The sequence below is a fragment of the Phaenicophaeus curvirostris genome, chromosome 6 (assembly GCF_032191515.1).
Source record: "Phaenicophaeus curvirostris isolate KB17595 chromosome 6, BPBGC_Pcur_1.0, whole genome shotgun sequence".
Taxonomy (NCBI): domain Eukaryota; kingdom Metazoa; phylum Chordata; class Aves; order Cuculiformes; family Cuculidae; genus Phaenicophaeus; species Phaenicophaeus curvirostris.
The window spans coordinates 21,701,879-21,846,057 of NC_091397.1; the positions used below are offsets into that span (position 1 = coordinate 21,701,879).

At 37.9% G+C, this 144,179-nt stretch overlaps 3 protein-coding genes across 4 annotated transcripts in view; all 3 read right to left on the reverse strand.

Moving 5' to 3' along the window:
• Positions 1 to 1,183: 1,183 nt before the first annotated feature.
• On the reverse strand, positions 1,184 to 37,915 carry LOC138721926 (macrophage mannose receptor 1-like). Its single transcript, XM_069859525.1, has 30 exons — positions 37,746 to 37,915; positions 35,443 to 35,844; positions 34,139 to 34,312; positions 32,768 to 32,926; positions 31,236 to 31,349; positions 30,624 to 30,758; positions 29,877 to 30,059; positions 28,147 to 28,304; positions 27,377 to 27,490; positions 26,926 to 27,041; positions 26,469 to 26,617; positions 23,403 to 23,602; positions 21,896 to 22,023; positions 21,312 to 21,399; positions 19,930 to 20,074; positions 18,913 to 18,948; positions 18,618 to 18,793; positions 17,943 to 18,010; positions 16,238 to 16,338; positions 13,884 to 14,020; positions 12,729 to 12,843; positions 11,951 to 12,147; positions 10,639 to 10,729; positions 9,122 to 9,354; positions 7,316 to 7,481; positions 5,528 to 5,680; positions 5,005 to 5,121; positions 4,636 to 4,797; positions 2,572 to 2,604; positions 1,184 to 1,931 (listed from the first exon to the last, which is right to left on the reverse strand). The coding sequence occupies exons 1-30, from the start codon at positions 37,798 to 37,800 to the stop codon at positions 1,762 to 1,764; spliced, it is 4,275 nt and encodes a 1,424-aa protein (XP_069715626.1). The 5' UTR covers positions 37,801 to 37,915; the 3' UTR covers positions 1,184 to 1,761.
• Positions 37,916 to 53,724: 15,809 nt separating this feature from the next.
• On the reverse strand, positions 53,725 to 86,352 carry LOC138721927 (macrophage mannose receptor 1-like). Its single transcript, XM_069859526.1, has 30 exons — positions 86,175 to 86,352; positions 84,238 to 84,636; positions 83,113 to 83,286; positions 81,996 to 82,160; positions 81,571 to 81,687; positions 80,505 to 80,648; positions 79,007 to 79,189; positions 78,669 to 78,823; positions 77,711 to 77,824; positions 76,967 to 77,082; positions 76,035 to 76,183; positions 75,425 to 75,624; positions 74,912 to 75,033; positions 74,082 to 74,169; positions 73,252 to 73,396; positions 72,752 to 72,787; positions 72,494 to 72,663; positions 71,152 to 71,219; positions 69,421 to 69,521; positions 68,037 to 68,179; positions 65,866 to 65,980; positions 64,791 to 64,939; positions 63,448 to 63,550; positions 62,252 to 62,484; positions 60,315 to 60,480; positions 59,415 to 59,567; positions 59,039 to 59,155; positions 57,451 to 57,618; positions 55,550 to 55,591; positions 53,725 to 55,289 (listed from the first exon to the last, which is right to left on the reverse strand). Exons 1-30 carry the CDS (start codon positions 86,233 to 86,235, stop codon positions 55,048 to 55,050), a joined length of 4,338 nt encoding a protein of 1,445 aa, XP_069715627.1. The 5' UTR covers positions 86,236 to 86,352; the 3' UTR covers positions 53,725 to 55,047.
• Positions 86,353 to 90,978: 4,626 nt separating this feature from the next.
• The window catches only part of LOC138721930 (macrophage mannose receptor 1-like), a 55,542-nt gene continuing 2,341 nt past the window's right edge, over positions 90,979 to 144,179 (reverse strand). The window contains exons 2-30 of one of the 2 annotated variants that reach the window (XM_069859529.1): positions 142,318 to 142,719; positions 140,700 to 140,873; positions 135,795 to 135,959; positions 131,616 to 131,729; positions 128,282 to 128,428; positions 124,358 to 124,540; positions 120,348 to 120,505; positions 119,976 to 120,089; positions 118,550 to 118,665; positions 117,033 to 117,181; positions 115,519 to 115,718; positions 114,899 to 115,023; positions 113,645 to 113,732; positions 112,628 to 112,772; positions 111,007 to 111,048; positions 110,652 to 110,815; positions 109,453 to 109,520; positions 107,440 to 107,540; positions 106,789 to 106,931; positions 105,953 to 106,067; positions 103,977 to 104,146; positions 102,257 to 102,359; positions 101,156 to 101,385; positions 100,154 to 100,319; positions 99,058 to 99,210; positions 96,665 to 96,781; positions 95,017 to 95,184; positions 92,645 to 92,698; positions 90,979 to 92,296 (exon numbers count right to left, since the gene is read on the reverse strand). In XM_069859529.1, coding sequence (XP_069715630.1) covers positions 92,046 to 92,296; positions 92,645 to 92,698; positions 95,017 to 95,184; positions 96,665 to 96,781; positions 99,058 to 99,210; positions 100,154 to 100,319; positions 101,156 to 101,385; positions 102,257 to 102,359; positions 103,977 to 104,146; positions 105,953 to 106,067; positions 106,789 to 106,931; positions 107,440 to 107,540; positions 109,453 to 109,520; positions 110,652 to 110,815; positions 111,007 to 111,048; positions 112,628 to 112,772; positions 113,645 to 113,732; positions 114,899 to 115,023; positions 115,519 to 115,718; positions 117,033 to 117,181; positions 118,550 to 118,665; positions 119,976 to 120,089; positions 120,348 to 120,505; positions 124,358 to 124,540; positions 128,282 to 128,428; positions 131,616 to 131,729; positions 135,795 to 135,959; positions 140,700 to 140,873; positions 142,318 to 142,719 — 4,325 coding nt within the window. In that variant the 3' untranslated portion in view covers positions 90,979 to 92,045. Of the gene's footprint in view, positions 92,297 to 92,644; positions 92,699 to 95,016; positions 95,185 to 96,664; positions 96,782 to 99,057; positions 99,211 to 100,153; positions 100,320 to 101,155; positions 101,386 to 102,256; positions 102,360 to 103,976; positions 104,147 to 105,952; positions 106,068 to 106,788; positions 106,932 to 107,439; positions 107,541 to 109,452; positions 109,521 to 110,651; positions 110,816 to 111,006; positions 111,049 to 112,627; positions 112,773 to 113,644; positions 113,733 to 114,898; positions 115,024 to 115,518; positions 115,719 to 117,032; positions 117,182 to 118,549; positions 118,666 to 119,975; positions 120,090 to 120,347; positions 120,506 to 124,357; positions 124,541 to 128,281; positions 128,429 to 131,615; positions 131,730 to 135,794; positions 135,960 to 140,699; positions 140,874 to 142,317; positions 142,721 to 144,179 lie in introns of those variants that run through there. The other variant, XM_069859530.1, reaches the window with a different exon arrangement.

The window sequence follows — 144,179 nt, forward strand, 5'->3', positions numbered from 1 at the left end:
GTGTAACAGAAAATTTTACCTGGTTTACTTTTGTCAAGCAAAAGGATGTTTTCATGTATCTGAGATATTCCTAATGTGGGTGTTCAAGGACAAAGCCAGATGTAAGCTAAATTGGAAAGCTGTGTTGGACTAGATGGCCTCAAAAGCTCCCTTCCAACCCAAACCCTTCTATGGTTCTTTTAATCTGGGACCAAATAATCATCTGAAGACTTATATTGGCATTGCAATTCTTATATAACTATTCTGCAAAGTTGTGCTGGCAAATGCTCACATGCAGACAAGTCCTACTGTTACTTCTGTTTGTTTACAACAGTGAAATTGAAGTTGTGATAATGAGATTGAAAAAAACAAGAAGTGAACGAGTCAGTTGGGAGATATATGTAGAAGCTGAACAGAAGATGTCTCATGAGGAGCAACTATCTTTACTTTTATTTATATGGTGTTAGGGAAAAATTTTGCAAGAACTGGCTATGCTTGCTGACTTGACTGTTAGAAAGCACTAACAACATTTTTTCAGAAAAAAAAGGCTGGATTTCAGTAAAAGTAGGAACTGAACAAATTGTTTGATAATATTTCCAGGTGACATTCAGGTAGAGCTTGGCGTAAGCAAAGCTTGCAAGGATGGCCCTAAGTCATAAAGCTGAGTGGTGCCGCAGAAAACAATGGGGCAGGAGAGAAACAGAAATTGAGTTTACTGAGTGAAACCATATATCTGATACATCTTAAATCAAAAAATAAAATGGTTCTGACAGAGGGCATCTTAAGGGAGAAAGTCTGGAGGACACATTCCTGCCTAGTTCCTTCCTCCACCTCGTGAAGCTCCAGCTGTGCTCTTGTCCAAACTGGGCTTTGTTCCGCTCTTGTGTAAATGGATGCTTATGAGGATGCAGCTCCCCAAGGCTGCAAAGTGTTGGAGGGAGATTGGTGCAGGCACTGGGGTAGCCTGAAAGAACTGCACACTTTAGAGCTGTCTCTTTTGTATGATCCACCAGCTTGTATGATTCCCAGCTTCACAGGGAATTCTGGAGCTGAAAATTATAGTAATAAAAACTTAATTTATTTCAAAGCATCAGCAGAAAGAAGGAAGATTGCAAGGGTGAGAATATTTTAATTCATGTCAATGAACACACTGCAGTTGATGGTTGTATTGGATTGAAAAAAAGGCCAAAACCTTCACCTGAGCTTAATATCCTTTGCTGGTATGAACTGTATTTTCTATAGCAGAAAATTAAAATGGCAGGTTTTTCTACCTCAAAGTTGTATGAGATAAGTATATGAAGCACCATTTTATAGTAAATGTAACAGGATACAGCTATAAGGAACAAGAAAAGTGCTGGTCCAATGAAGTGAAGTTTGTGGGGCAAAATGAGTTCAAGATTGCAGCGGAGTTGGGCAGATTTTAATTTTTGAGTTCTTTGCAGTGTCCACAAAATCGTAAGCATACAGTAGTAAAGAGTAATCACACTTTATTGAACATTCATTCTCACTAGTTGACTTTTATAGTCTTTTTTCATCATGTTTATTTGTTCTTGTTAAGTTACTTGCACCAGTGTTGATAACATCAATCCATAAATCTGATCTTGTAAAATATGCATAATACAAGAGTGTGTTAGTGCAAAAAGAGAAAAGGGATGTAATTTAAGATTACAGATATCCTCACTAGAGACCTGTTACAAGTACATCCTTTAATTTCAGCAATTAACTTGCTTCTCCAAATTGATACACACTACAGGAATCGGTGATTCTTCAGTCACTGACACATCAAGTTAGAAGTGTTTCATTGCCAGAATGTGTTGATAGTTGGTTTTGTCTTTTTCTGTTGTAGAAATAGACTGCCACACTAGCTCCAAGAAGAGTAAGAGCAGCCAAGAAAAGGAGCGGCCAGACAGAGACATGAACAGATGGGTGTGCCTCTTTATTCTTTTTCTCACCTGAAATGAATGCATATTTTTTATGAGAAACAGTAATCTTTTGTTCCACATACAAGATGAAAGACATGGAGATGTTCTCCCCTGCCTGATCTTGGAGTCTGTTTAGTGTAAATCTGAGCCCTGCATTGTTGCTGATCAGTAGGCAGGTCTCGTGCTAAAACTGATACGGATTTAGTGGATATAGATTACAGTAACATACAAAGCATACAGTGCATGCTTGGAAGAACCGTATTAAAATGTATGCTTTAGATATGGATATGGGATGCTAATTTTTTGGGAATTAGTTTTACGATATTTTTGTGTTATATTATATACAATAGTACCTATGGAATAAATTTGTATATTTATCTACATAGGTTTTAACAGCCTACTTAAAGCTTTCTGTGCCTGTTCTCAAAGTTAGTCACAAGCTGGGTCGCTGCTGAGCTTGTCAGGTCAGAGTTAGCCCTGCAGCAGTCCACTCAATGAAGAGCATGAGAGTGCTCCTATGCCCATAAAAAACACCATGGGATAACCCTGAGTGATTTGTAACCATGCATGCCAGTAACTGTCAGGAGGACTTGTTCTGTAACAGGGAATGATTTGGGGAAACTCATTCTCGTATTTAGAATTTCGTTAATTTTCTTATGAAAGCTCTTACCTTTTTTCTGTAAAGGACTCCCACTTGGCTCAACTTCAATGAATATAATAGAGAAAAAATATGAAACCATTAGAAGTCATTTCTTCCTAAAAAAATACTGGAACAACCCCCCCTGGATTAGTGCATAAGGATTGCAAATGTCTGTTACCAAAGACAACATATGTAAGGCAAAAGATAAGTTACTAAGGTTTTGCCTTCTTACTTAACTCTACCAAACCATAATACTGATATTTGAAAACTGTTATTGTTTTTATGTCTAATAACATTCAAATACTGACTCTTTTCTATGTCCATTTAAAAACATGGTTTAAAATTTTTCTTGAAATAATAATGTTATTTTACTAAGAACATGATGTACAACTCTGGAGATTAATATCACACAGCATATTTTAGGAAGGTCTGTATGTCCAGCAGGATTCTGCTCTTACAATTAAGTTTCTTAAGTTGTCTTCCTTAGAAAAAAGACCCTCTGAATCAAGACTGTAGTCTTCTCATTTGCCAATGCATGAAAAAAATATACAGAGAAAAAAAAAGGATTTTATAATTTTTTTTTTGAAAACCTGCTAATAGTGTTTGGCACTCAGAAAAGCAGGAGAATTAGATATATTGGATGATCTTATAAAGTAAGAAATACTATTCTGAATCAAGGCTCCCTAAATTATCAATATATTTCTTGTATTGGCTGTTACACATTGCAATTGGAAAACACACTTGCTACCCAGAGGAGAAATTATTAAAGCAAATCATGAAATTAAACAAAAGCAGAGTAGAAGGCAAAATGACTAGACACAAAGAAAGAACATCGCCTGCTAAGACAGGAAATAGTTACATATGAGATGGACTTTAGTGTTTCCGCATTATTTTAGTACTATGCGGGATGGCATACAATTGCCATGTTCTTCGTAAATCTTTAAGGGGGATTAACTGATGTGCTGCAATGGGCATGTGCTGATTTAAGCATGGGAATTAACAGTTCATGGGAGGCAATTAGTTCTTGGTTACATTTCAGGTTGTTGTGGGGTTTTTTTCAATTAAAGACAATATTTGCAAAATTATTAAAAGCTGACCCTGAATTTTTAATTATTTTTCTGAGAACTAATGTGTCCTATATTATCTTTAGTATTGAAATCATGTCCTTTCAACATTTCATCCAAACAAAAGAATCCTAAAAATTGTTTTACACAGGAAATGAGGTTTTCAGTGTAGGACAGGGATATTCCTCATGATTTGCTCGGGACAATACACAGTGCAAAACCTGAAAAGTTAAACCTGATCTCACAGCTACTACAAAAGAAAGTACAAAGGGATGTCAACTTGCTATTTTTTAGGTATAATTGATTTTAACACCTAACTTAAGAGAATGGAATGATATTGCTTTCTTTTACATATCTTCTGTATCTCCACTTAAGAATACTATATATAATTATTTACCTCTGAAATATTATTCTGGCATATAGAGTATTGTGTCAAATTTTCCAGAAATGCTGAAAGGACAGCCTCTGTAAAGACCTGAAGTTTTCATTTAATAGGCAATTACTCCTTATATTATGTTTGGAGATTACATAGCTGGCCTTTTAGTACCTCTGAGGCGTTAATGACTTAAAAGTTGTTGCATCAGGCCCAGTATGAAGCTAGTTTTTAATAGTGGACAGACAGTAATATTTTTTAGAGTACAACAACCTTGAAGAGCAAACTTGATTATTTGTGTTAATTCCTCCTTGCAAGAGTATAATAACTGTTACAATACTTAGGTCCTGGAAAAGTCCTAAGTTTGCACAAGTGTTACACAGATGCCATACTAATACCCATGTTAAGTATTCATAAGTTTTCTGAAAGTGTCATTCTCAACCTAAGGTGCACACAGCATGTTCCATGTGAATGCAGACAGAGATGTAAAGGGCTCACAGGCTGCAAAAAAGGCAACTAGAAATGTTTAGAAAAGTGGAATATGCCAAACAAAACTGTTCAGAAATTACTTTCAGATGTGTGTTGGAGGGCTGTAACAGTTTCTAACAATGAGACCCACTCTGCCACTAAGGGCTAAGTCACTAAGGACTTATTTACCTCTGGGTGTTTTACAGATAAATCCTTTTTCAGAAGAGCAATCGATGTTGTCCCAATAACCAGATGGTGCAGTCATCTCAACACAGTGATGCTCCACACTGGACTCTTTCTCCTCCCAGTTAACAAAGTCCAGTACTTCATTATCTAGCCACAACCACTGGCCTGAAAAGCAACATGCAGAGTAATCAATAAATAAATACATAAATACATCTCATGGATATTTTAACTCCTTAGCTCAGCAAATGGCTTAAAAAATGTAATAGCAACCCATCATTCAGCAGAAGGCCCATTTGTAAAAAATACAATTACTCTCAATTTTCTCAAATTAGAAAAGCATTATTCAATTAAGTAATCAATATAAGACATTACCATCCACGTTTCGGTAAAGTCCTATCCAGAAGCCTCCTACTTTATTTCCAAGTGGTTGTATTGTATGGATCAGAAAGTCAGATTCATCTGCGTTTTCTACTGAAACCAAGGTAGCACCTGAAAGGTATTAGCAAGCAAATAACCAGAATCCTTGTAAGCAACTGCTGAAACGACCTCCTCCTTTCAAGTCTGTGCAAACAATAACTTTTGAAATTATCACACACTCTACTTGATAAGCTTCTGATTGCTTCTTGCAGAGGACAGAGACCTGGAGATGCAGAGCAGCCATGGTGCCCCTCCACTGCCCAGAGGGTAGGGAGGAGCTGATGGGGAGCTCTACACCTGGGGAGGACAGAAGGCTGGGTGAAGTTACTTGTGGCAGTTTATTTTCCTTGTGCCAGATTTAGAATAACTTGGTAGGCAAAAAAGTATTTCTAATGATTCTTTTTACCAATGTTTTTCCATTTTAATGTCGGTTTTGTATGAACTTTCAGACAAATCAGTTGATAATGAAAGTTCTTACCTAACTTCACACATTCAAGGGAGGCCAGTGCCCAGCTTGTCCCAGCTGATGCTTCAAAGTAGTAGCAGTGGCTGCGGTAAGGGATCCAAGCTTGGAGTTCGATTCCTTTGGGGCAGTCTCCAGGCAGCTGAGCAGGCTCAGTAGGAGCAATAGCTAAAGAAGCCATATGGTATGAAATTGGTATTGCATTATGAGTAACACATGATGTAGGACATGTGAATAAATACTGCGGGATTTCTTTCACATGGTTTTAACTATCTGGACATCTAATCCTGACTGTTTCTACAGGCCCCCGGCTCAGACAGTCAGAAAAGCCAGGCAATCAAGAACATGAAACATCTTATTTCTCCAGTCACATTTATTAGGACAAGGAAACAAATGACACCCTGCCACAATTAACGAACTGCTGTGGCAGTGCTGTGAGGAAAGCAAACTCTTATGGACTACATAGGTCTTGAATCTGCATTCTCACAGAAACAGAAAGCTCTTGTAGGCTAACTGAAATGGTGATTTGTAAACAGTGAGATGGAATGTCAACTGCAATGTGTTAAAACAAGATTAACAACAAAGGGTCTTTAAGACCCAGGGTCTTTAAAACTAACTGCTCATATAGGAGCAAGTTTAATGATTCTGGATGAGATTAATTTTAACTCACTGGATATGCAATGAAGTTCCAGGAATAAGGTGTTCTTGTCATTTTGCGGAAAAACTATGACTATCAAGACACGTCTGTGTATGTAGCACTCTGAAATCACTGTTGGGTAAAAGCACTCTGAGGACAAGCACCTCTGCCCAGGGAGGTGGTTGAGTCACCTTCCCTGGAGGTGTTTAAGGCACGGGTGGACGAGGTGCTGAGGGATATGGTTTAGTGTTTGGTAGGAACGGTTGGACTCGGTGATCCGGTGGGTCTCTTCCAACCTGGTTATTCTGTGATTCTGTGATTCTGTGACAAATCCTGATATTTCTCCAGCACTGAATAAAGAATACCTACTTAATAACCACATTGGTTATTGGTGTAAATTTCTTTGTTTCAGAGTGAAACATTGATATCACAGTCCCATACTCTATGGCTGCTTTGTCTCTGGATGTTGTCATGTTATACAAAGGAACCACCAGTGAAGCATGCCTCTGCCAAATTAGTTGCTGTTTCTGATCACTGTGCAACTCCAAATCACTTCTATTGGTCTGCACTGCATATACAGACCAAATGGAGGCCTGGAAAGTTTAATTCAGAAACCATTTTCAAGTGGCAAAATCTATACTGAATCTCACATCAGGAACACACTTCTGCATACCTCTACAAAGAATTTAAGTATTATTCAAATTCACAAGGCTCTTATACCTACATCATAACTGCTTCAGCTCTAGCAATAGGAAAATTAGTGAAGCTTTTGCCAGTATTTTTGCTCAGTGATACCTGTTTGTAAACTTAGCTAGTTGTTGCAGTTCATACAGTCACTGCACATTCCAGCACTTATTTTACGCACAATCTCAAATGTGGTTTATGCTCCCACCCGAGAAAGAGCAAAACACTTTGAAGATAGAGTTTCATCTTATGCAAAGTTATGACTACAATGAAAGCAGTTCAGCCATATGCATTTGTGCAAGAGGCTTTGGTGTGCTTGTATTGATATATTGTCCAACAGAAAACATCCAAACTTTGCAAGGAAGCAGACAGTATCCTGAAGCATACCCCTCTTAGGGTTCTAGCCCAAGCCAGAGCAAAGTCTCTAGGGTTAGGTAGGCTAATAGATTAAGTCTTTAAAATTATTACAGTAATTTGCTTACCATCTGACGTCTTACAAACTGAAAAGTAGGTTTCATTGCAGGATGCTGTTTTCCAAGTACCATCAAGATCTAGGTAGACACAAGCATTTTTCTCCTTTGGCTCCCCTGGTGCCCATTTTGTGTACCTGGTTTTCCAGTTATCAATCCATTTGTAATAGCTGCCAGTCTGAAAACAAAGACGTTCAGGCAACAGAGTTTTTTACATAAAGGCTCAGACATGTGAATATAGTGTCCTATGTCTATTTGAGTTTTTAATCAAAAAAAAATCTCTGTACTGTTCCATTTATTAAACACCATTCACTGTTCTAAGCAATGTCACTGGGTGCTCTGAGCCACACGAGAACTTCATATGAACAGTATCCAACAGTTCATTGCTTTGGGGAGGTTTGTTCTGAAGCAACACAAACTTCTACAACATGCCAAGAAACTCAGATGAGTCCTTCTTAGGTAATTTAGTAAATCGCGTACCAAGAGAATCCATTACAGAGAATTTGTCCCCTCTGGTCTTCTTCACATAAATTAAAACTGGGAGCTATTTGGTGAGTAATGATTACTTGACATTAAATAGTTAAAATGATCCTAAAATATCTCTCTAATACTCATAATAACTTTTATTAATATAATAATAGTTACAAGTAGACTCTATAGAGCAGGGATTTAGACTTGCGGAACAGCTAACAGTTTCTCCACAATAGCTGCACATCTTGGCTTGTGACTGAGTGTAAAGACCAAGTCCTTTACTGGTAATGTTTGCGTCTTAAATATTGTCTGAGTACAGGGTTGCCTGTGCCTAAGGGGCTTTTCTATAACTCCTGGTTAACAATGAGAGGTGGAGGAGCAGGCATGGCCCACTGCCCCTCACCAGCCGATGGGGCAGATGCTGCTGAGGGGAGGAAGGAGGTGCAGCAGCAGGTGCTGCCCCACCCACCTGACTGTCCTGGAGCCCCCAGTCTCAATTTGAGGACCTTCCCAAAGGAGCTTCTGCACATGCACAGCAAGACCACCCCCTTACATGCTAAAGGGGCATGGACTTGCCCTGTAAACAGAGTCTGCCAAGAAGACATGGTGTGCACACCCACCACCCCAATGAAATCAGCCTGAGGAACAATTGCCCTAAAGAACTACCAGACTACATGTTCCTAATGTACCACATATCCCCATTGGAGTGGTGACTATTTTTCTTCCCCATTCCCTGGGTTCTTTTTTTTTCCCCTCTCTCTTTCTTACTTATCTCACTGTACCTACTTTTTCCCCTGACACTGTGGTATATTGGATTAAGTCCGAGTTGTGGTGTTGTTTGTCTAGCAACCTTGGCTGTCTTGAGGTATCAGATTGTGATCTGGTTTTGCAGCTTTGAGAATTTGTGACTTGGAGTGCACATGGGTATCTGGCTTGTTAATTTGGCTATGTCCGAAATAAATACTGCATTTAGATTTACCCTGGGAGATTCATCCGTTTCCAATTTGCCATGCAGATACCAAAAGACCTTTCCCCTTCAACTGCAGGTCCGGGGAGACCAAACACTACTGGTGTTGAGAGTGGGCCCTTACAGTCTGGGATTTTATTTCTTTTGCACTTCTAGTGCTTGCTACTTTCACTTATCTCTTGCTTAACCTTTTCACTCCATGTGGCACATGAAAGTCTTTGAATAACTCTAATAGGACCACGGGGACTCTATGCATATACACAGTAAAGGAATTCAGATTACAGTTGTGTAGGCACTGTTCTAAATTGGGCATCCAGCAGGTTTATAAAGAGGAAGAGAACTCACCAAGCACCTCCATGTCCCATCTGTCCAGCACTTACCATATTGCTGTTAAGACCAATCCATACGGGTTTTCCATATTTCAGCATCTGGATCTGCAGGAATGAATGGATGTAGGCATCTAAAATGCTGGCAAGTTCTGCAGATTTGTCTTGACATTTTTTTCTGGCCTCTTCCCATTGCATTTCAGATGAGATGATTGAATAGCTACTATCACCATAACGAACAAAGCCAGAGGATGGAAATGTTGTTGGTGCTTCAGACTGTATGGTAACTGTGGAGGAAAAACAGAATGCATGAATTTACAACATACCACTCATCTCTAGAATGGAAGCCATAAAAAAATAGATCAAAACGTCCAGCATTAACAATAAAACAAGATCTTCATTTAAGCTGGTGAACAATCTGGAAATAAAATAGCCCAAAACAAACTTGTAAAACATTAACAAAACCTGTTAATCTAAAAAGCAGAGTGAAATCCTAGATGTCCTGAAGAAGAGATTATACTTGCTAGAGGACTAACTAGTGCAGACTAAGACTCATACATTAGATATTTGAGTTCCCATGCTTTAACATATTTTGGCTAAATTAGATTATCTGAGTATACACCTATTTCAGATCACTGGTGGAGAGGACATAGGGCTAGACATTTATGACATTTACTGTTGTATCCTGTTGTCACAACCTGAGACTTTGCTGCTTGATATTAATTGATCACCACTCATTGTTGACTCAAAGTCATTAGCCTGTCTGTAAGGGCTGCCTGAACACTGCCTACATGCTTGAGTGCATGTCTCCACCCTCGAGATTGTAAATGTATTCAGAAGAGCTGTAACTGGGATGAAGTTAACTAAAAATGTCTCCTTAAAACTATGTGTTTGCTGTGCAGGGTTCTATGTTGAAAGTGAACAGGCTGCTGCAGGGGCTGATTGAAGAGGGGGTAATAGATTTTACTAATGCTGTAATAAAGGTGAGGCAAAACTGTTTTGTTATCTGTGCTTTGCCTTCTCACATTATATGGCTGGGCAGCAGGGCTTTGCATAATTACAGCTGGACAGTCAATATTCATTACTTCTTTTGGTGTAAATCCCCCCCCCCCCCAAAAAATCTTCTAAAATAAAGACACAGCCAAGAGGCTGTACCTGTTAATACACACCATATGACATCCAGTAGAAGTGTTAAGAGAGGATTAAATGCTCTGCTCCGAGACAGCCAGGAATATGGGGAGATCACTGCAAGAGCATGTATTTATACTGCACTTAAAGTGGACTCCTAAAAGACCCATATTTCACTGAGATTAAATTCATTTCCCTTTATTATTCTCTAGTATTATTCGTTATTTAGTTACAAGACCCCAGTTAAGGTAGTGGTTCCTCTCCAGCAATCTCTGAGGATTAAATGGTACTTTAAAAGTAGTACAGCCTTAAGACCAGTGGAGCTCTGAAAGCCTGAGATATTCAGAATGAGACTCAAAACTGAAAGAAATCACATCAGTTTGTAAGTTCAGCTTATCTGAGACACTTTTTCTATTTAGGAGACTAGGTTAAACAGAACTCACGTGGATTCATCTGGCATAAATAGCCTCTCTCGTTGTCACAGCTATCATCTTTCCATTTCCCATCTGACTTCATGATAAAGACACAATCTGTCTAAAGGAGAGGGAAGGATACACAGCCATTACAAAACACAATCAGGAGACGGTGAGCTGGAGCTTTTACACTCCTAGGGCAAGCCTGCTGGCAGAGAAATTAGAAAGAGGACTGGAGCAGAGTTCCTTGAGCACCTGTGTATCTAGTTCAAATTTCCTAGGATTCTGCCAAACAGCTTGACCTGATAATTATTAGTGACTCTTTATGTTTGAACCACGCTTCCACTGGCATCAGTCAAGGTCTGAAAGAAAGGTCTGTAAAAAAGAGTCTTACCAGTACTATTTAAGAGACTTCTTAATGACTACAGAAATTACTACAGTGCCTATAATACGTATTCTCAGTTTTTACTTGAAGTTACGTAAAACTGCTTCAAAACATTTCCATCAAGGAGAAAAATAATATAAGAATCATTATTAAAAGCAGTAGTCTGAATTTATCGTAAGTGAAGCAGACTATCTTGCAGAAAGTAGATTACAAATTGTTTATAGTCATTATCAAGTTACTACTACCAGATACCTTTAGTAACAAACAAATTTTTCCTTTAATTCCTTCTGTTTAATTGCTTCAAGATTTCCTTCATGGTTCCCTTGATTTCAAGACTGGCCATGATCACCTTTCAGCATTCCGTCCAAGTTTCTTACACTGATTTAAACAAGCTATAGTCATAAAGATGTTGACTGATGGTAGGTGGAAAAAAATCTCTATCCACTAGCTGCCTATCACTTTCTCAGAAAATACTTCTGAGAAAAAAAAAGAGAATGAATTTCAGCAGAGAAATAGCCCTTTTATTGAAGATATCCTTTTGTACCACCAGAAACTAATTAAGCACTGTGGGAGCACATTAGCACAACTGGGACATATTCATACATGTTGCAGCAACAATCTTCATTATAGATTATTATAACTTTTCTATATTTGGTGTTGCACTTTAATATTTGCATTAATGCAGTTCATGAGGGAACTGATATAATATATGTCTCTTCAGGTTTGTTTTAAAGAACTGTTATTTGGCAATGGTCAGGTGCAAAGCATAAAGACCCTCTTCTTAAGAACCTCTACCAAACATTTTTGGTGCATTTGGAATCATTATCAGGTGATTTACTAAGCCACATTCTGCTTACAGAGGACTTGTTTCAGCATCTTATTACTGCTGCTGTAGGTTCCCTTTTAGGAAAATCATCTAGATTCCTAAGACATACAAGTTACATAAATTTCCTGTACCTCCACAGTGATGTCTGTCAACGTTTCATACTCATAAAAGTCAAAGTACGTTTGTTTATTTTCTGGTGCACCCTTAACCCAGTTAGTATAAGAAACAGTGCTTCCATCTGTCCAAAGAAATGTGGACTCTTTGTTGATATCATTCATCCCAATCCAAACATTAGTCGTGGCATCTTTTAAATTATAAAACAGGAAAGCTGGAAGGAAGGAGAGATTTCACATTAGGGAAAGCTCATCATGACTTACTCAAAACAGCAGAAATGTTCAAAAGCCCAGAACTGAGGCCATGTTAAAAGGATAACACGTCCTGCTACAGAGCCCATCTGTCTTTAACTAAATGTTTAGATAAGCATCTGTAGGAACATATGTTACAGGAGCATTAAGGCTGAAAAAATACCCAAAAAGAAAGCTCTGGAGCAAACTAGAAAATGTCCCTTCCCCACCATGTAGGCACATGTAGTGTTCCAGTGAATCACATTCCCAATGAGAGAGACAGAAAATACAGATGTCAGTTTGAGGCATCTGAGCAACCACACTCAAAACAGAGTGGAAGTTTCATGAAAATTGAAAACATGAAAGAACTAGAAACACACTCTTGATTTCTTATATGGAATAATTTAGCCATTGTTTCCCACTTTGGACTTAAAACAAAGCATAAACAGACCTGGCTAATAAGCAATTTTCAGCAGATAATCCCTTGATGTATTCTGGAGAGTAGAGCAGTTTCTTTAGTGAGAGATTTATATATTTTTTCTTTCCATAGAGCCTATATATGTACCTTGCACTTGTTCATTTGGTATGGAAGCCAGGTTTCCTCCAAAATCAATACAAGCATCTCGTGCAGCATGCCACGTGATCTTTCTTGTCATGTTGGAAGCAAATATTTTGAAACACTGGAAAAAAAGCAATCACTTACTTCAAACTAAAAAAGATGGGAACTGTTCTATGAGACAAATACCAATTAGCTATGTCTCCATAAAAAGAAATCAGGGCTAGAATAAGTGACAGAGCTCAAAAGGCAGTGCATATTTTCACCCTTGAGATTGTAAATGTATTCAGAAGTGCTGTAACTGCTCCTCTCATTGCACAAGGTGTAATCCAGGAGTGCAGTATCCCCTGAACTGGTTGTAATGATGTCAAGTATATAATAACTTTTCACATTTTTGCCTACCCGCTTCCTCAGATAAGAGAGAGATCATTTATAACCAAGAAAATGTGGCTTTCAGTGACACAGCTGCATGGAATGATCTCTGCTGTGCGTTTTCCACAACGACTGTGGTTACAACTGTTCATCCCATCAACACGTATAAAATATCTTTTGACATATTGACCTAACATTCTGAGGATAAAACACTAGCACAGTGCATATAAAATAGACAAAACAACATTTGGCAAATAGACCTTGGTATTGGTACAAATCAGTAAAAATATTTCTGTTACAGCAATAAGGACTTCCAGATCATGTCTGAATGCAAACCTCTGTTCAAAACAATTGTAATTGGGCATAATCTTTCTGAACTCAAAGTTTTTGGAGTCCTATACAAACCAAAAGGAGTGCTCAAATCAATTCTCTCTAAATCATCCCATTTGGAGGTGGGTTTTTTTCCATGAATAACTGATAAATTTTAGTTTCTAACATTAATATGTAAACCAGGGGAGGAAGAGAAGGGGTTTACTCAAACAGTAACAGTGTATTTTAAGCCTGCACACACTATGTTCTCTGAAATTTCTTTAGCATACATCTATTTTTACTGTATTTTTCTGCAAAATTAAATGTCTAAAGTCACCTCCAAAAAAGTCCAGCCATCCAACCAATGTGTTCTGACTGGATAATTAGTCCCACAATTTATTCTGTAATCATAAAAATAATTTTTTGTAGTTCTTTTTTTCACTTCTAATTTACATAACTTACTAAAGTTACTTGTTAACCTACCTTGCTGTTAAAGAATAACCAGCTTTCTGGGCATCCTCCAGAAGGCAATGGAAAAATAACCGTTGAACTAATGGAACTGTTATGTTTTTCACATACGAATTTATTGGGGGAACCACAGTTTACATCATTCCACAAGCCTAAAAATTGAATAAGCAATTCAAGACGCTTTAGTATTTGTAACAATAATTCTTCATTGTTTACTTTGAGTTAGAAAGCAGCTAATCTCTTCTGTTCAGACCATAAAAGTGAGGAAAAGAACCATGCTACAAGTATTCACTCAACTATTTTTTACATGCAGAAGATGTTTATGGATATTAGCTGCTCAGCATTATTAGTTACAGGGCTACTGTCTAGCAGTCGAAAAAAGAACAAAGGACTGGGAAGAAAGAGTCAGTGACTCAGAAGAAATGCCTAGGTCATCAATTAACTTCCTTCTACTTTCTCCACCCTCCCCACCTCTGTATATCAAAGAGTCTGAGTAGGAAAATTGCAGTAAGCAGATGAGGAAAAAAAAGAACTACTTCCAGCAGAACACAACATTCTCCATTTTGTATTTCAGGCTACAGCGTGACCTGAAGACAAAGTAACCATAACAACCTTAGATGAGCCCATCGAAATTCTAGTAGTCACATAGCTGTAGTTTCTTGTGTTTAATTTGAACTTCCTTACCTTTCTGCTCCTCACTGAGGGCTCTCCATAATGTGCACACTTGTTTACGATTTGTTTAAGCTACAGCATCATTACATTGTAGGCAGCAGGGAAAATATACCCACAAGAAAATTTGAAAAGAAAATGGGTAAGAAAAGATGAGAGAGGAAATACGAGATGAATCTAAGGGCACAATGTAGTATCTAGACATATGTTATTAAATATGTGCCAGAGAGGAGGGTGCTGACCCCTTCTCCCAAGTTACAGGGGACAGGACAAGAGGGAATGGCCTCAAGCTCCACCAGGGGAGGTTCAGGGTGAACATTGGGAAAAAAATTTTCACGGAAAGGGTCATTGGGCGCTGGAACAGGCTGCCCAGGGAGGTGATTGAGTCACTTTCCCTGGAGGTGTTTAAGGGACAGGTGGATGAGGTGCTGAGGGGCATGGTTTAGTGTTTGATAGGTATTGTTGGACTCGATGATCCAGTGGGTCTTTTCCAACCTGGTGATTCTATAATTCTATGATTCTATCTCAAGTAAATATAATATTATCTAGAGATTCAGTTTGCAGATTAAAATACCTTAAAAAAAGTTGGCAAGGTATATGCTATTTTGTAAGCTGCTATTATAGTCAATATAGAGCGAAGGCAGGATTCATTTGTCTAAGCACTGCTTAGTGCTGTTTGAGAAGCTATGCAAGGTATCTGCAGAGAGCTGACAGATATGGCACTGTTTATATGTGAAACTTACAGTCAGATGAGCTAACTCTAGGTTATCTCAGGTGCCTACAGTAGGCAACTGAATACTGTGCTAGAGGAAATTTAATTGCTCTTCAGGCAGCACTGGCTGTGCAGGTGAGATCTCCCCTTGACCATAATGAGACTTCAGAGTTACATTTCACATTAGTTACATCAGCTCAAGTTTAGTGCTTCCTTTATGGGCTACTTCATTTGCTCACATGTAAACTTCTAGCATCATCTGAGACAAAATGAGGAATGAGGAGTCTTAAATGCCGAGCTGGAAGATGTGACTAGGACTGGTGGGATAGCCGCACCTTTCTGGATCAACAGATAAAGAACAAGATGCATCTCAATTAGACCAGATGCCTAGGTTTAGAAAGGTGAATCTTGCTCTTCGTGTATTTATATAAGGGCAGAATTTCAGGTAAATTCTTCTCCTTATATGTATATAGCTGAATTTGCATTAGCCTCAGCTAAATTGCAAAAGTACAAACAGGAGGAAAGACTAGCTCTAGGATGTGCAAGATATCTAACTTTAAGAGTACATCTACTGACAGTCTTTGGTCATTTGATGTATTTATCTCCCTCTTCATTGGCTTGTACTTTCAACTCCCTCCATTTCCTGTAGTTGTCATAAATGTTTTCCTAACTTCATAGGAGTGAAGACAGACCCCACTCAACATTTGAGATAAACAGTGAAAAGCCCTGTAAAAATGTGCAATATCAATGTCATACATCCCCACAGAGACATCTGCATTGAGTTACACATGGTACTGAACTCTTCCCATTCTAAGGTTATAGGATCATATGTGACAGGTGGTTGTACCAGTTACTGCACCTTGTTGGCTGGTTGCTAGAAAGGAATTGCAGAAAATAGACATAAAACATTGTGTGACACTAACAGTAGAAGTTTGACAGCATCAGTTATAACCAAAGCAGAGACAAGTAAAATCTAATAGTTACTTACCTTGCTGTGACAACATTACCACACAATTTTCCTCATTATTTGCAAAATTGGGTTCATTAGGAGCCCAGGCCACATAGGTTACCGGAGTTCCATCTATCCAGCTTATAGAAAAGTTATACAAATAGTTATTAATAAATAGACTTCAATTGTGAGATGAGAACCTTAATTAACATCTCACAATTAGGAAGGCCCATGAGCATTAATGGCTGATTAAAACTGGAAAGACTGTTACAGATTTTCTCTCCTTAGCTGATTATTCTAATTTGAAAAAAAATATGTAAAATATTACTGGTTGCAAAGTAGAAAAAGAAAACACCAAGCATAATTTCCATTGATGGACAGGAGTGATCAGTCATCATTTAATAACAGAAGCTATTTGTAGTTAGCCATAACATACAGTAAAGTAATAATAAAAGATTTATTTATCTTAACTGATGTAATCATATCTCCTAGTTAATACTATGCTTCCTATTCTGAGCATTCTGATGTTTTCATAGATATAAACAAGGAAAAAAAAGTGTTTTCTGTGGATTTTACCCTGAAGGAAAACATTTCCATACGTTATTTCTATTAATTCTTGTGTCTGGAAGCTAATGAACATGCTATCAGTTTTAAAACCACCCTTTCTGAAGTATCAAACCTGACATTTTTTCTTTATGCTTACATGCTTTTAACATATTTTTATTAACTTTAACATATTGCTATTGAAGGAAGAAGAGGTTGGCACTGTGTTTTAATCAATAGTTCAGAATTTAGGTCACCCAACCTGAAGTTGGAACCAAGTCCAGCTCCCTCACCTATTTCTTGCTGCTGTTGATACACTTAATCTAAATAAAGGAGATTATACTTACTGGATCCAAGCAATGCCCTGTCTCCTTAATTTGTGTCCTAAATCATGAGGTTAAAAACATGCACTGACTCAGTCACAAACAGCGTATGTGTCCTCATTCCTTTTCTTTCCTTTCCCGTATTAGTGACTTGTAGACACTCAATAGCAACATTAAAATACAGAGATGAAATTCAAATCTCCTCTAAAACTGTTTCAGGTCAAGATTAGAAGCATGGTCTTTCACCTTCCAGACATATCCTAACTAGCAGGTGGGAATGCTGGCAGTGTCAGTGTCATGCTGTTCAGTATCTTTTACTTTAGTTTTGAACGTGATTTGCACGTTCCTCTTTTCACAATACTTGTTAAGTTTATTGTATTGTAAACTTCTGCTGACTTTTCTCCTGGAACAGAAGTTTACAGGGGCTACCTTAAAAATTTCTGTCCAAAGCAGCTTTTGTACTCATTGTTCACATCTTGCTAATTCTGGAAGACCTTTCTGAAGCTATGATATGTATGTAAAAAGCACAAGCAGATTTTAAGGATGTGTGTGCATTTATAAATATAAAATCCAGCATAGCAAAGTACGACTCCAATATAAGGGGTAAATCTTTGAAAGAAACTTGAGTAAGTGTGTATGGAGAGTACAGCTGCCAAGTCTTTGGGTAAGTGTTTACTCAAGAAAAAAATGTTATTTTCCTATTTCTTTTGGGGGATGACTATTGGAACTATTGGAGTATTGTAGGATAGTTTCTGCTTTGTGCTTATTATGTGGAACTGCCTTCAGTCCTTGAAAACAACACATTTAGTACTTCCAGATACATAAAATACTGTATTTATTTCTGAGTGTTAAGAGCTGCAGTGATTCTCTTAACTTACCTAAACTTTTTATCAAGACTCACTTTTAGACCAATAAAGTATCCACTTGACGAGCTCCAGGGGTGTTCCTAAAACAGGGAGATATTATTTTATTTAAAAAAAAAAAATCTTTGAAGCAAAAGAAGCAGAAGCGGATGTGCCATCGATTAGGTTCATAAAGCAGTCACTGAATTCAACAGCACTAGAGCACATGCTTACAGTTAAGAACAGTGACATGTTTACATGCACAGGCAAGAATACATTTTTTTATCTGGAGTATCAGATCAGAGTCCTGCAGTGCTGAGGGCCTTTAAGATGGGGTAGGAATGAAGCAAGCCTTGAGTCAGAAACTGGAACATTTCTTTCATTCTCCTTCCAGGACTGCAGCACTGTCTAATGCTGACGTCAAGTCTCCCTCTCACACCAGCTACTTCCCAAGCCTACACAGCTGGCACCTTCCCATATCACTCTTCTACTGGCCTGACCCACTGCCTCAGCATGCCTGGTACAAAGCAAGAGATATCAAATCCCATGGAACTGAAGGGCACATCTTGGGGGAGGATGTCATAGATCTCATTTCAGGCACATTTTGTTAGTAAAAATGCTGATGGTTCTACTCCTGAAGAAATTCAGGTTTTGCAAGCAGATTATGAAAAGCATTTCTACTTTAGGCTACCTATTTATAAAGATTCATACATTTTCTTTTAGTGCTATCTGTAGGAACCTTCTCTCACTATTGCTGTTCACAACAACCAGGTCTGCAGAATTCATCCTGCAAAACTCTTGGGCCTTTTCCATGGAAACATGTTCTTTACTGATGTAGTACAGCCTGTCTTCATATATGATCCATCCATCCGGAGTGGTTTTATAAACTGGAAGATAAATAAAAAAGCTTTAAATCTTGTATCTGTAGAATACAGAAGTTCATTTTAGAATAATAATTTTGATTTAAAAAAATTAACAGGATTAACAAATGAATGTAAAAACCTACCATATGTGTCATTTGGCTCAGATTTTAATGGCACTCCTGCAAAACAAGAAAATAGAAGGAGTGATGCTTCTCCAAGCATGTTTTACGCTGTAGCTTGTGACTGACTTCAAAGAGCAGAGTGAGGAACCGAGTGAGAATCTCCACTCCTTTGCCATTGATTAGAAAACAGGTTTAACACATTCATCTGCACATTATGCAACATACATGGTCACCTACTTATAATTTTGTATCGTAAGCTGTTCTTCACGCCAGTACAGCTTTGTCAGGGTCACATTCCTTCACAGAGCAATGTAAGAGGAAATTGCTCTTCCAGTCTGTAAGTCACAGTAGGTTTGTCAGAAACACTTTAAACTTTGGTTTTACAGCCCCTTTACTGATCCCTCAGTAGATATTCCATAGTCCTCCAGAGGGGTCTTCTTATCAAGAGGGAGAAAAATTCCAGTAGATTTACATTAGTTCTATCAAAAAATTCAATCCTAAATATTTATAAGCAGAAGGGAATATGAATATATACACTGGCTGTGAGTTATTTCTGGTTATGATAGAAAAAAAATGCCACTACTTTGAATCATTGCTTTTTCAAAAGCAGTTAAATCCTGAAAAATGTTAAAAGGCTGCATGGAGCATCACTAAATATTTGGTGTACAAACATATTATATTTGATTCTTAGCTTCTCCTGTGCTAGTGTAAAACACAATATTATAAGGAATTCACAACTCCTTGCTTCCTACATTACATATATACAACAAAAAATTCTTAATATTAAAGTAGTTTGCAATCTATGAAACCCATGCAAACACATGGATTATTTTTACACCCTAATTTCAATAAAGAAATAGATTTATTTATTGTAATCATCTGTCACTGAGAAATCCAAAATTTTGTTACACAATTCTCTTGACATCCAAATGGAAAAAGTAGTTCTTCAAAATTTTGTGAATTTCTTCAACTTATATTAGAAAGCGAGTACCTATAAAGATATTTAAGCTTCTTGCTTAAAGAGAAGAATAAATCTACCTTTTTTTATTTGACAAATCCAGTCAAGCTGTACTTCACAGTCCAAAAGAAGCCATTGTTTAGAACCAGTCCTACTATTAAGTACACCACAGAGCTTGTGTCCTCCTGAATTTCTTGAACTGTCATCCCAGTTTGTGTATCTAACCTGTGGAAGAAATCGCTTTTCTTATTCTTTTCATCTGTTTAGGTAGTTGTACTCTCCATTGGCAAACAGAAACAAAGTGGTTTTGTGTGAAACATTCTGTCTCTGACTAAAAAGAGGCACAAATATAGGGAAAGAAATAGGTAGAATAATTTTTACAGTGGGACAATGACGTTGGTGATCAGGAGATTGGGCTGTCTTGCCATGGAAGGCTTTTCCTCTCGTCTGCACCTCAAGCGTTAGACACAGCCAGAGTAGAAACAGGCAAATGCACTGTTTCTAATGAACTTCACCTGGCTATGAACTTCACCCCCATTCCACTCTTACTAATCATGTGCAGACATGATTAATCAAGTTATTTTTCACTTCATCAGCTGTGATCTTGTTCAAAATTACTTTGTCCAACAAGTGTCCAGTGGCAGTGATTATATTGTGCATCAATTCAGCATTTATATCTTTCCTTCTCTGTGGTTAATATGGATGGGAGTGTGGCTTTTGGGAAGGAAGTCGTGTCCTAAAAACCTAGTGCAATTACCTCCAAAGAAATTAACATCCAAATAGGAAGGGTGAACTACGTGAAAGATCCTGCTTGGGATTTTCGAAAAGTTCTTCATAAGATCACCTCCTCAAACTTCCAGGGAAACTAATACGTGACAAGATAAGAGGAAAGGTCCTTGCTTGGGTTAAAAAATAGAAAGCAGGAGTAAAGGGATGGTAATAAGAGTGGAATCCTGCAGGAACATTTCACACATCTGTGGATATTTGCATGGGATCAGGAGATGAGTAGATAAATTAATGGAGATAAATAAATCAAGATTACAAGTCTGAGCTCAGTTCTGGAATACTATGAGCTGTCACTTACCAGGAGATGCAGGAGTATAGCAGGAAATATGCTTGCTGTTTGATTAGCACATAAAATACTTCTGGTCACTGCCAGAGAAAGGATATCAGATCCTGTATGACAATATTTTATGTTCTGATGTTATGTGTTCGTATTATATTCTTGGACAAGAAATTATGTTGGAGTGTTTTGCAGACAGCTGATGAGATACAGATGATTTCCATGTATTCAAATGTGTTGCCATGACTTTACTCATTGTAACAAAGGATAACAGCCATGTAAATGTTTTCAGGATTAGTGTTTTCTTTGATGAGGATAATGGTAAAAACTCGAAAAGTATGTGCACAAACCCCAAAATTTCTTAAGTAAACAAATTTGATGAAAAATTAAAATACTCACTGGAGAGCCATCACTCCAGGCAAATCCTTCATCTGGATTCAAGGAAAATATACCAAGCCAAACTCTTCCAAAGACACAGGGAGAGTCACTAACAGAAATTACAATGTGTAAACATCAAGATAAAAAAATCCAGAAACACATCATTAAACTTTCTAGAGCACATTGTAAAGTTCAGTGAAGTTGCAATAATTAGCCTATACTTTTGGTTGAGGACATTGCCACGTCTAATGTTTCTATGGCTCAGTGGCAACAACTTATTTATCAGATTTATTAGTAATATTGATCCTGTCTTTCCTCTATCTTCTCTTTCCTTAGGAAGGGCCTCAACAGATTCAGAAAACGGTTTCAGCAGGTTTGGGTTTGTCTTTGTTTGCTATTTATTTTTTTTTAAAAATTTCCCAGATAAAAATAATTTTTTCATTAAACAGTTAAAACCATTTATGAATAGATAAAATTTCATAGTATCACAGGGGTTTTGGCTCTTGAGGAATCCATACGCTTTGGAAATCATCTAAGAGCATTCATAATAGCTCATATGAAATGCCTCTTAAATCTGGTAATATGAACATACAGCAGATACTCACTATGTTACTTTTCTTAGTAACGATACATCCTTTTTACTGTTTATGGTGGCCAGATCCCCTCCTATTTGTCTACAAAAATCTCGAGCCTGAAGCCACGATTTCTTTTTAATAATCGATCTGTAAAAACACTACAAAGAAATTACTGTAAAACATAAATGTCATAATAAAATAAAGAACTGTCTTTTTTACCTGTAAGTGAGGTTTCATACAAGCCAAGTCCACGAGGAGTATCATTAATAACTCTAAATAAAATTTTTAGTTGTTTAGCTAGTTAGCATATTAGTGACAAACAAAAGGAAGGAATTGCTAGAAGGGAACATAATTCCCTTTAACTTTTTTTACCTGGAGGAGGGCCAGGCCACCTTACAGACAAAGGGAAAGGAGAGTGGTTACAGCAGAGAGGCAAGGTGGCCTGGGAGGAATCTGAAGCTACAGGCAGAAGAATGACCTCATAGTGGTTTACAATTCTCTCTTTGCATTTGCAATATGATATCTAGTATTTTGGTAGTTTAACAGAGAATAACACAAGTTTGACCAAAGATAAAATTTAGGATTTTGAGATAAGGAAGTCCAAGTAAATAGCATTGCAGCTAAGTTTGAAAGAGATGGAAAATAACACAAAACAAAACATAATAAAAAGAGAAGGATTTCTTAATTCAATAAAGTGATATTATTAATTCAATAAAGAAATATTAACATCTCACACATACTTATCACGTTCATCTATTCTGTATTTTCCCTTATTTCTTGTTCAAAGTCCTTTTGTATGCCTGCTTGAGCATAACTGGGTGTACTTGAAATATGAGTTATCTGTAGCTTTGCACCAGAAACTCTCTAATAAACATCCTTCATAAACACTGGTTTAATTAAATTTTCGTGTGCCTTCTTATGCTTATTTTGGGTGACAATGTAATTACCTTAGTAATTTCTAGTCTTAGATATTGTGCGGCTTATGAATACACACTTCATTATTTTTTTATTTTGTTCCTTGAGCTCTCATACACCTCAGATAAATAGGGGTTGTTTGCACAACCTAGTGATCATAACTGAAATGAAAGGCCATGTTAATATCTCTGCTGTTTAATACAGCATTTTGACGTTGTTCTCAATAATTTTCCAAGTATTAAGTTGATTCTTGTTTCTTCTTTGTTTTCTTTATATCTTTCAAAGGGCTTGATATTTTCGTTTCTCTTCTCCTATTTTCTGCCCTGATTTATTCTACCCCTGAGGTACACCCTTATTTTCTTTCTTGGGTCCTTCTCCTTGTGTCCAATCCTTTCAACCTCGTGTTTCTTCCTTAGTTTCTCTGATCTTACAGATGTTCCCTGAGATATTTGGGGGTTGTTTTGGGGTTTGGTAGGATTTTTTTGTTGTTGAGATCTTTTTGTTCTATATTCCAAGCTCAGATATTGAAAAATGAAGATGTAATTTCCTTTTTCTCCCCCTGCCCCTTCCCCAGTCTTGCAGTTCAAAGTCTTTCTCTTCTTTTAACTATTTATGCACTTACTTTAAAACAGGAACTGCTATGGCTGTTTGCTACCCAACCTTCAGGACATGTGGGGACTGGAATAGTAGTTGGAACAGGTGGAGCTGTTGTTCCCTTTGCCCACTGTTTGCAGATATATTTCTGCTTTGTCTCACAGTCAATTACATCCCATAATCCAGCTGCAGGCCCGGTTGTCATGGCTACACATCCTGGCTTACTTCCTTTATGAGAAACAAAAAACATATCACATATTTTATACGGTCTAAACTGTTTAATTTTTACTTAAAACATTCAGGTGACAGCCATCCATTTATTGCCATTTATTGCCAAACAGCAGAATTATATTTTAGGTGTCTCTCACACAGGGAAAGAGTAGTATTTTGTGTTTGAGGAGGTCATGATCAGTATGGGTTCTTGCCTGATTTTTTATTTTGACTGTCCTGGCAAATTAGTTCTATGAGTAGAAAATAAGGTGGGTTTTTTTTCAGTGAACCCCCAAGTTTTCAAGCAAGGATGTCATTCCTATTTACATTAAGCCTGTTTCATAAAAGGTAGCATAACCTTGGTCACTACTGATTTTCATATAGATGGAAACAAAACCCTCAGTACATACATAGGGCAGGCATGAAAACCTCGACAGAGACATGATGAAGCTTATCTCATTACTTTTGCTGTAATTTTAGTGTATATTCTCAGAGGAAACCAGACGTACATATATCACACAAGATGCAGTCAAATGCATATAATTATCATACAATGGCTTAGTTGTGTTCTTTCTTAATTTCCTAAATATTCTTAATATTTTATCTAGACTTTTATTCCTGATGAGAATAGACCTGTTGTTTTAACAGACTTGTCTATCATGCTGCCAAGAAATGATGGTGAAATGAAAGAGTCAACTGTAATTTTATGTCAATTCAAGACATACTTTTGTTTCCATGAGCATCAGTTTACCAGCATCAAAGTTCATTGCCGTTTTACCGCTCATGCTCAGTCACTTATTCTCCTTATTATCCTGCATCTTCTGACAGGCTTTTCTTCACTATCAGAAATAATTCAGTATCATTAGCGGATCTGTCATCACACTATTTCACCTTTCCCAGAATAATGTAAATATATTGAACAAGATGGGCTTTGGCACAGGGACTCTGTTGATGAACACTCTTCCTCAGTGAAAAATAGCCCCCGTTAAAAAACCACAAACTTAAAACTGCCATTCCTTGCCCTTTGATCAATTTTTTTATTCATGTAAGAGCTTTTCTGAGTTGGGTTGGATTAGCTGAAAAGCTCTTGGTAATTGAGAAAGACCACACTAACTAGATTTCCCCTATTTGTAAGCTTTTGTCTCCTGTGGGGGAGCTCCAAGAAATCTGTGAGCATGACCTCTATTTACACAAGCAATTTTATGTATCTTTCCCACTGCATCTTCTTTATTAAATTATTTATTACAGATTCAGCTAATTTGCAGTGACTTATTGGTCTGTATTTCCCCAGATCTCCCTGGAACCATTTGAAATGTTGGCATCAAAGTTGCCTTTTTTTTCAGCCCCTTATCTATCATAGCGGTTTCAGAACATATCAAAGCAAACAGTTCACTTAATGTAAACTTTACAGGTCTTGAATTCTTTTGCAGCCTGCTTAGTCCTGACTTGTTATTCTTAGGGTCATCTGTTTGTTCCATAGTCTATTGTCCTAGTATTTTAGTTTGAAATACATTCTTCAATCATACACTCACAAACTTTCCGGCACAGAAGGTCTTTTTCTTCCTCAGTGAAAACAGATGGAAGGAGACTAGTTTTTCATCACTATTCCAGACTGAACTCCAAATGATCCCCTTTTATACTCTGATCAGCTGCTGGTACCACAGTCTACCTCGAAAGCTTCTTTTTCAGGTAATGTCCAGAAGTTTTATTATGCGATGTCTTTTGCAATTTTTTATTATTTTTATTTTATTTTATATTTTATAAACTCATTTAAGCTTTTTGAGAATGTTTTCAGACAAATAATCACAAGGAGGGATGTAGTCTATGTTGGGGAGAGCAGATTCCTTCATGGCACTTTGAAATCTTGTATTCTGTGCTTCAGTTTGCTCCCATCAATGAGGTTTTCAGAGCATTACAAGTAAAAAAAAAATAATGATGTCATAATTTTTGGTATTCTGATTTTGTAATTCTAACTTAAAGTCCTTATTACAGTTGCTCTGTTTCAGACTGTTCTCCTAGGTCAAATTTGCCACTGGAGGGGTGAATTTGGAATAGTCTCAGGAGCTGCCTGTAAGTCCTGTTTTGCTTTTTGTGAAGAAGTCCTGATCCTGGCTGGGATGGTGTTGATTCTCTTCCTAGTATCTGGTGTAGTGCTGTGTTTTGGATTTAGTGTGACAATAATGTAGATGGCAACAACTGAAAACATCAGTATATTAAGTACTGCTTATAGTAAGTCAGGGACTTTTCAGTTTCCCATTCTCTGCTAGGGCGCACGTGCACAAGAAGCTAGGAGGGAGCAGCAATAGGACAGCTGACCCACACTAGCCAAAGGAATGGTCAATACTGTATGTTGTCATGCTCAGTGTATAAACTGAGTTGGCCAGAGCACTACAACCACTGCTCTGGGACAGACTGGGCATCACTCAGCAGGTGATGAGCAATTGCACTGTACATCATTCACATTGTATATTATTCTGTTGATATTATTATTGTTGTCATTACCATTCGCTCCTCCTTTGCTGTCCTATTAAATTGCCTTTACCTCAACCCATTAGTTTTACTTTATGCCAATTCCCCTTCCCATCCCACCAGGGTGGGAGGGAGGATCAAGTGAGGGGCTGTGTGGTGCTGAGTTGCCAGCTGGGGTTAAACCACATCAGAAGATGAGCCAAAAGGTTAATCTTACGGATAAATACATAAGATGTCCTAAAATATGTCTGTTGTTCAAATTGTTCCCTTTGAAATTAAAAGATGGAATTTGAGAACTGCCAGTTCTTGTATAGTGAAAGCTTAAAGCATAAAATTCAGAGTACATTGCCAATGCAAACCCAAATTGGGACCATGACCTCAGAGAGCACCTACCATCCTCTGTCATGACACCTACCAGGCATTTCTGCACCCCAGTGTGTGAAGGAGACATCGTCACCATTGGCCCACCTGAAAGTGCCTTGATCCTCTGCGTCAGAAAGACCAAGCCAAAAATATTTCTCAGGCCTCAGCCCAACAAGGCTAGTCAGATAGGCTTGTTCATACCTGTGAAGGGATCATAAAGACTCCAGTGAAAATGAAGTAAATTATCCAAATCCTACGTGTCTAATCTGATGATTAATCCTTTTCTCCTTGTCCTTGCTTCAGACTGGAGAAGAGGACCTTGCAATAGGATTCTGAGTCTCTACGAATCAAACAAACAAAAGTGAGACTTTTTCATTGTTCAACTAGAGACTTCATCTGTATCTTAGATAATTTGCTGTTTGACATTGTGCTAGCATTGTGGTTCCAGAAATATTTCAGAACATAAAAACTTTATCTATTTAAATGCCAAGGAAAATTCATTATCATACCTACTTTCTACTGTGGCTAAGTAACCTTTTTCTCCTTCACAAGTGGTGTTCGCTTCTGCAAATGTTGCTGGAACATGTCCAATAAAATAGCAATAGGTCCCATATCTTCTCCAGCCCTGTAACATGATTTTAAGTTTTCCATACAGCTTTTAAATAATTGTGATATTGTTTATTAAGTGAACTATACAATTTCAAAATGAATAAAAACACAATAATGGCGAATATTACGAACTAGAAACCTTTTGCTGTGAACAGATTTCTTCTAAGTGGCTTCTATAAGTGGCTTTCTAAAGTTTAAAGTGCCTGGGAGGGAGGGAAACTTCATAATAAATAAAAAAACCAAAAAAAATCCATATATAAATAATAGAAATAATTCAAATAATTGTAGATTATTATCAGACGAAGTACTTACTTGATCTGGGAAATTGATGTTCCATTCTCATATACTTACATTTTTGCAATTTGTATCAGTAATTTCCTTTCCTCCAGCTATTTGTGATATAGGTTTTCTTTTACAAACGTAACCAGTTTTCTTCTCACAGTCATGGTCTGCCCAATAGCCATCCTGTGGAAGGAAAAGGAATGAAATAACAATGAGAGTAAGATGAATAATCTAAAGAAAATTAATAACATCTTTCTTAATGAAAATTAATAATTTATTTTCTCCTTTCATTCTGAAATAGAAATTCTCCTTTTTTCTTATCAATTACCCTAGTTGTTAATAAAAATAAATCTGCTCCTATTCAGTGAAACAGTAGACTGGGATATAGTAGTCTACAGCTGCAGTGACAAGAAGAGTTGAAGGTGTGGGCAGCTGGTCTCTGACCTGTTCTACAGGGCCCTGCATGGGCAGTTGTGCCATCTCAGGATGGATAACTAAGCAGACACAAAGGAGGCAGCAGAGATCCCCATACGCCTCCTCTACCATCAGAGAAAAATGAGTGGGAGAATGTACTCAAACTACATCCTGAGACTTGTTTCATAGCCCTGGTAATTTTATCTGTGACTTTCAGATGAATTTAAAGAAGAAATTTCACCAGTGATTCAATAATGCTCTCCTTTTATTTATTTTTTTTGATGAAAAGTCATATTTAATCTCATCCTTTGTTCTCACATCACTTTTTCTGGCCCTAGCCAGTTGCTGAAATAGTGGGGCACACTATTATTTTGTTAAGATATTAGTTTTAATATGAGAGCAACAGATGTATTGAATAGTGTTACCGGGCCCTTGATCAGTACACAATCTTCTGGCCGGTTGTTCGTGGTGGATGGCTCTCCCAGGTGCCACTTTGTATATGTCACTGGCATCCCATCACTCCATTCAAAATACATTTGAACCTTACGGTCATTCAACCCAATCCATAGCTTGTCTGTTGACTCTGGAATATGGAAACACAGAACTAGAAAAGAACTCTCATGCCTGGACAAGCTTTTCACAGCATCCTCAAGATCTAGAGCATATAATCTGTTTCATAAATTTCCGAAACATAAAATTATTTAGTGTGATGCATGGCCATTTTATAAATTAAAATTTTCATATAAGTATTAGAATAAAAACAGTATGTTTTGGAAAATTAGGGTATAATGAAATCCATACACTGGAGCAAAAAATTGTGTTTCTCTTCCTCATAGCAGTGGGAGAAGAGTAAATCACTGGCTTAATGTTAATCAGTGTGGTGGTATGATAGAGCTGTGCGAATTGTTACATTTTAGGTTCTGTTTCACTGGTCATATTTTAAAATAGTGAAGTTTTTATGTTGAAGCATGAATATTTTAAGTTCCTTTCAACAAAATCAAAAAACAAAATGAAACTCTCTAGGCTCAGACCTCCAGCCCTACATCAATTGTTTAGGCAACAAGTAAAATCAGAATTTTCATGACATCCAAAACTCAGCAGGGGAAGGCAGTCAGCAGCTTGATCTGACTTTGAAGCTGGTCCTACTCCAAGCCAAGGCTGGGTAAAATTACCTCTAAGATCCGGCATAAATTAGTGTATGATCCTATGGTCTCAGGCATTCTTAATGGAAGGAAAGCAAGAAAAATCAAAGGTAAAATTAGGCAGCATTCACAAAAATAAGAAACAAAGATACAGGAGGAAATTCAGTATCACTAAACTGAGGCATGATACTAAAATCAAAAAGTATAAGAAACAAAAAAATATCTCCTTGTTTGGTTTGACACTAAGCACACATATTACTCTTTCTGAAGAAAGAATTTTTTCTGTCTTTAATATCTTTCACTTTTTCAAGAGTTAATTAAGCTTCCACTACCTTTAAGCACGAAGAAAATCAAAAATCATATAGTTAACTGGGGCAAAAAGTAGCAACGTGTCTACGCATTCCTCACATTCCTACCAGGGATATTAAGAAGGCCATGTGGAGACCACACTGTTATGTTAGGTCCAGTGACCTGAGTATGGTTCTTTATGCAGCTGAGGCAATTTGGAAAGCATTTCAGTTAGATGTGCCAATCTTTTCCATCTGGCAATGTGGAAAGCTAATCTTTGATTCAGTATGTTTCTTCCATCACTCTGCAGAGACTGGTGAACTTGTTGATGTGGGTGGTGGTTGACCACAAGACATGAAGAATGACTTAGAATCACATTATAAGTTCCCCAAATGCGAAGAAAGCAGGACAAATATGTTAGTTTTCCATTAAAAAAGCTTCCACTCTTTCAAGGTGGAAGTTATTTTTCATAAACCTTTCACTAATAAAGCTTCTCACTGGGATGATATCCTTCTACCCGCATGGAAGACGAAACAGTTGAGTAAGTTTGCAAGTTATAGCACAGAAGGCAGCAGAAAGGAAAGGATTACACGAACCAGCCTAACACCACTGGACCACTGGCTCCTTGCATGTCTTTGGCTGCAGTAATAGAAATGCTACATCTCAATTCAGCTGGTGTTTCTTATGAGCACACCAAGGCAAAAGTGCCCCCCGGAAACACTCACTGTACCCAAGCTGAGACACCACAAAGCTGTGCTCCTCAAGGCTTTGGATGCTTGCCAGGTGACTCCCTTCCTTCTGACAAGAGGTCAAAGCTTCTTCCCATGCTTTGTTCTCCCTGAAGATCTTGTAACAGTGATCTACATATGGTACCCATCCATCTGGGCAAGTAACAAGCCCAATGTCACCTAGGGAAAATATCAGTATTCCAGAAGAGTTCAAATGCCATGCAAGGGACAGAACACTGAAAATCTTTTCATTTATTCTGTGCAAAATTTCTAATCTAAGAATTTTCATTGGAAATCCTCATTATAAAGAAATGATGGACATAAAACATAGTAAGCATAAATATGATTTTAAATCTTTATACACTTAAAATATCTTTTAACTTTGCAGTGTGTCGGATCTGTCTTCCTTGTGCTTATTCTTACTAATGTCCCTCTTCTGAAAACTAATTTTTGGTTTGTTCTCATTTTCATGCTTAGTAGTGTGTTTATTCATAGGACAGACCTGACTACCAAATCATGGACAGATGGGACAAGTTAAAAATTCTTTGCTTCTATCTGTTTCATGCTGTGTGCCGTGGCACTGGAGATCAGACTAGTGTGATCTAATGGTTGTAAAAACCAAACAAGAAAAGAATAACTAGTTTCTATTTTTAATAAAATTCTCCTGTTCATCAAGGTCAATGTGAATGCCGAGCAATTCAGATAACAGCTTCTACTTTTAACTGTCAACATATATCAACATACCTGAGGAAGCCAAAGTAAAGTTTCTTTTCTTACAAATGTAACCAAGTTTCTGATCACATTCCAAGTTTTGCCATTTAGCTTTTGTTTCAGGATTCAAAACTGCACAGAGTTTTCCGGTTTCTGGAGAGGGGCTTCCTTTGGGAAAGACATGGGGAAAAAAAAAAAAAGGTGAACTTCATTGAAGAGCAATTAGAGTGCTCAGCATTAAAAAACACCAGAGAAATCACTTCTGGCTGAAGAGGAAGCCCTAAAGTTAAAAAGCCTTCCCCAGCTTTGGCAAAAACTGAGGTAGGTCTCTGTTAGTGGGAATGTCTGTATGAAATGTAGTATCACTTAAGTGGATGTGAACATGCAACCCTCATAGTTTTCTTGCTAGAGACAAGAAAGAGGAAAACATATTTTTGGGAAAGACTATTGCTTTAAGAGCTCAAATATTTTTGCATTATATAGAAGTTTCTGGCTTATAGTCTTAAAAAAAAGAGTTTATTTGTAAAGCTAAAGCACAAAAAATATAAAATACATGTGACATATCTTATTACAGAGTTTAAAGCAGTATTTGAGTTATGTATATTTTTGCTTTGGAAGCACAGCATCAAACAAAGTCATAGCTACCTGGAGCCCAGTTTAAGTACTGGAAAGGGCTGCTTCCAATCCACTCCCATCCACTCCTCAAGTCCAGTCTGTTGAGTCCAATCCACAGTGCAGAATCTGTACCTTCTGTTAACTCTAAGTAACCAAAAGAAGATAAATGATTTTATAGATCACTTTTTTATTAGCAATAGTCACTAATAACATCTCTAGGAAGACTTACAATTCTTAAATATCTAACTACAAGTACCCTTAAATACTAAGATACCTAATAAATTGAGACAATGCTGAAGCTGTAAAAAGCAAAGAAGCAAAAAAATATGTTCTCTTATTCTATTACCTAATACAAAATGAGCACGGATGAGACGCCACAAAGTATATCCAAAAGTATTTCTGAAGAATAGGCTAAATTCTGCACAACATTGGATTTATTATCGTAGAAATACTGGTACAGTGTAGGTATGAATAATACCAATAAAGCTCTTGGAAGTGGAATTCAGCATTAAAAATAACAAGAGAGACCTTCTTTCATAGTGTTCCTCCAGCAATACATGGGTAGGTAGAGTCACGATTTGGTATCGATAAGTAGCTGATATTTTTCAGTTTGTGAAATATATGAAAAAATTAGATGTCAAACCACATTTGACACAAAGCACGTCTCTTTTTTGGCAGAAAGATATCTCTTTTGTCTTCTTTCAATTTGTTTTAAAGGTTTCTTTTGACCAAAACCAAATCTTTAATTACTTTTCAGAATTTTCTATTCATTTTAGAAATAAAGCAATGATGTTTTAATATAAGATAAAATTTTAAAATAGAAATTCAAACTCATACACTTGCAGAATGCTCAAATAGTTTGAATTATGGTTAAACTTGGCAACGATTTTATCATGAACTTGCAAATTCTAAAAGAGTATTTTTTACTTCTTCATGCATAGTTAGGTCCATAGAACCATAGAATCACAGAATCATAGAATAGTTCGGGTTGGAAGGGACCTTAAAGATAATCTAGTTCCAGTCCCCCTGCCATGGGCAGGGACACCTCCCACCAGACCAGGCTGCCCAACGCCCCATCCAACCTGGCCTTGAACACCTCCAGGGATGGGGCAGCCACAAATTCCCTGGACAACCTGTTCCAGTGGTTCACCGCTCTCATCGTGAAGAAATTCTTCCTAATGTCTAGTCTAAATCTGCCCCTCTCCAGTTTATACTCATTCCCCCTCATCTTATCACTACAAGCTTTTGTGAACATTTCCTCCCCAGCTTTCTTGTAGCCCCTTCAGGTACTGGAAGGTCGCTATAAGATCTCCTTGGAGCCTTCTCTTTGCCGGGCTGAACAAGCCCAGCTCTCTCAGCTTCACATGGGAGGTGCTCCAGCCCTCTGCTCACCTTTGTAGCCCTCATCTGGACCCGTTCCAATGGTTCCATGTCCTTCTAATGTTGAAGATCTTTCTTATGTTGAAGAAAATAGATATTAGGCAAAACCACGCTAAATAGTCCTTAGCTGTGATGATGGCCTGAACAGATTGTGTACGTAACTGTTTGCTTTACTTCCTTACCTTTAAGGTATGTTTGTTCATGAATGTTTGTGATACTTAGGAGTTCTGCATTTTGCTGCTGACAGCTCTTCCTTGCTTGGTGCCATGTGAGAGCTGATTCAGAGTTTAATTGGTAGTGGACATTTGTTGACAGATCTGTAGTCCAGGTGGTGTCTTTTTCTGTGGAGAGAAATTATTTGCGGAGTGATAGCTACTCATACATAGAAAAATGAGTTGCCAGTTCTTGCTATGCATGGCATTCTCATTGAATGTCACTTATGCTGTTTTTATAAGAGCACTGAAAATGTTACGAGTGGGATGGGTAAGGACAAATTTAAGTCTGTGTGCCTGTCACACAGCTTCTGGGCCTGGGCACTCCAATGGTGCTGAGCTGCATTGTGTTTCTCTTCCAATTTTCTTTACGTCTTTGGTTTGTAGTTTGTATTGTGCTTAATTGGATCAGATACTTGATTATTCCCAAAAGGCAGTATGAAGTTGAATTAAAAAAAGTCCAAACAAACAACAAACTAAGAGCTGAGAATGGCTTTCAAAAGCTTTGAAAATTATTCATTGACCCTATGTCACATGCCTTTTGTGTTCAGCATTCTAGATATATTTGTAGGGACCTGGAAAGCATATTTGACTATGGATTTGAAGTACACTAAAAGCACGTTTTTAATCAACCAGAGTAAAGGGGCATTTTAACAATAAAAGACAATGTTGAACCGGAGCAATGGGGAAGAATACAGAGGAAAGCTGAGAAGTGTCAGGAGGAGTCTTCAGTGCCTAGAATGCAAAGATGCCCTGTCATGAACAAGGCTATAAAGGGAGATGGAAAGGGAAGTGGCCATAGAAACAATTTTCAGAAAGTGATTGAAGTAGTAGAGAAATGCCATGGACAGAAGACATTTGTTAGGAGGGGTGGAAAAAAAACGTTTCCCAGGCAATATGAATAGGGCTTAATACCATGGATAAAAGGAGACATTCCACTTCATTAAAAATATATTGACGAGAATCATGCAGAATGAAATGTTAACTTTATCATTAATCTTCTGGCAGCACCTGTTTTTGTGTCTATATCCTTCGCAACAGGAGTTCCAGAGGAGGTTTGTAGTATGCTGACAGCACATATCCAGGATTTGAAACAGTGAAGAGCTCAAAATTATCATGCTGGTCAGCAACACCCCCACAATTAGAGGACACTGCACACTCTTCTGTCCACATCTTTATGCAATGTGTAAATTTCTCATGTAAATACCTGGTAGATGTGGCAACACATCATATACTAAAATACATTCTTGTAAACTATGCATCATTATAAAGATATTAATACTCCACTAGTGCTGGTTTGCCAACATTACGCTGAGAACTGCATGGGAACAGGTAACTTACCTTTTGACGGACAAAATCCATATCGCTGGTCTGTGTCAAAATCTGCAGTGGTTGCACACCAGAGCCAGCCATCTGACCGGCCAGCATCAGTGCACTCAGCATACCACTGCTTATTGTACATGAAAGGGAATACACAGGGTGCCCCAAAAGCATTTCCTAGCAGTGTAAATGTCTCTGAGAAGACAAAATGATATAGTATGGAAAAAATTCAATTAATGTTAATTAAAAAAGGTGAAGTCTGTGCTAATGGCTGTGTTGCTCTTTCCATAACCATAATAAAATTCATTTCAGCACTTTTTCAGACTTAAGCTACTGATATGTGTTTTAGAGTAATGCTTTTCTTATGTAAAGTAACATTTTGTAGGTGAGGTATACAACTAGAATTTTATTGTAACAATGATGCTCTTCCAAACTTGATAAAGCTCCAGAGCTCTGCCCTAAGATACTATTATTTTAAACAAAGTAAAGATTTATGTAAAATGTACAAGAGAAGGAACTAATATTTAGAAGTCACGATTTTTGTTAAAAGTAAACCTCAGGTTAGACAATCTGTCTCTGTTTTTATTCCAGTGACCATTTAAGTATCTTACATACAGTGGAGCAACTCCCACATGCAAAGCTGAGTTTAATACTTCAAATATCCTGTGAGGTGGGTTTTAGAACATTCATTCTGGATGTGGAAAAAACATTCAGAGTAATTAGACTTCAGCTAATCACAAAGGGTAACTGCATTGGTAATTACAATTATTCCATGAGCCTCCTCATCCGCTGAGTCATAAAAGCTACCTCTGCCTACACTGGTACTTCCAGCCCTCTTAGCCCAACCATATTGTCCATCTTTCTTTAGGACGCAATTTCTTTTTCCTGTTGCTGTATAAGAAACTTATCAATGTTTATACTCTCTGTAAACAAGGTAGTGACACAGTATGGTCAGCAATAGTGACTTTAAAGAATACTTATACATAGTATAAGAGTAAGTAAATGTGTATATATGTGTATGTCAATATATAGTATGTGTTTAGAGAATATATAGTGTATGTAATACTTACAATACTTGTAATACTGACATACTATAATACATATATTAAAATAATGTGTATATTATATAATATATAAATATCTATATTATATGTATATAATACATACTTGGCCATAAATATGACATTAAATTCAAGGATAATTCCCTCAGTACAATGATTTTCTAAAACTCTGATTGTCACTAAAGGGATCAAAATAGTCAAAGATCCAGAACACTCCAATACAAAGAAACTAGTGCAAAGGATGAAACAATCAGTATTCTGCACCTTCGTTTCCCTGGGAACATAAAATATCCATGGCCCCATAGATCTTCCACTTCTTCTTTGCACTCAGCCCCTTCTTTAGCAAAACGTTGTCGTATTCTTCATCACCAGGACTGAGAAACAAATCTTGTCCTTGGATTGCAAGGAGGCTCTCATTTCTGCATTCCCACCACTGGAGCTCACTTGTTTGATTACAGGGATGCAGGGTGATCACAGCTTGATCCTCCTTTGACAGCACCCCCAGACATAGGTTCAGTCTTACACTCATAAGTTGATGATCAGTGATCCACCTGAATTTTTGTGATTCATTGTCTTTATGGCAAGTGGCAGTTCTAACTGACTGTGCAACAGATGCCTGAAGACAAAGTTTGCTGACTTCGTTATTTATAAGAAATGTTTCACTGTCTGCAGAACAAAACAATACATAATAAATGGTTAATGTATAACATATGTATAGTGGATATATGACATGATTCTGCTTCCCATCCACATGAACAAGAAGCCATTGCATTCATACCAGGATAAAACTTGATCCTTTTTAACAGAGTTCAGTGCAATATCATTTTTACTGATTAAAAAGCAATAAGGTCAACAGTAGAATATGTATTTCATTATTGTATGTCACCATACTGTGGATTAGTGGCAGTTGGCAGCATCAGTAGAGCTGAGCACAGCTTGTTGGATTTATTTACATCAGTCACATGAATTCATTCAATCACACTGCTATTACCATTAACCTGCTTACATCTATCCCCAGGTGCATGGCCTTGTAGACCACTGACCTCTACAAACTGTAAGACACCTGTAAGATAAGATCTGGCAGGGTGAGAAAAGTTTGTAGAGGTCACAGCAGAGTCACAGCTGTCTTTGTTGAACCATTTCAACACCCACCCTCAAATGGGTGGTGTCTCCCCACCCTCAAATCCAAATTTCCTTTCCTCTTCACTGTACAGATGTGGGTGAACACCTCTGGGGCTCACAAAGGGTACCTCTGGGTCATTGGCCTTGCTGACCTACAAGACCTTTAATACCTACTTTGAGCCACTGCCATGTAAAACTAGGAATGACATAGGGAAACCAATCACAGTCTAAGAAAGCAGCATGGACAGGGTAGGAGTAGCATCTGATTACCACCTGTCAATGTGGAAATGCTGGTGGAAGTTAGAATGCCCACCTGTACCAGAAAGTGGGTCCCTAGCTCTCCAGGTAGTTTCTCTGACTCATATCTACAGTGTTGGCTCCACTGCCAAAGTAAAGTAGAAATAGTTGAGCTAATTTCAGTTTTACAGTGAGTGGATCAGTAGCAATAGTGAATCATGACCATGAATTTGCTCTGCTGCTTTGTGGTGTACTTTGTGACCCACCTGGTTGTATTTCCCTCCAAAGCCTTTGGGATTCATAAACAGTTTTGGTCCCTGATACATCTCTTGAACACTGGGAGTCATATTTATATTAAATGTATTTAAAAAGCTAAAGAAATTTAATTTAAAAGCCTGCAAAATGCCTGTGCGAATATCATGGGAAATCAAAAACCAAAAATCACGTACTCTGAGGCAATCCATAATAGTTGTACTCGGCAGTTAAAAAGCTAAAAGAATTTCACCTTAAACATTCAGGTCTCCAGAAGCCATCTGTTTACCACATCCAGCAGAAACATAGTTAAAGGGATGGCAGTAATATTGCTACTGTAATTCTACAAAAACTTTCCTAAACTTTGTCCAAATTTATGTCACAAAAAAATTTACTTCATCCACTTATCAAAGCCAGTGAATTTAGTGAGTCTGTTTAAAACATTGAATGAAAGTAATTCTCTTTATATCCATCCTCTCTGTCCATGGACTCCGGATTGCAAGGCCATTGTCTGTGAACATCTTAATATCTCATAAATAATTTCACATTTCACAACTCCTGAAATTTTTCCCGTCTGATTTTGTTAACCATTACTCAGACACCAACAGCTAAAAAATCAGAATCCAGAATTAAAGAATAAGAAAAAAAAACCCTAGACATTTAAACATATCTCATTATTTTCTTAGGTCTGATCTTCCATGTGTATTGAAATTATAGTGACACTATATATGAATAAAGCCATTAAGAATTCAGTCTTCCTTCTCTATCCATTTCATTTTTCTGTTAGATCCTGCCCTTCACTCTTTCCCACCATTAAGAGGCTCCCCAGCTCCCTCTCTCTCCCAAACTAATAATGTACATATAGGCACTGCCACAGAACCATAAATCACCCTGAAATGCCACAGGACATGGAAGCGCTTTCACAAATGCTTTACAGGAGGCAAGAAGGCACTTACCCACCAGCTGCAATGCAGAGTGAAACAAAACCACAAGCAAGAACCCAGAAAACATGATGGTAAATGTTGCTTCCTTTCATTCCTTTCACCAAAAGCTGGATGATGAGAATTCCTAGTAACAAAGCCCTGCTGAAGAGAGGACAGTGACCAGCCCCCTGCAGTTTCAAAGGCTAGATGGTTGGATAGAAAGCTCTGAGTGCTAAATAAGGAAGTATTCTGTCACATGCTACATTTTGAAAACACAGGACCAGACAGAACAAATTTTGCCTTCAAAAAAGAATGACTTCTCGCTGAGGGCAAACTCTGCTGCCTTGGGAAAGCAGGTGATACAGAGAAGATTATATGTCAATATTTTCCTTCTAACTTTCCTGAAGAGACACCTGGGGAGCTCATGGCATCAAATCAACAGACATTCAGCCATATGTTTTCATGCGTGTGATAAGACAGGACTGAAGTTTAGATGATTTAAGTGAAATTTACTCTGTAGGACATTACGAAAATTTCTTCCCTCCTAAATTAGATTGCCATTGTCCCACAGACCTTCATTTATGCATAAATGCAACTAAAATACCAGCACCAAAAGCTACTTGAGAAAAGGCTCATTTTAAAAATGGTCCCCAGTTTTCTTGTGAAGACAGTCATGCCAAGAGCCAGCCACAATTTCAGGAAAGGCCATGTATTTCTTACCCAGATCATAGTGTAAGCACGCAGGAGTTTGGTTTCCAAACATACAGGTGGAAATCTGAAAGCAACAGCATTTCTCTCCCAATTGTTACAGATTGTCCCTACAGCTGCTTAAAGCTTGACTTTATCACAGTCAATTTTACCATGGAAATATTTTGTTTTGCTTAGAAAAAATGATAAATGGAAAGAACAATCTGTGGTGTGGAAATACTATTTGAAATGTAGTAACATATTTGTTGAGCACCTGTAGCAAATACGTGATAGCAAGGAAATTTGGCATCATCTCTTATTAAAAAGATAATAGCATTTCCTAAGTAATTGGTTCCTACTTGGCTGCTCAGCAAAAAGACGGTGCAAGACAGTTATCTGAAAAATTCTACAGGATTAAAATAAAAAAGGAGAAATTGAATTGTGAAATAAGAAACTGCAAGGAAATCCTAGGTGCAGATGTTAGGAAGTTAGAGGCAAAGTTAACTGAATTTCCTTTTTCAGATGATGATAAAATATGCTAACAATAACAATAAGTAAAAACAAAGTCAACAGCTTCTTTTTTGGAAAAGGTATTTCTGGATTTTATTTTATTTTTTTAAGAAAAAACCCCATAAGTCTCTTAATCACCTGCCAAAGATCTTGCCTAGAAAGCGTGAAAGTTCTGGTCTGAATGGATTTGTCTTACACTGAGAACATTTCCTTACAGAATGTGCCCTATTTGTATAAAAGATACCTTGTCATTTATACTGTCAGCAGTTCTAAACACCCTTGTTTTATTCTGGACTTGTATGGCATAAGGCCAAGAGGTTGGACATCGTGCAATTACAAAGAAGCAAAAAGGGAACAGTTCCTTTTCTTCATCCTCCTCTGCTCCTCAAGCCACACCAGAGCCAACTGTAGCCTGACAGTAAAACAAACATGGGTTCATTAGGAAAGAACATGCTCTTGATAGGAATCCCTTCAGCCTGACTGCAGAACAATTTCTGGGCTAAAAATCTGGACAAATTGTACTGCCTTCTTGATACTCCAAATGTAACTTGTGTACTTGCACCTTTCCTTGTGTGTCCAGTACTGTGAATGACACGGTGCTGTGCTGGTTCCTGGAAAGAAGCAATTGCTTGAGGCTGTGAAAATCCCTGTCACCAGCCTCCAACATAGAGCAAAGCTGAAAAACCTTACTGTATTCACTGCACCTTACACCTCCTGATCACCATGAGCCACCAGACACGTACCTCTGGGAGTGCCAGGCAGGAGGTGGCACCATCCTCTTGCTCATTTGTGCTTCAGAAATCTGGCAACGTCAGGCACCTTCATCTTGCCACTGCCCATGGATGTAGCCCTAGCACAAGCTGTACCCAGCCATGAAGTGCAGGATGGCCGTTCCTGATCTGGAAGGTAAGAAGCTGGGCTAGAAGCAAAGTTGTAGTCCCTGGCATGGATTTATTTAATTCCTTTTTGCTTCAAATTCAATTGTTAGAACTACATCCTAGACACTAATATCGTAAAGAGATTACTGATAGTGTAAAAGTTGATTTCTAAGAAATCTCTGGAAATCCTACGAAGTTCATTAAACTTTTACTCACTCGAAGAATAAGGGAAAAACAGCAGCATGCTATCAACAGCATCCAATACCCCAGTTTGTCTGATGAGTCTAAATAAATGACAGGAGGAGGTAACATACCATGGCTGCTTTGCTGGCGATAATTTTGCAATTACTGATACCAGGTGTTCACAGACGGCTACAGTGACATAAAAAGACCTATAAGGTGCCTAGGTCTCCTTCAAGAGCAATAATCCTTTAGAATCTGCTCTGCTGAAGGAGCAATGCCCACCAGGGTAAGTCTACCCATGCACTTGGATGCATTGGCTGAAAGCAGCTGATGCATTGCCGCTCTTGCAGATGAACCCCAGCTATTGGGCACTGATTGTAAGGGGATTTCCCTTGTGAGTTATAACTTTAATAGTTCTTGTTGTTGCAAATTTAATTGAATGTTTTGATGCAGAGGTGAGATGAGCCTGCTATATTTTTTTATCAAATTCAAGCAAGGGGGGTTGCTGTCCTTCGTAGCCATTCTCATCCAGGTTGATAAAGGTATCAATTTAAAGCTGCTTTGCTCATTAGAAGTTCACAGAAGAAAATCCACAAAGCTCAAAATAAGAACTAGCTTGGAACATACTCTTGGAATGAAAATACCATGGCTATTGCATCCATTTGCTTGGCTTTCTTACGTATCTAGTGAAAGCAATCATAAAGTATGGAGTAATTAATCAGAAAGGCAACTTCATCATGAAAGGGACAGTAGAAACATTTCCCTGGGCAAAACCAAATTTGGATCATTGTTTGAGGAAGGATATAGTTTCTTTGTTAGATTTTTCTAAAGATTGAGGATTTATATGCACTCCTTGTGAAGATGTTATTGCATAAGTTAATAGTTACTAAAGAGTCTCAGAGCACATTTATATTGTCCTCACATCTTAAGTCCATTATGCACTACTAGAGACTAAGTATGCGGGTACTACACAGAAAATAAACTCTTTAAAAGTACATTTAGTGACAAACAAGTGTAAGATGAAACTTTAAATGAAAAAACATCTCCCTTACATGGAATTGTGAAATTAATCTTCACTAGTTAGCAAGGGAATGCGTGCAAAGTCTGAACTTGATTTTTATCCAGAGTAGGAAGTATTAATTTAAAGTAAAAAAAAAAAAAATTAAAATGTATGTAAGCTTCCTGGGGTAATTAAAAGCTAATTGTCATATTGCCACACAAAAATGGCTAACTGTTTCTACAAGAAATGGTATGAATATTTGGTGATGAATAATTTGGCCCATGTGATCTAGAGTTTATCATGCAACGAGCAATACAATGCAATGGGTAAAAAATGGCCATGATTTTGTGCCTAAAATTTATAATAAATTAAGAGAAAGTCATATATTCTATAAATATACTGAGACACAAAGGTAAACAAAATGCAAAGAAATTATAGCTCCATGAAGTACTGGGATAACAGAGAAGCAAGCAATACGCTAAGTTTTTGTTAATCTACATAAAATAACTTAATTTTGATAAAATGGTCAATAGTGTTAACTACACTGAGAAAGAACAGAGAAACAGAGCAAGGAAAGGATGCATACAGGAATTAAATCAGCTTTGTCTTATGTCCTTGTATTCATACTGAAGGACTGAAAAAAATTCATGTAGCAGTGATAAATCATTAATGGTAATCTCCAAGAGATTGTGCAAGATGCATAACATTAGAGAGTATTGGAGAAGAGAGTCACACAGAAGTAAATCAGATTTAACAATAAATTTAATTTGTTTTAAGAGAGGGAAATTGTGGATCATGTAATTCGATAAAAAGTTCATGAGAAATAGCATTGAATTTTGGTTGATATAAAGAGATGTTCCTTTAATATCTAATTGGCTAATAGTCTTATGTTTTAACAGTTACCAGAAAATTATTAGACTCAGAATCACAGAATCACAGAATAACCAGGTTGGAAGAGACCCACCGGATCACCGAGTCCAACCGTTCCTACCAAACACTAAACCATATCCCTCAGCACCTCGTCCACCCGTGCCTTAAACACCTCCAGGGAAGGTGACTCAACCACCTCCCTGGGCAGCCTGTTCCAGTGCCCAATGACCCTTTCTGTAAAGAACTTTTTCCTAACGTCTAGCCTAAACCTCCCCTGGCGGAGCTTGAGGCCATTCCCTCTTGTCCTGTCCCCTGTCACTTGGGAGAAGAGGCCAGCACCCTCCTCTCTACAACGTCCTTTCAGGTAGTTGTAGAGAGCAATGAGGTCACCCCTCAGCCTCCTCTTCTCCAGGCTAAACAACCCCAGCTCTCTCAGCCGCTCCTCATAAGGCCTGTTCTCCAGCCCGTTCACCAGCTTTGTTGCTCTTCTCTGGACTCTCTCCAGAGCCTCAACATCCTTCTTGTGGTGAGGGGCCCAGAACTGAACACAGTATTGGAGGAGCGGTCTCACCAGTGCCGAGTACAGAGGGAGGATAACCTCCCTGGACCTGCTGGTCACGCCGTTTCTGATACAAGCCAAGATGCCATTGGCCTTCTTGGCCACCTGGGCACACTGCTGGCTCATATTCAGTCGGCTGTCAACCAACACCCCCAGGTCCCTCTCCTCCAGGCAGCTTTCTAGACAGACTTCTCCCAGTCTGTAGCACTGCATAGGGTTGTTGTGCCCCAAGTGAAGGACCCGGCATTTGGCCTTGTTAAACCTCATGCCATTGGACTCTGCCCAGTGGTCCAGCCTGTTCAGATCCCTTTGCAGAGCCTCCCGACCCTCCAGCAGATCGACACTTCCACCCAGCTTAGTGTCGTCCGCAAACTTGCTAAGGGTGCATTCGATGCCTTCATCCAGGTCATTGATGAAGACATTGAACAGGGCTGGACCCAGCACTGAGCCCTGGGGAACCCCACTTGTCACTGGCCTCCAGCTGGATTTCACACCATTTACCACCACTCTCTGGGCCCGGCCATCCAACCAGTTTTCCACCCAGGAGAGTGTGCGCCTGTCCAGCCCAGAGGCTGACAGTTTCTCAAGCAGAACGCTCAAGCAGAACGCTCATTACACATCGTGTGCTTGCACAGCAAGAACAAGATGTAATGCACCATTATTGCTCAGTTCAAGAAAGCCTTTTACTAAAGTAAAAATCCTGACAATCTTATCTTTAACCTAACTCTGAGATGTGACAGGTGTAATTAACAAATATCAGATGGCTTTTACCTTGAGCAGAAGAAGAGGAAAACAGGTTTCAGACCAAATATTTTCTTTATCTGATAGAACCATCTAATTTATATATTCCCTTTTGAAACCCGTGAGGTAATACATTCCAAAATGTGCTTAGAGTAACATGTTCTGTTGACTGAGACATAGACTTAAACAATTGACACAGGAAGCCATTTGGTCATTATTAGACTCCCACTTCCTGAGATGTTTGGTATCAGCCCAGCCTGATTTCATTAAAAAAGTATTGGGGGCAGCTGAGGCTAAAGAATCTTTAAGCCTTGCCTCAAGTATCTCCTCAATTCATTAAATCACAGCTCTATTAATCCATCCATAAAATCATATGTGGCTTTTTATGTTTAAGATTCCTCTCTTATTTTTGCTGTACAAACTACAGGTACTCTTTACTATCTGTGCCTTTTAGGAATCTGTTTTCTTTTGTAACAAAAACCCACTCTCAATATAGGGAGAACACTTTTCTAGTGTAAATAATGTCAAGCCTGTTATTTTCTTTATATGAAAATCATAGTGCCAGAAAGATGTAGAAGAATTACATGGCTTCTGAGGTTAAGCTTGAAGAACTTAGTCCATGGGAAGGAAGACTGGAACAGGACACGGTAGCAATCTGCAAAGATGTAAAATGTTGTTACATGAAGGAAAGCCATGAATTATCCTTCACATATATTTTGGAAAGGACAAGAAATACAGGAAAAGAAACAGTGGAGTTTATCAAGAAAGAATTACGTACCAGGAAAAAAACTTCTTAACAATAGAGGTAAGTACTTCGATAAATTAGTGAGAGGCCTTTAAAATATAAAAATAAAATAGGAAAGTAGTTGTTAGAAATCAACTAGACTCACTTTTCCCCCCTTCACCAAGGGCAGCCTTCAGGATTTCTAAAAGTTTATAAAGTTTATCTTTCTATCTCTAGAATTAAGAATTATTTCCCAGGTTTCAGTTCACATGCACATATGAAAAGGAATACAGCTGTGACATTGATTTGCAATCTTAAACTGATGTAACCCTTAACTTAAGGTTCATTTGGTAAACAATTTCTCATTGAAACATGTCTTGTTGCCCATTTTGTATACCTATGACAAACCGAGCCATTAATGCCCTCCATTCTGACTCTCTTCTGTATGTGGCACTGGGAAGCCTTGGAGTATCAACATGCAGTTTGATACAAGCAAGTCTTGGGCACCTGGGAAAACTGGAAAGGGGCATGGCAATGGGTGAGTGACTGCCACTGAGAAGCTGTCACAGGTAACCTGTCTGCTTCAGTGGCCTCTCAGCTGCTTTACCAGCCTCATGAAGTACTAATGCTGCTCTGTTTTAAGATGTTAAAAAGGGTCTGTATTTCCTCAGTGTGACCATATGATTAAAGGGACATGGGTTCAATTTAAAAAGCAAGCAAATCTGGTGAAAAATAAAACTTGGTCACCCTTTGCAATATAAGTAGGAGAAAAAGGAAGGGTGAAGGAGAGGAGATTTCAGGCTGAGCTTTACTGGCAGCCCAGGTCCGTTCCCCCAGGATGACATTACTGTGTCCTGTGTGTGGCTGGGCAGGGCCATACTTGCCCTGGAGCCGGTGTTGTGTCTGCCTGCTTATATATATTTTTTTTCAGCACACCAGGACAGCAGACATGTAGTCCTTTTTTCCTTTCCTGAAGCAGCTTGTAACAGGGTTAAACTAGACCCAGAGTGGGTGGGAGGTGGGACTGAGGTGTGCAGGGCAAATCTCTGGGTCCATCATGCAAAATCAGCCTAGGGCTTGCAAGGGGTGGTGAGACCTAGCCGAGGTTTCCTTGGAGAGACATAACTGACTTCTTGAAAATTTCTCTTATCTTCCACAATGCTGGGCTGTTAAAATGAGAGTAGCATGCTAAAATAAGAAAGTAAACTGCAAGGAAAATCATCACCATGCTGATAAGATGTCTGAGTGAGCACCAGGATCTCAGGAGGTCTTAGCCCTAGTTTCTTGTGACAGTGCCATGGGGGCCACATTCAAGGAGAGGAAAGGTCGCATCTGAGAAACTGCACCAGAGAGTGTATGTCACACCTGCAAATGTTGTCTAGCCCTGCCTATTGATTCAAGAGAATTTCAATCTCAATGTTTCGGCTGAGGTACTGCAGACCAATGGAGGCTCCATGACTGCTGATTTACAGATACACTCATCAGCCTTCTGTAATACCCTTTAACTGCTTCTCATTAACTAAGCTTCAGTAATCACTGGAAAAAATCAGCATAGATCTTTGGACTATTGTTTAAATCATGGCTTGTGTAAGGAAAAAAAGAACTAGGTCAGTCCTACTTCCTGGATAACAGTATGTAGTTATAAAAATAACTAGGAAAATGCCTATTCCTTCTGTTATCTCTAGGATGACTCATTGTTTTTTTTTTTCTTTGTTTATCAATGTTTCCTTCCTTATAAAAAAAAAACAAACCAAAACCAAAACCCAAACCAAACATATACCACTTTTCAGAAAGAAATACTTCAAATTATTTACCACGGGCTAGTGTCTGGACAACACTCTTGGTTATGTAGCTCAGTGTTAGGTAGTCCTGTGAGAAGCAGAGGGTTAGGCTCAGTGGTACGTATGGGTCCCTTCCAGCTCAAGATATTTTATGACTCTATGACAATTTTTGACAAATTTTTATTCCCTTTCTTTATGTTAATCTCCTACCATATCTAAGTGCAGCATTTGACTTAAGCAGATTATCTGCCAAATTTTCTGCTTCAATATGCTTTTCATAAATATTTAAGACTGTTTTCTTCCCCCACTACCCATGAATTGGTACGGTCCAGAATGTGGTTTTAAATATAGGTAACAAAGATATGTGAAAAATGTTTTAACACCAGCTCTCCAACACTTGTTCGTGGCCTAACCTACCTGTTAGCCCCTATGGGGGTGGGAGCTAAGTAGTAACAGAAGTTTCTTTACATCAGCTAATAAGGAAGACACTGTAGTTCTTCCCCTCCTCACACACCTTCCAACTATAGTTATATCAAACCTATTTTCAGAAAGAGGAGGGAAATTTTATAATTAACAGCACAAAAGGAAACAGAGAGAGTAGACATTCGCACGTACTGTAACCAAAGGAATCTCTTAACTACAGAACTACAAAAAGATCTGTAGGGCTAAGTTTAAAAAGGTAGTTCAAATAAAGAGTGAAAGGAGCTCTGTTAACAGCTCAAAGGGCTGACTTTAGTCTGAAACAGTTTCCAGATTTCTTTGTTATGAAAGGCATCTAAGTCTATCACAGCTCTTCCAGGCATAGTCTGAGCATTGTAATATGACTGCAATGTGATTTGTTCTTTTATTTTTATGTTTTCAGCTCCTCAGATACAAGACCTTGCCTCATGATGCACAGCATCAAAAACCACTAAGGTAGTCTAATCTCTGGAAAGCTTGCAATCCTTGGTCCAAACTTCGAATTCAAGTCATAGCCAGTTCCCAGCTACAGGACTATCCAAGGCTACATTCTCTGCAGCCAATGTCACGGGGTTTTTTTTCAGTTAACACATATCTCTAAACACTAGCCTAAGTAGGCACATCATTCATCAAAGTACACCTTTGTGGATGCTGTTCACATCACTGCATGTACAAAGCACTCTTAATTTAGCTGAATTCTCATATTTATGAAGCCAATGTGCATTTAAAATGAGTTTGGGCTCCTGCCCACATTTTTAGTAATCTCACTATTTTTCTTGGCAGCATCACAGTCTATCAAACCTAAGTCTGTACTGGAAAGCTTCAGTGTAGAATACATATTCCTTGTTATTTTACATGAGGCAGTGTCATTGCATTCATGAGTTTAGTTCTTCATACCAAAACATATGCAAGCACTGTTTAAAGTATGCTCTTTGTTTCAGTAACAGTCTGTCAGCTGTTCCATTGAGAGGCAAGTAAACAAAGATAAGCAAATATTTGCAAGATTATTTCCTGTACCATGAACATTGATTAATTAGTTCTGCACAAGTTCTGCCCAACTTTGCATAAAACAACAGTACAGATTAAAGATAAAAAAAGAAATGCTATGTCTGGGCTTCAGGATAACCCCATACGTTATTTTAATCTACTATAAATAGCGCATTTTTTTTAAAGAAGACACATTTGGTTAGTCTTAACACTTAGAAACCAGCTGCAGCACTTGGAAAGATTTACAGTTCTCAGTCAACACTGATGAAAGCTAGAGAGGGTTTGAGCAAATCAGAAAACTACAAACAGTATGAGGAAAAAAAGAGGAAGCAAGGAATTATAAACAAGGCAGAATAACTTGAATCCTTGGAAAGTTTGTATAAAAGATGATACTATATGCTAATCATGAGAGGATAACTAGATAGTAAGGAATCTTAGTCAAGCCCTAAGGAAAGAACAGTAATTAACATTTTATGTTGAACTGAAAGGTGTATGGACAAGGGTTTGATGGGAAGATTAGGTGCTATTCTGTATGTTAACTGCTCAGATAATGGCAAAATGTGTGCTTAATAAATTGTTAAAAGTTGGAAAACTAATTTAAATTAAATAAGGCTCAGGAAGAGACATTGTTGCAGAGTTGTCTATCCTGTGAATGGATGTTGGCATGTGTTCTTCCCCCATGCCGGGGAGCATTTCCTCAAAGGGATTTCCAGATCCAGTTTGGCATGTTGAATGTTCAGGAGACCATTCCCATGAATCAGTTTAGGCACAACAACCACCAGCCTGCTGTGGGGCAACCAAGAGATTTTACTAGCATAGATGTGGACTACTCTAGCCCAGATGCCCTGAAAAGCTGGCAGCATTGCAAAGCACATTATTAGTATAGTAGCTTTCAGTAGGTTGTCCATCACTGTTGGAAACAGTGGTTGTATATGTCAACAGCTGCTTAGTTCTAGCTGACTTTGCCTTTGGGCAGGGCCTTTTCATTTCCCTATTTCTATTATGTAAATGATAAAAGGTTCTTATTCATAGGATATAAAAATTCTACGATCTTTAACCCTTAAATTATGTCATGCCTTCTATTGCTTACTTTGACATTAGGAGAAAGAAACTCTATTTGTACCAGAACAGTGGAACCCAGAACAAAAGAGAATATGTTTATTCAAGCATGATTGAAATCCCTCCTAAATTCTAAAATTAAATACTTTGAAGCTTAGAAATCTGAAGAGACACATTCTTTTACAATCAGCTAGTGTGACATGGAAGTGACACATTCCAGTGCAAGAACACAATGTGTCTGTAGACTGAAGCTTGATATTGATATAAGTTTTATATACTGATATGAGCTTTTATAAGACTCAGAAGTAAAATGCAGTTCTATCAGCTAAGAACTTGATATTTCCAGCATCACAACAGATTTGCACAGTTACTGTATGCTAGGAATTAAAATTCTTATTTTTGCAACTACCATGCTGAACTTCACATTTTTAGTACCTCTGAGTGATACTGTTCCTGTTTATAGACTAGACTGGCTGGATAACTGCTTCACCCCATGTGCAGCACCATCACCCACTTTTCCTCACATACCTGATGAAGCACCTCTGTGCTTTTCTTTCCTCTCTTGCCTCTGTTTCTTTGCACAGACAGGAATGGTATGAAGGAAGAGACTGGATCCATGTGTGTTCTTCCAGGGCAATTTGCTTTTGCGGACCAGCAACTAATGGGTGTTCACTGAGGGTACCTGCATATGACAAAGAGACCAAGGAAAACAAGGAATTGGCAAGGAATATGCAGGAATTAGAATACTAACAAGAGGCAGAGGACTGAAAGGTAAATAGCAGTCTTAGGATGGAATCTGATACCAGTCGACAGAAGATTATTAACTGCAGTATGACAAACGCATCTCCAGCCACTCAGAAATACAAACAGGAGGAAAACATTGCTTTCAACATCTACATCCTTATTTTCTTGTCTCAGTTTCTTGGTTTTGTTTGGTTGTTGGATTTGTTTGGGTTTTTTTTCACACTGACACTATAATTAATTTCCTGAGGACATGAGAGCCCAACTGCTTGCAGCCTCACATCTGGTGTAGATCTTTATTTGGAATACCAGCTGCAACATTTACAACCTTCTGGAAGTGCTCATCTAATTGGCTGCAGAAGTTGAATATATGGAAACATCCACCCAGCTTTCCAAGTGAGTTCATGTAATAATCATGGACACAGGGAGAGATCCAAGGTGAGTATCTGGTACAGGACATTGTCCAAAGAAAGTGCCATTGAACTATAATGGGTAAAGATATATGTCTTGTAAAATTAACATTCTTTAATAAGCCGGCCTCTCATAATAAATGACCTGCTAAATAATAAAGAAAAACAGCTTGCCTGTATTAAACTGTTGGTAGGAACTATGGTTTTGACAATGGAGCCCAGAAAGGTAACTCGGTATTTGTGGTACCCTGTTCATGACCCCTGCACTTACCCATGCCCAAACCATGCGGCTGTGATATCAGGAACAGCTTCACTGCTCAGCTGCTTGGAACAAAACATTATGCAGCACATTGAGGAACCAAGTCTTGCACATCTGCAGTCTTGATAAGGACTCCACTCAGTGGTAAATAAAAGATGCTGCAGTTCCTTGCATCATTCAGTATAGCATCCTAAATACATAAAAAACCACTACCAAGCATGGAATTATAGAATAGTTTGGAAGAGAGCTCTGGAGGTCATTTTGTTTAACCCCTAGCCCAAAACAGGGCCTCAGAGCTATATGCTGCTTCAAAGCTTGCTCAGGACCTTTTCTGCAGCTTAATTTTGAGTATTTCCATAACCAAGGATGATATTTCCATAGAAAACATTGTTTATGTTGACACACTAAGTGTGAGAACAGGTAGAAACTGTTTACAAACTGTTTACTGCTTGTCTCCTTTGATTCCTTAGCTGAAAGCAAAATTTAAGGATTTCTTTCCTTTTAATCATATTTATCTTATCTTTATTTTTGTCTTTTTTCTTGCTTCCTCATTTATTTAAAATCCTTTCCCTATTTAGTGTCACTATGCTAAGTTTTTATAGCATAAACAATAGTAAAAAATATTTTCTTGCAATATGGGATGCAGGAGAAACCTTTGGGTGCATGGAAGATGTGTAATCAAGCCTCATTATTATTCCACTGGCATTAATAACTGACTCATCCCCCTCACTCCCCTCCACCCATCACAGGCATCATATACTCAATATAACTTGTCTTCTTCCTCTTTTTCTTGCTTTCTCTCACCCTGACACCCCTCCATTAAGTAGACCCCAAGCTGGCTAGATCCAACAGGTGGAATTATCAGTTCATTTTCTTCAAACTAAACATGTCCCAGGACACAAGAGGGGATTTGGTCTCTAACAGGTTGTCTAAAACAATTCTTTCCACTTTTGACAATATCTTTGCAGAGAAAGTGCTTGCCTGTAACCTTTCTCTCAGTGGCTTCCTGGGTTGCGAAAAAAAGCCCATTCAGTTCCTCCCTAACTCAGTAAGAGAAACCTCTTCCTTTCCATCACCCCAGAGGTTTGCCCACAAGTCCACTTTCTGTTCCTTTTAGGAAAACCTTGGTTTCCTTCTTGCCCTCTGCACTCCACTATGGTGCACAAAAACTTCCCCCTGGCTCTGTGCACAATCATTACTCTTGAGGGAGAAAATGTCTCCTCATCTTTCTAGATGGCTCTGCCCTGTGCAAAATGACAGGAATCAGGGCAAAGTGGAGAGGCAGATTGCCTTCTTCACTGATCCTCAGCCATTGCTTTTCCCAAAAAACATAGAGTACCCAGTCAAACTCGGAAATATCTTACAGATATCTTATACCCTCTGTCCCCTTCCCATCCACACACGAGCTCTCTTCCCTGTTCTGAATGACGCAGCTGGGCTCCAGCGGCAACAGTTCCCTTCAGCTGCCTTCTTCTCTTGGTGCTCTCCTGTGTAAAGCACACTCAGTCCTCTATTGCTTCCCCTCAGGGGAGAGTCCTATCCTCCCACAGGAACCATGAATCCCCTGCACTTCTTGCTGTATTTGGATTTTTGTGCCATCCTCTTACCAACCACAGTATATGTGTCACTGCCCAAGCCCCTGTTCCTCCCATCTCTGAACCTCTGTGCCATCATTAGCCTCCTCTGGTGAACCACAGAACAACTGTATGTCCTATATGAATATTCTTAACTACTGACTCTGAAGGAGAAGTATGTCAACTAGTTCTAAAAGTAGGTGGAATGAATTTCATCTGTCTATCTAGATCAAGAGTCTATATGCAGTATAATGGTTGCACTATGTGCATTTTTCTGAAATGAGAATGAATATTTCCTCAGAGGAACAAGAACCACTAACCATATCCTTTAAATTCTTAGGATATCATTATTTAACAGATATTGAATAAAAATATGTACCCTGTAGAATGTCATAGAGAGGAGAAAGCTGGATATGTCAGATAAGGGCACGGCTGAGAAGAGGCAAAATGAATCCTGACTGCTCCTGTGCCTGGGTGCAATGACAACAGGACTATTTTATACATATGAAGCCATTCAAACCTTTCCTATTGAACTCAGAAATTCTGGTTCTTGCCTACTGAAATATAGCCCGACGGCACTAGTTCATTTCACAACTTCCTATCTATCCTGTTTGTATTTATAGATCTTCCTTAGGTTTTGTTCCAAATTACTCTTTACTTCCTTTTTCAGTCTCCTAGTTTCAGAAATGTAAATGACAAATACTTTTAGTTCATAAACTTCACTTCTGTTCCAAGTTACTGGTACAGATATTAGCAAATATTTTCTCTGTAAATTGGTATTCTTTTAGAGAACAATGTCCCACTCTTCTCTGTACATCTATCTGCCACGCCTGTGTTGGCATCTAACACTACAGAAAGTTACAATGGTGAATTTCTCCACAGCTTTTCTTTCCCTAATGTTAGTTACTAGTTCTTATAGCCTAACAAGTTCAAGTTGAGAATTAATTACATTTTCAGCCATGTTATATTTTCAATTTAGGGACATAACACAGTGGAATAGACAGAAAAGGCAGGAGAGAAAGGTTTCCACTTCTTGCCTATGTGAATAGGCATTTCATAAATGCCCTTTTCTGTCTATTCCACTGTGTTATGTCACTAAATTGAAAATATAACATGGCCTGAACATGTAATTAATTCTCAACTTGAACCTTGTTAGGCTATCCAGAACCTATGTAACCTAACATTAGGGAAAGAAAAGCTGTGGAGAAATTCACATTGTAACTTTCTGTAGTGTTTAGATGCCAACACAGGCGTGGCCAGATCGATCGTACAGAGAAGCAGTGGGACATTGTCTCTAAAGAATACCATTTACAGAGAAAATATTTGCTCATATCTGCTACCAGTAACTTGGAACAGAAGTGAAGTTTATGAAATAAAGTATTTGCCACTTTACCTTCTGAAACTAGGAGACTGGCAGAGAAGAATTTGGAATCAAAAACCTGACAGGAAACAAAAACTGTGAGAAGATAAAGGATCGTACCAGGATAGACAACCCACAATTTCTCACAAATTTACTTTTCAATGTTAGGGGGTCCAACTGGGGGAAAATGCAGATCACAACTAGTATTTCTTAGAAAGGAGATTTTTTTTCACTAAGCAGTTACTATGAATAGAATCAAGCTGTTATGGTAAATAGCAGATAAATGCAACCTGTGTATATTTATATAAAGAATCCATATTTGGGAACTAATCCCCACGATATACTCAGTTGCAGAGAGCCACATTGGCACTCCAGGGAGTCCTCAGGAGATGTCTGGCAAGTCCCTCAGAGGGTCATAATCTTCATTATCAGACAGCAGTCAATGCTATCTTGGATGTGGTCCAAGTTATACAAACCTCTGATGAGACTTGTGTGCACTAGTAGCCTCCTACCATCCCAGCAAACTCTTGGTTCAGTTCCCACAGATCCAATAGGACTATTAGCCTATAAAGCTTATCAGTCCCTGAAAACTTTCACACGCTAACTTCTCACTAGGCACCTTTCTTACCTATGGGCTATTGTTTTCTGGTAACCATTTCTCCTTCCAAACCTAGAGATTTGCAGAACCAGTTCAGACAAACTCAGACAGAAGTGTCCTTCATGGTGAGTGTTACAATGATGGATTAATCCTTTTGATCTGCTCAGTGCCGGTAGGATTTCACCTGAAATACCTTGTCCACTAGCACATTGTACTGTCAGAAGGACCTACTAGATCCGACTGAGCAGGATCTAGAAGGGAAGAGCAAGGAGGATTAGAGGTGTAGAAGATGTAACCAGTGCTACTATCAGAAAATAAGGAGAGAAGATGTGACAAGACCCATAAAATATAAGAATCTGTCTCAGAAACTGCTAGAGCAGTACAGCACATAAATAGTCTTAAATTACACCACTTTCATTAGAAATTTATTAGTGTAGCCTTCCAAATGTCAGGGATAAAGAAGCAATGAGACGCTCTGTTTCATAGGATAGTAAAGAAAAATTTCTACTGAGAACATGCTTGATTAGAAAAAGTGGATGCTTATTTGTGTATAGAAAATTAAGTATTCCATCCCCCTTTCCTTTTATGTTTACTTTTATGATAAATTGTTCTGTTTAAGAAGAAACACAAGCTTTTACTTAGAACCAGTCTTTTAATGGCCCATTTAGTCAACCAAACTTATTTACATGTATTACATACACACATAAAATATTTTCATTCAAGCACAATTAAAATCTGTTCAAAAGATTAAAATATAACCACCACCACCCCAAATTAAATAAGGACCTTCTCTGGACTAAGAGCTTTGAGTAATTTGATTGCTTACATTTGGCACAAAATACACCGGAAAAGTAAAAAAATGAATTTTTTGGTGTACCTTCTGTATATTTTAAGGGTTTCTGAACTCAAAGAATAAGACAGTAGAGCAGTACAACATGCAATGCTATCATGTTGATCATAGTGGAAGTCAGGAATGATATTCAACGGATTAAAACAGACTTAGATGGGGGAATTTGGTTAGAAATTTGAAAATACTTTCTAATGATAAGTTTCATTAAGCTTTGAAAAAAATGGTCTGGCCTAAAGAAGTATGAAATTCTTACTGGTATTGGGGATTTCAAGAATAGATTTTATGTGATTTTTTTTTCTGATATGAATTAAGAATCCTGCCTATTTACCCCTTTGGCAGAATCCATTGAGATCCCTATTCTATTATTTAAATGATAAAATATTTCTATTCACAGTACATTCAAACCTCTTACTATAGTTGATCTTTCAATGTTTATGTTACAGAATTACAGTAGAAGAAAAACCATTTACACTTTCCTTTCTATCAGTCATATTCAGAGGACGAATATGTGTTAACTCAGATATTAGGGGGAGCACAAAGGTTTTCTGTGTGTACCTCAGTGGCAAAAGGAAGATGTGGGCCCATAGCACTGGAGCTGGCTATCTGGCTGAGGCAGGGAGCAGGTCCTGCTTCAAGCAGTGACCGGTGCCAGGTGAGCTGGGCGGTCCCATCCAACTTGTGCAATTCTTCCAGTCTGCACCAGAGTTCAGGGGCGGCATTTCTCAGGATACCTACAAATCTCGATGTGGGTTTTGGGTTGCACTAAGGTGCTTATTCTCACAGTTGCCTGTGGTGAGCATGGTTCTTTTTGTGCCTAAAAGTGTTGTTGGAACCATGCAGAAGCTGAAACTGCCTGAGTGTTCACTTGCACAGAGTAGCTCCAGGACTATGTGCATGCTCAATTGTCCTCACAGCTACTACTTTTTGGGAGCAGATGCTTGGATCTGCCTTGCAAGATGGCTTGTCCCTGCTAATACAGAAAGCAAGACACATCCTGTGCAAAATTAACTAGAATTTCCATAGAAGAAAATTTCTTTGCCTTAAGAATTCTTCTATTCCAGCACTGTAATTCCTTTCAAAACTGAGACCAAGATTACCCTGCTTATTAATATGCTGCTTCCTCATTTTGCTCAATATTTGTCACAAGACAATTTGCTTCATGAGTCCCAGGGTCAGCATCACCACAGTATATGGCACTGTCATAACCTCCTGTAATTCTTTGCCGATCACGTCTTTTTTTATAGAAGAAATAGAATCCAAGGCCAGTGCCTGCTAGCAGAAGTAAAATCAGTATAACGATCCCACCTAAACTACTTTTGGATGGAGCAGCAGCTTCATTTTTTGATGCTGTGAAATACAAAAAGAAAGCAAAACAATTAATACAAATGGCCAGAGACTGCTATTGCATACAATGAATATTGGGTGAACTATTAAAGTATTGAGAAAACATAACAGCAGTTAAAATTGATTCATGTTCTGGATGGACAATTTTTTTAAAAAAAATCATCAGTGAATCTTAAATAGATATTTAAATTTTACTTGTATATAATAAATGCCTAAAAATTTATTGAAATTTCTGTTAATGTGCTTGTAAGAAACCAACATACCTTTATTGACAGACGAATCATGGGTTGGCTCAACTTCAATAACTTTAAAATTTTAAAAAAATATATATTACACACAGTTTGCAAGCAACAATTCAGAGATTAAATAAACACTGAGTATGTAATTTCTACTTTACATGCCTATCAAATTTTAAATAATCATAGAATCATAGAACAGTTTGGGTCTGAAAGGACCTTGAAGATCATCCAGTTCCAATCCCCTTGCCATGGGCAGGGACACCTTCCACTGGGTCAGGTTGCTCAAAGCGTCCAGGGATGGGACATCCACATCTTCTCTGGGACACTTGTTCCAATGTCTCACTATACTCCCAATAGTGAGTTTCGTCCTAATATCTAATCTAAATCTATCTTTGCTCAGTTCAAAACCATTACTCCTCATCCTATCACTACACTTCCTAATGAAAAGCCTCTCCCCAGCTTTCCTGTAGGTCCCCTTTAAGTACTGAAAGGTTTCCCAGAGCCTTCTCTCCTCTAGGCTAAACAAGCCCAATTCTCTTAGCCTGTCCTCATCTCCTGATTTGGAGATGGTCCAATCCTCTTATCATCTTTTTAGCCCTTCCCTGGACCCCTCACGCAGGTCCGTGTCTGTCATGCTGCAAGCCCCAGAGATAAACACTGTACACAGAGATGAAAAATGCATGCAAACCTTTTTTCCTGAGAATTCAGGCTGAATCTATCAAATATTCTTCTTAAAAATATTTGTTAAAAAAAAAAAACAAACCCAAACCCAAACCCAAAACCAAAACACAAACAATTGTCACAGTACTAATCACTTTAGACATGAACTTTTTGGCAGGGGAGACAGATGTTTGAAGTTTTTACACTTCCACAATCTAAGCATTCATATTGAAAAAGTCAATTTTTAACACTTGCTGAAGTGAAAAGCTCATTTGTACCCAAAAGCATTTAATGTGTATTTTTAGGCAACTACCTTTTCTTCCCTCCATTGTCTGGGGAGAATGGTTCAGTTAATTTCTTGCAGGACTGTCTGGCTGGGCCCTACAAAGCTCATGGATCACTCCATGCCAACATCTGGAGATCTACATGCAGGAGGCAATTGGTTCCCCATTGCAACTATTATATTTATGCAGTGGATCTGTCTGCCAATGGCGAATCTTGCTTCTTTGAAACTGTCACACAGCTAATGCATGCAAACACAGATGAATGTGCGTGTCTGTGGTGACTCACACTATCTGCATGCATGCAGATTTACATCCTTTACTCTCTATGCAACATTGCTGTGCACCTAAGAGGGACCTTCCCCAGCCTGTAAGGGCCACAAGTAACCATTAAAAATGAAATGTATTATGCTGCTTGGTTTTCTTCTCATGTCTCCCTATGCCTTTGTCAGCAGACAAATTAATTGGGTCCCACTGCCCACGTCATTTGATTCTTTCTGTCTGTCTGTCCAGCAGATCCCAGTGTACTTCATGGTATTGACCCCATCAGCAGTACCTAACTTCCTTCTGCAGGAGCTCAGTGACTTTGCACTCCTGCCCCTCAGCTTAGCTATCAGGAGAATGCCTGCCTTTCTTCCCAGCACTATTTTAGTCATCTATTCATCATCCACTTCTCCTTGCACTTGAACCATAATGACTATGAATTTTCTCTGTCCTTTCACCAGGTGATATGTTCTCCTCTACTGCAGAGTACAGCAAACACCACGAAATCAATGCTTTTACACTGAGAGGAGGAAACAATGGCTCAGATTCTCCTCCAACATTATTTCTCATTGTCCTTAGTAGAAGTTATTCTTGGATTTGAAGCAGGTCCACATGCATAAACATCAATGCATAAAGCATAGCCTGTGTATAAGCAGTTTTTCTTGACGTCTGTTAACTATTACTTCTAAAATAACCAGTGCACAGAAATTCAGGACTTACTTTTGGGGATTTTACAAATAAAATTCTGGTTAAAAGAACAGTAAAAGCTCCTCCAGGTTCCTTTTGAGACATCCATGTCAACACAGTGTTCATCGAATATCGCTGTAGGCTCTCCATCCTCCCAGTTGACATATTCTACTGCACTTTTGTCTGCCCATATCCATTCCCCTAAAATTAAAAGTATTAACTAGTGAGTGAATGAAATGGAGAATCATTTCTAGTTTACTGGGCACTGGATATGGAAATTATCAGTTGATTAAATTAGCAACGCAGAGGGGTCGTTTCTCACTCTTTTAACAGCCAGAGATATTCAGATGGGAGCATACCAAATAAAAATGCTCACAGATGAAGTTAACACCACTAACCTTCAGGACAGTGATGTAAGAAAAACATACCAAGGCTGGCTGAGGACTTGTAATTGATGCCTGTTCCCAGGACTCACTTGTGCCAGGGAGCACCTGTGTAGCCACACTGCAGTTCAAGGATTTGGTTCACCAAGATTTTCTACATATGCATCTCTAACAACAGTGAGCAGCTATATTATTTGAACTAGATAAATCAGTTATCTTTGCAGATTAAATCAGTTGTCTTTAATAATAACTCCCTGGTCACCTCCTGCTGAGGCACACCAAGCAGGAATAATTGCCATCTCTTCTCCCCCAGATGTGTTTTTATGGCAGGATATCCTGTTATAACTCATAACTTCCTCAATATTACCTCCTCTGTCCCTTCATCTGTAGCTGTACTTACCTCTTGCCTCTACTTGAACTGCATGTAGCAATGTGGCAATATAGTGTGCCAGATTAGGGAAAAAATCACTGCTTCTGTACTGTTAGTTTTTAGCTAGAACAGATGAATCTGACTCAGCATGCAACAAGATCCCTCCCTTTGCTAGTGTTGAGAAACTTGGTCAGCCATGGCCAAGGCCATTCACTGCAGCCCAGTCTAGACTTACTCTGGAGCTGTACCTTCAAAGTCTGCTGTGAAAAACAGGCTTTATAATTACAATGATACAGAAAACAGGATTAAATTTACAGGTTTTTTTTTAAAAAAAGTAGCTATATTTTTGGATGAAAATAAAAAGTTCCACCAAAAAAAAATGAAAATAATAAGTTCTCCAAAAAAATTATGAAAAAAACCTTGAAATTTAGATGAAAGAATGTTGCTAGGCAGTTCATATGAGCTGGTATCCACTGTATTGTTTAGAAATAGATTTCAGTTTAAGGCTACCTCGTTGCTTAATTATAGGACAGTCTTTTTCCTAAATACAAACACTGGTTGTATGTCAAGGATTTTGAGTTAAAAAAGGGGGCAGGAATCAACTACTGCAGTGCTAAGGTAGAACCTTTTACAGACTGAAATATACTCTAATTACAGTAAACATACAAAAGGTTTAGACTTCTTGATGTTTTATGTTTTAAGCAATTTAGCAGAAAATCTACTAAACATTTAACAGCTGATTTCTCTTTGATTCTTTATTTAAAGTTTAGTATATTAGTACAAATATTTAGTGTTTTAGTATTATTTAGTATTCTCTCTGTTTATATAGTATTTATTTTCATCTCAGTATGCATTGTGGAATACTTACCATCAATATTTTTGAACAATCCTATCCAAACCTTTCTGAAGTCATGTACAAGTGGAGACAAATAAAGTAAGAGGAAGTTCATTTCAGCTGAATCTTCTATGGAAACCAGAGAAGCACCTGAAAACATCAATAAATATTACATAAAATTTCAGCAAGATTTTCCATTACAAATTAATTATCTGAGTAAACAATCATGACGTGTTTCATGATCAGCTTTTTCATATAGTAGAAAAACTTGATAATAAATTTAAGTTAGCTGTAGCTTAAGATTTATATATATACATACACACCTGTATAATTATCTCTTGGTTCTGAATTGTAAAAACAAACACACAAACAACATGAAAAAATATCCTAAAAAAAAAAAGGCACCTACCCATTTGAATACACATCATGGAAGCATCAGGCCAGCTTTCCTCAGAACTGGTGTGAACATAGTAGCAGTGACCACGGAAGGGAACCCAAGAGCTACCACGCTTTGGTTCAGGACACTTTCCAGGGAGCTGTGGTGGTTCACTAGGGATTAACTCTATTATGGAGATACATAGGTTATGATAAATTCTTAAAAGCCAAGGAAAACACATACTCTTGCAGCACACATCAGTCCTGCCAATTTGACTGTGATTCCAGTAAAAGGAATATCCCGTGGACTTAACTAATGATAAAAGATTGAACTAACCGTGACAAACTAGGAATAAAACATACTGGTTGGAGTTAGTCCTCCAATCAGCTAAAGCAGGCTTAAATCAGTCTTACTGCAATTGTCTTGAGCAAGGCAATTTTTACTTAAAACTTAAGTAACAGAATGAGGAATGGGTCAGTATACTCAGTATAAGTTCCCCAGGAACTTATACTTTAAGAAATATAAATCGATCAAATCAGCTGCTACACCAATAGAAGTTTCTTATCTCCCAATATTATAAAAGATACCTATAAATGTAAAATTACACCATTAATATATTTATTGTTAGGCCAATGTTGATCAGTTCTGTGGTTCCTTACAAATAAGGATGCAGAAAAGTTCTATAGCTTGTGGCATGAAATGTTGCCATTGTCTTCAAGATATACATGTGTTCACTGGCAAGTGAAATGAAATATCTGGAAATCACTCAAGACAGACTGGTTCTGAGAGTTCTTCATTAACAAAAGCAATAGTTTATCATAAGGCATATACCATCTATAGCAATCTTTCCATACATGGAAAAGCTGAACTCAAATAAAGCAATTAATTTAAATTCTATCCTCCCTAATGATGTTTCTCCCATTCACAACTTACCATTGGATTGTTTACAGAGAGTTGAAAATGTTTCGTTACAAGATGCTGTTTTCCAGAACCCATCCAAATCTACATAGACACAGGCTCTGTTCATATTTGGTTCTCCACTGGCCCAGTTATAGTACCTGCTCCTCCTTCTATCTGACCATAAGAAATGGCCACGATTCTAAAAGCAAATTACAATAAAAATTATGTCACATACAACATTTAAACTAAAAGAACATTAGGAATGCATGTGTAAGTATGTAAAAGTTAGAAAACATCAGAGTTTCTGGCACAAAATTAATTAATCCTCTGTCATGAATGCATAACAGTCTGTCTCAGTCTTCCACTCTCCAAAGTAATAAGGGCAGTGGCCCTAAAAATGTTCTTGTAGTATACAGCCTAAGTTACTCAATTCACACCATCTGGCTTCTGCAGTAGATAGGCAAAAGGCCTTGCACTAAAAAATGTGAATATACAGTTGGAAATTGTATCAAAGGAGTCCACATATACAAATTGATCAAATAAAGATTGCAGAGAAACTATTGCTAGCATTCCTCTAACAGAATCACAGAATCACAGAATAACCAGGTTGGAAGAGACCCACCGGATCATCGAGTCCAACCATTCCTATCAAACACTAAACCATGCCCCTTAGCACCTCGTCCACCCGTGCCTTAAACATCTCCAGGGAAAGTGACTCAACCACCTCCCTGGGCAGCCTGTTCCAGTGCTTCTGTATATATTTACAAAGCAAATAGAAAAACAGAAGTTCCACTGGAGAGAGGAACACAATTCTGATGATGTTTTTCATGGGGGACACACCACAGACCTCTGCCACCCATGTTAAAGGGCTTGTGGCAGGTTTCTATCTCTTACAAGGACCAGCCACCAGAAACAAGCTGAGTACGTATGTTTTCAGTGGATTTCACCACTATCTGAAAAGTAAGACCAACATTAGTAACAGCCATGGGTCCTGGCATCACATCCTGTGCAGCCCAGCCTTTTCTTGATTTGGAGGCAGGCTCCCATCCAGTTCTTTCCGCCAGTTCCTTTCCTGTCCTTTTTTTCTTTTAAGTCCTTTAGCACTTTTCAGCCCAAATTCCTGTCTAATCCTGGTTTTCCAGGGCCTGTGCTCACTGAAGTATGGCTTCTGTTCCTCTCATCTCAGCACCCATGCCTTATCAGTCCCATGTCCCACCAAGCTCCAGCTCTACCACTCGTCTTGATTTCCTCACAACACTGGCTCTCAAATATCTGGCTGCATCACCTTTATTCCATGTTCTTTTTACATGCCTAATGTAAATGTAATGTCTAATAGATGCTTTTCCTGTCAGACCTTTCCACTCTTCTCTGACTGAGTCTGTTGGTAGTTTCTCATAAGGCACTGGCTTCAGCTCCAAAATCCAGCCTAAGGTTTCCCATTGTCTGCTCCCACCGCCACACTGCACCTTGCCATCTCCCCTATTGCCCAGCACAAGCTCCTGTGCTAGACTGTAAATTAAACCAAAGCTTAGAAAAACCTCACGGAGAGAGAACTACATTTAACTCAAGTTGTTTCTATTGCATACTCCACAATGTGTCTTCAGAAACAGCAGTGCTCCCCCACATAAGTGTATGGTAGACCATGGAGTAGGAAATGGAAACTCCATAGCCACTTTTACTGCTGAAGCCACAGTCTACTTCAGCTACACCCTTGGTGGCTTTCGATACAAAGGCTGTGGCAGTTCTCACATTATGGTCAAATACTTAGAAGTGCAAAACCCCTGAAGTGGAGAGAAGTCTGGTACCTCATCAAGATTTTGTTACCTGCCACATGTTCACAGATCTGACCTCCCACAAGAGCAAACAGAAACCAGAGCAGTAGATCCTGTCAACCTCTGAGCAAGAAATAAGGCTGATCTGTGCAGGTCTAGGATAGCAGTATGATTGTCACAAACATTTAAAAGACTCACTGTGTCACTGTTAAGACCAATCCATACAGGCTCCCCATGCCTTAACATTTGTAACCACAGATAAGATTCAGCATAAGGATCTAAAATGCTGGCAAGTTCTGCATTCTTGTCTCTGCAGTGCTTCTGTGCTTCTTCCCAGCTCACTTTGTTGTTGATGACTGCGTAGTGGTCATCACCATAACGGTTAAAGCCAGACATTGGAACCGTAGGTTTGGGCTTTTGTAGTTTGGGGTCTGCAATGAGCAAATCGATGAAAAGAAAAGTCAAATACTTTATAGAATCACAGAACCATAGACTGATTTGGGTTGGAAGCGACCTTAAAGATCATCTAGTTCCAACCCCCCTGCGATGGGCAGGGACCCCTCCCACTAGATCAGGCTGCCCGAGGCCCCATCCAACCTGGCCTTGAGCACCTCCACGGGCATCCACAACTTTCCCGGACAACCTGTGCAAGTGCCTCACTGCTCTCATAGTGGAGAAATTCTTCCTTATATTGGTTAGGCATTTAACACTGTATGAAGATCTAATGTACTAGACTAGCCAAGCAATTAAGAGAGACTGGAATAACAAATTAAGACCTGTTTCAACTACCACTGCAGTGATGAAAGCCTTGTTTTCGTGTTCTGTGATAAAATTTTCTAATTCTTGTCAGAATGACCTTTCAGCATGGATAATACTACCCTCCAGAAATGTGCCTTGCAAGCTCTAGGCCTTTCCAAAGCATAATGTAACTGTAGAACACTAAAGGGAACAGTCCCCCCTACTTCTTCCATTACATACTAGTAAGACTGTAAAGGAAATCAAGCAGGGCACCTTTTCAAAATAAAGAAGTTGCAGTGCTTTTAAGTATAACGGTAGAACTGCAGTTTTGAAGAATTTACCTGTATAAAGGCAAAGTACCGTTCTCTCTCTCTCTAAAAATAGATTGCCAAAAATAGTATAATACATAATGATCCATAGATTTTACTATCGCTATTATTTAGTTATTAGTCTAGTCCAAAATAGGAAATATTAAGGGTTTTTCTCCAAAAACATAAAATGTGTGCTCATTTTGTTAAAATGGCTCATAGTGCATGTGATACTGTCATATTAATTTCAGTTAAAATAGTATTGAATATGGGGTAGTCACTTTTAGCATCAGTTTGACATAAACATGATAAATCAGCTGTACTAGAAAGTGGTGAAAGAAAACTCACCAGAATTTTTGTGGCATATGTAGCTTTTGCTTGTTGTACAGTCTTCATCTTTCCATCTACCTGCCTGTTCAATAGGGTTCTTTACCATAAGGACACAATCAGCCTGCAAGGGAAATGAGATTAACAAGAAAAGGATGTGGATAGATAGAAAGCATTCCTATTCCTTCTGGATATACAGATGCACCTATCACACACAGACACATACAGATTAATAATATGAAAGTTGCATATATGAACTTACACAAGCATTGGTCAGGAGCAGTAACATGACAACAAGAATTTACGACTCAGCCCTAGGGAAGTTTGCACCTGGATGATGGAGGGAGTTGGAAAGCACACCACAGAGGCATAAAGAAATGCCCAGGACTGTCTATATGTACATACTATCTGTGCATGCACATGTATGTGTGTGCATGTGTGTGCAGGTACATATGCACGTACTAGGTCTGACCCACAGGGTATTTCCACTCTACTGTTTTTTTTCCTGGAGGTTAAGGGAAATTCTCCTCAGCACTGAAGCTTGCCTGGAGATCTGAAATCCTTCCCCTATTCCAATTTGGCACTAGGAATCAAAGTTGTCACCACAATACTGTAATGTAGAGGTAGCAATCAGGAAGAACCTTTTGAGGGGACACCTCCCAAACCCTTTCCACTTCAATTTGAGCTCTTTACCTTCCTTTTTCCTTCCAAAGCATGAGAAGCTGCTGTTGGCTTTCTGCTTGGCTTCAGTTCTCCCTGCCTCACAACAGCCTAACCTCAGGGGTGTTAGCCCAGGTCTTGGCTGCAAGTGAAGGAAGGCGTATGTGGAACAACTTGTGTTGTTCCACAACACAAAGTGGGCATAGACTAAGTGGGCATAGACTTCTACAGAAATCATACACATAGAATCACATGATATTGGGAAGTGCTGGACAGCCCAAAACCTATGTCTATCCTGAATGGTAGCAGAGGTTGGACCTCACTGAACTTTTCCTTGGTTTATCTGGATGCAGAACAATTCTGTCACACAAAAAAAAAGAGAAACTTGGTAAAGCTAGCACAGGAGTATGGAATTAGTAATATGAAGTACAGTATTCTGCATTAGCCATTTTACAGTTATTGAATAGCCCTCAGTTTTCTCCCACAGTGAAATTCAAAATGGTATAGCAGTGCTAAATGTTTTAAAGCATGCAGAAGAGAAAAAGTACGTGAAGGTAGACCTCTCTTAAGATTACTCTGCCTTCAGAAGCAACACAGTCACTAAAAATCTTCATAAAGGAAACTTTACAGAAAATAGCTACATACATTTTTTTTCATCTATCAAAGTTACAAAGTTTGAGTGATAACAAGAAAATAATTTTTACCTTACTATAATAACTTGGGGATCCTTTCACCCAATTTGTATAGTAAACTGGGCTTCCATCTGTCCATAAGTATTTATGCTCCTGGTTTATGTCATTCAGCCCAATCCAAGTATCTGTTGCAGCATTTATTAAGAGTGACATGAGGAAAGCTGAAGGGAAAAAAGAAAAATTATACAAGGAAGGAAACTGAATGCAACTTTCCCCAACACTGCAGACTCTGGATTGCCTGGAATCAGGATGATTAATTTTTGTTTTCTTTTTTTTTGATAAGGTAGAGTCTTACATGACTTCTTTGCTAACCAGACTTAATAACTTGGTTTCTAAACACATGTAACACAAATAAACCTTAGTCAAATATAAATATTGAGACCTCATCTTTTTGGAAGGCCAAGTGTCATTTCCCTTAATTCCTGCCTAGACTGACTTCCCACTAAAAGACTGTCCTTCAATAATTCCTGCTTTGCTATAGAAAAGAAAGTACAAACAACAAATACTGATGGAGTAAGCTAGGAGATGGTCCTTGTGCAGCCCTCAGGACCTGAGGCACTACATTTCCTGAGAAAACCAGAGGCCTCACTAAAAACCCTCAACTTGCTGAGCAACAGGACTAGCAGGGTAAAGTCCATCAGATCAAGAGCTGGGACTCCAGCACCGGAGCCTTCTGCTGCCTGAAGATGCGTCTTCCACTGACATCCACAACATTTGGCTCAGAAGCTAGGTGCATCGTGATTTGTTTGGGATGCTATTCCCTTTGTCAACTAAGTTTACCTGTTCTCCTAAAAAACCCTAAAACATGGACATTTTATTATATGACAAGCCCCTACTGCAAAATCTTAATATTTAAACAGTATGAATCCCTTTATATGTGAACCCCAAAGCTATGATTTCAAAAGTTAATCAAGACACTAAACCCTATGCAAACATTTTTCCAAAGATGCAAGTTCTCATTCAATATAACTTGCTATTAATACGGAATAGATGGTAACATACACTGCAGAAGCTCTAACATATGTTTTAATGTTTATCGGGAATTACTTGATCCCTCATGCAGAATCAAAACATTGGTACTTTATACCTTGCATTTCCTTTGTTGATACAGTAACCAGGTTTCCTCCAAAATCTATACAATTGTTCCGTGCAGCATGCCAGGTCAGTGTATCATTTTCATTAAGACCAAATAATTTAAAACACTGAAAAAGAGAAGTATGCCAAATTGGTAACTGAATGTTATTTTAATTTCCAGTGAAAGCATCTCTGTAACAATCAAGACAAGCTGGATATCTTAAGCAAAAGGAGAGATTAGCTGATTTGAAAGTCCTTTCTGGCTTGTATTTATGAAAAGAAGGTTATACAATTAAGCTAGCATAAACCCCAATATTTTGGCATACACTTAGAAGAAGGAATATCTCTGTCTAACGATTTCAGTAGAAATTATGTTAAAGCTTCTGAGGAAACTTCTGAGGTATTGGAAAGGGAACAAGGATAGGACATGTTATAGAAGCTAAATGTTTCAGCTTCTTTTGCGCTGTTTGTCTAACCGGGTTTGGTTCTATGAGGTTTAACCAAGGTGTCATTAGACAATATTGCCACAGTCAAGCAACCTGATGCGCTGATTAAAGCATACAACCGCACAGTTAATCAGGCAATTTGATGGAAAAATTGGACAAAAGTGAGGTAGGTCCCTCGCAGTCAAAAGTGGCATCTAAACACTCAGAGAGGAGTTAAGGATGGAACATTCTGAAACTCCTTTTCCAGGAGTGAGGAAGAGAGAAATATTTTAGTTTGAAACAGCACTATGAAACAGAAAAAACTCTGAGTATGTGACTGTCTTCCCCAGGGCTGAGAGAGAAGAAAGAGACAACAGCCAATATGTCTCAAACAAAGGAGATCTATCAAACTAAGATCATATTTTGGTTTAGCCAAAAGAGAGATGGAGCTAGATGAGGCAATGTAATCAAGGATTATCTTCATGGCTAGGTGTATTCTCAATGGTGCACACTGCTTTTTATAGTTTTTATAGCTTCATTGATGACAATCTCTGGAATTTAAATATATACACTCGTGGAGGGTGGGGAGGCTCTGCAAAGGGATCTGAACAGGCTGGACCGCTGGGCAGAGTCCAATGGCATGAGGTTTAACAAGGCCAAATGCCGGGTCCTGCACCTGGGGCACAACAACCCTATGCAGTGCTACAGACTAGGTAAAGACTGGCTAGAAAGCTACCTGGAGGAGAGGGACCTGGGGGTGTTGGTTGACAACCGACTGAATATGAGCCAGCAGTGTGCCCAGGTGGCCAAGAAGGCCAATGGCATCTTGGCTTGTATCAGAAACGGCGTGACCAGCAGGTCCAGGGAGGTTATTCTCCCTCTGTACTCGGCACTGGTGAGACCGCTCCTTGAATACCGTGTTCAGTTCTGGGCCCCTCACCACAAGAAGGATGTTGAGGCTCTGGAGTGAGTCCAGAGAAGAGCAATGAAGCTGGTGAAGGGGCTGGAGAACAGGCCTTATGAGGAGCGGCTGAGAGAGCTGGGGTTGTTTAGCCTGGAGAAGAGGAGGCTGAGGGGAGACCTCATTGCTCTCTACAACTACCTGAAAGGAGTTTGTAGAGAGGAGGGTGCTGGCCTCTTCTTCCAAGTGACAGGGGACAGGACAAGAGGAAATGGCCTCAAGCTCCGCCAGGGGAGGTTTAGGCTGGACATTAGCACTCGTGCTGAAATTTTTTTTTGAGAAAGATAAGAGTGATCTTACAAAACAAAATGTGGTGATGCTTATACCTTAACAGGGGTTTTTTATATAAAAAAATCTGATAAATTTACTCTAGGGAAGATACATTAGTGGCTTAAGAACCAGTGCATAGTAGGCAAGGGACAAATAAGTGTTCGGACAACCTGTGAAAGCCAGATAGCTTAGTGCAGTAAATGAGACTATACAACAGCTCCACACAAGGAAAGTTTCTCAGATACCCTTGGCAACAATAAACACTAGCACAAACATAAAATGAAGCTTTTTTTCTTGTATGTGTCATGACCTCTTTCATAAGTGCTGTGATCACAATACAGGCTATAATTTCTATTTCAGGAATAGTGGTTTTAGAGTCTTTAAACTTTAAAATAGTGTCTTTAAACTTATGCAATCAGAGTATATGTTGTTATAACTGAAAACACTGCTACAACTGAAAAACTGAACTAAAGGTGGTTGTTCTTCTGCTCTTATTAAAATACAATATAATGACATTTAATTCTGTACCTTGTTATCAAAGAGGACCCAGTCTTCTGGACACCCACCCTGTGGTGGTGGTGAAGTGGGAGCAATCGTTGGACGAACACTATCATTAAACCTTTCACAGATGAATAATTCAACACTGCCACAGTTGAGATCATTCCATGTACCTGAAAGAAAGTCAGAATAAAAGAAAAACTAAATGCAACCTAGACTGGAATAAAAAGTGTCCTTTCCTAAAGCAAATCTGTCATACAAAGTAGAACCGGTAAATGTATTTGTATTTCTTTCTCCCAGAAATGAGAGGGATTTATGCATTTTCTTTAGAAATATTTGGATTTCCAGCAAAATTCAGAAAATAAATACTTTGTCTGAGAATATAATTTTTTCTATGTTGAAAACCCATAGCATTGCCAAAAGGGAGTTTTAATCAAATGCTTCATTCACCTCTCTAGGATCTGTAAGATCTCTAGGATCACTCCACCTACAGGAGGTCCTTGGTCCTTGTTACCTTGCTACCAGACTCTTACATTCTTTTATACTATGCTAAAGAACTTCTATACTCCCTATAGGAGTGTGATATAGGAATATAGTATTAACATCGCCATCTTATTTTACAGGTCGGGAATAAATATGAAAATAGCATTCATTTCATCAGCTGCAGACAACTACAGGGTAATTAGCTGCTGCAGAGCTGATCATACTTTGTTTAATGGAGATGCTGTTTTGATAATTCAGTGAAGTTAAAGACATAATTCATCTTGTCTTAAAGACCTCCAAACCAGGACATAGTATTGTTCACTTTCTTCTGCTAACCTCTAACAGAGGATGAGATTACTTCAGCTATAGACTTCAAGACTAAAATTTCTTAAAGTAGAAGAAATTAACCACTCCAAAGGAGACTAAATGGTTGGCTAGTGTAAGCATAATTATTTCCAAATCTCTGTATTAAAAAACAATTGTATTTATATTAATTAAAATAACATTAAACATTGTTTAGTAATAATCAAAGCCATGGCCAAGCCCTAGATTTTCAGAAACTCTGTAAGTCATAACAGGCAGCTGAAGTCCTTGAGATGTAGTCGTAAAATAGACAGAGGCTAGGGGAAAAACACTACTGACTTTATCTGCAGATGGTCTGATACTTAATATTTCACATGAAAATTTTCTGACAAAGCTAGAAATCAACTGGCAGGTATAATCTACAAAACACAGATAGATGTGATAGGTACATAGCACTGATTTTTCAAAAAAGTACATAAATGGAAGACAACATGACTTACTTTCCTATGTTCTTAAATACACTATAAAACATCAGCCTGCTCAGTATTATAACTTACAATCCCCTCCTAATGCAGCCCTTCTAAGCCTATACCACACGATGCAGATTGAATGTTGCTATAGCACCCACCTGTTTGGGTATACATCACCACACAGTTTTCATCATTATTTGCAAAATTGGGTTCATTTGGAGCCCAGGCAACATAGTCCACTGGAGTTCCATCCATCCACCTGAAAAAAGTAATTTGCGAGGATAAAAATGCTCAGTTGAATTAGTTAATAGTTCTTTGTAAAAAGCATATTAGTTTCCTATATCCTAGCTAACAAACATATGATCTCCAGTAAAAGAAAAACAAGCCCTTCCAACTGGAATTAGTAAAAAATAGATTTTATCAGCTGCCTACTTTGTCAAACTGGACCAGGTCTGGACTAATTGTCTCAACTGGTAGTCCCAGGCTTTCTTGGTCTCTGACCATTGATGGCCTACAGGAAACACACCAGTGTAGAACTGGACTTGGCTTTCCATGGAGTGCAGAAACAGAAATCTGCACCTAGTTAAGTAATGTCCTGGATCCAAAAGCAGTAACACGTTAGAGAATCTTGAACTACCTATTCAGGATCACTGGGAATGATATTGTTAAACAAAGGAAATCTTTAATATTATATAACTATTGCTTTCAATTGTGTAACAATAATTTTCTAGTTTGGTGGCTCACAAATTTATTCTCAAAAGGTAGCCAAGAAAAAAGTGAAAAGGCCTTCCTGTATTGGAAGAAGGACAGTTAAGATATTAATCTCCAAGACTGAGAGCCCTCAGACAACATCATCTCCAGGGTAATTTATTGTTTTCCAGTTGTGGAGACTAAGAAACTGTATATGTGTGTTAGCAAGTATAATGCAAATAAGGAATTCAACAGGATGCCTCATTGCTCCCACTTGCAAACCTTCCTCAGCCAAACAGGAATAAACAATATATACTAAACTGGGAGTAATAATATAAAGATAGATAGTGTGACCATCATCCAACAGAGAGGTGATTGAAATTAGTGAGAGAGCAAGGGAGAACTGGACAAACTAGAGTGTTTCTAAGCAGCAGATGTGATATAGAAAGCAGGAGCTCCAAGAGATGACACTGTCCAGTTTCTGTGGCTTGTGGACTAGAAAGACAACTTGAGGCAACAGAATAAAGGCTGAAATGAAGTGGCTGAGATATCTGACCAAGTTTCAAATCCCAGGAGAAGACACTAGAAAAAGAAGGAAGGGGAAAGGCATGCGAAAAGAAGAGAACAGTGCCCAAGAAGAAATCTGTCTCTAATTCATCTCAGGCTCCATGGGAGGTCTACAACATTCCTAGGGCACAAAGACATTTGTAGAAGAGTAGTGACTCCATATAGCCTGAAACTGTCCTGCCCTGGGCTTTTGCAGAATAACAGTCTGGAAGTTACTTTACAGACAAGGGCTATCCTGTACTCATATTTCATCTTTGAAAACCACCATTATGCCTCACTGCAGGTTTTGAGCGTTCTTTTTCTTTGAACGCTTGAACATTCAGTAATGTGTGTAAGTACCATCTGGATCATTCTAAAGACCTCTAACCAATTTTATCATTTATCCAACAAGGAAAAGGGGAAGACACTGTGAGTGAACAGAGCCTCCTAATGCAAAGGCAGAGCCTGGAATGAAAGGAAAGGGAAATAGATAGCAAAATATTACAGGATAAGTCCTCCCTTGAGGATCAGAATCATATTTTAACACTTTATGTCAAGACATGGCTGTAGACAGGTTTTGTCAATCGTTGAACTAGAACAGTCTCTTACAGACAGTCATGCCAAATATTCACATTATGACTCTGACAACTTACCGGAATGTCTTATCAAGGCTAACACTTAAGCCAATGTAAAAGTTATTTCCCCAGTCTTTATAGAAAGTCTAAAACACAAAAAATAAGAATTTTAATCATAGAATCATAGAATCATAGAATAACCAGGTTGGAAGAGACCCACCGGATCATCCAGTTCAACCATTCCTATCAAATACTAAACCATGTCCCTTAGCACCTCGTCCACCCGTGCCTTAAACATCTCCAGGGAAGGGGACTCAACCACCCCCCTGGGCAGCCTCTGCCAGGGACCAATGACCCTTTCCATGAAAATTTTTTTCCTAATGTCCAGCCTAAACCTCCCCTGGCGGAGCTTGAGGCCATTTCCTCTTGTCCTGTCCCCCGTCACTTGGAAGAAGAGCCCAGCACCCTCCTCTCTACAACGTCCTTTCAGGTAGTTATAGAGAGCAATGAGGTCTCCCCTCAGCCTCCTCTTCTCCAGGCTAAACAACCCTAGCTCTCTCAGCCGCTCGTCATAAGACTTGTTCTCCAGCCCCTTCACCAACTTTGTTGCTCTTCTCTGGACTCGCTCCAGAGCCTCAGATTTCAAATAAAATAAGCAAGCTCTCAAATGCTGCTTTAGTTTCAGTTGTACAATTGCATAGCCTGCAATATGTAGGGAGTTGCTAAGATTATGTGCCTGAATTGAAAAGTGCAGATTTTTTTCTCCAAATCCCAGTATTTAAAAAAAGAAAAAAGGAATGGAATGAAAAAGAAATGGAGCAAAAGATAAGAATGACCTCTTAAGTAGTCTAAAGCAATATTTTTAAGAATTTTGGAAAAGGGCAGTGAGAATTTTCTGAGAGGTACAAGTAAATGGTGAGGTTTTATTATTTAGTCATGTGGAGGACAGGATGGAATTTTCTTTTTTTTTTTTTTTAACAGTATGACACTTATTCCGAAAGAATGTATCATTGGCAGGTTACTCTCTTTCTATTAGAAAAAGTGCTGGCTTAAACCTTTTAGTGAAAGTCTGAAATTGCTTTTGACAAAAACGGGAGGGAAAAGATTTTCTTGAATTCTGTGAAGATAATGAGTTTGAAAGTAAAACAAACTCAGTAACCATAGATTTCAACAAACAGAGCAGGGGTTTCTGAAAGTTGCACCCTGACAGTGTTCTTGTTAAGAAGATGAGGATTTATCTACATGTAGCAATTTATCAAAATCAAGATTATAGCAAAGCTCCTAAGTAGATAAGCCAATGAAAGGTGGCACTCATTTTTTTTATGTCAGTTACCACTTTCTAATATTTCGTGATCCAGCTGAAAGAGGTGCCTCAGTGCAGGACAAAAAGGTGAATTTTTAAGTAAAACATGTTTCTTACATATTTCCAAAGAAAATTTTTTTCACTTTCACTCTCAATAACAGCAAGATCACTATCATTCTTCTTGCAAAATTCTCTGGCTTTTTCCATAGGCATTGGTTCCTGGCTGAAGTAGTATTCTTTGTGATTATATATTATCCAGTTATCTTCACCAACAGTATATTCATAATCTGCAAGGCAAAAGATTAAGCAGTCAGTAGTAGAAATTAACATCATTATATGATAAGTTATTTCTGTTATTGGAAGTACAAGACTTACTGAACGTGGAAGTAGGCTCTGGTTTCGGTGATACTCCTGTAATGTAAATCAAAATCTGAGTGTATTATGCTTCTCAGATATCTCTCAATCAAATATATTTATAGAGTTGTTAGCATTTTTAATTATAAGTAACAAAATGAATCTTTAGGGTTATTGGTTATCCTTATTTTTGTCACAAATTTTCTCAGTATATCTGAAAAAAAAGGTGCTACGCTCAACAAAATACCACATTAGAGCAGATCACAAGTTAAGCTTACTAAAAATAACCCCACCTTTAGGCTGCAGTATTTCACTTTCTCAACATGCTGCACATACATCCCAAACTTACATGTGTATCTCGTGGATGATTTCATAATTTTCAAATGCTTTTATTTAATTTAAAAATGTATTGCGTATTTTACCACACTTGATGGCACAGCTGGCTCTAATACATGCAGATAGCGTGATCTGGCCTGCTCTTATCTGCCTCTAAATTTTCTTAAGAAAGAAAGTTATCTTACCTTTTTTTATTTGGCAAACATAGTCCAGCATATGTTCACAAAATAAATCATTCCAGTACATACTATTGTAGCCATAAAAAACACCACATTTTTCATTTCCATCATAATTGTTTGGTTCTCCATAAGCCCATTTTTCGAAATTTACCTATAGTGGAAACAGAGCTTTGTTTCTCTTTTCCTGTTAAAGTGAAACAATTGTCTTATATTATCCTGTTAAAGAAGAATGTACTTCATTTGATTTCATGGTCCATCTTGTGCTTTGATGCCAGACCTTGTGAGGAGAAGGACATGACCCTTGCATATTGTAATGATTCAACATGTTAGTAAGATAAGAAGTTGTTGCCCTCCTTGTTACCAGGAGTCATGAAGTACTCCTGTCAAGCTCTAGAAAGAAGTACATAAGCACCATCCTTTGACCCCTGGGCTGGTTATCCCGCTCTGATGCTTTAACCTGAGATAATCTACCAGTACTGCCACATGGACTTGGGCCTTGCAGACCTTCATCTGCTTAAGACAGTGAGGGCAACAAAGCCGAGCTTGCATAGACATACATAATTATTCCTAAAACTAAATGACAATTGGGAATACAGAGATTAGCTTAGATCAAAGCAGATGTTCCATCACCTTTGGTGTTATTTCATTACTCTAACAGTCATACTGTTATCTATAACTATGCACTATCAAAAGATAAAAACTGATTCCTTGAGTGGAATTGGGTAGTAAAGAACTAAGGACATTTGCAACTTGTATAGGAAGAGTTGTGAGAGCTGTCTGCCAAGATATACGTGGAAACTTAGACAAAAAGCTGGAAAAATGAATTATTTACTCACCGGTGAGCCATCGCTCCATGTAAATCCACTGCTGGAGTCTAAGGCAGTTAAACCCATCCAGTAAGAGAAGCGAAGATATTCTCTTCTTCTGAATGGTTATAAATAAAGACAATCAGACACAATGTGAAACAGAGAAGGAGAATTTATGTCAGTACGTTGTTCTCAGTGTTTTGATACTTGAAGTATCATTTGAGATAGTCATATAAAGTAATCAGCCAACTGCCATGTAGGGAAAAACACACCCTGGCACTGCACATGACAGGAAGCAGTGAAACACAGAGCTTCATGGGAAGGATCACAGATGTCATGAGTCCACAAACACTGAATTAAATGAAAACATATTTTAAGGTCTTAATTTGACTAAGTAGCTTAGACATCCAAATTCAGACCTGTCTGTACTCATAGGCTTGATTTAAACATTTATACAAGTAAGGCTTTCCTTAGTCTCCCAATTTCTCCTCTTACCTAAGGGAAAAAAAACCAGCAGAAACAACTCCTTTATTCAAGTGTATTAAATTTACTGATTAATTGCAAATGAGCTAAAAAGATGGAGTTTATCCTTTTGAACTAAACTCATTTGAAAGCAGCTTTGATGATCTTTCTTCCATTTTTGTGTATGTTCAGGCTACTTCAATCCATGAGGTCTGCTGAGAAACCCTATTCCTCATCTCTTTCTACCCATTTACTTCTGCCATTTTGCAAGGATATAATTCATCTTTGAAAAGTAGACATTGATTACCAGAAATCCTTTACCTCTTTTAGGAAGGTAATTTTTAAATGTGATTTTTTTTTCTCCCTACATTTAAAAGATGCACCGTACAGATACTTACAAGCTAGATATTAGATTTTGCTCTTCTTCACTGTGAATACATGCCAGATCTCCTCCAATGGCTCTGCAAACATCTCTTGCACCAAACCATGTTTGCATTTTCTCCCTTCCTCCCTGAAAAATCTATAAGAAGTGGACAATCAAACACTGTGGTGGGTGTTACGGAAACTTAGAAACAGCATTCTGGACTTCTATCCTTCTTCTAATGTCTTGTTCTCTAGTTTTATCATTCACTATTTAATTGTACAACCATAAGCCCATGGTCATCTATCAAATTTGATTATTGCAGCTTAGATTTTTTTCATCATCTCTGAGTCTCAGTGACTCCAAACTTAGTTCAACCTACATACAGCACTTTCCATCACTTCCCTGACACGCTACCTGGGGCTGGCTGGAGATGTGTTACAATGGACCATCTGCCAGGTAGGCAGGCTAAAATCCAACTTCCACACATACATGAAACATATGCTTAATTGAAATCACAAGCTTTTGCATTCAAAATTTAAATACCTACTTTGAAGCAGAAGCTGCTCTGAGGAATGGATTGCCATTCATCTGGGCACCATGGGAGAGGGGTCGTCGTTGGAGGAGGAGGGGGTGTCACTCCCTCCACAAGCTGCTTGCAGACAAACATATTTCTTTCTTCACAGTTCAAAATATCCCACAATCCTGCTGATGTTCCTGTTATCATGGCCACACAGCCTGACTCCCTTCCTTTATGAAACATAAAATTTTCAAACCTTATTGATAAATAGCTGCATCTACTCAAAGCATATGCTACTTAATTAAATGTAACCTGTCCCCACTGTGGATTGCAGTAACTCACAATAGCTCACATGCATTAAATATATTTTACCGAATTCTTTTTGCATTAGTCTATGAATCATCCATCAAAACCACCAAACAACAGTGAATGTGAGCAACGGACATGTGCAGTCCCAGGTGGTCTATTGGAAGGAGCTACCATGGTCACTGATTTAATCCCTTTAGCACAAACAGAAAGTTACAATGTTGTTTTTGCCACTTCATGCCAGCAGAGGTTCTAGATCACTATTTAGCTTCCAAACCCTCACTTCTTGGGACCCAGAGCAGAAACTCAGAGATGCAAACCCCATGGCATGTACCAGGCATTTCTGCGTTCCAATGAGTGAAGGTGACTGCATCCCCGTTGGTCCATTTAAATGTCCCTGGCTCCTCTGTATCTGAGAGACCAATCCAGAAATACTTTGCTGGATTGAATCCAATTACAGAAGTCAAAAAAGCTTGTTCATATCTGCAAAGAGTAAGTAACAAATTGATGTCACATTTTATCATAATTTGTTCATTTCTTCAAGCAGTTCCTTGTAGCAAATATGGTAAAGTTAATGTGGGAAAACATAAGTATGGTTTGAAGCAAGGGTAGTGATTTCCCTTTTATAGCTCTAATTCTGATATTTTTATTTTTATATTTTGTTAATGTGAATCATGTTTAGAATTTAGTGATACTTTTCTCCTTTTGTACTGCACAATGGAAAACACAGGCCAAACAATACTTATGTTAATACATATGTGGTTATTCATTCTGTATAAATAAGCAATTCAGTGTTTTATTGAGCTTTATGACAAGTTCTAGATATTTGAATCTTGTTACTCTGGGGAAAGTATCTACTTTTATTCTATAAAGTGTAAGTTTCCAGGACTGTCTGCTGCAAAAAATAGGCTGAAAATCTCAAATCCAGAAGAAATAAATAGTTGAATACTTATCTATTTATTTTCAGTACTATAAGCTTTAATCCAACAATCTGGTAATTAAGACCTGTTGGGGCTTGACTCAGTTTTTCAATTTAATTGGGTCAACAATACTGCAAGTGTGTAGTAACAATGGCTTAAATGTTTGTCTTGATGACATATGAGACTCTGACCTATTTTCTAATACTTCTTTAGTTCCATCCTAAGTTTTCCAACAAAGGCATGGTGTCACAGGAGACACTATGAATAACTGCTAAGCAGGAAGAGATTTCTGGTTGGCTCTTGATCCTGGTTGCACGTATGAAAGCTAAAATTTGTGTTCCCATACCTGTCTGTCACAGTAGCCAGGTAACCTTTGTTTTCTTCACATATTTTTTTTGCTTCTGAAAATGTTCCTGGTAACTGTCCCACGGAGTAGCAGTAAAAGCCATGCTTCATCCAGCCCTGTCAATGTCAATAGCAGAGATGCACAAAACAGCTTTCAGGTTGTGCACAACTTCCAAAAGTTAAATTAATACCACACCCCAAGTCAAAATTAATCTCAGGGGCCATGGGGGGAAATGAAGTGGATAATCAGACAAAGTTTTTGTAACCACATCTGCATGTCTTGCCCCTTGGTGAAGGATACACAGAGGGGCTTTGTGAGCAATGAGCTGTGGTAATGACTGGGAGCTGGCAAGCATGCTCAGAGCCACTTTACGGCTCCTTGTGGAAAGCCTGTTCTACCTTCTCATTGTGTAATTGTAGCTGTTGCAAAAGGCTACAAACAAGTTGCAAAAGAGTCAACCCAAATACTCCTGCCTCCTCTGGTGGATCGATTGAATTGAGAAGGCTGCATGAACTGAGTAATGTCAAGTGGAGAGCACCTTCTATGTCAATCTAAAAGTCAATCTAAATTTTACTTTAACAAAGAAAAAAATTCCCCATTGCTCTGAGAAGTATTAACACATACAAAATTAACAGAGTTTTAGGGCTCAATTAAAAACAGTCAAAATAATTGACTCTGTAATACTCACCATCATAGGTGAAAGTAAGACACAACAACCTTTCACTGCTTTTGTTTTACACTTACTTTCTGGCAGCCTGGGTAAGTAAGCTCATCTTCCCCTGATTCTTCTGACAAAGGTTTCCTTTTACAGATGTAACCAAGTTTTTTTTCACAAGCACTGTCAGCCCAGGATCCATCCTGAACATGGGAAAAAGAAACCACAGAGGCAAGTGAAATCTAGAGAAAATCCAGATCCAACAGAAATATTCACCATCCTCAGAGAGAACACTTGTCTCTTCATGTGGCTGTGGCTGTTTTGGCTTTCTTCCTTGCCTTGATGATTTCTCCAAAACTTCCAAACAGGGAACACAATAAAGCCTATAAGGCCCATATTTTCTCAGAGGTGTGAGAATGAGGTTTGCATGTATTAAAGGTTCAGAGGCTGATGAGAGTAGGAAGGAAACACAATGTTCTAGAATCACCCGCACAGTATTTCTTACGTTCATATAACCAGATGACAGTAGCAAGGAAATGCAGACTAAACTAAACATAAAATACAAAAATATATAGTTTGGCTTTTATCCATAGTATTACGTCATTTTGTGCTGAGTACAAAACAAGATAGAATTGTTTGTGTGAAATTATTTTGTGCCTCCGTTAATATAAGCCTCCAAAGTAGCTCTAATAAGCCTTTATTTCAGGTATAGAGGAAACACGAGAAAGTACTTGCTTCATTATCTACCATGTTGAATGGGGATGATGACTTCAACCAATTTCAAATGGGAGACTTGTTGTAACTTGTGGAACAGACGAAGTCTCAGCACAGTGCACTGCTTCTGGCGCTCTACCATAACCTTGCTAGATCTGGTGTCCAGTCTCCTTCCACACTAAGAGATTCTGAATTAAACCAAATTCCTAAGAACCGTTAAAATTCTTGTCCCTTTTTACTTTTTTTTTGTTCCGTATTTTTATCACAGTTGTTTTCCTTTTGGTGGCACAAAGGATTAGAAGAAAGCATGAAAGCAGAAGAGTGATTCTTTACCTCTCCCATCATAACGATGCAGTCTGCCTTATTCTGTGTGTGGGTTGGCTCTCCGTGATGCCATTTGGTATACGTCACAGGTGTCCCATCACTCCATTCAAAATACATTCGAATCCTGAAGTCATTTAGACCAATCCACAGTTCATCATCTGGCTCTGTGAACACAAAGGTAACTGTGGATATGGCTATGTCTTAATACAGAGCAATCACATCTCATACCCAATTTTGATTGAACAAGGACTTTCTAAAAAACATTTAAGATGAAGGTTACAATGATTAAATGAATAGTAGTAATGCTATAATTCCAGATAAACAAAGTGACCTGCAGGAATACTCACTGTACCCAAGCTGAGACAGTGTAAAACTGTACTCCTCAATATTATGAATACTCATCAGCTCTCCATCTTCTTTTCGACAGGAAGACTGGGCTTCTTTCCATATTTTGGGTGTTCTGTAAATTCTGTAGCAATGACCTGCATATGCTACCCATTTCCTGGGGCACTTAAAAGGCTTTAAGTCACCTAAAAAAAGATATTTTAAACAACTAATGAGAGGTCTTGTTTAGTACCTTCTTTTAAACAAAAAGAAAATAACCAGTACTGCTATGAATTTTAGAAATTGGAGCACATACAGGTAGAGGAGAGAAACAAAAGTGTGAGGATCACAAAGAATACAAAACAGGTTTTTCTATTCCAGTCGTTCTGGGAGCTAACCACAAACTCTTTTAAAGAATGAAATAACTCCTTGGTAATTTGGCATGCAGACTTGCAGGGCACAACTCCATGTTAAATCCCCCTCAGTGAGGCTCCATGTACAGCCACTTTTTACTGAATAACACCTCTTTTCCTACAAAGCGACTTTATCTTGGTGGATTTTGGAGATTTTGTATATTTTTTCCTCTGGAAACACCAGTTGCTTGGGAGTCAGTTGAGCTCCTGCACAGCGTAAATCATGCACCAGAGAGCCCAGACAAGTTTATCCTAGTTGCATGGAAATGCCATGTGCTTTGTTTAGCCGCTATTTCTTGATGTGAATTTAGTACGACCAAACATCTTCCACTGCTTTGAAGGTTCACATGGTCTGCACCTATAAAGTAAACTGAAGATAGCAAGATGTGCACCCTACATTGGCATTTGATGAGTCACATTGTTCAATGCTCCCTGGACATGGTTTTGACCTGTACAAACTAACATTCCTCTAGGGAACTTCCAGGCGTGGTTTGGAGGTTAGCATAGCTCATAAACCATTCCCAGTAAGGTGTCTGGACACAGCCAGAATGTACAGGGTGCCAGCTATGTTGTGCCGTTCATCTCCCAGGCCAGTGAATGATCTTATATACTAGTCTATAGGTAGTTGAGGAAGTTACTGGAGGGTTAGTAGTATACTGGGAATTCTCAGGTGAAGTAGCTGCACACCATTTTCTTCACATAGATAAGACCTAGTCTGCCTCAGGTGGAAAAGGAACTCTATTGGGAAAAGGTAGAAGCCCCAAAATTTTACATTTTTCCTTTTTAGAACAGAGCATAAAGCATCAGAGAGAGCAGGGGGAACATGAACTCTGGTTCACATCTTGTTAGAGAACATATCTTCAGTGAAATTTTTAGAGCACAGTATATTCATTAGTATTGTGGATTGGATATCATGACTGAATGCATAATTCTTCCTTCTTTAGTACCCTTGCACCTTTTCAAAATTATAGACAACCTCTAAACATCATCATCCAGGTCGACAAGGGTCACACTTCTGTTTTGACCATATACTGTGATTTCATATATGGTAACTTCCCAGTATTCTTCACCCACAGAAAAAAAACCCCTTATTTTTTGACCAACTTACTTGAGGCAATGATGGAGGAATCTGAGGAAGAGTTTCTTTTTTGGCAGATATATCCCTGTTTCAGATCACACACCTGGTTTTCCCATTTGCCGTTCCTGCCTTGGAAAGTTCCACATATTTTTCCAGATTCTACAGATGGACTTCCTTTAGAAAACAGGTAAAACATACAAAGAATCCCTCTGTTAACACTGAAAATTTTCACCTCATCACAGGAGGGAACATACAAGTCTCTTGCAGTTGTCATTGGCGTATTATTCTTTAGAGTGCTGATTTCCAAAAGAAGGAGGTGAAGGAGCAGCAGTGGGATGGCCAAGAGAGAGGGTCAGCATTTCAAACATGAGACTTCCTCTTCTCCCATGCACTGCTTAAGAAGAAATTCAGTGTGTCTGAAGTACTGCAGCATACAGAAAAAGAAACTTTATGCAAATTAAGCTTTTATATAAATTCCCTATGGAGTGGTAGTGCTGCGAACAACTCGACATCCTTTATTGTTAAATACTTGACATGAAATGTATATTTAATTCCATGGGAGTGCCTGCCCTTTGGATTTTCCAGTAGTTACAACAGCTGCTGTGAAAATAGATAATATGGCAACGTGCAAGATGATGACTAAGATCCTAAGAAAGGAATGGAAACTTACTGTGATAATGTACATCAGATAAATGTTATAAGAAGTAACTGAGAAGAACAATTGAAAATATTTTTTATGCCATCTTTCTCTTTGTATTTTTTTCTTTTCTTTACTTTATCTTATATAATTTTTCATGAGTTTTTTGTTTGACTAATATGTCCAACAGGAAAATTATGGACAGAAAAAATTACAGAATGAGCTGTAGACGTTTGGTTTCAACTGTTTTCTTAGATGAGTAATCTGCTTTTTCTTGGAAATTCAAATGAATGGCGAGCCATCTCTGGTGCTATCCCTATTACTGTCATACCCTACCATTCGCATAATCCCCTCTAAGCTTTGAAATTTCTGTAAAGCTAAAGGAATTAGGTAACAGGAATTTGGAGAAAAGAATTTTGGCCCAGACATTGATCATTGTTTCAGAAAAAGTGCACTTACCTGGAGCCCAGTTGAGGTACCTGAAAGGGCTGCCCCCAGTCCACTGCCAGCCACTGTCAAGCGCATGGAAAAGTCCGGTCCAGAGCCTCACATTGACACCCAGGTCACTGGTGAGCCCTAAACAGCCAAAAGAAACAAACAGTCAAGTTATTAAATGCCACTGATTCTGTAAGTTAATTCAATGCAACTTGAAATAAGATTTCGAAGCCTGGGAAAAGGAGAAGTGTAATAGTAGTGATTTTGTTTTTAATATGGGTTGGATTTTTTCCACTATTTTGGTACAATTTTTTGTGAGAAAGAGAGGTTTTTTAAGAATGTCACTAACATCTGTTTTCACAAGGTAAGTCTAAGTCTCCATGTTAAAGCTCTTGCAGCTGATCTACATTTTAAACATATGCATTAATTTGTGGGTTTTTTTACTTTACCTAATAAATACATTTCTTCATGAGGGTCTGTGACACTTAATAATTCTGCATTCTGCTGCTGGCAGCTTTTTCTTGCTTGGTGCCATGTCAAAAGTGAGTGTACATTTATCTGGTACCGAGTTCCAGTCACAGGATTTGTTTTCCAAAGGTCGTTCTGCATGGTGTCTATAAAACATGATAACAGCATCTTGACAAGATAATCATGTTTGTGAACACAGGAAACAAAATCTTCACTGCACACTAAAACTTTGTAACTGTATGATTTGCTATTTTTTTTGTATAGTTTGACCCACTTGAATATACTTTGTTTAATATCAATAATACATTAATTGCCTAAGGAATTTGTCTACATCGATTCTGTTACTTTTTATTTATGTAACTTATCTACTTCTCTCACAGTTCAGTCCACATTAATCAACTCGCTGATTACCCATACACACACATCTCTCTATTCCCCATTCAGAAAATCTTGGTCTGCAAACACATTTCTTACTGTGGGACGGCTCTTATGCTCTCCCACACCTCCAAAATTACAGAAATTATTGTTTCCAGTTAGTCAGGTGTGAAGCAAGAGTGAAGAGGTATGGAATTAGCGCTGGGATTATTGGAAAACTTTGTTGGATGATTTGTGAAAGGAGCACTGGAGAACTGAAGGCAGATGAGGATCTCTGTCAGTAACCTGCACCCTTCCATTCACTCCAGTGCTTCTGTTCTCTGCCCCATCCTACGACACAGAACAGTCTCCTACTTCCCTGTATCTCACTTTCCCCATCTGTTGCACTCCTTCCTGCCTTTCATTTGCCTTGAGTTTCTTCTTACCTAATTCTAGGAGTTTTCTCTCCCTTTTGCTGTCAGTCCCAGTCACTACCCTCATAATACTCCCCATGTGCACCAGCTCTGCAAGCACTGTAGGGCTGCTATTCACCTCTGCTGCAGAAGTAGTGAAAGTGAAGAAAAGATACCTCATTTTATCATTGCATAGCTCACCAGTGAGCTAGGCTAACTAGAATACAATTCGCTATCCAATGCTTCTTCCGCATTCCAAGGAGATTTTGGCCATGAGAGTGGATGGAACTTTTGCTTAATGTCTTTCCAGAAATATATATAAGTAAATTACCTTTTAGTGGACAATTTCCAAAAACATGGTCTTTATCAAAATCTGAAGTAGTAGCACACCAGAGAGAGCCTGCATCATCCTTCCGAGGGATGCACTCAGCATGCCATTTATGGTTGAACTTAAAAGGGAACACACAAGGTGCACCAAAGGCATTTCCTCCCAACGTGTACATATCTACAGAGAGAAACATAGATCAATATTAGTACTACTGGTAATAAATGTGCATCACAGTATCAGCACATAGGCAGCTCTCCACAGACATAGTTGGGCTGTACAAGAGCTCAACCCAACAGTACTTCGTTACTATAAAGCCTTCCAAGGCTGTTGTGCTAATCAGGTATGATTATGGCAGGACATTCAGAATTCATATCTAATCTGCTGTCTGTCTACTTTGCTGCTCTCTGAACAAAATTATAACAAACTTCGTTCCACCTAGAATTGTTGTAAAGGTACAGCAAAAATCTCAGCCCTTGTTATTTAACTTCCCACACTGCTGGTGGCACAGTAGAAATGAGGTTGAACACTTGAGCCTAGATGCTCACACTGCATAGCCCAAGAGGGATAGTAATGCAGAAAAAGGAGGGCTGACTCTCTAGTGCTCTTTGTCACAGTGTTAGGATTTATTGCACCTTAAATCACTAAGCAGTTTTGCTTTTTCTGACTTTTTCTTCTTGCTGCACATAGGAAATGCCAGGTACACACTATTAAAAATGGATTACACCTATGTTAACTAGAAATTAACCTCTTAGAAACAGCACATGGTCAAACCAAATAATGGCAGCAATAAATATCACCACTTCTACAAATTAATCAGACATATTTTGAAACAATCATTGATTTCTTCCTGCTGTTGCTGTACAAACACAATTGCCATTCTCCATTATGGTTACATCATATGCCTTTGTCCTTTTATTCTATCATTTGAATGAATTGCACTTTCCCAGTTATGCAGAAAAGAAAAATACAGTCAAATTTGCTTTACAATTTTACACCTTATTTATAGCTAGCTATGCTACTGAGACCACTGTAAGTAAAGGGTTGCTGCATGACAGGCAGGTGGTGGAATACTTTGTAAATAGGGGCAGCCAGGTTACCTAGAAAAAGAGATTAATTTTCAGTACTCACCCTCATAATGCTGAGAGCAGATGCTGTCTGCAGATCCGTGGATTTTCCACCTGCTCCCTTTGTCTGATCCTTCGGACAACCTGGTTTTCTTCCCCTTCCCTTTGCCATAGTTGAAAAATAAATCCTTGCTGTGGGTTGCAAGTGTCTCATTTCTACATTCCCACCACTGGAGCTCATTCGTCCTGTTACAGGATTCCAATGTGATGGCAGCCTCGTCCTCCTTAGCAAGTACTCCAAGACACAGCTTGAGTGCCATGCTCAGCAGCTGCGTGGCAGAGACCCACTTGAACCTTTGAAACTCATTGTGCTCATCACAAGTGGCAGTTGTGACCGAGTTAGGGTTTTGGGCTTGGGCGCATAGCTTGCTGTCTTCGTTATAGATCAAAAATATTCCACTATCTATAAAGTAAAATGAGAATGCAAACATCTGAGGAAAGGTTTCATACGAGGTAAGTCCTGCTATTTGATAGACAGCTGCAACAAAAAACTGATTGTGTAGAGTCCATAGAGAAAGAAATTAAGGGAGGGTAATCATCAGTATGAAGGATATTCGTCAAAATGTTCTTAAGATGCAAGCAACACAGAGGCTGGAAATATAGCTCTTTCAAGAAAAATTCCTTTTCCTCACATACCTCCTTAAAACACACTGTTCTCAAAATGCCATTCAACAAGACTATTAATAAATTCCATAAGTTCTTCAAAGTTCCATCACCACAGAGCATATTAAACAGGCTTTAATTCTGCAAGTATAAGGACTTTTTGCTTTACGGCTATTAAAAAACAGTTTACAGACTCAAAATTCAACCTTTTTTTACATTTGGCCCAGAATGATGTTCTGGTTTTCAGCCACGACTTGCAGCATCACTACTTCACTACTGAGAACAGATCCCAAATTCCATTAACATAACAGATACACTTGTAAACAGAAGTGTGAGACGTTGCACAACTGAGTTTTGTTTCTTAAGACCAGCTTCAAAATAGAAGCACAACTGCAGCCTGCTCCAAACCTTGACCATTTTTGCAAGTCTCCTTAGCTCCTCTGTAAGTAACATCATCATCACCCAATTTACTCTGCTGTTTCATAGAGTTTTACTGCCACTCAAGGTTTCTTGTCAGGGGTGGAATAGTTAAATGGAGTTTCATAATCCCACACACCCCAGAGCTGCGAGGGAGCAGTTGAACAGCCTGAAAGGCTGCAGACTTGAACAAACCAGATGGCATTTCCCCTGGCAGATCTTTCCTGTTGCAGCAGTTCTTGAGAAGACTAGAGGGAGAAAGGGTTAAAGCCAGGTTGGTCTTGGCCAAAACTTGCACAGAAGAAATTATCCTGTAGTGGACTAACATTGGCTAGTCCCTGATGCCATTCAAGGAATAACACTGTACTCCCTCAGTTCTCTAGATGGGAGCATTGTGCTAGAACAAACTGCAGATGCAGCGTCATTTGTTTTCCTTTCAGCAGTTAGAGTGTCTGAAATCTCGCAGACAGAAGCTTTTAAGGTCCTTCCTAAAACTGTCATCTCGGAAATGGGATTTCAATATGCAACTATCACTATGCCTTAGCCTGTAAGAGCTGTCTACAAACTCAGAGCACACATTATTCTATGGTTCTGTACCTCCTGAGAGGACATTGCCCTATACATCTGAGCTCTTCTAAACTCCAATGAAGTCATTTCTGCATTTTCTGCATTCAGTTGACTGATTTTCAAGAACCATCTCTGTCTACATTAGACCCGCATCTGGTGGCATATTTCACTCCTACACCAAACTGAAAACTGAGTTAAGGAAACAGAACGCCTACACAGATATCACCAATTTTTAGAGCTGAATAAAACTTTTTCAAATTACTTTCTATGAGTAGATCTAAGATTACTGTCCACCAAGGAAAGCATGAAAAAGAACTCATAAACCTCCATACTCAGCAGAGGACAAAGGCTTACCAGATGTTTGAAGAGTTGTTCTGAAGGAAAAAAGAAAAATCAAGAGCATACAGATAGCCATGGCCAAATACTTCACTCCCTTCTCCCCTTCACATCAAGTTGATGCTGAAGACCGAACCTGTACCTTGCAAGAAAACTCTTCTCCACTGAACTGGATTAACAAATCCTCTTCAGTTTTTAAGACCCAACAGATACAGGGAAGTTCTGAGTTGCAAATAAGGAACTGCATCATGTCACATGAGTAATTTTGAAATAATACATTAATGAATAAACTTTGCATTCTAAGCTATTTTCTCTACTCTATAAAAGTTTTCTCTTCCATAAGTCCTATTAGGTAACATTTTCATGAGGATTTTTGGAGACATACCTTACAATTCAGGATCTTTATTTTCATCAAGAATGTGCCATGAATGGCTCTTTACAAAAAATAAAGGACAAACATAAAAAAAGAAAAGGAAGATTTGTCCTTATCAATAAATTATTAAAAGCACCAGAATGCAATGCGGTGCTTGAGAAAAATGGGCTGTGCCAGTGTGGAAATCGAGTAAATATAACAATGGAATCAGAGAGAATCAGAATTCCCCATGTCTACATTTCCACAGAAAAGAGAAAATCTGTAATAGGACCCGTATTCTTTGCGAGGCATCTGTCCCTTCTTTGCTTCCATTCCTGAATATATGCATAAGCAATGTACTCAAAGTGACAGCAACAACTGAAGAAATTCTGCAAAGGAACCAGACAATTTTAGGAAGGTATGGGGGAAAAAATCAATAATTGGTAGAGATGAAAACTAAACTGATAAGGAATAATGCCGAATTTTTAATCCTACTAGTTTGTGAAAGTTTGCACTCCTGAAAGTGCACACCCTTCAGGTATTCTGACAAAATCATGATTTTAACCTTTCTCCTTCAGGATAGGTAAAATAATTGGAAACACATAGAGGGCAGGGAAGAGAAAACACACTCTTGAGGAAGGTTTACATCCCTTTTTGCACATGACCTTTGAAAACTCTCAGTTCCCATACCTTCAGGAGCGGTTGGTTTGGGATAACTTCTCCAGTATTGTATTTGTAGCAAGTCTTGCTGCTGTTGTTGGCAAAGAAAATCCTAGACAGTGACACAGATGTGGGATCCTGCTTCTATTGTTCTGACTCAGATGCAGATGGACAACTCACTGGGTCTAAAAACATATACAAGGAACCAGAGCAGAAAAAGGATTAGAAAAAAGAGAGAAAATAACGGGACACGAAGGCAACTAGGTACAGCTAGACCAAAAACATGGAAAGAATTGGAGACTAAGAAGGACACTAAGACCTGAGAAAGGTAACAAGAAAAAAAGAGAGGCCTGCCTCAGTCAATGAATCAGCAGGTCAGCTGCTGATGTGATGCAAAGATGCAAAGAACTGTAATGTGTATGCAAAGATGGCTCTATTGAGTCTGGAGGAAAGCATTCTGGTATTCCCCAACATGGGAATGCTTGACTGTGCAAACTCAATTTTCCAACTTTCCTTGCTTCTTTGTTCAGCAGCTTTATATGTGCAGATTTAGGAAAAAAACAATATTCTTTGTTATTTAGGTAGGGGAAATGTCTTGTGGTTCTGCTGTATACACCACCACAGCATCTCCAAAACTAACAGGAAGCAACACATATGATTACCACAGGGAAAAGAAACTAATACTGTTCTGAGAAAAGATCAGTGAAAGACCATTATTAGTGATCTGCTGAGAGAGGCTGAAAAAGAGTATAGCATATTAAGATCAGCTTCACCTCAGCCTTTGTTTTTTTGTCTTAGCAGACCCCATCACAGTCCACAAAGTATGAAAGAAAATGAGAAGATTGCAGAGACACACTCCTGCATCTTCCACTTGGCAAGGCACAGCCAAAAATTTTAGAAGTTTCAAGGAAGAAAGGCTGCTTGCTGGGGTTTGTGTTGAGTCAGCATTGTTCCTTTCGGCAATCTCTGCTCCCAGGCAGGAAGTTACACTCACAGTGTGCAGATTCACCACCTTTCCTCTGAAGTTTGAACTCTTCTGGAGGAAAGGGGAAATGAAAATTAAGCACAAGGGTATCAAGAAAATTAGTAGCGTGCAATGAGACAAACCTTTACTCACTATTGAACGTTGCCATCAATCATCTCAGCTGCCCACAAAAACACGTGGGTAAGTCCACTCAGGTTCAAGCAGATACTTCTCCACAGTAGTTAAATAATTCATTTTCAAAAAAACATTGGTGTTAAAATCTGAAAGGATTTTTGTGATCATTTAGCCTGCTATGATTGGATATGAGATTTCAACCCAGAGTCCCCACATACAACACAAATGCAGTTTCCAACTAAAAACATGGTGGTTTTTTTAAAAAAAAACAGAACAGATATGCTCTAAACCTTACTAGAAACATACTGGCCTAAAAGAGAGTGAGCAGCTTTTCAATTTCTCTACACAGGCTCAAAACCAACATAAGGCACTTTCACACTGTATTTTCATGCTACATAATCAACTTATTTTTTCTTTCATTTGTCTAAGCCACCAAGATCAAGCATAAGAAATCTCAGCGGTATCAGAGGCTTATTGATATAAAATATTAATGACTGCTTAAAAATTTCCTTTTCTTTTCTATCACTTATGTTTCCTTTTGCTTATCAAAAATTATTTCCCTTGTTTTTACATCAGGAATATTTCAGGAAAGCAAGATCCTAATTCCTTTGTGAATGTATATGCAACATACAACTTGAAACCTCCCCTAAGAAGTGGCATCTACTCATGGAACAGAGATCACAATAGCAACAAGGTGGTTCTAAGGTGGTTCTGACTGATCCCTATAGGACTAGCAGCCAGCAGTAGAGAATGGCTGGGAGAATTGGTGATAGATCAGAACACACTAAATCACAAATTATATTACATCCATACGGATAAGAATAATTTCTAAGAAGACATACTGTTTTTTCAGTCAAATAGAGCAACACGGATAATTTCCCCAGACCAATCTTCAAAACATTTTTATGTAGTCAATCACTTGTTGGGAACATTGCAGCGTAGCAGAAGGAAAAGAGGACATAATGACAGATTACCAAATGATATTTGTTAAAACTATTACTCAACTCAGTCCACAGAAGATGAAAATAACATAAGGGTGTGGAAAGAGAACAGTTTGGAAACTATTCTCTCAAATTTTCTTGGAATTTCATGATCAGTTTTGTCTCAAGTATGACTAAAGGAGTGATTATGTTAAAAAACCGGGACTAGACTCTGTACTCAGACAATCTAATAAGAGAGTTGCTGTTACTGAAAGGTACTAGGTACAGGTGGAGGGGAAAAAAAGAAACAAACAACCCTCCCCAAACCCCCCACCAAAAATAAAAAAAAACCAAGAAATGCAATTTTTTTATAATTGCAAGTCCTTAGGTAAAAGTCTTCTGTCTAATCTTATATTAATTAGGAATTGTTTAGAGTGTTCAAGGTTGTGCATTTCTCTACCTTCCATTCAAAAAATCCTATTAAGGATTTGTGTATAAAGTATCAGTGCTCATATTCAACTTACAACATGGAACTGTGCTGATGTTCTGTGCCATAAACACCACTGCTTCCACATTTGCTCTTTTTAATAGGAAATATCCTTTATTCCATTGTACTGTAATAGGAGGGATAGTAAACTATGCACCTTAAATTTCCTCCTGTTCAGAAAATCTTTCAAGTCTCTCTCACTCACACTCCTTTTAAAATGAGCCAGTCAAGCAGATGGATCTTCAGATTTTTACTTGTGATTTGGAACCTCCTCTATTTTTTCTGTACCTATTTGGACAGAAGAACAGAACAGAGGCAGCATTCAACTGAAGCAGCTACATCTGCTGCCAGCAACTAACTAGCGTAACATTTTTAATTCTCTTCAACTCAAAGGTGATGCTGGAATTCAGGCATTATAAATGGGTGAATGAATTCAGGACTATCCAGCCTCCAATACCTGGATTCTCTCCCTGACTCTACTTAGCTCTAGAGATATACCTGATAAGTATGGCAAAGCACCAAAAAAGAGACGTTGCTTTAATCTTCATTTTCTTTCCAATCATACATTTGCATACAGAGATGTGATGAAATGTTATCTGGAAGAAAAACCCTTGCACAGATACTACCTTAAAACTGTTCAGGACTCCAGAACAGGACTGAACTTCCTTTGGGTAGAGACTGCACCTATTTGTTGTTTGCACAACAGCCAGTGCAGTGAGGCTGGAATTCCAGCAGAGCCTCTTGACCTCTCACATACTTTTCTAGTTGGCATCACTTCTCCATATAATTGAAACAACGTCATCCTTACGATCATAAATCAGTCAGTCAGGAGGTTTCTGGCATGTAAGCCACATCAGATGGCATGAAGTACTATTAGAAGTACTACTCCTTAAAAAGACATGCTCAAACATTTGTGCATTGAAAATGGAATCGAACAGAGAAACAGAGGCAAGGAAATAACTAGGATAAAGGGAGCAAAGACAGAGGAGACAAGGAGTTCCAGAACAAATTTCCCCATCTTATTGCGTGCATATGCAATTCAAGATTTTAACTAAATCACTCAGCTGATGTTTTTGTCTTGGTTTTAAGGAGACAATCTCTGGACAGGGTCAGGAAAATATGATTAATATATTACTTGATCACAGCTTTGAATAGAATGTCTCCACAGTTGTATCGGCATGTTTTCGACTGTATCTCCTTTTTAACAGAGCCTTATATAGATAAGACTACAAAATGAAAAACTATTTAAAAAATCAAAGCTAGATACTCTTTATTTCACAGAATAAAAACATCAAACCACAAAACCAACCCTTGCAAACCTTTGTATTTGAGTGAGGGTTTACGTATGATTTACAAGATTTACAAAAATTAGGAATATAAACTCCACATTGAGAATGTAAGATTTCCATGAATGGGAACTGACCTAGCCATTTTAGAAGGGAAATAAAATCACTAGTAATTAATACATTGGTAAATCTAAATTGCTCTTGACTTCCTGCACACAGCCCAGAAACCTATGCTACTTATTGAGAGACTGCAGGAGAGCAGTACCAAATTTTGTTTGCCATAACGACTGTCCAGTGCTTCTTTAAACCTTCAGAATACATATGGGTAAGCGTTTCTTCATCTTCTCAGTGACTGTAGTCCTAGTAAGAAGGAATTCTTGTCACAGCCTTCATCATCTCTCCCAGACAAACTCATTTATAGCCAGTCAGAACACCGGCAGTTATCACCAACCACACTTTTCCATTCCAGAGGCCTGCCCCAAAACTTTAGCTAATTAAATCTTGGAATATATAAACTACAAGAATCACATACTTGATTAACTGTGTTGTGTGAAATTGCAGGAACTGAATTTATATTATAAAAGGATTTTTTTCCCCATGCAGTTCAAAGAGGTTGTTACTAAATACAGATTTGTCATCTAGCAGCTACCCCTGTAGTTAAGTCCCTAGGAATATCTGAAAGCTGGTAGAATTCTGTTTTCTGAATAACATGGAGAGTCTCTGCACAATCACAGTTTGAAATAAATCTGGTGCAGAAACTTCGAATCCTGGGAGCCTTCTCCAGGAGATCTATCTAAATTTTACTTCCCTTATTGTATTCATTTCTACTGTTTTAGTTAATAATTAGCCAATACGATCTCTTTTTTTAAGACCCAGAAATCTCACACATGATACAATGATTACAAAATGAAGTAACTGCTGTGTATGACATTATGCATCCACTGAAATGGGTTTCTACAGTATTTGCACATGAGAAAATAGTTTTGGCTTAATTCTAATTGCATATTTTTATTAAAACAAGGCACGTTTTATTTCCTTACATTACATTTTACATTACATATTACATTACACTTAATTTTATTACATTACAGTGTTGCATGTTCATTCTGTTCTATGTTGGTCACAAGATCTTTTGTGTCATTAGTTCCAGGAACTGCGTCACTACTAAAATACAAATTGTTCTCAAAACTGTCATTTGTAAACAAGCGATTCTTTCTTCTTTTGTAGAAGAGATAGCCTGCAAGACCACTTCCAACTACAACGAGGATGACAGCAATAACTGTAACTCCTGTTTTACTGTGATTTAGAGTAGGAGCCTTCTCGTCCTTTGTCATTGCTGAAAATAAATACAAAGACATCAAGAGGATGCTATACACTCTTGATCTGATTGCTAGAAACAATATCTTCAGAAAGCACAATGTTTTAAGTGTGTTCCATTTCTTTCAAAATAATGAGAGACAAAGGTAGCAACCAAAAATTAATCTATTTTAAAACACTAACATTGCATGCTATATCACAAATAATTGGTTTTTTACATCCACATTTGGATATTGAATAGAGTATACAGATATAGTACTCAAGTATATCAGAAAATGTAAGACATAGATATAATACAGAATAAGATTTACTGCTTATGATCTTACAAAGGACTAGGTTTTGTTTACCTAAAAGACAATATTCTTACCCTTTGTAGGCATTTCAGCTGGTGGTACTTCAGGTGCTGGTGGCATTTCAATTGCTGGCATTTCAAAAAATTGAATATTAATCATGTTATCATATTATTCTGTTATTTATTTCTATATTATTTATTTTTTATTTCTGAAAATCAGAGTCAGAGGAATACATGGTAATTCATACAGTTAAATACTGAAACCACTTGGTGCTAGTCTATACAAAGCTATATACACCTTTCAAAAGGCATAGCAAAAGGTCAAATGTATTCTGCTCTCATATGCAGGCATTTACATAAACTAGCAGTAAAGAAGAAACATCAAAAACTCCATGGAGACAGATGGATATCAGTATAAAACCACAAGAAAATCTACACAGCATCTTCTGGACAGAGATGATAAAACATAATCCTCAATATAATTACAAATTCTTGCAGTATTTGCTCTCTGGCATGAACACAGATATATAACAAACTTAGTTTAGGTTCCAACCTCAACTCCTCTGTGATTCTGAGATTCTGTGAAGATAATGCTACATTATGTCCAAAAGCAGTCTCAGAAATGTAACAAGAAATAGGAGGAAATAATTTGTAAAATGCAAATTTGGAAAATAATCTTCTGGCTGCATTGCTTAATTTAACTGAAAAAAAATTTGGAATCTAATAAGACTCTTTTTCCTTGTTCCTCACCAAAAAATGTTGACTGACCAAGTTTGGTATAGCACTAATCACGCATACTATACACATCACTTTTGTGGTTTGGTATGAGATGACTGCATGCTAAACCTTCCTGAAGTTAAACAAGCAGTACATTTAGTGATATGAATCTGCTATTCATAAAAAGCGAGAGTGAGTTTGCCATGAACACTATAAACCTAGTCACTATTTGTAGCACAGTCATCTAGCACATTTTGAACTGCTGAACAGTACCTCCCCTCCTTACCTAAGAAATAAAGCTGGATTATTTGTGGAATAATCCCACTACAGAATTTCAGATTACTAAAGTAAAAAATTACCTAGAAAGATGGAACAGAAGAAAACACCTATTCTACACTATATTCTATTCTGCAAATGGAGCATTATCCAGGTTTGCAAAAATATGCTGAGCCGAGCTATAACGGTGTAGGATTCAATTGTGCTATGTTCCTGACTGAGCAACTATATTGCCCTTGCATCGAGACTGGCATTTGGCAGACTCCATGGCATATTCCATCTTAGGAGGCTTGACTGGCTGAAGCTAATTCTGAAAAAAAAAAACCTAGCTTTTATCCACTTCAACTCCTTGAGATGTCTCTGTAACAAAACAGGCAAATGGCCATAGCAGCACAAAAAGATGAGTTGAATGGTTGAAAAAAGAAGGGTGGTCACTGATTTTAACACTTGTTACCTGCATCTATGACTATTCTGGATAGTGAATGAAAAAGAAGTGCCTTATGTTTGTCAATCACAACGTAACAAGACAGGTAAGTAGTCTCTGAATGGATGGTTATATCTGACAGTTCTGCAATATTTCATGTAGAAGATACAATCATCATTACAAGCATCTGAGTGAGTAAGAATAATTTTGCATGAGAGCAGAATTTTTTTCAGTCTTTTAGAGGAAGTGGGCATATTTCTGCTACTACTTGCATTTCATTTTCTCAGCAAACATTAGTAAGACATTTTGGTATTGCAATACGTGCTGGAAGTTTGCAATACACGCTGGAAGAAATGCTTAGGATGACTTTCAGGAATATATATGCATAAGATGTCCTTACTGCCAAATTTGCACATTTAATTATTTCAGGACACTTCCAGTTTAGCACATGGAGTCCATGCTGTTTGCTTTGGTATTCATTCTTTCATCTTCTCACTTACAGGAGAATACAGAGATAAAAGGTCCAAAACTGTTCACTAATTCACAATTCATAAATACTCAATTCACAGAAACACTACTTCATGATGAGAAAATGCATGGACACAAGACTTCCAGGGAGAAATAAACAAACGATGTTCCTTGGGCTGAGAAGATGGGACACCCTAAGGAACATATTTTCGAATAGATGAGACAAAATTCTGTGTGCAAATCACACCACTAACTTCATGATTACTCAACAATTATTAATTATAGAACAGGCAAACCTGTTAAGTGTATAACTTAGGTACAGCTAAGATAGGAACACAATCTTTTAAAACGATTCTGAGGGGACTTGAGCACTGGTCAACACTTCTACTTTCAGACAGAAGTTATTCTCTCTTCATGGTGGCATCCAAATGTACATCCCTTGGCATTTATGAAACCTCAAAGTACCCAGCTAAAATTCACTGTGTGTAACAGCCACCTACTAATACTAGCACACAAGAAGCATAGTCCATACATAAAACAAATTAATGAATGTAGCACTTACTTTTTGGCTTTTTGCAAACATAGCCTTTATAAGAAGAGCAATAGATATTGTTCCAGTACCCAGAGTTTGCATACATTTCAACACAGTGCTCATTTTGTTGAGGGGAAGGTTCTCCTACATTCCAGTTGACAAAATTCACTACAGTGTTGTCTAACCACAGCCATTCTCCTAATTGAAAAAACATTGAATATGGAAAAACAAGATAGTATTCATTTCCATCTTGACAACAGCTCCACATTTATTTCTTTCCTCAGAAGTTTACTTGTGGCCGCTTTTGGAGACACGCCACTAGACTATTTAGATGTTCAGTCTGACACATCATGTTGCCCTTAAGTTTTTACACAAATGATAAAACATCCATTTTTTTAAAATGGCAGGCCAATATGGCTTATGATGTTACAAAAGCAAAAAGTTTAAAGAAGTACATACCATAATTTATTGCAATGGTGCAGTGTCAATTATTTATTGAGTTTATAGAAATCACTGATGTCAAAAGATAATTTATATTCAACAGAACGCCCTTTATTTCAGTAATTTGTAGAGAGGTTTTGTATTACTCTTTCCAAAGACCCCACTGAAGCCTTTCTAAGACAAATGTTCCTCCATTTGTTTTTCAGTTTCTGCTCCTTCTCCCTGTCTTTACACACACAATTTTCCCTTTTAAAGATCTGCTTCAAAAATCTTGTGATTACTGTTGTTCAGCTATGCTGGGACTTTCTGTTTCTTCCTTCCTGTTCCTTTTTTTTCTTTCTTTCTTTTAATAGTGTTATCTATTTAGAATAAATGTGCCCCTTGTGACTCTTAAGTTGTACTCAAACATGCAAAATCTTAGACTCAGCACAAAAGCTATGTTTTATTTTCTCATAAGATTCTTCCTATTTGCTGCTTTTTTTGACCCTTTGCGTCAAGGCATGGCATCTGGATACAATTGTTTCTACAAACATGAGGAATTTAGTTATTCTCCCTCTGTACTCAGCACTGGTGAGACTGCACCCCGAATCCTGTGTTCAGTTCTGGGCCCCTCACCACAAGAAGGATGTTGAGGCTCTGGAGTGAGTCCAGAGAAAAGCAATGAAGCTGGTGAGGGGGCTGGAGAACAGGCCTTATGAGGAGCGGCTGAGAGAGCTGGGGTTGTTTAGCCTGGAGAAGAGGAGGCTGAGGGGAGACCTCATTGCTCTCTATAACTACCTGAAGGGAGGTTGTGGAGAGGAGGGAGCTGGCCTCTTCTCCCAAGTGACAGGGGACAGGACAAGAGGAAATGGCCTCAAGCTCTGCCAGGGGAGGTTCAAGCTGGATATTAGGAAAAAAATTTTTCACAGAAAGGGTCATTGGGCACTGGAACAGGCTGCCCAGAGAGGTGGTTGAGTCACCTTCCCTGGAGGTGTTTAAAGGACAGGTGGATGAGGTGCTGAGGGGCATGGTTTAGTGATTGATAGGAATGGTTGGACTCAATGATCCTGTGGGTCTTTTCCAATCTAGTGATTCTGTGATTCTGTGACCACATTCCCCTATGATGTTGATATATTTCCTTTTCTAATTCCACTTTTTATGTACCACAGAAGTATAATGCAATCTTTTCAACACTCATGTCAAACAGCTTGTGGTAATTATTCACCAGACTAAAAGATGTTAAAGGTAAAGAAAATACCATCCACATTTCTGTACATTCCTGTCCAAAAAGTTGGTAATTTCCCTTCAAGCGGTTCAATGGCATATGCCAGAAAGTTTGCTTCAGCTGAGTCTTCAACTGATACCAAAGAGGCACCTGAAATATTCAGAGAAAAAGATATCTCTTAGAGACGTAAGTTTCACAGGGGAAAGCATTCTCACTATCCTTCCAAATGCTAGTCCAATTTTTGCCACAGATTATCTGTGCTAAATTCCAAGCAGAAACTGAAGTTCAAAACCAAGTAACTTTGGATAATATCTTACTAAGGACTCCAGCACTGTTAATGATGTATTTCTGATCATTTCCATGAAAATGCACTAGAACTTTGTTTGTTTCCTCATCCACTGGGAAACAGTAACATAACTGAACAACAGCTCTAGGAATAATAAAACCAGCCAATGTGATATGGAGCATTATTTTCTACCTATGTGTTACTATTTTAAAGAAAAAAAAACCCACTCTAAACAAAAGTAAAGTTTTTAGTAAAAAGTACGTGTAACTTCTGTCTCTACACCATATTACTTTGCATATTAGCGATTAAATATTTGCTAAGCCTTTGTATGGCTCATAACTTCATATGGTTGATGTATGGCATAGACTTTGCTGGCTTCCTGAAGCACAGTCCTTAGTTTAGCTCCTTACCAGGTCTTGTTTATTTTCCTATATTCTCTTTGTAGCCATCAGAGATAAAAAGATCATCTTGGTCATTTGTTATCCAGTTAGGGTATCACCCTGATAGTCATCCATGTACAACACTAGGCATTCTGTATGATGCTCTAGCAAAGACAAGAAGTCACAGCATGGAGCCAGCAGACAGAATGAGCTACACAACTTTGTATGGAGTGGCATTAAACACTGGAGAAAGTGCACCTTCAGTTTTCTATAGCGTGGGGCTGGAATCCCATGAACAGATATAGAGCAATTGCTGTGTTTGGTACTTGACTGTTTTGATTTGGTTGTTGAATTTTTGAAGTTACTTTTCCTTAGGTAAGGAAGGCACAGTTACAGAGGAGGAAAATATAAAAGTCATTTGAATTACTGCTGAGCTACTGACACGTTCTATAATGATTCAAAATTCTACTATGGGTAAGATATAATTGAAATATGTCCAACTGCAAACAAAACCCAGAGTGCAGGCAGGGACAGCAGGATATAAGAGAACATGGAATGTTCCTCTTTTTTACTGTAGGCTTTATGTTTTTCTAATTCTTCCTCTTTTGCTGAATGGCATCAGACGTTTGGTTAATGTTAGGTTGTGCGATATAAAGCTTCACTTCACATCCATAAGGGAGCACAGAGAGAAAATGCCAAGTGGAGGACCCTCTCCCTAGCTACGCCCAGGTCCAACACAGGAGCCATCAGCTTATCAAAAACCAACCTTCACAAGCCCAGAGGAGCATAGAGGCACAATGGCAAGGGAAGAATTCAAATTATGGACTCAGAGGATAGGAAATCCTACTCAGGCTTCACTTAGGGCTGCCGTAGTACAGCCCCAGCCCTAGTGTCCAGGTGTGAGGGGAGTTACCTAGGCATTCAGGGAACACGTTGGGATATAGAAGAGCGTTTCAAGATTGCACAAGTCTTATTATGAGATATTTCAGGGGAGGAACCAAAGGCAGGGAAAAGGACCTAGATGATTTGGAAGGAACAAGCACACGAAAAAAGAGGGATAAGGGGATAAAAAGACCGGTCGTGTGTAAGCAGTTTGCTAGTCCATACAGTTGTCTAGCAACTCCCTGTGCCTGATCCGGGCAGATAGTCCTGTCTTCTTATTGAACTCTAACTATATTCATGGCTGAAAGACTCTTCATTCTTTATGCATGTATGTGCACGGCAGTTTAAGTACCAGCATCTGGAGTGGGACCATATGTCAGAAACCTGTGCCAGCAACTGGAGCAAGTTCAGTACACAAGAGAGTGGGTGATCACAAGGGAAGATCAAGTCAGCCTAGCCAGCAAGTAGGTGAGCCAGGTGTGAAAATTCCAGTGGCATAAAACTGCAACAATCAAGGGGCAACCTAGATCAAGAGTACAAAAGATAAAAAATGCCATCAAAAATAAGATTTAGTGATGGCTGTGGATGAGGCTGACTACCTCCTAGCAAGATCAAATAACAAAGTTCCCACTTTTGTGATCTCCACTCCAGGTCACATGGCTCCTCTAATGCTTGTTCCCACACCTATGAAAGACAGTGTGTGCCACTGGTAGAAAGCTATTTTCCATCTCTTTGCAAATTAAGGCAATAATTGGATGGAACTGTCCAATGTATGGAGCATCCTTGAAATCACAAAAGTACACAGCACACATTCAGCTTTCCACACAGAGGAAAAACAATTCAGAAATATGTGCCATTTGATTAAGGAAGATACTTACCCAGTCGAAGACATTCTAAAGATGCCTGGGCCCAGTTCCTTGTAGATGAAGATTCAATGTAGTAGCAATGCCCTCGGAAAGGGATCCAAGAGTTGTGCCCTTCTATTTCAGGGCATTTCCCTGGAAGCTGAGGGGGTTCAGTAGGAGCTTGAACTGTTTAATTTTTATTTTTTTTTTAAAAAAGAGGACAAAATTTAAAGAAACAGCTTCTTATACGTTCTTTTACCATGAATAGATTATTCTAACTAAATGTAGGAAAAATCACTCATGTCTTTAAAAAAGAAAAAATTATCTTGGTAGTCTATACTGCTTACTTCAACATAATAATGGCAAGAAGTCCTAAACCTATGAACAAAAAGTACTCCAAATGCAGTGTCAAGAAATCTAATTTAGAAAAGAATCCAAGTACACATTTATCTTTTAACACATTCTGAAGTTCAGGTCAACTCTTTACTCACAAACTTATTTTCATACCTGACTGCTTTGCTGAATTAGGGCCCATATGAACTTGGTCATATGAGCTGTGTCCTAATATCATAGAATGCAGAAGACATTATCAGATGATAGTAAAAGGATCTTCAGGTCAAAAACATAAGAGAAGGCAGCCTGAAATAAGTGTCCTTGAACAGTTCTTTCTATATCACCTCTTGTTTGTTATTCAGCTATAAAAGAAAACCTGGAAAGCTGTTATAAGTAAACTTCCTTTGTGACAACTTATAGCTTGGTAATTCAGCTCTTCCCTCTATGTTACTACTACCTAATATTCATTACCTTTTGATTTTTGAGGTTTTTGTTCTTGCCTGCTTACTCAAAATTGGAGTAAATAGCAGAGTAACATGAATTTAAGGTTTGCAAAATATATCTAACATTATTAATGTAATGTAAAGTGATGTCTATTCACAGTCACACAAACCCCTTTTTAATATGTATTGGCTCTCATTTTAAAGCAGCCCCATTCAACCATGTAAATTTTAGTTATCTACTTAGCTCTTGAAATAAAACCCCAGCATCTTAGTACATATCAGCAGACCACTCAGCACAATGAACTGTAAAGAGATATTCATTGTAATTTCAATGATTAGAGTCAAGTCCATACCATCAGCTTTTTTGCAAACAGAGAAGTAACTTTCATTGCAGGAACCTGTCTTCCAGGCTCCATCAACATCTACATAGACACAGCCTATTTTCTGCTTTGGCTCCCCTTCAGCCCACTTAGTATACTTCATTCTCCAGTTATCAATCCATTCATAACGCCCATTCGTCTAAGAACAAAACAAATCAACAGGAATAATTAAACCATTCCTTCATCAGTAAAATGTCTACTTCTACATCATCCTGTGCTAGAAGAGGCTCTTTTTTAGACATCAATAACAAATACAAATGGCTCAAATATTTAAATGTCTGTTGTGACAAGCAGCTATTCATTAAGAAATACAGCAGCGCAACAAATGCTTTTAAGCAAAAGTAAATGCAGGGTAAGACATACTGAATTAATTTTAAATTTAACAGAACTGTTAATTAGGACTAATAAAAATTTCATTTAGGATAATTTGTAGTAGTGAAAGTCCAATGACTGATGTTTGTACTATCTGTTTCTCCCCAAATTTCAAGAAATGTAGAGTGTTTTAACTTTAGTATAATTAAAAACTTCATAATTTTCCATCAAAGCAATTAATTATTTGGCTGATTATCCTCAAAAATTTTGAAAGAATCATAAAACCAGCATCTTATACTATTTCTGAAAAATAGGTATTGTTATTTAGAATAAATCCTTTCAATTATACGTCTTAAGATACATGGATTTTCTCTCAAATACACTATATATACAAAGACATATTTCAAGCTGCTAGCCTAAAATGTCTTCCTTGGAAATGCACAGACCATAATATCACATAAAAAATGTGAAGAAGTTTAATATATACAATTTAATCAGAGTAATGGAAGAGAATGGATTCCTACTTCTAAGTCGGACAGCACATAAATTATTTATGACCAAGATATAAGCTAATACACTAAAGCAATGAGAGATAGTGAGACTTTTCAGTTCCTGATTTGTCTATAAGAGAAGCAGCATCATGTCCCATTAGTTTGTTCTTACCATGTTACTGTTAAGACCAATCCACATAGGCACCCCATACTTTAATATCTTTAGCCACAGAAATGAATGAGTGTAGGGGTCTAAGATGCTGGAAAGGTCAAATTGATCACGCTTGCAGTTCTTTCGTGCATCCTCCCATTTCATTTTGGTATGGATGAACAAATAACTACTGTTACCATAACGGATAACGCTGGATGGGGATGAACTTGTATAAGGCAGAAGCTCAGCATCTGTAAAATGAATGATGAAAAGAGACTCATAACCTTGTTTAAAAGGGGACTGAGGTTTCACTGTATCACAAATAGAATTACACAAAAAGCCTTTTTTCATTATTTCATATTCCCTGAATTTTGATCAGCATGCATTAGATGCGATATTCTTTAAGCGAGGGTCAGTCATGAAAATTAATTACTAAGCTGTAGAATAAAAAAGAGTTGCTTAAAACAACCTCTGACAAGGAGTAAAGGAGCATTTTGTATAATCCTCCAGAATACTATTACTGAAATGAATTAGGATTAGATTAGGAAAAAAATTCTTTAATAAAATATTTTTTCATCAAAGGAAACGCTTTGCAGAGACTATGTTGTTTCACGAGCAATTTTTTTTCCCAGAGAAAAGGAAAACTTGACAACCACAGTACCTAAAAATCCATTTAGATATTTAAATCCAAGTTTTCACTGCTTTTTAATTTCCTTTTTGGAGGTAAATTGACTCAAGTTCTGTGTGATTGAGTTACAGTCACACTCCAGTTCATGCTACATGTACAAGTTAGTACTTTCCAGAACATGTTTCAAGAAGCCAAGGTGTTCAAAAAACAACAGACAAAATCATGGAACAAACATCACATCAAGAGTCATACTGAATACAAACATGCAGATGCAAATTCCAGCTCAGGATAGTAGTAACATGGCAGTTACTGGGAAGGGTCAGCTGAGAGAGCAGAAAAATCTGGACCTCTGACACATATTACACCAGTATTCCTGCCCAAAAAACAATTTGTGGATGCATCTTTATTGGAAGTGAAATGATGTTGAAATCCACATGCCCAAATAACTGCCAAAAAACCCATACCGATTGTGTTTTAACTAAAAAGACATGTACCTGCATTAATTTGGCATATATATCCTCTGTTGATATCACAGCTCTCATCAGCCCACTTTCCTGCTTCCTTAACAGGATTGTTTCTCATGACAACACAATCAGCCTTGAGGCAAAAAGATAAAAGATCAGTTACAAAAAGCTAGAAGAATCAAATATGAAACTTTGTTCCCCTTTTACATCTTCAGACACAAGTAATGCTGTAGTTTTACTCTTGTACCCTTGTAACATTTAACAACTTAATAAGTTGTATGATGTGGAGGTTCTGTTCCTCTTGCACTTCATAAATTTCTTAATGTTGCTCTCTCTTGCGCAACATTGGTGGGGAAAAGCAGACCGGAAAAAAACTGGTATTCTCATACCTTAAGGCATACAGCATCGGAGGAAGCAAAGCCACCAACAATTTAAAGGTAAGTAAAATCAGCTACTGGAGAAAAGACCAGTTAACTTTGCCACAGAAAATACTTGGACCCTCAATGCACAATGCTACATTTCTGAAACATTGGTCTCTTCAAATTTATTTACAGCTTTTGCAAGCTACACACAGCAAAATTATAACTGCTGCTGCTAAGAAGCAGCCAGTGATGTCTAGCTAGATGCAATAGCTAGAATCTCTGTTAGCATAAACTAAACAGTGATGAATGCAATAGACTGCATGTGTACAAAAGAAGCATTGATATTTATTTTATTCTATTTTCTTATTTGATTTTGCTGTCCAGAAGGAGATGCACTGAGAAACACTTCATTTGTGAGTGAAATCTTTCAAACTGAACAGCAGCACAGTATTTTGTATCAACTATAATAACTTATTTTTTGCTAAGGTCAAGTAAAAATAAATCTGAAATTTAGAAAATAGGGATTTTATAAGATTTCAGAGTATACTTCACAGAAATTCTACCATTCATAAAAAGAGAAAAATATATATTGTTCCTCCCAGAAATAACACGTTAAACATATTTTCTCTTTTGAACTTCCAAATTTTTTCCCTTCATTACAGATAATAAGTTCAGTGGTGCTACTTTCAAAGATAGGAAAGACAACATTATACATAAAAATAAAATTCCTGCATTAAAAATGGCATTCAAGACAAACAGACCTAGTACTATAACATGCTGTTATTCAATAAAACAGAATTATCTAAACATTAAATCAGAGAGAGGAACTGAACGACCAATCAGAACAGTTTGTATGACAGAGAAATAGGGGAAGTGATTTTTTTTCTTTTTCCATAAAAACTGACTGGCTCTCTTTTTATAGAAGCATGTCCTTTCCACAAATGTGACTGATAGAATTTGCTGCTACGTAAGATGGCTGTTTGCGGGAAATGTTTATAAGTTCCCCTTGAAAGGTACAGGCCAACTGAGAAACTTGCTAAGTTCAGACACTAATGTGGTCAGAGGATAAGAACGTGTGTGTTTTGGGGGCAAATGCCAGGAGGCAGGAATCGCACTGTCCTTTGTACCAGAGCCTATAAGAGAACACCAGGTATACACAGAGAACTGAAATCTGAAACCAATCTTTTACAAGCACTCCATGGATCTTGTAACCAGTTAATGCAGCATCTGCCCAGGGCTCAAAACCATTCATTCTATCTGGATTTATATTTGACATGTATAAAAGTATAAAAGAAATAAATCGAGCCATAACATGCCTCAAATCCCAACGAAAGCATAAATGCAATCGAAAATAAAATTTCAGTGAAAAAATTGTGATTTCTATTTACCTGCCCACCATATGAGTATAAATCTGGATGCCCTGATGGGAAGCCTTTGGCCCAGTTTGTAAAGTAAACTCCTGTTCCATCTGTCCAGAGGAACCTCAGTTCATGATTTATATCATTCAATCCAATCCATGCATCAGTGACAAAATCTTTCATATGGAAGGTGAGGAAAGCTATAGTAAAAAGAAACCAAGAAAAAGAGAAATACTTTTAATGAAGGACAATTGAAATGTCTGGCCTCACTGAGATTGGGGATAACAAATACTTCTGAAATACAGAAACCTTCAGTACTGAGAGCACAATCACGTAAAATGAAAAGGAGGTGATTTTTTTTAGTTTAATGAACAAGGTACCAGATTTATAACTGTGGCATTGAGCAAAATAATTCAGCTAAGTATTTAACTTGTTACTGAGATGGATCCCAAGAGCATGAAATCGACAATCAGCTTAGGAATACACAGTCATGTAGAGCACATACATTTTTGATAAACCCACTAGAGTAGTTGCCCCCGAGTGGCATGAGAGCACCACTGAGCACCTACCACTCATGCATCTGCACAAGTAATGCTGTTATAGTACCGCGAGAGTGTTGCCTCTCTCCCTGGAACACCTGTACAATAGCCTGCCCTGTCTTAGCAGGGAGCAGAATGTAGAAGCAATATGCCTAAAATGAGTCTCAACAGAAGTATTCACCACAAACAAATCAATTACCACAGCTTTACATAGTTCTTTTGTGTCTTAGCTAGTGTGGCTAGCTCACAGATGGAGTAGGTTAAGTCAGCTGGCTATTCATCGACACAACAATCCACAACATATCACACACTGTGATGAGATGAACAGTAGCTTTTGCTAACTGCTACAATCACTGTTGCAAGCTCACTTTACTCTGCAAACAGTAGATAATTTTTGTCTGCTCTATCAACCATCCACTTTCCTTTAGTCTTTTAAGGTCAATGCAACTTGCACTTCAAGGAATTAAACCTGTAGACATCTTTGCAAAATGTTACAATTGCTGTTCTGCCAGAAAATGCAACAGGAATTCAGGACTTTATGTCTGAGTTGCCAGCCTTAATAATAGCTTTGTGCTAATAGCTTTATTGCTCATTTCTCTTTTACCTAGAATTCAAGCCCTATGAATGAACCACCGTGTACTGTAGACGATACACTGGATAAGAATTTAACTATGTTCGAAAAGTGAAAGTTTGATTCTTCCTCACATGTGGAAAACATAAGTAGTCCTAAGATCATGCCAGCAGTCTAAAATTAAACTATTTAATTGCTCAGACCACAACATAGACGTGTTTTACAGTGTTTTCAGTGTGCTCTTTTGAGTTCACAAACAGTATGTGATGCACCATACCGGTTTCTCATAACTGTCGCATTAAACAGTATTTCTAAAAAGAAATATATCTATCAAAATCTTCCCCTATTTTTAATGTGAATGTATTCCATATTTATTCAAGCATGAGGTAATTTCCCACTGCTCATATCCCCCAGTCAGGGATGCAGCTCTTAGGTCCATTAAAATAAGTTCCTCTAGTGAAAAGAATGATACATCTCCATAATGAGTTGTAGGCAGGTGTATGAGCAGTCAAATCTTTACCCCAACCTGCCCTAAGACAGCAAAACCTGATCCTAAAGTGTTCTACTTGAGTTAATAGGAAAGCCATGCAGTGAGTTAATGCCACCTAGTGAAAATACATCATTTAGAACGGGTCCAGCTGGTATCTTGTATAAGCAGAAAAAACACCACTTTGGTTGTCAGAACAGTATATGTGTGTGTATATATCAAAGCAAATATTAAAATTTTGTAGATCCAGGTGAAGACTTCACTTTAGGTTTCCAAAACTATATGTTTTGCAACAAAAATCAGATGTGCAGTCATTATTCAAATCCTGTCCATGTTCACACACATACAACAGCCACCCAAAAAGATTAAATATCATCTTATCTAGTTGATATGAAACTATGCACAGTACCTTGCACTTGTTCAGTAGGGATAGTGGCCAGGTTTCCTCCTAAATTCATGCAAGCTGTTCGTGCAGCATGCCAAGTGACACGTTCATCTTCTGTATATCCAAATATTTTGTAACACTAAAACAGAACAAATACTCTATGTATTATCTTTATTCCAATATCCCTCACAGACTGAAAACTACTGCTTTACACAAAGCAGGATGCAGAAAAGGCAGTAAAAGAGTGCATTTATATGAAAAAAACTCCACAGCTTAAAATGACCTTTTTGTGCTGGAACTTGAAGGTCTTGAGAAAGAGGTTTGCTCAACAAGACACATACAAGATTTGATCTGAAATTGGTAGAAAACAAGCAAAACACAACCTTTTACAGTCAGCTAACAGTGGTAAGTTAGGCATGACTGGTATTAGCCGACCTGTTTATTTATTTGACACTACAAAGCAAATTACATTAGTAAAGTTAAGGAAGTCATAATGTATTCAGTACTAAAAAAGCATTATGGTTTGGTTAAAATCCACCAAGATCAAAGCATCAATACTCTAGGAACTCCATCTAAACTCTTTAGGCAATATATATATCAAAAGATTTGAAGAGATGACTAGAGAATTATTTTCATCCACTGCAATAGAATTTGCTCATCCTGTGACTGCAATAAAAGCATCAAAAAAAAAAAAAGCATCCTTCCTGCAAAACAGTGGGTGGGCAAATAAGGAAAAGCATGCAAGCATCAGCCAGCTATTTTCAAAAATAATAATAGTTAACAATTTTGTTAAATAATTCCCTTGTTTTCTACTTCATGCTTTGCCAAACAACCAACATGCACTGTATTTGTTATGGTACCTTATTATGAAAGGAAAGCCAAGTTGCATTACATCCTCTTGGAGTTGAAAACGTTGTTGGAGGAACAGTTGAATTAATGGAACTGTTGTGCCTTTCACATATGTAGGGATTTGGGTAACCACAGTTTATATCATTCCAAAATCCTGAATGTAAGATAAATGGGGAATTGTATGACACCACATCCAGAGCTGGTTAAATGGAAATCGATTTCACTGATTCTTACACAAAGTGCTGTTAGTTGAAAGATAAGATCACATCCTCAGAGACTCTCAGTTTATTATCATTCTATGTCAGCATCTAGGACAAACACATCACTTTATACATACTGCAATTACACAATGATAAAAGCAGTGTAGATTCATGTAATAGAATAATCGATTTTATACTGGCACATTAGTCCAATTTTAATAAAAAATATAAAACTGTTATATAAGCAACCACAAGCACAGACATCTATTAGAGCTTCCCCATGCTAGGCTTAAGGCATACACTAGAACACAGAACTATTAAGTCCTGTATATACTACTTCTATTACATTTTGCATAAGGAAAAAAAAAAGAGGGGAAGGACTGCTTTTTCTCAGAAGAAAAAAAACAGTTGTGACACAAACACAAAAATAATTAAATTCAGGAACAAAGATATAGAACTCACCTAAATTCTTATACATAACCACACAGTTTTCATCATTATTTGCAAAATTAGGTTCATGTGGTGCCCATGCCAAATAATTCACTGGAGTGCCATCCATCCAGCTTAAGAAAAACAATCCAACAAAACACTTCTTTAACATGCAAATATAATTGTTTCCATGTTACAAAAAGCAATTTTGCAATATGCTTAATGTCATCGCTCATAATTTAAGGTGCACAAGTCTTTTTACCAATTTGCCTCTTTGTTAATTGCACCAAACTTACTCCCTGCACAAAGACATAGCATACGTGTTAAATATGTGTTTACTCTGCATTCAAGCAATATGCTGACATTTCTGCAACTGATAGGACAATACTTAAAAGAATCATTCAAGCCAACATGAAAGTCAGACATCATTTCAGCTGGAGAGGGCCCAGATGCTCTCCATTTACCCCAGGTCATACATCCCCAGTGGCTATTTACAGAGATAAGAGATTTTCCCTGTATGGAGGAAAAGGGCATGACAAAACACCTACAAGGGAATTCCTGTAAAAATGTGACTTACCCTAACGTAAAATGCAAACATCAAAAAAACAGTACTTCCATGTAGATTAAGCAATAAAATAAAAAATCATAAACAGGCAAGCAAATTCTTGCTAGGATACATATTCCTAATGGATTGTAAGTGACAGGTGCCCAGGTTCTCCCTTCAGGCTTATACACAAGGTACTTCACTTAAAAGTATACCCAATCTTAGGGTCCCTACAAAAGCAATGAAATGGCAGAGACACCTCACTTTCAGAAGGTGACTTCGCCCACCTGACATCCTAATCACCCTCTGAACGGTTGTCATTGTCCCTGTGGACTATAAGGAGAACCAGGAACTAATAGGCATCTATCCGGGCACTTCAAGACCCAAACTGAACTGAATCCAAGTCTAAATTAGCATCATATGTAAATAGCAATATGGTGCTGCATACTGGCATTCAGAGAAGCTTGCAGAAGCTTGCTTATCCTCATGGTGCACCTGCAGTTACACAACAGCAACAGCTATCTTTGTTCTACAAAAAGAAATGAGGTTGTATTTTTCCCTTTACTACAGTCTATTTCCAACAGCTAAGGAGGAGGGAAAAGAATTTTTTTACCTTATAAGGTAAAAAATATATTTTTAGTCGGGGCATCTATTTATATTTTTAGTATAAATCATGAAATAATGGAAACTAGAATTCCTGAATAAAAATTCAAAATATATTATCTGCAGTGTAATTTTTCTTCTAGCTTTAGGTGAATTCTATTTAGGAAACGTGCTGTATTTCACCTGGATAATCTGGAGCTAAATTAATATGGAACTAAATAATTTGAGAATACAACCATCTTTAAATTAAGGCTCAAAACTAGTTATATCCTTTGAAAGTCCACGCCCTATTAAGTTAACTTGTTTGGTCCCACAGAGCACAAAATCTTAAAACAAACAGTAAAGCAGAACTTTCCTAACCTAAAAGACCTAAAGTTAAAAAATAAGTCAAATTTTAGGGTTCTACTCTAGCTTCTGGTGGTATCAATGAGAATTTCCATTTACTTGAATAGGAGTTTGTCTTCTAAGAAAAACTTTCAACAGCATCAACAGGAAATACTTTTTAAAAATTCCTTATATTAGCTATATTTTATTGGAGTATGGACAAGTCAGATAAAAGCTGAGGACAACATTCAGATCAAGTTTCTTTCCTTCTATAATAAAATGTAGAATAACAGTATTATTAGTAGAGTGAGCATGCTTAGCAACAGAAATGGGATTTTTAAAAAACAGATTAAATATACTCACACATTGTTTTATACCTGCTACAGTATACTTTTTTACAACTGTCATAATAAAAAAAAGCTACACATAAAACTCCCACAGAATTCAGAAGAAAAACATTCTCTTTTACTTTGATAGGACAAAATTTTACTCACTCATTTCATTATTTTTGCTCTGCTCTGTAGATTTCTTTACGTTAAAGCACAACACAACCTTGATGGTTCTAGTAGACATACCTTGTCCGTTGGTCAACACTTAGTTGTAAACCAATGAAATAGGAATCCTCATTGCCATTTTTCAAGATCTAGAATGTAAAGATTTAAATTGTATAAATCTCCTCTTTTTATCATAGAAATCTGTTATGCTACCAATGAGTAACATGTCTGTTGACAGAAGATATAAATTGCTATACTTTCTAGCTACAACATTTAATTTAAAGCAGCTCACGGGTGACACTCCACAGTTAAACTTCATTACTGGCCAAAAAGTGTGGTCACTTTGTTGACACTTCTCACAGCCTTACTTTAAAATCACTGAAATCAGCACTTCTTGCACAGTCTCTGTAGTGGGCGTCATCTGACAAATTTCTTGCAAGGGACAAACCTTCCTACGATTTGGATATAAACTGATATAGGTCCTTGTGTCATGTCATTGCTACTTTCAGTCAGCTCAGGAAATGTTTTATGTAGTTCAAATCTGACTTTTAAGCACAGCCTTGATTAAAAGAAGTTGGTTTCAAGACAGTATAGACAGCCAACCAACCCCAACCACCTAGGAAATATCATTTAAAAGCTCTTTCTCATGGCATAATCCATGCCTCAAGTTGTTCTTCCTGCATAGGTTTATTCTATCCACAAGGAGAAGGTGGAAAAGGGATGAATTTGAGGACCTAGGCTGTCTAGGTAGACTACATCCCAGTTACACTGAAAAGATCAAAAGCCAATGTTCTGTGTTGCATGTAAGCCAATACATGTTTTGATCCACCACTCTAGATATCTTGAGTTTATTTTTTGATAAACTTTAGCTTCAACTAACTCATGCCCTTTACAGAATCTTACCTTACAAGTATAATACTACTTGCTAAAATGAAGCTATAGACCAATTAAAAGTAAGTGTTAATATTTGCCTTAGCAAGCTACCAGTTGCAGATACAATGTGGTGTAACTGCCACATTAAATAGGAGAAGCAGATAATCATCTGTTTAATGCTTACTGTGCTTATTTCTATACAAAATACCAAACCAAAATTGTCCATGTCTCAGTTATGAAGCAAACTAAAGAAAGACTTGACTTTGTTTTTCATATTTATCTGGCTTAATACTACTGCAATATCACTATCATAAAACTTGTATAGAGAACACCAGGGTGAAAAGGATTTGTGCCCACGCTCACTTGCTTTGGGGGATTTATTCCATAGTATTAATGATTTTTCTTACATATCGCCAGAGGAACTTCCTTTCACTTTCACTCTCAATGACAGCAAGGTCTCCAAAGTTCCTTTTGCAGAACTCCCGACCTTTTTCCATAGGAACACTCTCTGTGCTGAAATAATAATGTTTGTCTTCATTTATAATCCATCCATCCTCAGTAGTCTGATATTCTGTAAGATAAATGGTAAGTTAACCATATTGTTTCTGATATACAAGGCATTCTCATTAGTAAAATTTTAAAAATGCTTTTAGACATACACACACAAATAACAATAACAATAGCAATAGCAATAGCAATAGCAATAGCAATAGCAATAGCAATAGCAATAGCAATAGCAATAGCAATAGCAATAACACTTACTTGGTGCAGGAGATTCCGTTGGTTCAGGCTTTACGCTCGCTCCTGTAAGAAAAAAGAAAAATATTACCATTGTACACTATCTGCTGTAAGAGAAAATGTTTATTATCATTGATAGGCATGTTTTTCTATTGACATTTAATGTTATGGTTAGCAATGGTAACCAAAATGTAGAAGGAATTAACTAGCCTCAGTCTCTTATTTTTGGTACATTATTCAGTTTTAAATGCATATTCTTCTTCCATGAAGCTCTAAATATAATCTACTCCTAATGTGCTATGTATTATAAAATACCTTGAAATTTACCTGAATTTTGGTATTCACTGGATGCAGAAAACCTTAAGTCCCAAAGAATTAATGCTGTTAAGAAAATTCTGTATTTCCCTCTCCCTATTTTCCCCAGTTATATATGAAATCTTGGTTAAACCAGAGGCAGAAGGAATGTAGCATGGGTTATCTTCTCCCGTGGTTCCATAGCTACTACAGAACGAGGTTCTTTCCATCTGTCTCTGTTTGGGAAGAACTTCTATCTGGTTCTTAAAAGTTTTCCCAGATAAAATTTCATTGGAAAAGATCCTAAGAAATTAACTGGTCCTATCTGAAAAGAAGACTTCAGGTTAAAGAATTCCCCTCGGTTTGTTTTTTTTGCTATGGCACCATGGAGATGGCATCCCATATGCCATCATTAGCATCTCAGGAAAACAATTTCTAATGCAGAAGATCTCTCTCTTTATAGGTTTACCAATTTATTTTGTGCTAAAAATACATTTAATCCCACAGATTCTGTGATATTTAATAAAAAATTAATTAAAAATAATTTAAAAAATAATAGAAATTTAATTTTAAAAATCTGCCCAAGAAATTCTTTTACTAATATATAGCAGAGCTAGCACTTTATTGTTAGCAATCTAATGCAACATTTTTATTTGAGTAGAAGAATGTGGTAAAATGCTCAAATGAGTGCTTTCTCAAATAGTCAAACTTAGGCAGATGCATTGCTTGTGGAACTCAAGATTTTTCTATATGATAAATTCGGTTTCAATGTCTTCAAAAAAAGCATTCATATCTCAAGAGAATTTAGCAAGATAGTAACATATGAATATAAAACATAGTCAAAACTAAACAAAGCATCTCAAAAACAGGATTCACTTTTCAACTACAGATTCAATTAGCTGACAGAACAGTACCTGAGCTAAATAAAGGAGGAAGTTCTCACACATAAAGATTCAAGTAAGTGAACTGATTTGCAAACTGTTTTCTAATAACTTGAAACTCAACTCAGAAAAAAATAAATAAAAAAAAAGATTTGTTGAAGAAGCATGAAATTCAATAAAGGAAAAGTCGAAAGTGAATGCGAATATTCAAAGTTACGTTTCCTATTTTTCAAGCACCGTATTTCCCCTTCTGAAATTACAGAGAACGATCATTGAGAAGTTCCAGCAGGGCACCAAAGACTCTGTATCTCTAAACACATCGAAGACGTGGATAGCCTTATGCCAATTTGACATTTCACATTCCACAGGGAACCATTCTGATAAACAGGAGCTTAAATTTTGTATTTCTTCAGGAAAAAATCAACTAAGGAACTTTTCATATTACACTAATACACAAGAGTAAGTGATACCTTTTCTTATCTGGCAAATCCATCCATATAGATAATCACAGTGCCTGTCATTCCAAAGCATGCTGGAATCACCACTGATCTCTGCACAAAGTTCAATTCCTTGGTAATTATTTGGTTCTCCAAAACCCCAGTTTTCATATCTCACCTATGACAGAAAAGGTTTTATGAAAATAATGGAGAGGTGGAGGAGACAGCATCAAACCATAGACCTACAATATAGTCCTATGGAAAGTTTTAAAACTTAGATGGAAACCAGAATCTCCCTGTGCAAATGCTGACACTTTTTTCAGACTGTAACTGGACTGCTGTTTAGATAACAGTTGGTTCCGATCACACTTGGAATAACATTGATATTTTTAAAGTACCTAAATTCTGTAAGTCATCTAATAACAAGGATGAGGTTGATATTAAATTAATATTCTGAACGAGCAAAATACTAGGACATTATTGAGACACAACAAAAATGTGGGTATTTGTCTCAGGAAAATACTACAGCAATTCTAATTTTCCTATATAAATTCCAGTTTCAGTTTTCTGTATGGTAAACTTCCATCAATATATACTGACTAGCCTTGCATAAATACACTCACTTTCCAAACCTACTTTTGTTTCTAAGGTTTTATATCTTAGTATAAAGTACAGTCAAGACACACTGGCTTAAAACAACTGCCTTCAGCTCCATGGAATGAAGGCCAATTCAGATAAAGATATAATTAGCAAAGAACAGAAATACTAAAGATTAACTATTTTACTCAAAAAATCCTTGCATTTATAAGAACACTATTTTTGTCTACATGAATTTAATTTTCTTGTTTATTCAATGCACATTTTCTTGTCAAAAATCAGTATGTTTTAGCCAAAAAAATTTAGCCATGAATTGCTATCCTTTCCTAAAGAGACCATGACACAGTAGAGGGTTATGCTTAAATAAAAAATTACACAAAACCCCATACACCGCACACACTTGAGAAGCACAGGGAATGCAAAATAACAGCTGTGAAAAATTAAATCACTCACTGGAGATCCATCACTCCAAATAAAGCCATCATCAGGATTCAAGTAATACAAACCCATCCAGAAATGTTGGTGAAAATAGCCATTGTTCCTAAAAAAAAGCCAAAATAATAAATGTCCCATTTATAAGAAACTAAAACATAGACCCTAAATATTAAATTACATTATTATTTTTATCTTACAATATTTTTAATAATCTATCACTCACTACAATTCATAAGCTTCTCTAAAAATAATCCTTAAAGCTGTCAGAAACAGTACCAAAAACGTGTAAATTAATTAAAATGCAACTATTTCTAGCTGTTATAGCTACACATTAGCTGAGATTGAAATACTGGCCAAGAAAATTTCCAGATCCACTCTAACTCCTAAATATAAGGTGGCTTAATACTTCTGTATAATGGTTCAATAGCTACTGTTACTCCATTTACCAGCTCCCTATTTTCCTCTGTAAAGGCACTTACGGTTTCAAAACACAAATTTACCTGCTGTAGTCAAATCACATCTCAAAAATAGTACCTTAAACTAATTATTGTCTGCAAGTAGACACACTTTACTGATTTGTCTGAATTTGCTGAGTCAGTTTGTATTAACACAGCATCTGAAACTTCTTCCTTACTGTAAGCATGAAGCTCAGTACAGTTTTTGGAAGGCTGACATGTTTCAGTCTTGCTTCCTAGTTAGTCAGCGCTGTACAAGTGCACTGAATGCCATTTATTCAGATCATATTGCATTACCTACTTAGGATTATTTGATCTCATTCTGAAATATCACGCCTGCTTTTTACAGTTCAAGAACCTACTAACCTTATTTACATTCCTTGTGTAGGAAAAAGTCATCTGAAGTTGTTACTGCTTTCTGATAGTTCATAAGAAAAACAATCATCACATTCGCCAGATTTATATCACAACTGCTACCCTATTTGTACACTTGCTTATGTGAAAACAACTTGCATCTGTGGTAATTTTATAATATCCCCAAATCCACAATAAATACTTTTACATCAGATGATAAATGTTTCCTCAACTACATATCTCGCCAATCTAATTTTAGCATTAGCTTCTGGAGTGATTGCCACTAGTCATAGAACATAGTCATTTCATCAGCTCTGCTTCTTTGCTATGGATTTAATACAGATGCAGAGAGTGAATACAGACTGGCTCATATTGAAGAAAAAACATACACTGAAAAGGAAATATTTCAGAAAGAACAAAAGGCTAATTAAAGTGAACGGATTACCATGCTACAGATACTCACGCAATAGAACGCCATATCACATGTTGTTCTTCTTTACCATTAATGGAGGCCAGATCTCCTCCTATAGCTCGACAAAACTCTTGAGATTCAAGCCATGTTTTCTGTTGCCCTCCTCTTGCAAAAGGCTAAAGACAGCATTTTGCAATCAGACAAGAGAGACCATATAGGACACAAGACCAAGAAACATCAGCTACCCAGAGGTAATTAATTTACAATTAACTTGTTCTCTGGGGATTACAGAAACTTTTGAATGTAAAGTTTATAAGTGTTGATCTCTGCAAAACACAGGTTTAGTATAAGTGTCTTTAAGCCAAGCTAGCAAACTACATTGCTGACAGGAGTATCTGCTGCAAGACAACAAGTAGGAGAAAAGTACTTTTCATCTTAAAAGAATGGGAAATTCAGACTTAAAAGAATGGGAGATTAAGATCAGAATATCAAACCTGAAGATTAGTCTGCAATTGAATAAACTAAACCATCATTTCAACAGAAGGGGGCAAGACCTCTATATATAATTCGGGAATAAACTTATAAACAGTAAGACATATATACCATTTTTTATTGCATGTATGTGTAGCAAATAGAAACTACCTTAACACATGAATAAGCAACATACTTACTTTGAAACAGAAGCTAATACGACTGTTTGAGTCCCAGCCTTCTGGACACCGGGGAATAGGAGTTGTTGTAGGAACAGGAGGAACTGTCACTCCCTCTGCCCACACTTTACATAGGAACTTTGCCTTTTCTTCACATTTTATTACATCCCATAATCCACCCACAATTCCAGTCCTCATGGCAACACAGCCTCGTTTTCTTCCTGGTTGTAAACAGGAATGCAGGAAAGCTACAATTAGGGAGTCATGAGAACTTAGAAAATATCATATCTCTCTTGATGGAAATTAAGTCTTGTATAGGGTCAAAAATGTTTCTAATGTTTCTCCCTCACAGGAGGGGCACAAAAATTATCAGAAGGCTTGAACACCTCTCCCATCAAGAAAGGCTGAGAGAGTAAAGGTTGTTCAGCCTGGAGAAGAGAAGGTTCCAGGGACCTACCACAGCTTTTCAGTATATAAAAGGGGCTTATAAGAAAGATGGAAAATTTTTACCAGAGCCTGTAGTGACAGGATAAGGGGTAACAGTTTTAAAGTGAAAGACAGTAGGTTTAGACTAGATATAAGGAAGAAATATTTTTATGATGAGGGTGGTGAAACACTGGAACAGGTTGCCCAGAGGAGTTGCAGATGCCTCATCATTGAAAATCTTCAAGGTCAGGTTGAACAGGGCCTTGGGCACCCTGATCTACTGGAAGATGTCCCTGGCAGGGGAGGGGGAACTAGATGACTCTTTAAATGTACCTTCCAACCCAAACCATTCTATGATTCTAATTCTTGAAGGGGGCAGAGAGGCCATGGGGGAAGGAGAAGAAGACAGAAAAACCTGCAGTTCGCCTGTATCTGAGATACTGAACTGTACCTCACATCAAATGCCCCTCAGTGCCTGACTCTAGCAACATCATAACCTGCAATCGAATATCCCCTAAAACTGAAGATGACTTTCCACTCCCATAATTTTATTCAAACAGAAAAAATACCAATGTTTTCATGAACAAAATCTAGTAAATAAGGAAATCGCAATTAAGCTAGCAAAAATATTAACTGAAAGAGATTAAACACAATTCTTCCATTGGCCCTCTTGTTCCTTCCATTTTCTCTAAGACCAGAGATGCTTCATGCAAGTTGTGATCTCGCATACCTCAAAACATGCAGTGAGCAAACATACTATGAGATATGTCTGAACAGGCAGAATTTGCAAGCAGGGCACAGCATGCCTGCAGAGACTGGTCTTCCAGAGCAGTACAGACAGAGACTTTCCCAGAACAGACAGAAATCAGAAACTTGGTTTCAATTTAAAGTTTGTTTGCAAGCTCATGTTAAAAACTCATTTCAGCACTAAGTAGGAAGTTAGTAACAGCATCGCATGCTTGAGAAAGCAGCCAGATAGATTTATGAACAATTAGTAATTATACCATCAAATGAGGGCTATGGAGCAGAGTAAAAAATTCAAGTAGTGAACAATGTATTTTGAGCACTAGACTCATTAAACAATATAGAGCCATACAGAGCATACCTACCAGGCATTTCGGAATTCCAGTGTGTAAATAAGACAGATTCGCCATTAGCCCACTTGAAAGTTCCCTTTTCTTCTACATCTGAAAGTCCAATCCAAAAGTATCTTTCTGTTCTCAGCCCAATCAGGCTAGTTAGGTAGGCTTGTTCGTATCTGTTCAAAAGAAAACAAGCATTAAATTAATACTGTTAAATTGATTTATAAAAGTTGTTAAAGACTCATTATTTTCTCAGGATTACCTCTGTACGTTCATGAAAACATAGATTGGATGGATTTCCTTGAACAAAGCACATAACAAAACATCATATAATAGATATTTCATAAGCTTAAATACCAGAGTATTCTGCCTTCTCGTTGGATGTCCAGTAAAGAAGAAAGTGACATAATCACTGACTGACATGAAATTAGTGGGAAAGGAGAAACCTGACTTATGTGCTATACCACTGGATTTTTATGAGAGTGTCTAATACTCTTGCATTTTAATGACTTCCTGTTTCAGACAAATCCAAAACTGGAAAAGGAATCTCAGCATTACGGAAGAAATAAGCAAAAGTAGAGGCTAGAGTAGTATGATACTAAATTATCAAACTAAGGGACACTGCAAATTAAACCCAGTGATCATGCAGGAAAAGCTATGTTTGGGAAACAAACCTACATAGAGGTAAAGCCTGTCAGAGTTCATTATGGTGTTTAAACAAACAAATCTTTAGAAATCAAAACGAATAAAAGAAGTCTCCTCTTAACAAGGTACAGTCTGAAGACCACGTTAATGTTAAACAATTTTTATGACAGCGCAGTGCTTGCGTATATAGAGAGAGTTGCCATCTGTGACAGCAAGAGCTTTTACACTAGAACACATCTATTTAGATTATATAGAAACAAATGAAAGAAAGTGTGAAGCGTCGAGCAAACGGCAAGAAAATAAGCTTTGTTTCTTAACCCTAACTTTCACTTCCCAACATCCCACATTCAATAAAGCACTCTGGCTGTTTAGAAATTTAGCACACACTGAACCCTGAATTATGGTGGATTTTCAGGTACCAAGTACTTCTATTCTCATTTGAGTTCTTATTTAAATCTTTGAAAAGTAGCTTAATTTGGAGGAGACCAGACAGGTGAAAAGTATATCCTCTTGCTTGTTTGAACTACCTTTTGAAAGGAATTCAGAGCCATATATCTTCATTTAATAACCAAAACTGGATTCTGCACCCCTTACTCAAGTAAAACCCATCCTCAAGCCACTGCAATTAAGGAAACAGAAAACATAATTCCATTTTTTTTTTCCTTGCCCTAACCATCTATATCAATGCTGATTTCATAGCCATCACCTATTTTTACTAAAATCTGAATTCCCAGATCTGAATATAAATGCAAAAACTGTGAGAAGTTCTGTGGCTATAGATAGCTGTCTTCTCAAGCAAGACTTTTGTCCAGATCAGAATCTTTATATTGACATTCAGGTTACTACGCTACATATTAAATCCTCATGTGATCCCCTCGTGCAAGCAGACTTTTACATACCTGTCTTCAACTGTTGCTAAAAAGGCCTGATGCCTTACGCAGGTTTGATTTGCTTGAGAAAATGATACAAATGTATTTCCAATGAAGTAACAATAAAAACCATGTCTTTTCCAACCCTGTCAAAATAAACATTAGGTGATAGCATATGTTGCAGCTTTTCTAAATGTCTTTTCTTTTGAAAAAAAAAAGCAACAAAAAATTAAATTTACCCCACTGATTTATACCACTTAGTTAATCATTAGACAAAGGAACAACTGAACTATAGAAGCCAGACAGGAAACAAGGCAAACGCAAAGCTTTTTAAATGTTTCGTTTCATAAAAAAATTTTTTACATATAATGAAATTTTAATCAATTCATTCCAGCTATGAAGGCAAGAGAGGCTGTGCCATGCATCTTCAGTGCTCAGTATAGGATTATAACTATCTCATATTCTCATGAGCAACCATGAGAATGGTCTTAAGAAGCAAATTTCAGCTTGGCTTTTCAGAAAGGGAACACCTCAACCAAGGTTGTTTATTATTAACTAACGTTAAAACTGTCTTCTAATGCTTTGTCATTCAAGTGTCATTAACTCAGGAATATGCTTACTGTCACAAGCTACAATTCACACCAATTTTCTTCTGATTGTTTTCAACTTATAAGAGACTTTTGTACAAGCATGCACTTAGTTCTCCAGGCAAGAATAACACCCATAAACATTAGGATCCCTTTAGCCTTTCCAACAGTTGAATATTTGTAAGGTTCCTAGGTACTCTTTTATAAACACTGCGAATAAATATCAAAGACTTCCTCTGCAGGTGTGTAACGCAGGTTTGGGAGAAAAGTCAATTTTTTCAGAGAAGACAAAAGCCCAGTAAGATTCCCTATGACATAACAAATTAGAGTAGGTTTTTTGGAATTATTAAGTATTATGTTACCAGAAGGCAAACATTACCAAATAAACAATAGATCCACTGGCAGTTCAAAAGGAGCACAATGGATTCATTTTGCTCAAGCATTCGTAACAAATCAAAATAGAGAGCACTGCCAGAGCCACAGCAAAGCCTTGAAAATGGTATGTTGACAAATACATCCTTCCTGCTGTGAAAAATTTTAACAAAACTTGTAGGCAGAGGTGAAGAATAACTGCTGGTACAGGCAAATTCCTTAGGAAGGACTGAGTGCCAATCAGGGAAAAATGGCCTGCTGCAGGGACTACAGGTTTTTATTTCTGGTTTAAGTTGTAGAAAAAGAAAGGGAGCATCAAGAGCCAAATGAGAGTAAGAACGTAGATTTATTCATGTTTCAAATGCCACAGCAATAAGAAGGGCAACTGCTCTGATGATGAAAACACAGAACCCATTTTTCCTTTTATTTGTCACCTAAGGTGACTCTTAATCATTCCTAGCAGCCTATTCAGATCAGAGAGCTTTCTTTTCACTTACCCTCTGACAGCCCATGTCAATAGTTTCCTCTTCTTTAGAAGCTTCTGATAAGGGTTTCCTTTTGCAGATATAGCCAATTTTCTTTTCACAATAATGGTCTGCCCAAAATCCATCCTGGACATAAGAATGGAACTTTACAGTCAAGTAGGATTCAGTCTTTCAAAAAAGGTGCTTTATGCTTTTAAGTATTTTTTTCCCAGTTTTAAAAAAAGTAAACCTACATCTTATTTAATTATGTAACTCCTACCTTACTCCAGCCTCACTTCTACTAGGGCTGCTTCAAACAGTAATAATGCCTACTTTGTGTTCCTGCTTAGAAAAAAGGTCAAAATGATAAAAGATATAATTAGGTCAATAGCTACACGACTTTACCTTTCCCTTCATAACAACACAGTCCTCTTGCCTGTTGTTTGCATGAGTGGGTTCTCCATGAAGCCATTTGGTGTAGGTGACTGGTGTCCCATCGCTCCATTCAAAATACATCTGAACCTTGAGGTCATTCAACCCAATCCACAGCTCATCAGCTGGCTCTAAAACATAGCATTAATGAGGATGATAATAGTCCTCTTAAATGATGTGAACTTTATCATCATGGAACAGAAAATAATTTATTCTCAGAAAGTTTAAAAGGCAGTCACAGAAAATTAAAGCTCCCTGTTTCATAATGAGAGTAGACTGTCCCTCATATATCCACATCAGTCACCAGGAAAGACCACTCACTCTAGTGGCAGCACAATAAGTATTTAACTTTGTATAAAACAGCCAAAACACTCTCTTTTCTTAATTATGTCGCAACACAATTAGGTTCATTCTTTTTCCAGCTAAAAACTCTTGTAACAAGATATGAATAAATACCTAAATAAAATGTTACCTCCTCTTTTCCCCCTACCTCTAGTATAGTGAAGAAAGAAATGTCCTCTTTTCTAATGTTCAGATATCCAGTGTTGTCTTTTAGAGTTGACAACCAGAGTACTCACAATTTTTCCCATTACATGTGTTCCTACACGTTGCTTTATTGGAGAGCAAAAAAAAAAAATTCATATAGTTGTACTTTTTTTCAGTTTACAGTGAATGGAGTTAACTGCTGAGTTTTGGCTGGAAGGAAAGGCAGGACTGAACAAGGAAGTTACCTTACAGCAGCTGTTTCTTAGAGTTTTATTTGGTGGTGCTTAAAATCCTCCACTCCAACACATTGCTTCCATAATGTTCATACCTAGTTTTGTTCTGAACAAACTACTTTAATAAGGAGGATTAAAAATTTGGTGATTTATAATCAGCCTGAACTCTATCATCATCAAGGGCTACTCCTATCTAGAATTGATTTTATGACTTCCTTCAGTCCAATGAGAATTTTTTTAGTTATTATTTAACTATTTATGTATGGTCTGTGCAGGCAGGTCTAAAGGCATCAAGTGTGTCCTTTTGTCCATAGTACTATGACTCAGATCACATTAACCAGCTGCCTGCACAGTCCTTTCCTTAGATAGCACTTTAAGGAAAGTATGCATTAAGCAGCCTACGCACTACTTGAGTGCTAGAACTTACTCATTATGAGTATATCTCATGAATGATAGCGAGACTACTTTTTAAGATTTTTTTCCACCAGTTATGACTTTGCATTTTTACAGCCCATGTACAGCACTGAGGTTTTTCCTGTTTGATTTGTAATCAAAGTGCTTTCCTTCTTCCTAAGTCTTCCTCTTACATCCTCTATCCAGACTGACCACAGTCAACCTGTCAGTGAAATCGTCCATGGAAATTAAGAATGGGATGTGTATCAAAAAGACATGAGCTGCGTCAGTGTGTCTCTCAGTGGAATTGGAACTGTTTCTTTTCTGTTGTGGCTGTCACTAGCAATAGAACTGCCTGGAAAACAGTTAAAAGGAGGCTGAGGGGAGACCTCATTGCTCCCTACAACTACCTGAAAGAAGGTTGTGGAGAGAGGGAGCTGGCCTCTTCTCCCAAGTGACAGGGGACAGGACAAGAGGGAATAGCCTCAAGCTCCACCAGGGGAGGTTCAGGCTTGACATCAGGAAAAAAACTTTCACAGAAAGGGTCATTGGGCACTGGAACAGACTGCCCAGGGAGGCTGAGTCACCTTCCCTGGAGGTGTTTAAAGGACAGGTGGATGAGGTGCTGAGGGGCATGGTTTAGTGGTTAATTGGAACGGTTGGACTCAATGATCCAGTGGGTCCTTTCCAACCTAGTGATTCTGTGAAAAGTCAATGCCTCCAAGGTAATCCTTTCTGACTGACACGTTTCAGATGGAGGTTTTCCTAGATACCCCCACAATGTAAAACTCTCCTGTGACATTTCTACTATCTGCTAGTTACCAGAACAGGAAGGCTTCCCATTTTAACCAACCAAGTTTCTGCAAAAATCACCCTCAAATCCTGTCACCTTAATGGAGTCAGCTCTCTCTCCTTTTTCTTTCCCTCCCATCTTTATTATAGCTATATATGAACAGCCCTCACAGCTCATCCATATGGTCCTTACTGTCTTGCCTCCAATAAGAAGGGCTCAGATTCACAGGACATGGGGCTCCATTTTCAGACAGGCAGCTTTACCTTTTCTTCCAGACTGCTCTTTATATTCAGAAGTTCCGCATCTTAGTATGCTCCTTTAAACTCTCCTCCATTACCAAAATTTAAACCTATTCCCAATTCCACTACTCATCATGCTGTCCTTAACTCCTGAGATACTGCCATTCATGCTCTCTAATTTATTTTTTGTTTAGTTATCTACTAAAATCTTTCTGCCTGTGTTTATTAAGCACCTCACGTAGCACCTCATTCACGGCCGGAGTTCCTGCTGTGGTAGTGCTCACACCATGGTAAACTGAACAATAAACAGCATTCTTTATCAAAATTATTACATCAAAGTCATCCAAATACACCTTGCAAATCAGAAACGGGCAAGAGCCATTTCTAAAGCCTCTTCCTACGCAACATTTTCTCTGAAGAAGAAGAAAACTAATGCAGTTTTGCAATCATTGCTAACATTGGGTGACTAAATACCAAAGTTTTTTTCCCAACCACTTGAAAATAAGCTGTTTCCCACTCTCTCAGACATGCACTGGGCCATTTTTGTGCCATATCACATGGTAGACTTCTTTGTAAACACCCTAAATGCACTTCTTTATTCTTCTTCATGTTCCTCTCTAAAGTTCTCCTTTGCCAGAGAAGCCAATAAAAGCTCAGCTACTACGACAACACTTATCTCACTGTACCTCTTCCTCCATTGTTTTATCATGGGAATGTGAATTGTTTGGCACAAAGATAAACTTTTGTTCTTTCTGTACAATATTCACTGCAGCAGAGGTGTGATACAGACAAGACTTTCTAGGTGCTGCAATACACGGTGCTTTCATCTCAGCGGTGAACAAGCGTAATCTGGTCCTGTCATAAATTGCCTTAAAAGGCCTCTTTACTTGTTTCAATTTTACTCCTCTGAAAATAATGGTTACAAAATAGTCTTTTGCAGTGAGCACGCCATATGTGAGAAGACTGGTTTCCTTCAGGACTATTTGCCTTTCAGAATCATTCACTTTTACAAAAACAATACAATGCAGTCAGTTCAGGAAAGGGCTGGAGAAGGCATTAAAATATGAAATAACCTATTTCCAAGGATTAAAATGAAAGTGCAACTCATTTCCTTCAGAGTCTAACTTCTTTCAAATGTCCTAATGTCTAATCAAGAGGTCTCACCTTTCTTAATAACTTCCTTTGAAAGAGTAGAAGTTTCATGTTCATCATGAAAGAACTACAAATCACTCTTTCAGGAATGTGAGGAAAAGCACTAGTTGCCATGGAGTTGGCTGGGATACAAAACTAAAGCATATCAGTCACTGCAAAGAAGTGTACGTACGCATGAACACACTCTGCCTATCATAAAGCAGTAACTGACCTTACATGCAAAATCAGGTTCATGTAAAGCAGTAGCAACTACAAAATTGCCTCAAAATCAGCGTGGTTGCATCTTCCCCAATGAACACAGTAGCCTACCTTGCCTTGCAACAACTTGCATGGGTGCTCAGAAACCAAGCACTTTATTAACACTGTATTTAATTTGGGGCACATCTGAACCCACATACTGCGACAGACACCTTCCTTTTTCAGAAGAAACACGGGCATCAAGGCTTGAAAAATAGGGACATGGCAGTGTTGGTAATAGGGCTTAAACCAACAGACTTTGTTTCCCTTCATCTCTCTTTGCAGACCAATAGTAAAAACCCTTCCAACTTCTAAAATGGTTGAAAGTTGGTTTATTCTCCTTGTTAAAAGGAGGTAGAAGCAGACCCAAAGAGTCAGGAGGTTAAGGTTAAGGCAAAACTCTTTATTTTCCTAGTATAAATATATATATTATTGTAAAAAAATACTCACGGTACCCAAGCTGAGAAATAACAAAGCTGTATTCTTCAACATTATGGATGCTTGCCAGATCCCCATCCTCTTTCCTGCAAGATGTTAAGGCATCCTTCCACATTTTGGGGACCCTGTGAATTATGTAACAGTGGCCAGCATATGACATCCATTGATCAGGACATCTAACAGGCACATTAGTCTCTGAAAAGAAAAATTACCATAAGAGTTTCAGAATTCTACTCATAAGTAAAGGTTGAAAATCACATAAGGAAAGATTTAACAAATATTAAATATTTTCTTTTCATGAAGAATAGAAGAGCTGAAAAATATGTCCTGTGATAAAAATCTAAATGCATAATTAAAAGCTGAAACTTCCAGATTTTTTTTTAAAGAACACTGCAGTAGCAAACAAGAGTTTGCATTTTATGAAAAGACAGAGCTAAAGATTATCATAAAACACAGTTTTGACTTTTATATTCTTTTATACATACATACTAAAAGGTAAGGCCTGCAGAACTTTGCTTTATTATTTTCCTACACTCGTGCCCCAGTTTCTCTTTGTTTTCCATGCTGTATAGCTTATGTAAGGAACCTAGGCTTACAAAACATATTTATGAGGGTAATTTTTTTCCCAAAACTTTAAGCATTTTATAGATCAGCCCCATTTGCTTGACTAGTAAAGAAATAATAATTGGTTCTACAGGATCACAAAAGAACTCAAATAAGAATATTGTATTTAGAAAATCTTCTTAAAAGCTGCATTAAGAAAATTAAGCTTTCAAAGAAAAAGATTTATGCTTAAAACATGCTTTTAAAAGTTCAACAGAACAGTACCAGAGTACTGCCAACATTGCTGTTCAGCAAACAATTCAGCCTTGGGAGGAGTGCCACCCAAACATATAATAAACAGAATATTGCTGTTGTAGTAACAAATTATAATTCTTGCAGCACTTTATTCATAATCAGCAGATGGGTTTAGCAAACACCAATATACAGAGTAGAACAAATACAGCATGTTTGCAGAACTTTGGTTGGCAAAAAAAGCCTTGTGTATATTAGGGAAGGAGTAGTGATGTGTTTGTTTATAACTGTGAGTTTATTCCATGGACATATTTAAGCAGACATCCAAAGTCATGACCAGTCAGATCCAGGTTGAAAGCACATACTATGTTTCAGCTTGAATATGCTGATGATTAGTAGGAACTTAGTGCCACAACACAAATTTCCAACACAGCTAGTTCCTCTAGAGAGGAAAGGAAGGCTCTACAGAGGGGTCTGGACAGGCTGGATTGATGGGCCAAGCCCAATTGTATGTGGTTCAACAAGGTCGGATGCTGGGTCCTTCACTTGGACCACAACCCCGTGCAACTTTATGGGCTAAAGGAAGAGTGGACAGGCAGAATGGAACCTGAGTGTGTTGGTCAACAGCCAGCCGAATAAATCAAAGTACAGAAATGAATTTTGTAAGCAGAGAATGGTTATTCCTCAACTACGTTTGAGTAAATATGTTTGTAAATGATAAGCTTGGTTTCCTGAAGTTTGAAGATCTCATAGTGATTGATTTTGATGTCTAAAAGGGTAAAAGCACTAGCTAAGTTTGTCTCATGATTCAGGCACTCAGTTTTCTCTCTCACACATATGTTCTCTGTGGTCTGTCAAGACAGAGCTTACACAACAGTCATAACAGTGACATTAAGAGCATTTATTTCTTCTGATCAAATGTGTTATGAAAAATTTGTTAACTTCAAGATTAATACACCTTGTTGGACTGAGATGAAATCTATTTTGGTAGTGACTTAGTGCAGGTAAACAGACAGACAGCTTTTCTTAAGAAGATTAAATTAAAAACTAAGCAAGTTTTCCAGGTGAAAGTTACACGTACTTTTTAATCCAGTTTGCTATATTACAGGGCAAATGTTTTGAAGCCCTAAGATTCTATATCACTTAGATGTACGATGTGGCCCCCTGCTGGAAAAAGCACTTCTGCTACAAAAAAAACCCCTGCACAGCTATTGGCTTCTTGAAAATCTTCATCTGCAACAGAAATAAATATTCTGTACAAATTTTTCTCTGCTTTTTTTTTAATACAAGCATGGTTATATTCTGTTCGAAAATGCTCTTCTGTCCCACAGTCCTTGTATAATGCCTTGTTAGACTCAATTGTAACTTCTAGGGTTAAAATTTCAGAGGACTGCCTCTGTGTTTAAATGTAAGTGCGTGTATGAATTTGTGATTAAATTATTTCTTGAATCTGGAACCCTAGCCGGAAAACATCATCTCCCATGAGTTTTCGTTTGCATCATTAAAAACTGAGGGCACTTAACACCTTGCATGATTGCATACTTATTCCTTTTATGACTTCCTCCCACAGGACATTCTGGAAAATATTTTATGAAGTGAAACACTGCCAGACTTTGGTTAATCTGTCACCATGTTTATTCAGCAATTTCTGTACAATTGAAAACTTTTGCCTCATTTCTGTTCTTCCTACAAATTACTGGTAAACTGAGGTGGGGAGAGAATCAAAAGCCTAATGGCTATAAAGAAATGACCATTAGATCCCCAAACTGAAATTAAATCTAAATAAGATAGTAGTCGGTATTGAATTGATAGTATGTGTATTTATACACATCAGTCTTTAAGATTTGTGAAACCTGAAAAGCTGAGCAGTAGCAAACTGAATTACATAAGACAACCTTTAAACTATCTGGTTATCAGCTGTATACAAATACTAGCAATACTTTACATCTTAATTTAGGAAATAATTAAAACATGCACTGTAAGCTAAAGCAACAAATATGCTTTATTTCAATACTGAAGTATTAATTTAATTAAGTATTAAATATTGGTTTCAATATTTAATTAATTAGACACTAGCTCATTCCTGTGGGTTTTTTTCTCTTAGCAATAAAGCAAAACAAATTAGGCAGAAATGTCTGTCCTAAATGTTCTTGTCTGTACTGGTTATATATTGGCAAAAGCAGGAAAAACATTTAAAAGTATGTTTTTTAAGCCAAATGCCAAACACAGAGTTTCAAAACACCTGGTTTACCAATAATGCATATTAATAAATGGACTGGAAATCCAGTAATGGTTTACCTTTCTGCTTTCAAAACTATACAAAATAACATTAGCAGATTTAGGTGATAACTCTATGTCCTGGAAAGAGAAAGAAACTTGGAAAGAACGGAAGGAAGGAGTGCAGAAACAAAGGAACAAGTTACAAGGTGTTTCTAGTACACAGACAGATAATAAGAGAACTGGTTTAAATAAAGCTGTGAAAACTTAGCCGTGCTTAGCCTTTCCTATGTATATTAGGCAAGTGCCAGAATCACATTTCTTCTGAAGAAGTGTCTGTATATGTAATTTAAATAATTTTATAACTAAGTTAAATAGCTTATATATAAAAATAAATAATTTTTATAGCTCTATATAAATGTGTATTTATGAAAAAGATAAATATATAAAAACTATTTAACTCTTACAAAAGAATTTTTTAAAATTCCTCTAGCCCACTCCCCACTTGCACTGGCAGACTTACTCTGTTACCCAAGCAGTAAAAATGACCACCAGAAGAAATAGATACATTTCACTGAGCACATGGGGTTTAGATAATTACATTGTTTCTTTAAACATTAAATTATTTCTCTTTTTATTTTATGAACAGAATCTGACAGATCTGCTTGTTCTTGGAAAAGAGAACTCCACCATTTCTGCATTTAGAACTCAAAGCTACTAAGGAAAGATTACTATACAGGAAGGAGAGAGGCCAGAACAAAAATGAAGTACACACTGTTTACTTTTACAGGGAATCTTGGTCAAGCCCCAGTCTGCAGAAACCTTTGCTTGGTTTTATCATGCACTATAACAAACACCTACTACAATTACTGATAAAAAACACTGGTCATTAATAATTTGTTGAGGGCTTTTTACCAAACCTACCTGCAGGAATAATGAAAGATGCTACAGTAGCATTTCCTCGTTTACAAATATAGCCAAGTTTCTGATCGCATTCTCGATTCTCCCACTTAGCACCTTTGCCAGGATTCAATGCTGCACAGATTTTTCCAGGTTCTGGTGAAGGATGTCCTTTAAAAAAAAATTAACAGCATAAAACCTCAACAACAACAACAAAGTATAAGCACATCCTGTTTACCCTCCTAATCACTCTCACATTCTAATTTGTTCCATGCTTTAAGATATGTTAACATGTAGACAATTGTGATTCTTCACAGTCCTTCGGACTGAAAAGGGCAGTTCATTCCCTTAAGAGATATTTTTTCACAGCAACCACAAGCTGAGATATCATCCAGGTCACAATTTAACAGCCTTTCCACAGGTTCAAAGTCTTGATGGAAAGTATTAGAATCTTAGAATCATAGAATCATAGAATAACCAGGTTGGAAGAGACCCACCGGATCATCGAGTCCAACCATTCCTATCAATCTCTAAACCATTCCCCTTAGCACCATTTTTCCTAATGTCGAGCCTAAACCTCCCCTGGCGGAGCTTGAGGCCTTTCCCTCTTGTCCTGTCCCCTGTCACTTGGGAGAAGAGGCCAGCTCCCTCCTCTCCACAACCTCCTTTCAGGTAGTTGTAGAAAGCAATGAGGTCTCCCCTCAGCCTCCTCTTCTCCAGGCTAAACAACCCCAGCTCTCTTAGCCGCTCCTCATAAGGCCTGTTCTCCAGCCCCTTCACCAGCTTTGTTGCTCTTCTCTGGACTCACTCCAGAGCCTCAACATCCTTCTTGTGGTGAGGGGCCCAGAACTGAACACAGGATTCGAGGAGCGGTCTCACCAGTGCCAAGTACAGAGGGAGAATAACCTCCCTGGACCTGCTGGTCACGCCGCTTCTGATACAAGCCAAGATGCCATTGGCCTTCTTGGCCACCTGGGCACACTGCTGGCTCATGTTCAGTTGCTGTCAACCAACACCCCCAGGTCCCTCTCCTCCAGGCAGCTTTCTAGACAGACTTCTCCTAGTCTGTAGCACTGCATAGGGTTGTTGTGCCCCAAGTGAAGGACCCGGCATTTGGCCTTGTTAAACCTCATGCCATTGGACTCTGCCCAGCGGTCCAGCCTGTTCAGATCCCTTTGCAGAGCCTCCCTACCCTCCAGCAGATCAACACTTCCACCCAGCTTAGTGTCGTCCGCAAACTTGCTAAGGGTGCACTCGATGCCTTCATCCAGGTCATTGATAAAGACATTGAACAGGGCTGGACCCAGCACTGAGCCATTAGAGTGCATCTCATTTGATTGTTCTTTCCCATTTCTAAACAAACAACGTCGACACACCAAAGCACAATCTTTAGGTAAAAAAACTGTTCAGTAAGCTAGTGAAATTCTGTACTTAGTATAACAGTAAAGACAGAACAATAATAAGTAATTATTTTGCTCATGTGACTTTCATGTCCACTTGTCTAAATAATACCATAATAGCAGAATATTTTGGTATTTTCAGTTGAAAATCATCATTAGCCCTACCAAGAACATCTAGAAGAAAAGTAGAGCCTTTAAAATAGAACAAATTTTTGCAATAAATCAGATGAACCTCTCAAGATCTGGTCTAAGGTGATTAAACTTAACATGGGTTCTCTTTCACTTCTGGATACATGACACTATACTACAGAAAAAATGACTGTAACTGCTGCTCAGCAATAACCAGAGCAAAAGAATATTTTTAGTGTGCAGGATCATTCACTAAAAAATTATTTATGCCATTATGATTTCACTACTTTAGATTACAGTTAGTCTTACGTTTCCAGTCACATTTTCTTCCCATTCGAGAAAAGATATGCTTACTTCAAAAATAGCAATTTAAATAATTTTAATGTACAAAAAAGTTCACTTGTTGGCAGCCAGCTCCCCTAAATGTCTAATCAGCCTAATTTTAGTTTAAATGTCTTTCTGCTGTTTATTTAAGGCTAATAAGATGGAATAATATGAAGCTACCACAAATTCTTTTAAAATATACTAGTGGAAGAACAGCTACCTCTTGAACATCCAGAGCAATGGGGTTGAAATAGAGATAGGGTGACCAAAGTAAACTCATGAAGAAGATAGTACAAACATAAAATAGGTTATATGCACTTTAGAGTATTAACTTTGAATTAAATCAAGAAACATACAGAGTTAAAGATCCATGGAACCGATTTTTGTTACACCAAAACCTGTCTAATATTTTACAGGACAATTGAGAGTTGTCTGCAGTTTTAAAAACCACAAACAGCTCACCCTGCCACTTTGGCTTCACTTCATAATCAGTTTTCCCCCACTCTTCGTCAGATGCAGATCCTCATCAGCACACTCGGATGACGGAACTATAAATAACATCACAGCATCTTGCAGTTCAACCCATCTGTTTGCCTTGCGTGCTCACTCCATTGGAGGACTATATTTATAAAGTAGTTCAATTCACTCTTCATATGTTACCTACTCAGGCGTTTGTCCACATAAATCGCACTTTTGTCCTTATCTACACAAAGAAGCCACTGGATGATACAATGGAGAGTGCATTTATAGTTACTGCAGATTAAATACATATGACATGCTCAAACAAGATAAAGAAGAGTATGTACACTACATAACTTTTAAATTACTCCCCAAAGGTTTCCTGAATAGCCAATGCAAGGAAACAAGAGTCCTGCAAAAAGACACCTTAAGAGAAGTACTCAGAATAGTAAACTGGAAAAGCACCTTGTCTTCACCATGGCATAGGTGACTTCACAGATGGCATAGGAGACTGGCTTTTCAACACCACTAGAGTTCAACATTGCAACTACAGGTGTGAAGTAGCTGGGTTTGCTTTAAGGTGGACTAGCCTAACAAGTTCAATTTGATACATGTTACTGTCATGGGTAGGTTAATCCCAAATGAAACTGAAAATCCAATCTTTAAGCAAATAAACAAAACGAATTGGAAAGGAAAGGAAATTTTAAACAAACAAACTGGTGGCCAGTCTAATCTCACAAATGAAGACACCTATACCGTTAGATTTATTCTGTATTTATATAGAAATAAAGCAAATTAAGAAGACATACAAATAAAGTATAAATACATGACTTCTAAAATTTTCCTTTGGATTTTGAGGCTACCATTTCCACTGTGATTAATTAAGCCCAGCACATATTCTTTGTATAAAGACTGCTGTTCATAGGATTTATAGCCACAGTCAGAATCTTTCAAAATTGAAACAAGCTCAATAATTGCAGGAGAATAGCGTGCTAGGAAATAAATGATCAAATTTTTAAGCTTAGTTGCAACATATTTTATCTTACCTGGAACCCAATTTAAGTATCGAAAAGGAGCACCACCAACCCATTGCCATCCACTGTTGAAATTCAAACTGTTAAGACCAACCCAGAGAGCAGAACTCAGTCTACCAGTCAAACCTAGATAACAGAGACAAAAAGAGACACTGAAAGCACACAGCAAGGGCAAACACTTCCTCAAAACTTCAGAGTTGAATTCTAGCTAAACCATCTGCTTGTCCCTTTTTCCAGTACAAGTTCCAACAACTTCTAATATTTTAGTTAAGGTGGCTATCCTAACCCTGAGAAACATGTCATCTTTCGTTGGTCGCTTTAGTTTAGGAGTTTTCACACTTTTCGGTGTGGAAAATTGTATTACAACAGAAAATGAAATGACACTTTTGCAAGCTGTTTTTAAACTGATGCTCATAAACACGAAGGGTCAAAAAATCAAAAATTAGTTTTCTAAAATGAAATGTGTATAGCTTCCCATTGTGTATTTTCTCTTCCAATGAAATTAAATAACGATTTATATTTGCAAAATACTGTAAAGCAAAAAAAAAACCTATTTGCATGTTATCACACTCTAGACTCTTGGATGAGGGAAAGGCTGTGGATGTAGTCTTCTTGGACTTTAGTAAAGCCTTTGATGAAGTTTCTCATAGTATTCTGCTTTGGAAACTGTCAGCCTCTGGACTGGACAAGCGCACACTCTCCTGGGTGGAAAACTGGTTGAATGATCGGGCCCAGAGAGCGGTGGTAAATGGAGTTAACTCCAGCTGGAGGCCAGTGACAATTGGGGTTCCCCAGGGCTCAGTGCTGGGTCCAGCCCTGTTCAATGTCTTTGTGGATGAAGGCATTGAGTGCTCCCTTAGCAAGTTTGCAGATGACACTAAGCTGGGTGGAAGTGTGGGTCTGCTGGGGGGTAGGGAGGCTCTGCATATTTTTATGCATATTAGAGCCATTAGGCTCTGCAAAGGGATCTAAACAGGCTGGACTGCTGAGCAGAGACCAATGGCATGAGGTTTAAGAAGGCCAAATGCCAGGTCCTGCACTTGGGGCACAACAACCCTATGCAGTGCTACAGGCTAGGGGAAGCCTGGCTGGAAAGCTGCCAGGAGGAGAAGGACCTGGGAGCGTGGGTCGACAGCCGACTGAACATGAGCCAGCAGTGTGCCCAGGTGGCCAAGAAGGCCAATGGCATCTTGGCTTGTATCAGAAGCGGCGTGACCAGCATGTCCAGGGAGGTTATTCTCCCTCTGTACTTGGCACTGGTGAGACCGCTCCTTGAATCTTGTGTTCAGTTCTGGGCCCCTCACCACAAGAAGGATGTTGAGGCTCTGGAGTGAGTCCAGAGAAGAGCAACAAAGCTGGTGAAGGGGCTGGAGAACAGGCCTTATGAGGAATGGCTGAGAGAGCTGGGGTTGTTTAGCCTGGAGAAGAGGAGGCTGAGGGGAGACCTCATTGCTCTCTATAACTACCTGAAAGGAGGTTGTGGAGAGGAGGGAGCTGGTCTCTTCTCCCAAGTGACAGGGGACAGGACAAGAGGGAATGGCCTAAAGCTCTGCCAGGGGAGGTTTAGGCTGGACATTAGGAAAAAATTCTTCACTGAAAGGGTCATGAGGCAATGGAACGGTCTGCCCAGGGAGGTGGTCGACTTGCCTTCCCTGGAGGTGTTTAAGGTGCGAGTGGATAAGGTACTGAGGGGCATGGTTTAGAGATTGGTGGGAATGCTTGGACTTGATGATCCGGTGGGTCTCTTCCAACCTGGTGATTCTATGATTCTAAACTACATAAGAATGCCTTCATTTCAAGCTTCATCTTTTTAACAGCACAACTTGTACATTTTTCAGATGCATCTGGTTTCATATCTTTAGCCAATGATAAGTTAGGCTTCTAACACCAGTTCCAAGTTAACACCCTCAAAAGCACCTAGATATATCATGCTTAAGTATGGTCCTGCTGAATTCTCTATCACTATTTATAGTCATTATTCAGCAATTGTCTGTCTCTGCCTTTCATATAAGACTTAGAAGCCTGGTTGGATGACTGATGATTTTTTGAATTAAGTGTATTTCTGTGTAGCTCACAGAATCTCATTGTGCATTATATAGTATTTATTTCTGCTTGTACCAATGGCATCATGCCAGTATGCAATTTTGCTCTATATATTTTAGTCTTTGACGAAATGATTATGGGTAGCTCTTTAAGCATGGCAAGGTTAAAAAAAGGAGTAGTTAAGCACTGGAAAGGACTGGAATGTCATACCAAAGCCTGATTCATCGTCAACATATTAATGTGTTCCAGTGCTTCTTCCATACAAACCAGTCACTATTAATACAAGAACTGAGCATGACAGGAAATCCTGGTTCTGCCAGGACAGCTATAGAATGAAAAACTGAATTTCACATACATTTGGCAGCAATATCTACTAGTTTGCAATTGAAACACACCTGCTAAGAACTCACGTCTATATGCCAGCACCAGATTGCTTCCTTGAGCATTAATTTCAACAAAAGCTTCATCACACTCAATAAGAAAAAGACCCATGACCAAATCCTTAAATAGCATTGGAGGAGGAATTGGCTGGATGACTGCATCCACACAGTCAATGGCTCAATGTCCAGTAACACCAATAAAGAGTGGTGTTTCTCTAGGATCTGTACTGGGACCGATACTATTAAACGTCTTCATCAATGACACAGATATTGGGATCAAGATCAAGTTCTCAGCAAGCCTGCAGATGACACCAAGTTGAGTAGTGAAGCTGATACACAGGAGGGAAGGGATGCCACCCAGAAGGTCATTGACAGGCTTGAGAGGTGGGGCCATATGAACCTCATGAAGTCCAACAAGACCACGTGCAAGGTCCTGGGGCAATCCCTGCTATCAATATGGTCTGGGGGATGAAGCCCATAGGAGAAGGACTTGGGGATACTGGTGGATGAAGATTTGGGTAAGAGCTGGCCATGCGTGCTTGCAGCCCAGAAAGCTAATCATATCCTTGGCTGCATCAAAAGAAGTGTGGCCAACAATTCCAGTGATGTGATTCTGCACTTTCTGTCCACTCTCATGAGATCCCACCCGGAGCACTGCATGCAGTTCTCAGATCCCCAGTACAAGAAAGACATGGGTTTGTTGGAGCAGGTCCAGAGAGGGGGACAAAAATTATCAGAGGGCTGGATCGACCCTCCTGTGAAGAAAGGCTGAGAGAGTTTGGGCTCTTCAGCCTGTAGAAGAGAAGGCTCCAGGGACAGCTTATCACAGTCTTCCATAATATATAAAAGGTGCTTTTAAGAAAGACCTTTTACCAGGGTCCATAGTGTCCAGACAAGGTGCAATGGTTTTATAATGAAAAGGGTAGATTTAGATCAGACATAACGAAGAAATTTTTTACAATGATGGTGTTGAGAAACTGCAACAGGTTGCCTAGAGAGGCTGCAAATCCCTTGATCTAGTGCAAGATGTCTCTGCCCATAGGAGGGAGAGTGGACTTGACGATCTTCAAATGCTTCTTCCAATCCAAACCACTCTCTAATTCTCTGAACTTACTTAGTACAATATATGGAACAGAAAAGTTTATCTTCCAACTGATGTAACTTATTCAAAATATTTTCTGATCTATTTAATAAATGAAACAGCGGTCTACTTCATCTGTGTATACAGGCTAAGAAGGTAACAAAAAAGGAGACTGTCTCTTTGCATTCAAGCACAAATTCAGGATTGATTTATTTCAGAGTCTTTCAGAAACTACTTTAAAAAATTGAAGGACATTGAAAATAAAACAAGCTATTTGTAAGTCCTTTTGTTTATTAATTCTTTTTCTTGTGTTTCATACCTTAGTACATATTGTGGATATGACAGCTTTAAAGATAGACTAGTACACACAACAAGCAGCATACAAAAAGGATGCAATCTGGTATTCCCATCTTAAGTTTACAAACTATTTTGCATTCCAGCATTCATTCTTTATTGTTTGTATTACTTAATTGTTGGGTTTTTTTATGTTACTGTTAATTTTCTGGCAATATTAAATCAGGAGAAAATAATCATTATAGGTCTGAAACCTCAGCTGAATCATTCCATGTAACAATTTAAATCTACTAATTACCAGAACTGAACAAGTATCCATTTTAAAGGTGGAATATGCTATACAAATGTCACTGCTACAATAATGCACTTAAAAAAAAAACTATATTACTCTACCTGTTAGGTATGTTTGTTCATGCAATTCTGTGATGCTTAATAACTCTGCCTTCTGTTGTTGACAGCTTTTTCTTGCCTGGTGCCATTTCAGAGATGCCTCAGAGTTTATCTGGTACTGGACATTCGTTAAAGGATCAGTATTCCACAATAAATCAATACTTTTTACTGTAGGGAGAAAAAGAAATTCTGTAACTGATCATAAAGAGGGAGCCAGAAAAAAATTTGAATAAATTGCCTAGAAAAATGCACAAATCTAACCACCGCAATAGAGAACTAGTTTGAAAGGAGCCCCAAGGTTCTGTAATGTGTTTGTAAATTCAGGGCAGAGCTAAACCGTGACAGACAGCCACCTTGGACAGTACACGGATAATGAAACAATGTCACTATTTTCTCTGGTATAACAAAGCTGCTGTTTAAGATAAAAGATAAATGCCTAAAGTTATGCTAAAAAATTTAACTTCTCACTGTGAAGAAAAAGACTCAAAACTTCCTGACTCATGCTAGCTAAGGTGTAAATCAAGCTGATCACTTTTCTGAGCTAAGAAACCCCAATGTCTGCACAAATTTTGGGTATTGTGTAAAGTGGCTATGGATTTTCCTACTGTGATAGAGGTAATCAGACCCAGGTACTGAACACACAACTTCCATTATCAGTACCGATCTCACCCTTTCCTGCAATTCCTGATTTGCTTATGCATCTATCTGACATACCACCATGCTTTCTTCTCTGCCACACAACCTGACAGTGATCTCCTTGAATACCTGAACTTGACACCTTTAGACAATGTCAAACCAGTGAAAATGTCATCCAACAGGGCCCAAAATTCGAAGTGGCTGCAGGAGGTACTATCTTCTTTATGGTACAGCAGCCTCTCCTGTCTTGTCTCAATTGAATCCCCACAACAAGCATCAGACAACAGTGTGATCTTGCACTACGAAAAATGGAACCTGCAGGAGGCCCTGACACTGAGCTAAATACCTCTCCATAAAGAGATTAAAGTTGCATGACAAAAGCAGAATATAGCAGTGGTCATTGCATATCTGCTGACAATGGGAAAATGACTGAAATTCCTGTAGCCTGTATCAGGGTTTCTCAAGTTGCAAGCTGTGAAAAAAATTGAGAAAGAGGTCTGTTCCTTTTCGATATTCAGAGAGTTCAGAAAACCTAAGCGTGCAAACAAGAGGAAAACAGTGCAATAAACAAAACTAAGGACAGAGGATAACACACATTAAATGTCAGCAGGTCAGTAACCAGTTCCACTTTTTCCTGTATTATATCAGACAGTCTACAGAATATATGAAATTCTTCTTTTCAAATTAGCTTTAGAAAACAAAAATCAAACATAACCTACTGTAATACTGATACTTGACTAAAAATGGGAATTTTCATCTGATTATCATTATTGACAAACCAACTTCTGTTCAAAATATTTTATGACTATTAGAAGGCAAAATTTCTTAACTACACTATATTCTACAAGAACATAAAATCCTGTGCATAAGCATAAGCTTGGGATAAAATAGGGATTGCAAAGATATTAAAATCTATAATTCAATAAAGAAAACTGACTTGGACTTGATAGAATACAATTATTACAGAGGAAAAGGTATAACAAATCTCCCGCATTGATCCAACCTTCCTCCTCACTCCCCGACTCTCATGATTTATAACTGACTTGCATACGGTCCTCTTCTGTCGAACTTTGGTCTTTCATAAAAATACAGATTATTTCTGAACTTTGGAAAATATGCTTTGAAAATACTTGAGTTCTATGAGGCCAAATGCCTTCACAGAGTAGGACTTGGGAAAATCTATATGCTATTTTTTAAAGCTTAGTATCCCCAGAGAAACCAGAAGATTAACCATACCTTGGGATGATATATTTTAGCATCAAAACTTCATTAATGTTAAAAACACACCTGTACTTAGTGCATTACTGGAAAAGATAGAATAAGAAAAAAAAAATGCTGAACTTTATCCTTATGCAGATAAAGTCACTGAAATTTTGCATACACTGAAATTAGTGAGAACTAATATTGCCAATATAATCACTATCAAAGTACCAAAAATCCAATACAGGAAGCCAAAAAATTTCATTCACATCTTTGAAATTTCTCAGTTTTAAAAGCAAAACAAAGCAGACCAAAAATGCATTGAATTTCAGGCTACATCCTTGACAGACAAGTTCAGACTTATGGGAAAGGCATAAAGTCCTGATCAATGTAAATATTTATTACATTTATAATTTTAAAAATGTCAATTTAATTATAATATCAAAATGCAGTATTTCTCCTGAATTAGGAAATGGGAAAATTGGGAGATTGGTAATACTCTTGAGATTTTAATTTCAAAACTGCAGGCTGAAACATGGCTTTAATTAGAAGTAAAAATAAATGTATTTGTTTGTTAAGTTATCCATCCAAAACAAGTTGTAACCTCAGTTCAGTATCATTGGAAACTGCATGAATAGAATCATAAACAAAAACTGAATATAAATCTCACTAGAGGACCTATAATAGAACTCTTTTCACTTCCTCTCTGAGCATACAGTGGGGAAGGAATCTTATAATAAAGACATTGTGATCTATAACGATATAATGCTGTCAGTAGTTAAAAAATTTAAAGTTTACTAAAATTCCTTCACATGCTTCTCTTCACTTAGATAACTTTTCCTAAAAAGCTTCTCTCCTTTCTTTTTTCCCCTAGGTAAATTAGTGAGGTCTGAAAAGAGAGTATGAGTTCCTGATAAGTCAGAAGAAGCTATACAAATCACCCCTTAAAACTTAGTTGACCAGTTAACCAGGCAAATTAGTTGACCAATTAACCAGACACAAACCCACAATGAAACACCCCTTCAAAACATCTTCAAACAGCAGCAGGGGGGGAAAGCCTCTCATAAAAAAACTAATTCAGTATTTGTTAATGAATACAAGGATGTAGATTTGCCCAACGATTAATGCACCAGACTAAGACTAAATTTCCTCACTCTCCACTCTTTTTGTTTCCTCTCTGTTCAGCTGCAACTTTTATGCATCACTTACAAGGCTTTCTCTATTATTCACAGAAATTCTAGCTTTCTCATCTGTCAAGAAGGAGGCCTCAATGGACTTCTGCCCACTTGAATACATCTATAAGCATACCTCATGACTTGCTTTCCTAATGATCTTACACTCTGCAACTGTTTTCCTCCCCAACAACATCTTTTACACTGCAGAAAACCATAGAGCTCAAAAAGACATGATGTAACCTGTAAAGAACTGGTATTTCCTAGGCTACTAGTGATGCTTCTCAGTTTCCTCCTGTGGGATTTAAGTATCTAACATCACTTTACAAGCATCTCTTTTTAAAGCACCAAATAAAGGGTCATACTCACAACTACGTTACCTCCACTGGTCAAAAAATTCTACACCTCTATTGAGTAATAACTATAATAAGTATAGTCTTGTGCCCTCTCCAAAATGAGCTGGTTATGCCCACAACGAAAAAAAGTTACTGGTTCAATTGTGATCATTCACTTCAGCACTTTTGCTGCCCCAGATAGTTTAAGAAACAAAGAACACTTCAATCTTATTAAATAAACTTTAACGTAAAAAGACTTAAGCGTTCTACATTTAAAGGTGCTGTCAGAGGTTAACTTATTTACCTATTTAACCTCTCTCATGCAGTGCATTCCTCTTTCATAGGGTGGTCTAAAACTTCTGCTACCACGGCCTGTCTTTCATTAAATTACATGACCCAAACTTGAATATTTTATAACCATTACAGAAGAATCAGGAAGGAAACATGTAGAAAATCAGCATAAAGCAGCTTTTTCCAGAAACAATCACAGCTATCTGCATGGATTTCCTTGAATTATGCCAAAGAATTAAACAAAATTTTAATGATACCTCCTATATTCTGTACTCAAAGAATGCTAGACAGGTAGCGTATGAAAGTTGATCTTGAATGTGCTGTATTAATTGAATTCCAAACATCTTCTTAATATTTTGAAAATTATACTGGCATAGAAAAAAAAAACATGCAATATTTTTTTGTCTGAAATAATGAATGCAATATTCATGGAAATCAGGCAAGGACACTAATACTTCACCACCAAAACAGTTAAGATCAACCCACACTGTTTTCTTCACATCAAAGGAAAGATGTTTTTCTCCTTACCTCTGACTGTGGTCAGCTAGAGCTTTTAAGCAAAACACAACAATAAAGAAGAGGGGAGGGAGAAGCATGACAAAAGAAGAAAAAGCAGCTTGCAGACAAAATGCTTAGCACATATTTTACAGAAATTTTATTCAAATTTAAAAGCATTCAAATATGTACAAGTATATCTCTCCAATTTGCTTAAAGCAATATCAACATTTCTAAATAAAGTTCCGTACATTCATAACACCACAGTTAAAAACCTAACCATACTTAAACCAGGAAATTTAATATATAAATTTCATTGATTTTGAAGACAGAACTACAGCACAGTACACAGACTTGGGAAATAACCAGGATTTGGTAAAAATATCATGCAAGCTCCTTCATGTTTAAAAGGCAAGTCATTCTACAAAGTAGTCTTCTCAATTTTCAGTTAAGCTATATTCTAGCTTCCCATTCTGCTGCATAAACTTCTTCATGGTCTTCTGCATATACTAATTAACTTTGCATTTAAGTAAATGGTGTAATTACACGTGTCAGCATACGATTACCATACTTTCACCTGGATTTACTAGGTCTTTTTTTTTTTATGCTGAGCCCTATATTTGCATACTGAAGTAGTTCCTAAAAGGATGGGGGGCTACACAGAGACAGAAAAATGCGCCACTTCAAACTGTATTTTCTACAGTAAAACACATGAGGATGCTGATATTTCCAGGCAGCTCAATAACAGCACAGTAGAATCTTGAACATACAAAACTTACATTTCACTGGGCAAAATCCATACATCTTGTCAACATCAAAGTCTGAAGTGGTTCCACACCAGAACCAGCCATCTGATCTGCCAGCAACTGTGCAGTCAGCGTACCATTTACCACCAAACTTAAAGGGAAATACACAAGGTGCTCCATTGGCATTTCCTCTCACTGTGTAGGTATCTAAGGAGACACAACAATTTAAAAATGCATAAGCATTAATAAGCATTGTGTACATACCAGTTCAGCTTTACAATCACACTACAGCATATTAGAGCAAGCAGAGCTAGAGCTTGCTAGCTTAGTATACAAACTGTTCTGGAAATAAGACACATTTTTACTCTCTGGGTCCAAGCTGATACAGTGAGACAACTTTTTATTGCTTACAGAGATCACTGACCAGAACTGATTGAGCCAAGACAAGTACACTCCTGTGCTAAATTTTACATGCATAACAATCAAAAGTATAAAATCCACACAGCTAAGCAATTTTCTTTTTAAGCACAAGCAACTGCTGATTGTTCTGTCAATAACCCACTCAGATGCTGACTATTACAGACAGGCTAGAGCACGTAACTATAAACTTGGAAAATATATACCACAGAGTGACTCCAATGCACCATGCCCAAATGAAGTTTCTATTGGCATCTAAAGATAGTTTTTGTTTCAGGAGAAACCTGAGTCAATGAAAATTATCAAAATAACTAAAGCAGTTTTCTGTGTGTGCACATATAATGCACATGCACTGATGAGAGGACATACTGATTGACGGGGACTGCTAGAAAAATGACATACCGAGGTCACCATCCCACAGAGAAAACAAAGGAGGAAAGAATGGCAGGCCATCCCTCCACATTCTCCTCTGCCTCCTTCACACAATTTGCTTTCCTACAGTTCTTTAACTCTGGCCCTAGACCAAGGACTAGTACTGTAATCAGCTTTGTACAAACCCTAGAAAATGCATCCTTCCCTCCCTCTGTGCCTATTTCTGTTTATCAAAGAATGCTAAATAAGAAACCAAATGTATTCTGAGATATTCACCGTAAATATATGTATATATGTATGCATGTATCATATATAACTTTTTCCAATTTAACTTTTCAAATTATCTTATTTGTCTAACACTTCATCACTAACTCCAAGACTCACTACAAACACCTAGGAAGGCATCTTCAATATGCTGGAGCTGAAAGTAGCAAGAGTTCATTAATTCCTTACAGCATAATTCATATTTGCTTCCCAAAGAACAAAAACAACAACAAATCCATAATCAACAGACTATACACTACATCCTCCTGTACACATGTAAACAGTAAATGCTATCATTACCTGTTGTGTAATAGTTGCACATGTATTCTGGATAACCATAGACTTTTATCCCCCTCTCCATATTAATCACTACCATATATAGTTAATTATGTACCAGAACATTGACAAATTTGACAAAATCAAATTGAACCCCTCAAAAAACCACAAAAACACACACTCAAGTATTGCTGATTTCACTAGAAGTCACACTCATTAATCATTAACAAGATGAAGGAAGTTTTCCTACATTTCTAAATATTTTAATTAGATAAACTTAGAAATTAGTTTGAAATACAGACATTAATGTACAGAACTTTACCTTCATAGCCTCGAGAACACAGATCGTCTGTGGTTCCGTAGACCTTCCACCTACTCCATAAACCAGATCCCTTGTACAGCATAATATTCCTTTCCTGTCTGTTTCCATAGTTGAAAAACAAATCTTCCCCTTGGATTGCAAAAAGAGTCTCATTTCTGCATTCCCATCGCTGAAGTTCACTAGCCTTGTCACAAGGATACAGAGTGATCGGAACCCAGTCTTTCTTCGAAGGCACTCCCAAGCACAATTTGAATGCTACGCTCATAAGCTGGTGATCTGAGACCCACCTGAATTTTTGTGACTCATTTTCTTGAATACAAGGAGAAACAGTCACTGAATTAGAACTTTGAGCTAGCACACAGCGCTTGTGTTCTTCATTATATATTAAGAAGATGCTAGTATCTGTAAGACAAAAAAACACTGGTATCATTTGGTTTGAAGTATCTTTCTTACTGTCTAAGTGAATTATGAATTTGGACACTATTCTTGGGTTTAAAGTCTCATCATCTGTTGAGCAAAAGAAGGTGCGGTACTTTGGTGGCCTATACCTGCTAAAGCAACTGTAGAATGCAGCTACTTCAGATGCGAAACTGTTTTGCATTACTGAAAGTTTCTACACTTAAAAGCACAAGGCAGCAGAGATGCAGATCTAGTGTCTCGTGTAGCTTCAAAGCATGGGTTAAACTGAAAAGAAAAAAAACACTTCATAGTATTATTCCAAGCTGCACCCATGGGAGTTACCAAAACAAGGCAGCACACACACCATGTACTCCAGATCCAGACACTAAGCACTCCAGCAGCACTGGCCCCTTGATCCTGCTTCCCAGGCATGAAGAGATGACAATAGCCATTAGGTTCTTCAGGTTCCGTTTCCCCGTAATGAAGAGTTCTGTTGCTAACAGGTCTACCAAAATCCTTGAAGTCTTAACATAGGAGAAGGATGTTTTTTTAAGCTTTATATACAAGCTACTTGTAGGGCTAGAACAGTATATTCGTATTTCACTCAACTGTAGTAATCAGTTTCTCCTTTCTTGCATTTCTCCATTGGGAATGAAATATTGACAACAGTGGGATTTGCCATCATCAGGTGCCTTTTAGTGACTTATGAAAATCTACGAGGCTTTTCACAGCTCCCAGTGTTATTTCTCCCTCTTACTAAATAACACTTCACAGCATGCGTTTTCATGTATTTGAGGTTTATGTCAAAACTTACACTCAGATGTACCACGGAGTGCAATATTTCTGAGATGCTCTTGCCCAAAGACTAGATAATTTCTCCTTTCTGATCTTCTTGAGATACATTTTAGCACAGTAACCTAATAGTTCTCCCCAATATTGGATCACATCAAGTAACAGGATGCAGAAGGCCTTAAAACTGTATTTTAACTGGGCTACAAGCTAGGAAAGAGAATACAAATTTATGTGACCTGGGGAATTGAACTAATTAAAACATTATTTATTTTAGTGTATGATTACAAATTTAAACAAATTCTATAATGTACAAATATTTAAGGGGGAAAACAGGTTAACTACAGAAAATCTTCCTTTCTCTGCCAAGGCTACAATGTGGAAATGGTTATACTTTTCTGCAGAAGCACAATCTGGTAACAGATAACCTCTCGATCAGAGAAACAGCTGACCCAGACTACCTCATCCATGGTTCACTTCCCTTCTCCTGTCCTTTGGCTTCCAACTCACTGGGAAGTAGTGTAAAACTGATGAGCACTGGAGACAGAAATTGTTGCCTCTTGCCAATGTGTTTTACTCACAGACAATACAAGGAAACGTATAATTATCACTGCTGGTGATAACTTCTTTATTCTGCTTTTCTACTACCTTTAGCACAATGTTATTGTAAACTG

Coding starts and splice junctions, on each gene's coding strand:
- LOC138721926 (XM_069859525.1), bottom strand. CDS start 37,800: ATGTTTTCTGGGTTCTTGCTTGTGGTTTTGTTTCACTCTGCATTGCAG. Junction 18,794..18,912: donor TGAGCCAAATGACACATATG/GTAGGTTTTTAC, acceptor TTTATCTTCCAG/TTTATAAAACCACTCCGGAT. Junction 14,021..16,237: donor GGTAATGTTGTCACAGCAAG/GTAAGTAACTAT, acceptor TTCAATTTTTAG/GCTTGTGGAATGATGTAAAC.
- LOC138721927 (XM_069859526.1), bottom strand. CDS start 86,235: ATGGCTATCTGTATGCTCTTGATTTTTCTTTTTTCCTTCAGAACAACT. Junction 77,083..77,710: donor CTTACCCAGGCTGCCAGAAA/GTAAGTGTAAAA, acceptor TGACATTGACAG/GGCTGGATGAAGCATGGCTT. Junction 71,220..72,493: donor AAAATTTTCTTTGGAAATAT/GTAAGAAACATG, acceptor TTTGTGTTTTAG/ACTTTCTATAAAGACTGGGG.